The sequence below is a fragment of the Asterias rubens genome, chromosome 15 (assembly GCF_902459465.1).
Source record: "Asterias rubens chromosome 15, eAstRub1.3, whole genome shotgun sequence".
In the NCBI taxonomy this organism is placed as follows: domain Eukaryota; kingdom Metazoa; phylum Echinodermata; class Asteroidea; order Forcipulatida; family Asteriidae; genus Asterias; species Asterias rubens.
Window position 1 is genome coordinate 9,364,971 of NC_047076.1, and position 144,179 is coordinate 9,509,149.

The 144,179-nt window shown below is 38.3% G+C and overlaps 4 protein-coding genes and 1 long non-coding RNA gene across 12 annotated transcripts; 1 reads left to right on the forward strand and 4 right to left on the reverse strand.

The window, feature by feature from the left end:
* Nucleotides 1–1,278: 1,278 nt before the first annotated feature.
* On the reverse strand, nucleotides 1,279–46,140 carry LOC117299772 (band 4.1-like protein 5). Of its 8 annotated transcripts, XM_033783279.1 has the most exons (19): nucleotides 45,776–46,140; nucleotides 38,336–38,440; nucleotides 33,908–33,950; nucleotides 31,828–31,906; nucleotides 31,393–31,490; nucleotides 29,682–29,802; nucleotides 28,219–28,306; nucleotides 26,558–26,716; nucleotides 24,411–24,580; nucleotides 23,045–23,157; nucleotides 22,108–22,171; nucleotides 21,122–21,429; nucleotides 20,422–20,767; nucleotides 17,292–17,375; nucleotides 15,446–15,466; nucleotides 11,782–12,022; nucleotides 7,351–7,656; nucleotides 6,559–6,606; nucleotides 1,279–3,222 (listed from the first exon to the last, which is right to left on the reverse strand). In XM_033783279.1, the coding sequence occupies exons 1-19, from the start codon at nucleotides 45,962–45,964 to the stop codon at nucleotides 2,980–2,982; spliced, it is 2,826 nt and encodes a 941-aa protein (XP_033639170.1). In that variant the 5' UTR covers nucleotides 45,965–46,140; the 3' UTR covers nucleotides 1,279–2,979. The 8 variants fall into 8 exon arrangements, with proteins under 8 accessions (XP_033639170.1, XP_033639174.1, XP_033639173.1 ...); XM_033783283.1 differs by lacking the exons at nucleotides 15,446–15,466; nucleotides 17,292–17,375 and adding an exon at nucleotides 15,298–15,312; XM_033783282.1 differs by lacking the exon at nucleotides 17,292–17,375.
* A 158-nt stretch (nucleotides 46,141–46,298) lies between these two features.
* Nucleotides 46,299–80,440, forward strand: LOC117300005 (probable serine carboxypeptidase CPVL). The gene is made up of 14 exons (XM_033783648.1): nucleotides 46,299–46,404; nucleotides 53,381–53,578; nucleotides 54,402–54,458; nucleotides 57,191–57,252; nucleotides 57,420–57,534; nucleotides 60,352–60,410; nucleotides 62,286–62,365; nucleotides 64,764–64,830; nucleotides 68,183–68,311; nucleotides 68,995–69,126; nucleotides 70,955–71,041; nucleotides 75,076–75,252; nucleotides 77,331–77,510; nucleotides 79,150–80,440. The coding sequence occupies exons 2-14, from the start codon at nucleotides 53,386–53,388 to the stop codon at nucleotides 79,249–79,251; spliced, it is 1,440 nt and encodes a 479-aa protein (XP_033639539.1). The 5' UTR covers nucleotides 46,299–46,404; nucleotides 53,381–53,385; the 3' UTR covers nucleotides 79,252–80,440.
* Nucleotides 48,874–50,966, reverse strand: LOC117300244. The gene is made up of 2 exons (XM_033783971.1): nucleotides 50,429–50,966; nucleotides 48,874–50,315 (listed from the first exon to the last, which is right to left on the reverse strand). The coding sequence occupies exons 1-2, from the start codon at nucleotides 50,964–50,966 to the stop codon at nucleotides 48,874–48,876; spliced, it is 1,980 nt and encodes a 659-aa protein (XP_033639862.1).
* Nucleotides 80,441–117,002: 36,562 nt separating the features above from the next.
* Nucleotides 117,003–120,032, reverse strand: LOC117300245 (uncharacterized protein K02A2.6-like). Its single transcript, XM_033783973.1, has one exon. It carries the CDS (start codon nucleotides 120,030–120,032, stop codon nucleotides 117,003–117,005), a length of 3,030 nt encoding a protein of 1,009 aa, XP_033639864.1.
* Nucleotides 120,033–123,612: 3,580 nt separating this feature from the next.
* Nucleotides 123,613–125,334, reverse strand: LOC117300165. The gene is made up of 3 exons (XR_004520149.1): nucleotides 125,054–125,334; nucleotides 124,207–124,319; nucleotides 123,613–123,733 (listed from the first exon to the last, which is right to left on the reverse strand). It is a non-coding gene; the product is annotated as an uncharacterized LOC117300165 (long non-coding RNA).
* Between the last annotated feature and the right edge of the window lie 18,845 nt (nucleotides 125,335–144,179).

The following is a 144,179-nucleotide window of genomic DNA, read 5'->3' on the forward strand; positions in this document are numbered from 1 at the left end:
ATATCTGTACATAATCCGATCTGGATAAATCATTTTTTACAATTACAGTTCAAGAATACAGATTGTTTTTTTGGCCATCATTGTCCGCACTCCCTTCTCCTGATTTGGTGAAACTGATAATAAAAACAAAGCAACAAACTGAAGGAATTTTGAAGGAACAACAAATTAACAAATTTGGTAAAATATCATGAAGGGAAGTGTACAATCTAAAACTTGAATACAAATTTTTTTGAATGAAGAAGCCTTTGGAGCGATATAAACTGTTGCCCAGGTTGTATACCCCCAAGGGAGCTGAGAAACATTAAAAGGAATGTTATTGGCCCAATGACCAGGGCACTAATGTAAAGCGCATTGATACAGTTATTGTGAAATGCTCTATATAAGAATTGGTTATTATTATTATTTGAAAAATATTTTGTGATGTTAAATTAAAACAAATAAAAATAAAATGAATACGAATTAAGAAGTGAAACAAATGATTAAAGAAATTTAAGGACCATAGTTGTAGAACATGATCATTCATTTGATAAACCTAAAGAAAGAAACATTTTGTCAGTTGAGTTTGAGCAAATGATTCTCAATGCAACCAAACTTGAATGAGAGATGCAATAAATTGAGTAGCTTTTGAAATGCAAAAATGGGAAAAAATGAAAATGGGAAAAGAAGTTTCAGTAATACAAATTTGTTCTGCATCAATTAACTAAAACAGTCTTAGTTCATTATTAATATCGTATGTACAATTTTTGTTCACTAATTTGAATACAATTATACATCTATGCATATTCACGAAGCACAGTTTGGGCTAACATAGTATCAATTATAATTATCATAATAATCAGGGACTAGTAATATTAAAAAAGTACCCTCTATGACCAAGAGACAAGAACTTTAAAAAGAAAAGAAATATATGATTCCGCTTATAATTAATAAGCACGGTTTGAGAAGATTTAATGCCCAACACCATGCCCAACACCAACAAATTAAATCTGAAATGATTATGAACTGAATATATTGGATAATGCAATCAATGCTCTGGTGTGCTCTTATTTAGAAATTACTGGATCTTGAATTATATCTTATTGGTATGATATATCGGTGTCATAATTATATAGAAAGGTTTGCAGTAACACCATGTAACGACTATCTCTAATGAGTTGGGGTGGTTCTGAAAATCAGTATGCTCTGATCGTCTTCTGGAGAAATCCAGAAGACGATCAGAGCATACTGATTGAAACGTCGAGTTGAAACCAACGGTTCTTTTCAGAACCACCCCAACTCATTAGAGATAGTCATTACATGGTGTTGTTACCGCAAACCTTTCTATATCGTATTTCCACCATGCAAAGTTTCAACTCCTACTGGTGTCATAATTCACAAATTATAAAAGTCCTTTTTCGAATATTGTTTTTTGATCGCCCGCCACAAAGCTGGCCACAGCCAGTATCTCTCATACAAACATTGGTTTAGCTTTGATGGTTATTGTAGCATTGACTTGTTGTCATACAGGTTTATTATTCAAAGGTTAAAGCTCAGAGCTGAATAAAGAACAAGGATCCATCTTGATTCACGTTGCAACTCAAACAACTATGTTTTATAGCTTCCATATTTCTCTACCTTTGTTTCGAAATATTATATTTCGAAACAAAGGTAGACAACCTTTGTTTCGAAATATTATATTTCGAAACAAAGGTAGAGAAATATGGAAGCTATAAAACATAATTGTTTGAGTTGCAACGTGAATCAAGATGGATCCTTTATTCAGCTCTGAGCTTTAACCTTTGAATAATAAACCTGTATGACAACAAGTCCAGAGAGGGCGCTATGCTACAGTTATAAAATGCCAGTTCCTGAAGTTGTGACAGAGTAACTAGAAAACAGTACTTATTCTAGTCATTGTGAAATCAGCGGTTAGCTTGGTAGGATTCGAACCCTCAACCTTGTGATTGCAAGTCCTGCAGTCTAACCCCCGGTCTTTGTTTAACTCCAGTATTATCATTATTATTATAACTAACACAAACTATGCATTTGTGAAAAAGAATTATTAAATTAATGTACCTGCACAGATTACATAGGGATGTACCTACAAATGAGAAAACAACGTTGAATTACTGATGAATAATGTATTTCAACTAATCACAGGTATATCAAATTACGAATTTACATCTTTTTAGTTACATGGAATACAAAAAATTAATTATTAAAAATGTACACAATTAATTAAATTATGAGGCTTGAATGAGTAACAAAAATTACGGATTGTTTTTTTTTTTAAGAACTGTTAAATCTAATGTCACTATAAGCTGCTGTTCAAATGTCGATGTTTATTTTAGCGTGGCAATTTGAAGTTATGCATCACTTTTAATTTGAAAAAGATACACAAAGGGCATACAAAGTTCACAAAAGTTTCCTGTCCAATGCTTTATAACTTTTCTAGCTTGGCAATTTAAACATATGCAACATTTGTACATGGAAAGTTACACAGTGGGTGTTCCAGGCTATGGTTCATCAATATATTGGTCGATGCCGGTTTCTAGTCTGGCAATTTGATGTTGTACATCAGGTTGACTTGAGAAGATACATGGTGAGTGTCCAAGGCTAATGTCAGCGCTAGTTTCTGTTGCTAGTGTTGTTGTGCATGTCCTACTCATCTCAAAGATCACTATCGTCCGGTAGCCAACAATTGTAAACCACTGTGACAATAGGGCATACTGATGGAAACGTTGAGTTGTCAACCAGGGGTTCTTTTCAGAACCAACACTACTCAAAAGAGATTTAGACATGGTGCTGCGCAAACCTCACCCGATAAAATATCAAGATTACCTGCACATCCTTCCTGTGAAGACTGCTTCAGGAGTTTAAAAATTATGTCAAATTTGAGTCACTGTTCCAACTGTGGTACGGAGAGAAGATGTATTGTTAGAGTTTGGAGCCTGATTCCAAACCAGAATCACAAGCGAGAAGATACACTGTTCCAATGAATCACAGTTCTGTTGTAAGAGTACATTTTTTGCCCGACCCGCCCGAGGCAGACAAGTTGACCTCTTGGTAGGGGTCAGAAGCTGCCCAGGATCCCGCCATCTGACCCGAGTTCATACTGTTGGACAAAGAGACACTGGGGGCGCTGTTGCCGACGCCATTGCTCGTTGGTGGTTTGTGACGCAGACTCTGGATCTTACGGAGGTTACTGGATGAAGTGGTTGGCTTAGGCACTGATTCTAAGGCCTTCAAGAAAGAAATGCAACAGACAAAATGGTTAGGTTTGACACATTGAGGGGAACCCTTCCAACTTCATCTCCTCACTGTTCAATTTGTGGAATCAAATTGGCATGTACATGTACAACGCCTGGCCATCTATTAGCCATTTGCAAGTTAGATTTGAATATATAATTGTTGCACACTGTGACGTGATCCATGGCGTTTTGTACCCCCGAGGGGGAAAAATGGTTCCTGAGGTGAAGCCGAGGGTGCCATGTGCCCCCCAAGGGTGTACAAAACCCATGGACCCCAGTCACAGCGTGCAACAATTTTTTTGTTGTACTGTACATGTACCTCGGTAACAAACATGATTGTTCCTCTTCACGAAGTTCTGTTGTCATCTTCAAACATTATTACAACAGATTAGGCATAGTTTAATAATAAGCAGATGAACAGTTCAAATGAGAAACAATTTTTCACTTTTCCCTTAAACCCGCGGCTGTTTTGTACAAAGTGCTGAAAATCAACCAATGGTGGGAACGATCACTGGTTTCTATGAATAGCATACCTACAATGTAAATACATAAAAATAACAATAGTATAATAATAAAACTCATGTCACCTCCGGGCTGTGCAGCCATAGAACATAAGTTTTTGTTTCACATCACGAGGACCAATCAAACTTCACAATTTGTTACCGAGGTATAACAATGATGTCTGGTGCAATGACTTGCTTCACAAGTTTCTGCTATAGAGACATTTGCTGTGTCAAATGTTTCGGGCAAGCTTATATATAGCCAACTCCTGATGAGCTAACCCTAGTACCATAGTTCCATACACATTCAGTCAGAATTGTGTATGGGTGGTCACTGCCACAAATCATGTGACATAGCAACTGTCTCTATAGTTGGATGAATTCAAATTTAATTTGTGACATGTGACTAAGCAAGTCATTGTACCAAACATTAATCAACTCTAATTTTCAAATGGCTTATTCAGTTTGGTTATACACATTGCAGACCCCTTGCATAGGACGTCACAAGCCAGGTACACACATTGAGATCAAGAAAACGTGCCCCGTTTGAAGAGTGTTGCATGAACCACATTAGTGACACATCACATTGAATAAAACCCAGGAAATATTATGCTATTGTAATGGTTAAAGCCAGTGGACACTATTGGTAGTTACTCAAAATAATTGTTGCCATAATATAAAACCTTGGTAACGAGTAATGGGGAGATCTTGATAGTATAAAACATTGTGAAAAACGGCTCCCTCTAAAGTAACATAGTTTTCGAGAAAGAAGTAATTTTCCATTAAGTTATTTTTGAGACTTCAGAATTAGATTTTGAGGTCTCGAAATCAAGCATCTGCCATGTCTGAAAGCACACAACTTCCTGTCACAAGGGTGTTTTCTTTCATAATAATCTCGCAACTTCACCGACCAATTGACAATGGTTGAGCTCAAATTTTTCACAGGTTTTTTATTTTATGCATAATTATGTTTAGATACACAAAGTGAGAAGACAGGTCATTGACAATTACCAATAGTGTCAGGTGTCTTTAATGTTCGAGTGAGAAACTATCGCTTTCTCAAAAACAATATTACTTCAGAGGGAGCCGTTTTTTCACAGTGCCTTTTACTACTGTCATGGGTTGTCAAAAAGGTTTCAGCTTACCAAGTAGTACAGAGAGTTAGCTTCAACAAGGGTTAGAATCACAATATTAAAGTCCACCCCACTCCCTCGAGTGATTTACTTGGATGCAACTTCACTCCAACGAAACCCAACACCATAAGGTAACTCAACAAATTGGGGAGGTAGTGCTTTCTGCTCTACCCAGGCTTCGGACTGATGATACCCAAGCCTACATCCGTATGGACTGTAAAGGGGGTAACCCTGTTTCAGCCCTAGGAGTGGGTGGCAACTGCCTCTGGAATAAATTCATTGTAGCCCACACCATGAAGTGGCCTTCCGGCCTTGTGTGTCTGGCGACTTGCATTAAAAAAAATTTTTAAAAACATATATTGCCTGTTACTGGTATTCAGCTGTTGTTTGCTTATCCTGGAAACCACACAGAAATTTGGTTGGAATGAAATTGGGCCAAGTTCACAAGGGCAGTCCTTAGAACAACCGATTCAAACAAATCATGCAGTTGGTGTGTGAAGAGTTTAGGATAGTTGAGGAGAAGGAGTGTAACCTTCAAAGAAATCTACCCTTCTTTGAATATTGTAAATGTTGAAACGGTAAAATTGAAAAATAAAGTTACATTTTGTTTTTACATATGGGGTAGGATTTTATAACTCTCTGTACTCTATTGCTATGTTAAAACCTCCTTTAGACATTTTGGATGAAGGATATGGCAATATCTAAGGGGTATACATGAATCTAAAGTTATTAATGCAAGTTGTTAGAACTGATTCAAAATGGAGGCACTCACAGATCGCCCACACAATCATGAAATGTATCCTCCCATCTATTAACCCAATTTTTTAATCAAGTCAGTCAGTATTGCACATGTGAAACAATACATCAGAGTATTAAGACCTTCTTTGCATTGATGTCTTCAGCTGCCATCTTGAAGATGAACCAATGATGAAACAATGGAAACGCACAGGGCCCAGATTCATGCCCTGCTTACCGTAAGCAAAGAATTGACACTTGCACAGGCAGAGCATGACGCGCTTACATCAAGCGTATTTCCAGGTTAGCAGGGAATTTTGGCTTCTGCGTTTGCCTACTCAACGTTACTAGGCATTCTTTGCTTACACAGCTACAAGTACAAGTACAAGTAGTGCGGAAGATCGATGCTTGTCCTGCAAGCAGAGAATGGTAATGATAAGCGCAGAATTCGGAGATAAGCAGAGTGATGAAATTGGGCCCAGAGTCCAACAGGACTGGCCAATAAGCAACCTCCTCTGACCTCTACAGGAGGGGCCAAACTCAAATTACATCATGTTGCTAAAAGGTCAACTGATATGATCAACTCAGTGAAGCCCGGTTCCTACTTCTTGCGAATGCAAATGGGATTTGCATAACAAATAATTTGCATAACATAGTTGACTTGAGTGTTCAATTCCATGGAAACATTCACTGCAAAAATAGCCCTGTCACATTAACATGTGTACCACATTGGCTTGAAGAATGAACCGGCTTAAGTATTTACCTGTGCAAGAATCTCAAAGTTACTGTTCAGAATCTGAAGTAACTGTTGCTGTGTAATATAACTCTTTCTTTTCTAACATTTGTTCATGAAGTCATTTGCTGCCGGTATACAGTATATATCTTTTTAATCTTTAGGAGTGTATACTTTTATGAGTGCATCCGTTTTGAATTAGTACAAGCAGGGAACCAACTACCTACTTCTAGTTTACTGGCAGCTGAACCGGAGCTGGTTACCGATGAAACTCTCTGCATGAGAGAAAGGGGGTTTGGAGAACGGTAGTGAGTCAATGACATCACATATTTAAGGTTCCCCCAATCCCCTCCTTCCAACCCCGTAAAGAAAATTGGGGAATTTTTCTTTCACAACTGAATTTCACCTTATGTTTCGAACAGGTCAACAAATAGTGCAGGGAAATGTTGAAGATAATTTACCTGGACAAACTTGCAAAGTTTTGTTTTGTTTTAATTTTATTGTGAACAATTCCTTTTTTCTTTCAAATCTTTTTAGGGTTGGGGAGAGGGGGGGTCCTTAAGTATTTGGGGAGAACAAGACAAACAAGTAATGAAAACATAAAAAACAACAAAATTATTAAGTTGGTTAACATGTTAAAGTTGGTAATATGATAAAGCAAACAGATTGAAATAGGGAGGTGATCACAAGCATTTATGACAAATTAGCAGCAACCTATGATAGCAAACAAGATTCTTTTGCCATATTGTCAAATTAGGTTTGGATGAATTCCAGAATTTGATTAGACCACATAAGTTCAGCGCATTTTAGTGCATGCATTTAGTGCAGCGTTAGTGATCGCAAAAGTTAGGTTTGTCAAACGAGCATCAAATGCAAAAAAAAAGTAAAATGCAGCATGAAAACAATAAAACAAGACATGGAAAAAAAACTTTGGGAAAACAATATTTGTTGTACAAATACAAAAATGGGGCAAATCAAAAGTTAACTAAAATGTACAAAAATAATACAAAATGACATACCCCGATGTTGGAAAGGGAGGGAGTGGTAGAAGTGGCCATGCTTTTATCTACGTCTTCAGGGTTAGACTCAATAGGTGTACTCCCTACGGTGACCTGAATAGCACCCTCGTTGGCAGGCGAGCCAACAAAAGAGAACACCGCGCCGCCGGGGGACTGCTTGTCTACGAGGGACAATGCCGCAGCACCCTCGGTTGTTGGCTCGTTGCCAGCCTGGCTGCTCTCAAGCACCGCAGCGGCGGTGATATTGTCTATTTTCTGTTCATCGGTTGCGTTGTGCTGGGGAGGGATGTCAACTTCTTGCAATGGCTAGTGTGAAGGGTGAAGGAGATAAGGGGTTCATGCAATAAATCAAAATAAAAAAAGGAGGGAACAAAAAAACATGACGGGTTTTACAGTGGAATAAGATGGGTTATGTTTGGGGGTAAATTCTGGAAGAGTCAGTAGTCTAAGAAGCAAGTCTTAAACTAAACACTAATCACTGATTGTAAGCTAAACATTACATTAACTGTTTAGTTTAGAAATGCTCTTTAAAGAAAATGACCCAATTGTAAAATAAAAATAAAACACACAATGTGTGATCGAAGAAAAAAAAAGAAACAAAGTTTGCACAAGCTTCTTCCTTTTTTATCGTATCAAGAAAACAGGCTCATAAAAAAGAAAGAAAAAAAGATTGCATTTGCGCAAGATATCATAATGTCTGTGTCAACAACTGCAGGAAAGTAGCTAAGCCAGTGCAATAAAAGCTGGACAAAATTAATGAGCACTGACGCCTATTTAAAAACGTAACCCTGAATCAATCACATTCCAAAAGATTAAGGAAGCTTATAAAACCCAAGCCCATAGATTTCCAATACAGATAGTATGTCTGGCCAAAAACAATAACTCCGTCAAAATGGAGACAAACTTCCAGGTAAGTATTTGGCAGCACCAATTGATGTTGATGTAAGGGCAAAAAACACAGAATACTGGTTATCCCTGATGCAAAATTTACATCTGTTTGCACTAGCTTAAATTTTAAAATGTGATGGCAGTATGCCTTTGGTTTTTGAACCTTTACTGGAATTTGGAAGCTTGGCAGTACTATTTTGTTTTTCCTTTCCTTTTTTTTTTTTTTAGTTAGGCAATAACAGCTTGCATTGGCTGCCATTGCTGATAAAACTGGCACACCAGACAAGCTATTCATTCATCCCTTCCTTCATTCATTCATTCATAGAGTTGTGTGCTCGTTTTCATTGTTCCTCATCCAAGATGGCAGCCAATGCAAGGAGGTCTACTGATATAGGATTGAGGCATTGTATGGTGAGGTATCAATGTATAATATTTGGTTTGCGGTAACACCATGTGTGTATCTACTTGCCAGGTAGAGTTGTTCTTAGAGAACTGTCTTGCTTTATTCTACTGCCGCGGAGTAGATAATCAAAGGTACGGTAAACTTCTCAGTTCTGAACTGTCCTGCTTTTTAACTATTACCAGGGCGGATGGTATAGAAAATAGACTGGACTACTACTTTAGCTTATAGGATCGTAATTAACTGTACTGCCACGGAGCCAGTTCTAAATTGGTCTCAACGTTTCGACTAGCTTGCTCTAGTCATCGTCAGGTATACTGATGTTCGGATTTCAAAAACACTGCAACTGTCGCCAGTGGATTTGGAAATTTTTCAGTAATATTTGTTTGATTGTCAAAACTTTAATTGAATTATGAAAAATTTCAGGGTAAACTCTTGTTGGATTACGATGGATTTAGCAGTAAGTAATAAAGGATTACATGTAGCTGAAATGTTGTTACCGGAAGAAATTTCAGTCTAAGATCCAGAAAGAATAGTGTCGTCAGAGCCAGAAAGTGTGCCAGGTTGTCCAGTATTGACCCATTGAATGCATGAACTACAGAAGTGAGCATCTGTTTTGCCTGCTTTTTAGAAACAAAACCACAATGTCTTCCAAGAATCGTTATATCATTGGATTAGAGATGATTTGTGTATTAGTCTTGTACATGTAGTATGCAGATGTGCCCCTGTGGATTTCATGCATGCAGTGTGGAATAAGATTTGCATGTATAATGTGTTGAGTTAGAAAGAAGAAAAAAAAATGAAAATGTACACCTGTCATGCCTGTGAGTGTTTTTGGGGGCAAGCGAGCATTTTAAAACTAAACTAAACTCTTTTAAGCACTTTAAATTTTGTATCAAAGCACCTTACACTACAAAAAGAAATGCAGAATTGAACAAACGGTAACCCAAGGTAACTGGTGTCAACTCATGGTAACTTGAGGTTGAACCCGGATAACCCTAGAAAACCACAACAAACCTTACGGCTAACCTTGAATTACCACCTCTGTTACTATCCCCTGTTTTTGGCCCTTCAGTATTCTTGAACCATCTCATGCAGCACCGGAAGCCAAATGCGCACACATTTTGCTTATCATTCACATCAACTATCTCTACCCTGTCAGATACTCATTTACTCCTGGGTGATGAGAAGCAACTATAGTTGAGTTTATCACCCAAGAACGAAGGTGTCACAACAGGGATTTGAGCCCACACTCTAGCTCTAGACCACTCAGCCACGGCCGGCTTATACTAAAGTGTTTGAATTTCATAAAAGCCGAGTAGAGAATTGAAATGCATTCTCATTAATAAAAAGGCGACAATCGTACACAAGCGTTTTTACAAATACAAGACGAGTGGCGTATAGCATTCCCTGTGATACAACAGATGAAATGGATGTGGAAAATGAATTCCCGAAAATGACTGCTGATATGGCTAGCTCCAAGAAAGTAATTTTTGTACAATCTTAAAAAAGTCCTGGTTTAAGCTGCCATAGTAGATGTCAAAGGATTGAATGTGTGTACATGTATGCCTCAAGCACAACTCAGCCAATGATAGACCTGCATACCACAACATTTTGTGTAACAGCGTTTAAGCATGTGATTCTGTTAGAGCAGCATTCCACAGTGAGAAGTGCAACAGACCTGCTTGGAACAGGAATATTGCTTACACATCTTCTGCTTAGTTAAAAATAAGTAGGATGCCAGTCACAGATGCAACACGCAACATGGTATTTTGGCTGGTTTCTGTGCTAGTCACAGATGCAACTCGCAACATGGTATTTTGGCTGGTTTCTGTGCTAGTCACAGATGCAACACGCAACATGGTATTTTGGCTGGTTTCTGTGCTAGTCACAGATGCAACATGGTATTTTGGCTGGTTTCTGTGCTAGTCACAGATGCAACACGCAACATGGTATTTTGGCTGGTTTCTGTGCTAGTCACAGTAGCAACACGCAACATGGTATTTTGGCTGGTTTCTGTGCTAGTCACAGATGCAACACGCAACATGGTATTTTGGCTGGTTTCTGTGCTAGTCACAGATGAGATGCAACACGCAACATGGTATTTTGGCTGGTTTCTGTGCTAGTCACAGATGCAACACGCAACATGGTATTTTGGCTGGTTTCTGTGCTAGTCACAGATGCAACACGCAACATGGTATTTTGGCTGGTTTCTGTGCTAGTCACAGATGCAACACGCAACATGGTATTTTGGCTGCTTTCGTTTCTGAACTGTTTCAGCCCAATACTTCACACGCCAACTTGTTAAGGCGCTTTCTTTTCAAATTCCATAAAATAAATTTCTTCTCATCAGTTTGAAACCCTGGAAAACACCATAAATCTATCGAGACATGTAATTTTTTCATATAAAAAAAAATAAAAATGTCAACTAATTTTCATATTAATTTGTTAAGTGAAGCGGTTGAAAAGTGAATGAACATTAAGTTAATGATAGTGATTGAAAAGAAAGTTTGCTGCAAACTGATCAATACTTGTAGGGCTCAAGCTTGGTTTGCTTTCAGCAAGAGCTTGTCTTTGAGGAATATTTTATTCATCTTCTTCTTCAAGGTTCGTTCTAGACTGTCCACGAGTGCAACACTACTTTGTTCAATCCAGAGCTGTGTTTTGAGAGAGATGTGGCATGGAGGGACCAGTTTTATGTTGTCGGACGTTGCTAGATGCCATTCACTATCCAAATGTAGCACAACCCAATGCAATAGCAACTTCTAATCACAAGTTGTCGCACCTCTCTCAACACATAGCTTTACTTCATTCTGAACACTAGTGCAGACGCAATTACAAGTGATGTCAAAACATATACACTTAAGAATTTGTGACCTACATGTAAATAATTTCCTTTATAAACACGTCCTGCATATTGTGGTGGACCATTGACTCTCATACTGGACACCGTTAGTTACCAAACAGATGACTGCTATTCAAATTTCTAAAAAAACTGCAGAGTCAAATATTTTGCTTTCCACCCTAGTCTGGTAAGCATAATTTGTATTGTGCTTAGCTACTTATAGTGCCTTAGCAGCTCTACTTATAATTTGACCCTAGGTGTTCATGTGAGGACAAAGTAACTTTCCAGTGTCTACTACCTGTAGCATGTTCGGACTGACACCATTTTGTTGTTGATCAGGGTTGCTGATGCTCCTCAGTCTCCCATCTCCATTCACCATCAGCTGGTTGGTTCTCATCATGGCGTCAGCAGACTTAGGGGGAGGGGGAGTTAAGGGGTCCATCATGGGGTCGTCCATGGGGTCATCGCTGATTTGGCCATTGGGGAAGGGGCCATTGTCTAGGCTGGCTGACTGTCCATCTTTTCCACTGTACACACCACTGTTAACAAAAATGAACGTTTAAAGGTGTAAGTCTCTCAACAATTTTTTTGTTAAAACTGCAAAACCATCCGAGTAGTAAGAAAACATGTGTTTTATTTTTTAATTGTCAAGCCAAGGGTCGGTATTGGGGAAACAGTTTCTATGTAAATGCATACTACATGTATCTGTAAAAGCTCGCCCCCCCAAAAAAAAAAAAATAAAAAATAAAAAACTAAAAATTACAAAGTTATGTTTCAATGTCTTCTATCGAAAGTTTAAAAACAGGCAATAGACAATTGAATTTGAAAACTTATTTTCTAAAACATCTGTTGTTTTCAATACTACAAAAATTCTTAAATCTTATCTATTTATGAAAACAGTTTCATCATTGAATTGGATTAACAATTACTACAGTGAGACCTCATGCTTGACACAATAATATTTCGAATTAAAAAGACTCAACTTAAAAAAAAAAAACTAATTTGTTTTGTTCACAATGTGAATTCTAAATCCACTTCATTTTCTTAAAAAAACATACTACATTGTACCTAAACTGAGCAAGTATTGATTTGCTACCAGCCTACAGGAGGCCAACTACCAATGTTGCAAACTATTAGTAAAACTGGCTATTGCTTGCGCCTATTTTCCTTTTCGAATCAACGGCTTTGGATTCGGCTCAGGTTAGCTTGGCCTCGCCAGTTGATTTGACAATTGCACGTGCTTTGCATATAAGTGCTCAGGGCTTCAGAAGAGAGAACGGAGCCTCAAGACGAATCCAAAGACGAAGCCATGGTTTATAAAAGGGCCTATGACAGAACATGCAGTAGTGGCAAGGTGCATTGCTGTACTTTCTCTACTCAGTATCTTGAACACAGCTGCAAGCAGGGTACTAGACTACATAACAGTGCACACATCATTTACTAAAAGATCAAATTCATCTAAACACCCCATGCAAGGAGTACTACTTAGCAAAACAATTCGTAAAGACAAACCATATAGACAAAGTCAAACATCTTCATTTTAAAACAAGCAGATAGAGAAGCTGGCAACAAAAAGTGCAGGAATTATTTCTATAGGATAGTAACCTCAGCTTGGACTCCAGCATCAGAGCTTGGTTTGACATTTGAACCATGTAAAATAAAAAACTCAAAAAATGGAAATGGAGCCGAGGCCAAAGCTGTAGCCCAAACCTATATACATGTATACTGTACATGTAGGTTTGGAAAAAGCTCTTACTATAGTGTACAAGGAGCAAAACACATCAGGCATGTCACCTCAAAGGTATGTACACTGTACAGTCGCGTTTTGTTAATATCGTAAATTTCTGATAATGCTACCAAGGGTGTCTCATACATGTAAGTGAATGACTGTAGCTGGCAAGCCACATGAACCCTATTAACAAGTGTGCTCCCTGTAAACCAGAAACACTGGGGTCAACCCCTACTCATCCACAATAAGTGTTATTGGTTCTTTGATTGTATGTGCACTATCAAGTATCAATCCTACATGAAGTACACAAGACCTGAGGCTTAATGTTCCATCAAAACCACAAAGCAGTTATGGTAAAGTATTGCTCAAGGATACAAATGCCACAATCAGGACTCAAACCCACACTCTGCTGATTGGGATCAACAAGACTGGGGAGGAGGGTAAAAAGGGCTTCACGTTTTACATGGAACTAGTTCAGGAATGGATTTGACAAAACTGAGTCTTAAAACAAAATTAGTAGTGGGTGCCCATAAGTCAAAATGATACTATAATACAGGCAGTGGAGTGGACCTGACTGAGTCCCTTAGATCCAATGGTCAGAGAGTTTCCCCCAACCTCTTGTGTGCTAAGAATCCGAAAGACAGCAGCGTTTGTGTCTCAGAATTGTTAATGTACCAAAATTTGTTTGAAACACCCCCCCCCCAAAAAAAAAAAAACTGAAAGTCAACATTAAAACAAAAACACAAGACATTTTTCCAGTCATGAGCCTGCAGTCCAGAAAATGTTGAGCCCCTGATCAAAGCCATGGTGTTCAAAGGCCTTCACCTTGTGTTGCCGATTTTGATGTACTGCCAATACAAGTCAAACTAACACATGGTTAGCATGGGTGTTGACCAACAAATATCCACCTCGCATTTTTGCCCTGATTTTGATAGATTCATCAGTATCATGGAGAGTCAAACTCACCCAACAACCCTGATTTGCCTGATTTGATGGATTTGGTAAAACCAGAACAACTGGCCTATGTAGCATGAGGCTAAAAGTTAACCGAAATCCATCTGGAGTCTGATGGATTCAGTATTTAGGCATGATACATGTACTTATCACTAGGAAAAAAAAGTAGGAGGATTTAATTGAGTGCAAGGACTCACTAACATGTCCACATGGTGCAAGGACTCACTAACATGTCCACATGGTGCAAGGACTCACTAACATGTCCACATGGTGCAAGGACTCACTAACATGTCTACATGGTGTAGGTTTAGGTTTTGAACGTTTTCAGGCTATTTATTTGTATAACATTAACAGTTTGTGATTGTTTTGAGGGCCAAAAAAACATCATGCTAGAAGCACTACAACAACCAAAGCAAGGTTGGCTAAGGCCACACATGAGAATCTACCCCAGTTGTTGGTGTTAAAGGAACACGTTGCCTTGGATCGGACGAGTTGGTCTATAAAAAGCGTTTGAAACCGTTTGTTATGAAATGTATATGGTTAGAAAGATGTTTTAAAAGTAGAATATAATGATCCACACAAGTATCACTCAAAATTGCACGGTTTTCTTTTAACGTCGCGAACTATCACGGTCTGCCATTTATGGGAGTCAACATTTTGACTCCCATAAATGACCGACTGTGTTATTGGACGAGGTAAAAAGAAAACCACGCAATTTCGAGGCATATTTGTGTAGATCATTGTATTCTACTTTTACATCATCTTTCTAACCATATGCATCAAAAACGCTTTTCAAAGACCAACTCGACCGATCCAAGGCAACGTGTTCCTTTAAATTAAGATCAATCGACCTCAGTACTGATGAGGTCACGGTTTCTTTACCATTTTGCAGAAGATCGGGAAACCATTGTCTCTCTGCAAACCTGTCAGAAATGCTGTACTCAGTTACAGCACTAAGCAATGTGGTAAACAAACTGCAACATCCTCAGTACAGGGGTCTGTTGGTGTGGGATTTTGGAAGTTTGGGAGGGGTCAAAGCAAAAACACCTTGGGGTAAAAGGTAAATTGTACATAAGTTGGGGGAACACAAAACATCTACAATATTAAAAGAAACTGCAGTGACAAACTTACTATCCAGTCCAAGGCCTGGTATTTTTATGAGGAAGCATTTTGTTGTTTTGGAAGAGAGAAAAAATAGGGTTGGAAAGTGTCAAAATGGTGCTAGATGTTTGACAATGGCTTTTAGCGCTGATGATTTGCGAATCACGCAAAATCTTACCTGACTTTGGACTTTCTTACCCTGTTTAAAAGATTTCAGAGTTTGAAAAATAACAGTTCTATCATCAAGACATATTTTTATCATCACAGAAGTGACATATTTTACGGAGACTGGAAGTGAAATGCTGAAAACAAATTTGTACGTTTTCCCATAGTTTCCGAGGAATTATTTTCTGGATTTCATTTTCCAGAGAAAACAACCTTCCAATTACTTGTTTTCTAGTAAAAATACATTTCACAAAATAATTTTCAAATCTTTTTTTTCCGCCGTGAAATAATTTTTCTAAAATTCCGTTTTCCTGTGGAAGTATTTATTCAAATTTCATTTTTCAGTGAAAATAATTTTGGAAACTTATTTTCTCAGAAAAATGGACTCAGACTTTTATTTTCACGGGAAAACATAATTTAGGAAATTAGTAATTGGACAATTATTTTCTCAGGAAAAAGAAATCCGAAAAAATGATTTCCACTGGAAAAGGATATCTGTAAAATTACATAAATCTCCACAGGAAAACTGACTTTAGAAAACAGTTTTCACAGGAAAACAGACACAATTATTTTCAGCATGTCACTTCCAGGGCTCCGTAGCATTTATATGTCTTATTTGGATAATTTACAGACAATCTGGATTGGTGATACCAAGAAACCCAAAACAGCTAGTTCTAGAACTTACTTTAGACTTGATGCTTCATGGAGGAATTAGAGGCATCTTACAAATATTATACAATGGATCTTGGAAAACTGAGTAAAGTAAACAAAATATATCAAGCTACCAAAATGGATGACTTGCTGTAGTTTACACTGTAAAAATGATATACTTTCCCTTTAAAGGCCGACAACAATCCTTAAGAAATGTACATTATTAGTGAAAGTGATCAGCTACCATGCATAAATGTGTCCTTAGATCACAACAGCTTTTAAACTAATACCAAACCAGAACAGATAATGTATTGAACAAGCATGCCACAGATACCTGTGTGTGGTTAAAATAAATATTTTGCATGCATTTATTTAGTGATATAAAAACAAAATTGGTGGCTGCGGCTTTGACTATGCTTCATTTGATGATCAAGCGGCAGACATAGCCACTAATTCAGTCACAGCCTAATGCTTGCATTTGGAATGTACATTGTCATCATTGTGATTTAACATAGTGCCCATCACTCGGGAAATCTCTTGTCCAATTTCATAGCCCTGCTTAGCAACTGCAGGGAACCAGTCACAACCAATATACACCACACAGTGATTGTGGATGGTAACCTATACCTGCCAAGCAATATTTTTATCTGTGCTTAGCAGCCTAATGAAATTTAACTCAAATTTTAAGGCAGTGCTTTGCCTAGTTCTGCGCATATAAACCATACAAATGATTCTATAGGATGTAAGGGCAGAATTGCGCAGCAAACTACACCATGGGGCTGTTCCAGGGCCCCATGGGTCTGAGACCAACTCCTGTCGCTTGAGGATTTTTTGCCTAAGGCGTTGGAAACACTATAAAGTGAAGAGATTTATAGCTTAACAAGTGATGAGCAAACCAAAATTTAATATAAAAATGCGTAGACCTGCCGTTGATTTTACAAAGAGTTAGGACTCGTCTTATCTCGATTTAGGTCGAGTAACTTTTCCTAACTTAGGATTAATCTTAAGGTCTGCATGCTACAGTGCAGGGTTGGGACTCGTCCTAAGTCCTAAGATTAATCTTAAGTTAGGAAGAGTTTTGTGAAATCGACACCAGGGGTGTCATCCCAATAGGAAATTTAGAGGTTCCTGAAATACAACCAAGTCTGTTTGCTAGCAGTAAGGATAATTGGAGAGAGGGTCGGAGTTTGGGGTAAGGGGAAACTTACACATTCTGCATGCTAGAGAAGCTTTTGCTGGCTGGGCGTTGTGGGGTATCCACCCGGCTGTGTGGGGGTAGAGAGTTGTGGCGTCTGGAAACAATAAAAGCGAACATACACACACATGGGGGACAGAGGAAGGGCAACACTGATTAAATGCATTTCCACAAAAACAAACAAAAGGGATTCTTTGGTTCTGTAGTTTCTCACGATGGATTGAGGGCATTGCTGTACCGAAAATAAACAAGTAGCATCTTTCGTAAACTTCACAGGAATGATTTGATTGGTTGGTACTTTATCACTTTTGCAGACCTGCCAACCTTGTAAAAAAAATTTGAGTACTACATTATCGCAGCGGCATAAACATGATCGCCCAGTGCACAACGGCATATGGCTCAATGCTTACGGTCAGTCAGCAAAAACCATGGACCACTTCATTTTAGATGAACCATTCATTTAATGTAATTATATATCATATTCACACAAAATGCAGGCTACTTCATAAAAAAAAGTTGTATCATAATATCAGTGTTTATCTTGGGGGTGGTTGATGTGGCCTTTTCTGACTTTTTGTGCATGTGACCTTAACAGTCTGAAAAAAAAAAATGAAAAAGAAATAACCAGTTGACTGCTGGAACCATGTTCCAAATGCCTAGATCAAGGATTTAAAACTGAAGGGGCAATTTTTTATTTTCTTTTTATTTATTTTTTAATATCACAAAAAAATTGGCCAGGGGTTTCCCTACGGGCGGTAAGCCCATTTTGACACATTTATGATCCATAACATATATTAATTTCATTGACAAGCTCTGTTGAACAATGTTCCTAATTAGTAACTTCCTAAATTATTAGTAAATTAAACTCGGCATGCAAATATTATAACTTGGTATCCATCTTTGGTTGCCCAGTAAACGGACAAACGAAAGCCCACCGTAGAGTTTTCCAGTTCCACTTCAATTCAGGCATGCTTCAATTCATTTGTTTCCCTTATCAGGCTTATACAAAGATTACAGGCCATTAAATTCCCATTATTCTCCCCAAATTCTCGGGAGTTGGGAAAAATCGTGACGTAAATAATAACATGACTACCTCCTGACCTAAACTGCTGCCGCTCTTTGAGTGAGATGTCTAAATCAAATGAAGTGTGTGCACTGCCGACTGCACACGTGCACTGTGCAAAATGCATTATTTTCCACGTTTAAGAAGAAACTTCTTCGGAGCATGCATTCTCTTTTTTCCGGGTGGAGGAGTACTTTTTCCCCCATCACTGACACTTCGCCTTCGATCGGCGTCCATGTTGCATATAACACACGGCGACGCCGAACGAATTAGAGCCGAACACGTGCGTTGTGTGCACATACATGTACATGTACATCCATGCATAAGGCTGTACATGTACTATACCAGGTTGACCAAACTGGTATGCGCCATTCCCACACCCTCTGTTACGCATTGGTTTATTAGTTTTCCAGCGGGAGTAAGAATTTAAAAAATAATTCTAAGCACAACCTCTTTTTTATCGAAGCACATAATTATCACTCAGATGTGGGGTGTTTTTGATCTGTTGTTTTTGCACTTGGGGTCGAACGAATAACAGTTGATTAAATTGAGAACAAAATTGTCCGTTCGTGCTGCAGTTTTAAAACACCGCGATATATATAGCTTTTTGCGTACGTTCTGCAGAATATCTCGTACCACCGTACTCAGGGGTGAAAATGCGTGCATGGTACGCAAAATGCGTACAGGTTGGCAGGTCTGCTTTTGTAGTTATTAGATTCATTAGCCAATCAGAGCTGCTGTTTAACAATATGTCTTGTTAAATGTAATCTAAGCAATGACCTCATTGGTTGAACTCCAACCTGATTATTGGAATAAGTTTAGGACCAATTACAAAATCCGTTTGACTATGATTGAGAAATTTCCTGATAAAAACGAATCTCATTGGTTGAAACTGTTATGTGAGAAATGCATTCAAATCACAATCTGCTTCTATACAGGTCTAAAAAGGGGGCTTCACAACAATAATAAACAAGAAAAAGTGTTGTCTTCTTGTCAGTTTAGTGGGTCACCCACAGAAGCAGAATTTTCACCAAAATTGCAGAATTGTTTCATGCAAAAGCAATACAACATCCAAAATAAATGAACACATCAAAAACGCAAGAAAACAAAATAAACACAGTAAACACAAAGTTCACAGAGTAAATAAAATTTCACCGCTACATCAAGGAAAATCTGATGAACTATTTTCATCAATGACAATTATTTTTTTCCAAGAAAGCAAAATTGCCACAAGAATACCAGCAGAATGAATGTTTCTTTTAAAGCCACACATGCTTATTGGAATGTCATAAGTTGAAATGAATTCCACATCAAAAATGGTTGAAAAATCCAAAGGATTTGCATGAAATGGACAGCTTCTATGATGACATGAGGTCTTATTAAAAGACTTTTGTTTGGCTAAATATCTCTTACTAAAATTCAAAACTGCTTTACCCTTTGCACATGCTCTTTTGACCTTCAACCTAAATCTAGCCCAAATTACAGGAGCAAAAAGCTGGTAATCATTTGCAGAGATCATTATCTACGCAGCTTTTTTTAGGCAAGATCAAAGGTCACAACTCCACTGAGTTGTTTTTGAAATGAGCTTTGGTAGCAGATGCAATTTTTTGCAGTGATAATTTTTGTTGCCAGCAATTTAAAAGGAAAGAAATCAAAATTTTGACCCATCATCATAGTTGGGAAGGGTCTTACAACTTGTTAGAAGCAGTGACTGATCTTCCCTTGTACATCAGAGCAAAATGCTATGCAAAATTTGTCAGTTGCTACTCAAAGACCATCATTTGCATCTCAATATTTAGCAATCCCTGTGCACAAAAATTGTTAGCAAAATTGCTGGATGAAATTGTTCCTTACAAACTGGACAGTAATCATTTTGGCAGCAACTACTGACCAACTTTACTTTAGCACTATGTAACAACATTTTGTAGTTTTGAGTTGCAGCGCAATATATGTGAAAACAAATCTTAACACCACCTGTTAAATAGTGTGTATTTTTGTCCTTATGCGATCATCAAAAGGAAGACAGAAAAAAGACATAAAAAAAAGTTTTGTACCGCAAAGGCTTGAACATTTTCCTTACCGAAACTGTCCATCATCCATCTCAACCATCAGAATGTTTTTAGCAGACTCTGGCTGGAGCAGCTTGTACTTCAAATCTGAGATCTTCTCTGTTTCACCCACCGGGGTCTGATTGCGTTCATCCAGTGCAGCCTTCAGCGGGTTAAACTTGATCTGGTCTGCTGTGAGTTGTCCCCCGACCAGCATCTTGGTGGTCTGGTTATTGTTCTGCTTGATGAGGTTTGAGTTGACCACGGTGGCCCCCATCGGGGTGGTGATGATGTTTGGACGAACTCTGGCATTGGGCTGGATGGCACAGGGCTCGTGTTCTAGACCCTTCAGCTTAGCTTGGGCTAGCTCCGCCTTACCTACAAACAAATATTCAAAATGTTCATGCAATCACTGGGGTTTTCATCTTTGTCCGATTCCCTAATCACAGAATGACCACACTAAGAGGTAGTGTTTCTGATCAGCAGAGTGTGAGTCCCAGTCGTGACTCTTGTCTACATTAGCAAGACACCCAACCATTATTGCTGCATTCTTGGTATGGGATGATGGGATGGCAAAAGAAACAGAATTTCTTTTTTAGGAAAAAAAAACAAAAAACAAAAAGGAATTTCGGTTTCAAACGGAAAAAATCACATCCCTGCATGCTATAATTTGAAATGCTTTGCTACCCTGCCGAGACATTTTTTAATCTGCCCTCTTGTGTTCAAACTTACTCAGTCCAGACTGCATGGGATCGTCCATATCATCATCCATGCTAAGCGTTACCCCAATCATATCCCGTCTCGCGCTGTGCGGTACCATCTCCGCCGTAGCCCCCGTATCCACGTTAGTCTCCACTAGGTTCATGGAGTCATTTGGGTCAGTCATTGGTGTGACTTGACTCTGCATCACATTGACTTGGCTGGAGGTGCTGCCGGCCATGGTACGGTTGGGTCCGACTGGGGTGACGTCAACGTTGACCATCAAGCTCTGTGGCATGACAGCATGGCTTGGGAGCGTGCTGGTATTGCTTATATCATGCCTAGGTTACATTAAATAAGATTCAACCTTTAAATCCAAAGCTAGAAATTCCATGATGTCGTCTCTCAATAATTATTTAAAGTATAGAAAAAACACATAAATACACAAAACACTATATAAAACCAAAACGATAGAACTGAACACAATACAAAAAGACAAGATTAGAATAAAATAATCACAGTCAGTTGTGCCATCCTACAAAACCCTTACAGATGAGAGGTTTTATAGGGTTGGTAAACTTACTGGAAAAATGCTAAACAAAGAGGTCTGGTTCACTAACTATTTAACAAAATCAAGAAACTAAAATCTGGGCCGAGCCAACATGGCTCATCAGGTCAGTGTTTAGATCCGGTTTAGCATTAATCTTGGTATTGACAGGATGTCAGTCCATCACATGTTACTTTATCTTATTATGCATACCATAAAAAGGTTACCAGCTGAAACACCATTTCTTATGTAGCCATCTGGGACTGGTATCCCAGGCCCGATTTTCATAGAGCAGATTAAGCAGAAAAAAACGCTTATACATTTTTTGGCTAAGCAAAAATTAGCAGATACCAGTCACAGATTGTATTTGGACAAATGACATTTTGCCTGGTGACCCTATTCTGGTAAGCATACATGTACATAATCCTGATGTGCTTAGGTACTTTTTCATGGTTTTTGGTTCTTGACTTACCCATGGCTCTGCATGGAGGCTGCATGGGCCGCTGCATGGGCTGCACTTTGCTGCAGATGAGTTGCTGCAGGATTGGAAATAATAAATAAATGAATTTACAACAATTTATTTCTGGATTTTGCAGAAACGTTCATGTCAATTTAAAAAAAACTTCTTGTCCAAAATTTGGAGAAAAAAAAAAAAAAGCTCATACTGTACATACATGTATCTAAATTTTGCAAAATCATTATAAATCTATTTGCAAAAACATTAGGCCTATAGCTTGATTTTGCTAGTACGTCACATTACGATTATACAAAAACACTGTGTATCGCTTGAAAGTGCTGTACTTTTATCTCGTGCAAAACTGTTAAATCTTGGGGCTTTCTTGTTTTGTGTGTACATATGGGCTGGGCATTTTAGAATAGATAGAAACTCCTGCATAACGTAAGTTCTATTACAAGAAATACAATGTTTTTGCACTGACACAAGATATGAACCCTTGAAAACTACTACAGCTTAGGGCCTTGCAACACAGAGCAATGCTACAGGAAACTTGCTAGCAACCTAACTAGAGTAGTTGCTCCCAAAATGTTTAATGATCTAAAGATGTTTGTTCTTTTTCTTAGACATCTGATTTTATATGACAGAAAATGATAATTCAAACAAGGTTAAATCTCCTCGTAAAAGTACATATCAGGTCAACTAAGGGTTATTTCTTTCTGTAGCCTGGGTCATACTTCATGCGAATCATATTTTGGTGATGCAATACTCGGTATGCACTATTTCTTCCATTGGTAACACAATCAAATTCCCATGGCATGAAGTACAATGTATCTGCAAGGAGTATGCACTGGGTATTACATTACGATACTCAAAATATTGAGTCCAAGATCAATAGGTATATGTGCGAAGTGGGCGCAGCTAACAGTTAAAGAGCGCAGGCTTTTTTGTTTACCTCTTTTCTGGGCATACGAAGGGCGGCGAGAGAATCTTTGGCTTGGTCTTCTCTCGATCATCATCGATCGTCGGGACCGGTTTGTCTTAGCAGATTGGAATTCTGTCCTGCCACTGTTGGTGTAAATACAGATTCATAAACACCTGCAGTCGATTTCACAAAGCTCTTCCTAACGTAAGACTAATCTCAGGTTAATGAACGATTCCCAACCCTGCACTGTAGCTCGTCCAAACTCGAGATAAGACGAGTCCTAACTCTTTGTGAAATCAACCCCTGGGACTGTTACTCTATGTCGATTGGCTGAGAGGACATCACAGGGGGGTATTAAACAGATGATATAACCAAATCTAGAAACGCTAAACAGAGTTAGCCTTTGTGTGGCCCCTGCTTGGATTTCTGACGTTATAACCTTGTTCATAACCTCTTCACCACACACTGATTCCCTCATTTAATGATGGCAAAAACTATGCTTGAAAGACATGTAACCACTGTACCAGTAGCCAGTGTTTGGTGATTTGTTTCTCAAAGAATCGTTTCTCAGATTTCTAAGGGTTGGTGTCCATACACGTGCTGCTGCCATTACCCGCCGTTTAATACCTGGCTATTAAAAGAGAGCTAGGGTAAATATAGAGGAAAACGCTTTCCCTCATTTTGGAAAGATCCCTCTCTAATAAAAAATGGTATAGTCTCAGTTTTCCTGACCTCGATCTGAACGTTGTGTATGGACCCTTCTCTCACAAAACCTCCCCTTGAAAAAAATGGTGTGAAACATCTGCCGGTGTTGTAGGTCTCTATACCTGGTCTTGGTCCCAATAACCTTCTCAAGACCTTTTTCAAGAGATTTTTTACTGTTTCGGGTTGCATCTCGGTCTTGGAGCCGATTTCACAAAGCAATCAAAATCACCGGAAGAAATTGTTCAGTATCACCATAGTGATTTGTATTGTGACATCACATTTTACTTAGCAACTACGATTGATTTGCAGTATGACCAATCTTAGTTCTATGTTAAATCGGCCCTTGGACTGCAAAAGTCTTGGTTGAGGAAGGGCTGATGTCCCCCTATGCCCTCTGGTCTCCCCTAGGTCTCGGTTTCGATTGTCAGGGTCTCCCCCTCAGACTTCCAGGTCTCGACTACAACACTGCCATCTGTTGATATTTAGCTGGGGTGCACTTTGGCTATAACCAATAACTGTCATTAGCCAGTGATCTAATTGGCCAAATTCAAAGGCCAAATCAACCCACAAAATTATTGAACATGAAAGCAAAACCAAGCCCAGAACGAAGAGCCCAACTGTAAGAAGCTCTCTCCAAACCCTTTGAAAAAAAATCCCTCTAAATGAGATAGTACGACCATGTCAGCCTGACCTGTATCTGAACCTTGACCCCATGCGTATGAACCCTTGTCTCTCGTCTCGATGTCTGACCGGCCCTCGTAGTCTAAAGAAGGCGTGGTGCTCCACGGCACATTTCCAGAGGTGCTTGCAACACTTGTTGGTCTCCAAACGGAAAACAAAGTTGTGCTGTTGCTCTTGGCCCTGGGTAGAGATGGGTGTGGGTTTAGTGGCGAGGGTAGAGGTGGGTGCAGCTCCCAAGGTTAAACAAATTCCTGTTTTGATCATATTTTCACAGTGTTGTCTGCTGCAGTGCGTACACGTACATTCGAGTGAAAGACGCAAGACGTATGTAAACAAATTTATGTACAGTTACTTGGTCACAGATCTTGACTGCACAGCATTAACACGCAAACGCAGCGCAAGGATATGCGCGTCCTGTGTCTGGAGTATGCATGGAAGACTGTGAGAATACGATCAAATCAGGAATTTCTTAACCTTGGGAGCTGCAGTTTTTCCAGAAATGACGGATTTGTGAAGAATATGACACCCAAAACCCAGCGCAGAAAAATGTACGCTGCCATAGAATGTGAATCTGTTGAAATTAGTCACTTCTTGCCGGTAAGATTTGAAAATGTTCCGCCCCAGAAATGGACCCTGATATCCTGGACGTCACCACGCTGCAGTATACATGTAATAAGAAAGTGTAAGGCCGCCAGGGCTAGGTGAAGGAAGACTTACAAGAGTTTGCCCTTAACCTTTTCAGTGGTTAGCCTGGTATTTCACGGGTCCACCAGCTTCTTCACTGTTAATATGTTGTGCTTTCTTTCAACATTCAACAGCATGGGATTTTTTTAACAAATGAACCATCAGTTTGTATTAAAAGCAGTGGACACTATTGGTAATGACTCAAAACAATTATTAGCAAAAAACCTTTCTTTGTTATCTCGCAAGTTCGTTGACCGATTGAGCTCAAATTTTCACAGGTTTGTTATTTTACGCAAATGTTCAGATACACCAACTGTGAAGGCTAGTTTTTGACAACTACCAATAGTGTCCACTGTCTTTATTGTTGCTTTGGCAAGTAAAGATCTAGCCAGGCAGATTAGGTGGACAAAATTTTGTCTGGTCCTTGGGTGTCTCAACTGGTATTTAATAACTAACAGACCACTGTTAAGGGAGAACCCTGCTTAAAGGCACTGCACACCTTTGGTAATTGTCAAAGACCAGTGATTCTCACTTGGTGTATCCCATCATAAGCATAAAATAACAAGCCTGTGAAGATTCGGGCTCTTACCTCTTTAAAATTACCTCTTTCCCAAAAACTAAGTTACTTCAGAGGGAGTCGTTTCCCACAATAATAATGAAAGAAAACACACCCTTGTCACACGGAGTTGTGTGCTTCAGATGCTTGATTTCGAGACCTCAAATCCTAAATCTGAGGTCTCGAAATCAAATTCGATGAAAATGACTTCTTTCTCGAAAACCACGACACTTCAGAGGGAGACGTTTCTCACAATGTTTTATACTAACAACCTCTCCCCAATACTTGTTACCAAGTAAGGTTTTGTGCTAATAATTATTTTGAGTAATTACCAATAGTGTCCACTGCCTTTAACAGGTGAATCCGTTGGTTCTCGGAAATCTTTGCATGCTCAGAATTACATCAACATTGGCTCTTTACCTGGAATGTCTGCTGCCACCTGGAGTTCCATTGCCTCCAATTGCAGATTAAGCATACAAACTTGAAAACATGCATGCCCTGGTACCAACTACAGCTGCTGATATTTGCATCTTGCAAAATTGCTTGTCATTTCACTAGTTTATCGGCTTTTTTGTGATGCCATATTTCAAATGAACCAGGGATTGTATTTAAAAATAAATTTGCCAATGGGACCACTTTGAGTGAATGGGCCACTGTTAAGGGAGAACTCTACGAATACTTGATGTAAAAGTTAATTGAAGGCCTGTAATTTCAACATTGGGAGGTCAAGGCCATTAGCCATTTTGCAATGGGGAACTTCCATTCGAAAATCTTATTGGAAAGTCTTTGGTTTCCGTGACCTGCATGTTATTCCAGACCTGTAATTGATCAACAATACTCCCACAGTGAGTCCCCATGACCTGTGGTGTATTGTGGTGTCCAGTCCCTAAAGGGTCATATAGACTGTCCCTACTTACTTGTTCATCATCTTCCACGACAGCTAGATGGAGTTTCTTCCCCTTGAAGTTGAGCTTGGTGACCTTGGGCCAGAAGAAGAGGCCGATCTTCTGACTGCCTTCAAAGACTAGGATTCCTGTTGGGGTTAGGCCAAGCGAGTAAGACTGGCTGTCTTTTCCCTATAGCAGGAGAAACAAGTCAAAGATCTTTGAAAATGTGTGGACTTCACGTTGGTCCTGTAAAGTGACAGTGCATTATTCACAGAACAGGAAATCTAAAGTTATGCTACAAAATAAGTGTCACTTGACTTGACAAAACTTGACAAAAAACAAATTAGAAAAGTTTGGAGGTGTACATGGTGTGTATTGACTGACAAATCAACCATGTAAACCTGTGACATTACATTTTTTAAAAGAGCCACACAGTCCACATAGACTTCCTAAAGGCATGATTTGTAGGATGCTCAAAGGAATAAAACATTGAATTTGATATCCTATGGGAATTGCACCAACTAATTCGTATCCACATTTGATATGAAGAAAGAGGAACATATCGCAACACTTGTTCAGGCATTCATTTTGTAACTCTTGAATTTTTGTGGAAATTACGACACAAAATATAAAAATTCCCACCTGACCATGTAGTATCTTGCTTTCCAGGAAAGCCCTGGAATGTATATGAGGTCACTCTTTTCGTAAACAAAGGTTTAATGGTCTAGAAATGGCTACTGGCTCTCAAAGAGTGTGAGAGATATTGGCTTAGCATGATAACATAGGCAGACAGAGGGGTATGCCAGATTTATACCATGACTCTGCACAAAGACCAAAGGTTAATCCATCTTTAGGGTGATGACTAATCCTCTCAAGTCAAGTGGATAATTCCATAACAAAAAGGCTTCTTATCGGATTAAGCAGTCTATTGTGTGGCCCAAGGACTTCTGCTGTTCATGTTGGACAGGGTGAAGGGAATGATCTCTTAAAATACATCAACTCTTAAGAGCCAGGTTAGGCCTTGGTTTCATGACCATGGCCCAATTTCTAAAGATTTGCTGAAAACTCTGTACCCCAATCACACCCAACACATTCTCACTATTGTGCGTTCTGAAAAAAAATGTAGCTAAAAATGCTTTATCTGTTTGCAAACAGAGTGGACGTACTGTTGGCATTTTTTTACGGTTTGTTTACCAACTTCATGGACAGGCTCGGACAGGTTTGATTGGAATGCTGCTCAAGAAAGATTAAATTGTTCAAAAATGTTCGCGCGCGCGACCATCCTGTCTTGCAATTAGACCAAGTGGCAAATTACAAAAACAAGGTCCTCTACAAATAGAATAGACCGATCCAGTAGGCTCCGCCCACGACACCGTTTTAGCAAGAACACGTGGGGCTCTCCAATGCCTTTCTGCACAACTCTGCCGCGCGCGCCAAGATACACACACACATGTCGGACCTTATTTGTCAAAACTTTGTTGCGTTGTGATTGGTCAATACGCAATGGGGTGGAGCTTAGTGGATTGGTCTATTGCCTAACTTGGATCTTGAGAAGTTCTTTCAAGAAAACTCATGCAAGTTTTGTTTTATTTCACTAGTCCCAAAGTGCTAACACTAGCTTTTTAACTAGCAGTTTATAAAACTTAATGTAGTGCACTGGACTGTGATATTCCTAGTCAGATATTTCTTACCATAACATGATGCATGTCTACACCATACATTTCCAGCCACTTTGCTTTATTCAAGTAGTTGATCTCCGCTTGAGCTGGTGACTGACCCCTTGAAAAAGAAAAAGAAAATTTGTTCAATGGAAGTAAAACTTGAAACATTTACTTTTAGTAATCAATGAAAAATGTTCACATTCTGAAAAGGTTCCATTAACAAAAAACAGAACCTGTCATGTTAAAGGCAGTGGACACTATTGGTAACAACTCAAAATAATTATTAGCGTAAAACTTTCTTGGTGACGAGTAATGGGGAGAGGTTGATGGTATAAAACATTGAGAGAAATGGCTCCCTCTGAAGTGCCATAGTTTTCGAGAAAGAAGTAATTTTCCACGAATTTGATTTTGAGACCTCAAGTTTAGAACTTGAGGTCTCGAAATCAACTATCTAAACACACACATCTTCGTGTGACGAGGGTGTTTTTTTCTTTCATTGTTATCTCGCAAGTTTGATGACCGATTGAGCTCAAATTTTCACAGGTTTGGTTTTTTATGCATATGTTGAGATACACCAACTGTGAAGGCTAGTCTTTGTAAGAGAATAGGTGAACCCGTTTTTGGAGTCGCCCAGATTATTTTAATATAACAAGGAATGCCTAAAAAAGTTAACATTCATAAATACATCAAACAGTTTCGCTATTCCTATTGGTGGAGAGCGCGTCACGTGGGTGTGTATATTGTTTATGACCAGTAAAAACATGGGCGTGACGCGCGAGCTTGCACCTGTTCTTATAAGACAGTTTCTTCATTCCTTTTGGTCGAGAGCAACGGCTGAAACAGTTGTGCCACATCACACGATACGCGCGACACGCACAGCATTCCCTTATAAGGAGTTGTTTACCAGATCGGGCCGAGGGCCTTACCATTTCACAGCTGGAGGGGTGTTGTGTTGAAAGAAATCGGTGAACAATTATAACTTATGCATTTATTTTACTTTTTGACCAAAAAGTGTCGATGTTTTTGACCGAAAAGGTATTTATGAATGGGAATCAAAGTGTGTTGAATCGGTTTTCAACTAGTGGTTTAAACCCGCCGAGGCCCGGTTCTTTATAATTTACCTCCAGAACCAGGCCTCGTTGGGATTAAACCACTAGTTGAAAACCTCTTCACGACACATTGATTCCCTTATTAATTACTGAAGCTACATGTAAGAAACCTGATAGTGGTTTGGCATAGTGGTTTCTTTCCTCAAATTCCACCTTTAGAAACCTGGTTCGAATCCAATTGGGGGCATTATGCGGTTTGGGTTTTCAGTCCCTACCTGACTGCATGGGTTTTCCCTGGGATAATTCTCTATGGTTTTCCTCCCACGTCTAAATTTGAAACTTCTTCATTGTCTTCTCACATATGGGTGATTAAATTGTGAGAGTACTTTGGTTTCACAACCAGAATCAATAAACGAAATGAAAATACAAATAAAAATCATTTACTTCATTTCTTTGAATTTCTCCACAACTTCCACCTCGATGTCTTCAGTCTGGTAGGGGACAAATCTGAACTCTGACACCATCTCTGGAGTGTGGTCTAACTCATCGTAATCACCCAGCTCAGCTGTCAGGGATACAAGAACATCAATCAAGCAGGTTTAGGGATCGGGGGATTTCACAAAAAGCTAAGATTGATCTTAAAGACACAGGGGTGGATTTTACAAAGAGTTTAGAAAAGTCTTATCTCTAGTTAGGATGAGTTACTTGTCCTACACAATGTAGCTTAGGACTTGCCATACGTTTTAATATCTCCTAGGACTTAGTCCTAAGTTAGGACTAGTTCTAAATCTTTGTGAAATCCACCCCAGAACACTATTGGTAATTGTCAAAGACCAGTCTTCTCACTCCGTGTATCTCAACACATGCATAAAATAACAAACCTGTAAAAAATTTAAGCTCAATTGGTGGCCAAAGTTGCTAATAATAAAAGAAAAAACACCCTTATCACTTGAAGTTGTATGCTTTCAAATGATTGAATTCGAGACCTCAAAGTCTAATTCTGAGGTCTCAAAATAAAAAAAAGCATGTGCTTTCACTTGGAGCCGTTTCTCACAATGTTTTTAAAATACTATCAAAAGCTCTCCATTACTTGTTACCAAGTAAGTTTTTTATGCTGACAATTATTTGAGTAATTACCAATAGTGTCCAGTGCCTTTAACTCATGTATATGTAGAACCCATTTTTCTTGAATGTCAACATTCCTAAAAGCCCTTTTCACAGGAGAACTAAAAACCATCGACCATCGTTTACGCGCCAGTTGTCTGTCCCAGAGGTCGTTTGCGATTTCATGACAAACATTCACATGATTACACACATTGCATTCCCAACGCGTCGCCCCTTGTTTAATGTGAATCTGTTCGCTGGTGCACTGTCAGTGTCCTGTTTAGGGTTATGAATTTGTGTTAGATTACCATCGATCGCTTTCTTGATGCACCATTGTTTTGTTTTTATGCAACTTCTCAGTGTCCAGACTCGAAAGATATTCATCTTTCGAGTCTGGACACTGAGAGCATTTTGTTGGAAAAAATGCACGCGGAAAGACCAAATTCAACGCTCTCTTGATCAGAAGCTTCTTGGACATACTGTAGCATAAAAAAAACTTTAAAGAAAAGCATTATAAACTAGTTTTCAATTTGTGCTGTCGACACCATTTTGAAGGATACCTGGAATAAACAAACAACCTTTCTCCACCAGGTGAAGACCTGTAGTTTGTGCATGGAGAAAGACAACTCCATGGTTTCTGCATGGGTGATCGTTGTGCAGTTGACTGGGACCTTGGTAATCATGGTGTGCGTCCTTTTACACGAGTGATCTTTTGGAGATTCAAACAAGGATGCCATTTTTGGAGGAGGTCTTGATCCAGGTTGCTAATAAGGCTGGTCCATGGCGATGTCATCAAACGGATTCATTTTACACGACGCAAATTTGCGATTATATAACGGGAATTGATTTCATTCCCCACGACCATGGTTTAAAAAGCTGAAATGGTGTGAAAAGGGCTTTATTTTAACGATCTTGACCAAAACTCAGTGAGTCACTTGGCACCGAATCAACGACATAGACTTTCATTGAGCGATTCCCACTCTAGCTCTTTGTTTTCCTAAACAGATTAAAAGAATTGAACAACTGTAACAGTTATGTTGTCAAAACTTACACTGGAGGCTCAGAGCAGCAAGTTCTATTGCCGTGGTGACTGGTGGTTCCAGCTTCCCTGACAAGATATCTTGCTTCAATTGCAGGAAAAATAAATACCTGGCGAGAAAGAAAACACATTGTAATTATTTACTAACCAAAAGGACTTAAATGGCATTTAAATGCAAAAAATAGGTAGTGGCCTGAGGTTCCGACCCTAGTAGTGTCTTTCTCAAAGTCTAAATGAGACAGACTCTGCTAAGGTCGAAACCCCTCACTTAACCTTCCAGAAAAACGCTGCTAGGGTCAAATCGTCATGAAATTTCAAATGGAAATGCCCTTGCCCTCTCATTGATGAAAATCTAGAGTCATTAACTTTTTTCAGGATGAAATACTTCTGTAACAAAAGTAAAATTAGTCCATACACTGTAGAACCAGTAAGAACTAAAGGGCTTACTTTGTGAGTTCTTCATGTAGGTTGTTGGGTTCTGAAGAGTAGAACTTCACTTGGAATTTCAGCACATAAGGAGGGCCAGCTAGAGGGTAGATAAATAAATACAAAATCATCTCATATACGAGAACAGGCTTAGGAAATTCTAAACACAAGTTTTTTGGTCAATGCTAAGCATAATTGAACAATCTGTTAAAGATGTTATGTCAGATTTTTGGCCGATTTGACCCCAAAATTTTGATTTAAAATTCAATAGGTATTTCGATGGGGGTCAAGAACGTTACAAGCTTTCACAGTCCGCCAATTATTAGTAGCAGTCAAATAAAGTGCTCAAAATTAGTTTTTGTCGGGATCCCGACAATATATCGCGTGGCCAATTCTTATGTGTTTTATAAGAAACGTTTTAAATTTTTTTCATGGTTCCTGACCATTAAAAGTAAAAGTTAAACTTTTTTCGTTAGAGAGGGTGATACTCTTTGAAATACCATTCACTCAAAAAAATCTATTTTTTAATGTTAGGGACCAAAAATCTGACAAAGCATCTTTAAGTCGGCGCACATGACGCAAGAATATACATTGTACAAGTCCGTCATTGATACACACAATCTAAGAATTCAGATTGAAACTTTGATTAATCCCTTTCTCTAAAAACCTCATTTCTTGTTTAATATCGGTATCAACAACTGTCCACAGCTTTTAAGTCACTAATTATCAGGGTAGTTACAAAAAGGTGTAATGTACAAGTACCCTTCCTGTAAAATCAAACTTGAAATTTCTAAGTAAAATAAACTTTTTCTGGCACTTGTTCACCCTGGACTTTGTGGGCACCTGGCCTCTATTACATAGTGCCACTTTCCCCAGTTCCCATGGGGCGTCTATTGTACACAGCATCAAACTGTGATTGGATTGTTCTATAGAGGTCAAAGGTCCCCTGTACTAACCCACTGCTTTGACCTCTATACTGACCCCGCCTACAGGCCAGATGGTATGGGAACCTATCCCTACACATTATTTTAGATGTTTACACCTCAAGTTATAGGCCTAAATGGATCTGGATCTGTCTATTTCAAAGACCAAAGTCGAGTTGTAAACAAAAAAAACATTCTATAGATTGAACATAAACGAAAAACTGATTTCTTGCATACACGTACATGTACAAGTACATTCCAAACATAAGTTATATGAAATACAAGTTCTGTTGAACCATATTGATTTCATAACAAATGGTTACAAACGCTTATCATGGACCAACTCGAACGATCCAAGGCAACGTGTTCCTTTAACTTTTGAAATTCACCCTAGGAGTTGTACGTTGTACAATGTACAAGAAGTACAATGTACTTTAGTTAATTATTGTAGCATGGCAAATGTCATACTTCTTAATGGTTATTTTGCTGTGCAGTCTGTAGGGCCTAAAATACACTTGGACAGTCAGAGCATCAGAGGGAAACCACTGCGCGGTTTTAAACCTGGGGTTTCACACCGTAGTCAATAGGAGCTCTTCTTGGTGTTTTCAAACCCTGAGGGGAGCAAGCTTAAATGTACTGTCAAAAGCAATGAAGGCCTTCTTGATCAAACATGTTGTCTTAAGGAAATATCGCCAGGGTTACCCTCGGGAAATGTGAGTGGTGGTGGTGGTAGTGGTGCTGATGGGAGACCGGCTTACAATGTACATGGGTGGGTACCGGGAATGGGAGAGAACCCAAATACTGTAAGCCATTTAACAAACAAGCACGTTTTCCCCTTGAAATGGGGACACAAAAAAAAACAGCAGAAGTAGTGGTCAACACACCCAGAAATCCCCCCAAAACAATACAAACCCTGTGTACCACAAAATAAAAAAAAATCTGAAACAATGAAAAGAAATTATTCCACATAAAATACATCTACACTGTACACTGCATATCTGGTGATCACTGGTCTACTTTATTGTGTCGCATAAATGCATTTAAGGTTTTTGAAATCTTAATGTCTAATAGCTTTATGTGTGTCACTGTAAACCCACAATTTGTACACAAGTAACTATCAATGTAAAGCTTGTTTGAAGTACAGAGATGGGGGTTTGGGCTGGGCTTGAAAAACTTACCTTTTAACTGTTTCTTTAATTTCTTTGTTGGGTCCAGCCAATTCTGAAAAACAAAAGAAGGAGAAATAAAGGTCAAGTTCATCAAGCTTTGGTTGCATTTTTTAAAGTCCTAATGAACTTGCTATTTGGTTTTATTCCTACGATGTATTCTACAATTGTTTTGACAATAATCTTGGTTGCTTCCTTTTGGGAGGTGCAAGTTTAAGTGAGAATTACAGGCAATTATGAGTAATTTATATAGCAAATGTGTTGTGATTTCATTTAGACTTTGAGAAAGACTCTGCTAGGGTCAAAACATAAGGCCATGACAACTTGCATAAATGTACCACAGGGCCCAATTTTATAGAGCTGTTTTTAAGCATGAAAAGTTGCTAAGCACTCACTAAGCACTTCTAAAAATGCTAAACAGAAAAAGGTAAACCGGCTGAACTACCAGTTACATAAAATGTAAAGTGGACATTTTATGTACGAATGTGATGTAGTACCTACTAGAAAAAGCAGAAAAATGTTTAAAGCAATGTTATCTGCTTTAAAAGGCAGCTCTTTGAAATTGGGCAAAGTCGTTATGACATCATCTTGATAGAAAAAGGGGGCATACTCCATACTCCAAGACTCCATTTTTAACCAATCAGATAAGAGAATTCTATACATGTGGTATATATTCAATAGGGTTCCAGTTGGTGAGTTGGGTTAAGGTTCCCAGTTGGTTTAAGATTCCCAGTTGGGTTAAGAATCCCAGTTGGGTTAAGAATCCCAGTTGAGTGAATGTTCCTCAGAAAAAGTACAAAACCAATCAGAGCAAAGATGAATGGTCCTGATATGATACATGTAATATGCAGGTGAATGAGTTTGGGGTGCATTCTATTGATTTGGTGTCAACTGTATGCAATACAATGTACAGTGTACAGTGTACAGTCCACATATTTGGTGTTTTTCATGGCACATTTGCTTTAAATTGTTCAACATGACCTCAACTCATGTTCAGGTCAATCCTGGTAGCCCTCTTGGTGTAGAATTCACAAGCGATCAGTCATCACTGTAACAGTTCACTCTGTTATAATCAGGAATGAACTTTCCAAACATTGCTACTGTACTATGTACAATGTACGAACATACATGATACCGGTACTTGTTTTTAAAAAGGGTCTGCAGGTACAGTATGTATACATGTAACAGTGTAATAGCCCCCTATGTACGTAAAAGGAGGTTTTTATAACATCTTTCCCCGAGGGAGCCTGGAGTGCCTTGGCCATTGCTTGTTCTTTAAAACCTAATATCCAGGTGCCATATTATTTGCACTGTCTGCGTCAGATGTTCTGGTGTTTCTCTTTTTTAGCGATGTTTTTCTGATTGCATTTAATGGAAGAATAACAAACTGGAATTTTCTGATCTTACTTTTTTTTTAGGTGTTCGGGCCAACAGACCGGAACACCTTCTATTTTTTTATTTTTTTTTATTTTTAATGATACTTCTTCTTAGCTTCTGAATCTTCCATGTCCGCTAACAAAAACACCTTTACCAAACTTGTATGAACTTGTAGCCTTGCTCAAGGCAATCGCATTATTCGCTCCGAAAAGACGCTGCTGTAAACCCACCCGTATACACTGTGCGTGGTGCGTGTAATCACACCGCATGACCAACCCGTATACATACACACTGTCACATCGTACTACTACTGTGCACACAAGTCATCCGCATTCGTACCACTAACCGCATGCAAGGCAGTCACACTATTAAACCCACCCGTATACACTGTGCGTGGTGCGTGTAATGACACCGCATGACCAACCTGTATACACACTGTCACATCGTTAGGGCCACTGATTTTCCGTTTCAGAAAAGTGCAAATTCCGTTTGGCAAAAACATGAATTCCGTTTCAGGCACAAAAAATTCTGTTTCATGTTTTTTTTAATTAGATAAAAGGTTTTTTAATACCCAGGGACACACTTATAAAAATCAATTTGAGATAAGTTGCACTGCTGACTTCGTAAAATGTTCATTTGAACTGACAAATTTCAAAAAAATACTTTAATTTTGTTGTTGTATAATTGTGGATTATTTTGTATACTGCTGTTCGCTGAAACAAAAACATGTAGTCAGGGTAAAAAGGTTGCACTGTGACTGCAGTATCAATGCACATGATGTGATAGACTTGATTCCAAGTCTAAAACTGCAGTTGATTCTCTGCATCAGCCACACTGTAGACTAATGACAAGAGTGTAATCCACAAGAGGGCGCTGTTTCAGCATGATCAAAGACTTGGGAACAAGTCTATGGACGTGACCGTTCTCCATCCACAAACAAAATGTCAGCCGTTTTATTTTCGCTTTGGCGACAGAATGTTGACAATTTACGGTTTTATTTTAGACCTTTCCGAGATGAAAAAACATTGTATGTGTTCTTATAGATCATAGGTAAGCTAGTTTGTGTATTATTGTTGGTAAAAGAGAGGGAGAAAATGCAATTTGGGTGAACAAAAAATGTTAAAAACGTGCCGCGAATAATGCCCTTCGCTTAACCATGTTAACAACGTGTGTACATCATGTGTGTAAACATGGAGGATGGTGTGAAGTAGAACAGAATGATCCACGGTTACGATCTCTTACTTTTTAATGGCCGATTTCTGATGCTTTTTTAGTTTAACAAAAATAATCTTAATAAAGCATGCAATTTCAATAGTTTTGGCATCAAGAAGAAAAAAAAAAAAAAAAAAATCAAATTTTCTGAAATCCCGTTTTCCGTTTCTAAGGGCGGATTCCGCGAATTCCGTCCGTTTTCCGCAATCACGGAAAATCAGTGGCCCTACATCGTACGACTACTGTGCACACAAGTCATCCGCACTCGTACCACTAACCACATGCGGAGGCCGTCAGGCCGACAGCCTTGTCGGGTCACTTCCGGGTTCAATGTGTTTCATTAAAATATTTCCACTATTGGAAAAAAATGGGGGGGGGGCTCTGGGATATTCTAGTATGCAGCTCATGAATATCTTTAGTCAGACCTATCAGACAACACAGGATGTGAGGCAAATGAATAATTCATTTTGACGTCAAATCATGCACTTCCCTTATCACGACCTTTGGACTCTATCATGCTCGCTGAGCGTCCGTGGTGGTGGTGTGTGATGTACATGTACATGTAAACATGTCTCGTCTTTTGCGGGCATTATGGTAATGAGCCGACCGTGGTAACTCTTCGCTTATTATAGTAATGAGGTCAGTGGTTTAAACACAGACCCTACAAGGCTGTCAGCCTGACGGCCGACGCATGCGGATAGTGTACGGGGGCATCGTGTCATGCGATGTTACGCACAGTGAATACGGGTGGGTGTTTATACAGCGGCGGTCTTTTTTGGGAGTGAATAATTCGACTGCCTTGAGCAAGGCTTATGAACTTGATACTTCGCCAAAGTTAGATATTCATTAGGAGAGCAAACCGTGGGAGTTGCGTTATGATGACGTCATTTATTCTTGAGTTATGAAAATTCAACTTTTGATCTACAATAAGGAATTCTTACAATCAATACATCATCGGAAAAGCCATTAAAAACTACGTAAACGCCTCACAGACATGACACCATTTTGATCTTGTCTTCCGGCTCAAAAGAGAGGTTGAAAATTTCAAAATTCATATCTAAAGAACTACGTAAATCCCCCATTGGTATGCATACAGATTGTACATGTAGGCCCTCACCACGTGCATTGAACTAGCAGCAGCAGAGTCACGCTCCAGTGATCACCAATAGAGCGCGAAAAAGCTTCGAGTACAATAGTCTTCGTTCAAGGCATTTAAAATATACGTGTCCCTTACTGTTAGTTAGTCTACTATACAGTCAATATTTCATAAATTCATATTGCCTCAACCACATAAGCTATTTTGACAATCTATACATCATACGTGTAGGGCTTTACACTGGTGCAAATCTTTGTGTAAACCATTCATGGTTCTGAAGCTTGACCGGTTGGATTACTGATCTTTACTAAGTGACTGTTTAGTACAGATAAAGGTAATTTTGGCACATTTGATTTGTGACTTTGCCTCATTGTAATTTATGTAGCCAATTGCAGCAACATGTCATCATTGCAAATGTGGTATCATTTTACACAGAGAGGAACACTTCAGCTTTGCATTGATATGACTTATATACAAACAAAGTAATAAATGATAGCAATATACTTTTTGATTGAAAAAAGATTCCTAACTTTTTGTGAGCAGTCTAGTTGAAAGGCATGGGCCCGTCAAAATTGTGTATGATATCACGACAGGTACATGTACCTCTTAGTTTATTAAAATGTATTTTAAAGACAAAATAGCTATTACAGGAAAATATCAGGCTCTGAATTCCAGACCTACAAATAAAGTCCATACAATAAAGGAGGTGCCTTTACCTGTTTCTGGACTGGATTTTTAAGGGGATCTGTACTTACAAGGACTGATTGGTGATCTTTGTAACTGAGGCCGAAGTAATCTTTCTCCACGATATCTAGCGTATAAAAAACTTGGTTGTACAACTCCTCCGCATTGGCGTTTTTCTGCAAAAGATTTATATAAAAAAAGAGGTTATTTTGTTAATTGCATTGTAATATTCAAGTCTGTTTGGGCCTAGCCTTGATCGAGGCACTCCAGCCAGCCGCGACCTGCAAAATCCCAATCCCCATCACTGGATTTCGCCAGCGCACCCCCCCCCCCCATACATAACACAGTGCATATACATGTAATACGTGTAGCGTATATGTACACATACACACTGTACATGTATGTACATACAGTACATGTACAATCTGTACGCTACACGTACGGTACATGAGTAACTTCTGAGTAGCGTTGTTTGAGCCACACGCACGAGGTTGAAGACATGACCGTACTCATGACTACGCTATCTCGCTGTACAATGTACTGCACAAACAATGTATATTGTTCGTGTATACACACTGCGTGCAGAGTTTTTGATGCCGAAGCGTGCCGCGCACCAGGCCGAGGCACACAACGCCAACTGCCTTGAATCAAGGCTAGTTTGGGCCTGAAAATCACTATAACAAGTTAACAGTTTCTATAGGCCTTAAGTGAGATTTGCAGAAGACATCATAAACTCTTTGAAATGGACCAATGATTCTGCGAGGACAGATTCCTAGCGTGAATTTAACATTGTGTTTTCAATCATTTTTGGGTACCATCTTTGTGAAATTTTACCCCATTCTAATTTTTGACCCCAAAATGTTGAACAGGGACTAAGGGAATATAGACGTAACCACAACATGTACTATACAAACTTGTATTTAATCACTAAATATGACCCATTTACACACAATTTGTCATACAGTGACAGGACCAGCTGACACAACCTGTGCCCTGCATTCCCCATGGTGCTATTGATGTCTGGATGACAACACCAAAGGTCCTGACCAGCATGGGTGTGTTTCGTGTTTCTGATCTGGCTTCTTGACATTCTGGCGGTAGCCATAAATTTCTGCTGCCTGTAAAAGAAAACGGCCACCTACACATTTTTTGTACATGAAGTGTGTACTGTGTACAATGGATAATCAGCGAGCAAGGGGTATAGTATTGTACATGACACTGTCTGGTGACATCCCAATCAGCTGTTTGAATACATTGTACTATACATGGGTACATAGTTGTGTACAGCTGTCCTCATGTCAATTGCTTAGAGAAAGAAAAAGAAAAAACAACAGTAAAAAAAAACCACCCGAATTAAACATTGCCCAGAAAAAATTCTCTCTCAGTGATCCATGAAGGCCACTTCAATTCAAGGGAAAAAAATGTATTTATAACTTGTGGGAGCACGAAGATGTACACACAGTACAGTGTTTCAGGCCTAGTGTAAAAATGTTGTACTTTTAACGTATGTATATAACGTACTCTGCAGATCAGTTTTTGTTTTTTCAACAGTGTCTCTGTACAAAACAAAGATCTATCCAAAAAGATGCATTATAACATTTGACATATTTTCAAGGGACAACCCGGCTTAGTCTTAGACCAAGCTTGGCAACAGAAATGACAACCCCGACCAAAGCTCTTGCCTTTTAATATCAGAGCCGTGTTTGTATGTAAAACATATTACATAGATGTATTGTACATGGGAACCACTCACAAGCTGGCCATTTAAATCTGATGTAAAGTGTACAGTTGCGTTTAATTATTATTTCCATAGTACACACACTTCCACAAGGCAACTGTTACACAGTTTCTGAGCCTGGGTGGGGCATAGTGATTCATGTCCTCAAATCCCTCCTACAATATGAAAACTTATTTTGCGAGTGATTATACCAATTGGAATGTACAATGCAATTTGCCACTTGACATAACTCTAATTTGCTATTCTGTACATCATGATTTTTATAGGTTACTGTTCACAAGACTTTGGAAGCAATTGGTTGGTCTTTGAAGGGGTGGTTGCAAATGTGCCAAATGAGCCCATAAACTTTGTGGCGGTAAATGGTGGCAATCACCTCTTCCCCTTGGCTTCTGCCTTGGTCCACCCTTAGCATTGTTATTACACTAGAAAAAATACAATGGCTGTGAGAGTCACAAACAATTGGGACACTTTCTACTCTCACCACATCTTTATTACAAACCAAAAAGCCTTAAGTTTGTCAAAAAGAGTATTGATGTTTTCCTTCTTTTAGATTTAAGTTTGTATCAACTGAAATTGAAAAGTACATTGTATATGTACAACATGTCACATCCAGCAAAAAAAAAGTTCTTCAAAGTATATATTTTTTGTAAAATATAATATTTTGTTGTCGACTTCTGTGCTAATAATTGTCATACATACGTGTTATGTAACATGTGTACGTGCGGTATTGTAATTTGCTGAAGTTCCAGATGTTGGTTTAACGGTGTGTTAATTTTTTTTTAAATATAATTCCTCTAAACAAAATGTGATAACTTTTAAATGGCGATTGCTTCATTTTCAGAGGGGATATATGTAAAACAAATGACCCACACAAACATGCCTCGAAATTGCACGGATTTCCTTTTATTTGTACCTCAACGACTAACACGGTCGCCCATTTATGGGAGTCAACTGGATGTGACATCATACATATACCGTATGTAAATGGCCTGCTCGAAGTTGCGAGATAATTATGAAAGAAAAATCGCTGGTCATGCTTGTCTTGTCACACACAGTTGTGTGCTTTCAGATACATGATTTCGAGACCTCAAAATCTAATTTTGAGGTCTCAAAATCAAATTCGTGGAAAATTACATGTACCTTTCTCAAAAACTATGTTACTTCAAAGAGAGTTGTTTCTCACAATGTTTTATACTATCAACAGCTCCCCATTACATGTACATGTTCCAATTAAGGTTTTATGCTAATAATTATTTTGAACAATTACCAATAGTGTCCACTGCCTTTAAACTTTGAACAGTGCAAATACCTAGTGATGTGTACATTTGTATTTAATTAATACAATTTCCCTTTCTGTCAATTAAATATGACAAAGCTTTCTGTATTTTTGCCTTCCAATTATGCTCCACGTCTTTGTAAACAGACTACAAACAAAATTTCTGTACTGTAATAAATACAACCATGAAGTTACAGACAGGGATGCCTGATTATGCAGACCCTTACATTGTCCTTTTCTATTGTAATTTATGTATACCAGCCCAGGCTGTCATCCTTTATACATGTAGGGCCAGTTGGCTTTGTGTTTACTGTAAACAAGGCCATGAAAGCTGTTCGTTTATATTGAAAATCAAATTAAAAAGGACTGTAACCAAAATGTGTGTTCCATGATGTACACATAAATACGAAGGTTGGGAGGCCTACATGTGTATGTAGTATGATCAATCTACAATGTTACTTTGTCCTTTCTTCATGCTTACAAATGTTTTATTTATTTCCCCAGTTAAATCAACCCATTTGAACGGGTTGTACAGAGGTGTGTATTATATAGTGTATTTTATTCCACCTCTGGACAAATTGCCTCTACATTTAATGTACTTAAGTTACAATTGTACATCATAATAGCATACTAGGCTAAATGCTCACAAATAATATGGTAATGCCTAAAACTTCGCCACCCTGAGGATAAAGAATAACTGAGGTTTTACCCAATTTACATTTTACACTCATTGTGGTTTAGTTGGTAAAACACTGCTCTAGAATTACAAAGGTTGTCTGTTCACGTCCCACCCCGAGTAATACATAATTTGCTTACTGATTATTTTATAGAAGTCAAAGTGAGTATCGAGTGCTAACACACATTAGTGTAAGGGTAAAACCCCCAAATTAGGCATTTTATAACAAATGTTATGTTGGCGTAACGTGCCCAGAAATATAGACATTGTGACATCACATGTTTACAAAAGAGCCACAGAGCCTGGACTTCCTGCAGGCATGATTTGTACATCCCAGCTCAATAGAAGAAAACATAAAATCTATTTTGTGGAGATTGCACTGTGTAATTCTTCTCAACTTTTGATATGATGAAAGGGGGCACATCTCAAAACTTGACCAGCTTTTACTTTCATAAGTCTTGCTTTTATGTGAAACTGGAAAATTTCTATGTGTCACACAATCTGTACACAAAACAAGTCCCGTTAATGGGTGGCAACTGCATACAAAGTAAACAGTACTAATGTATGTATAGTCACCTTACTAAATTGCCCCACTCCCCTTGCCATCATTTTACATTTAGCACTAAATGTATGTATGAACACTATTTGTACATCATCATATTTTTCAGCACCAACCTTTATTTATTTTTTTATTTTAAATCTGTAGACATACACAATAGTTACAAGTTGTACAGGGGCTGTCAAGGTTAAAACCAAAGTATAAAAACTTTCATAAAAAGATGTGTAAAACCAGACCCCTCCCAACGATAAAAATATAATTATATTACAATATAAAAAGGAGATTGCACTGAAACATTACAAATTAAAACGCAAGAAAAACCAGATTATTGAAGAAAAAAAAGTGCACCCCCAATGAAACACCGTGACAACAATTTAAGAATAAAAACCATAGAATGCACTAAAACCCTCAAAAAACAAAATATATCTGGTACAGAGAGCAATTAAAAAACTCATTCAACTTAAAACTTAAAAAACCTTCAACTCATTTCAAAACATAACAGAGAAAACATGAACCATAATTTACTATCTTACCTATTGCACTTTCAATTACTACAGGACATGTATGCAAACTGTGTTTATTACAACCCTGACTTCACAATAAATCACCCTTGATCCCCAAATTCAAGAAACTATCAGACCATGACATGTTTACATGGCCAACACCAGACAGCATAATTGATTCGCCAAATGGCATCCACCATTTCTAAATTGACCAACCACATTCTTTGTTCCAAGTGTGTGTGTCATGCCATTGGAATGTTTTCATGTCTCATATTTATTTTTAATAGGTCATATTATATTTTTTGCACACATTTTGGTAATAACTGATAGTGTACGCACACAGCGTTAATTGTACAATGGGTAACATCTTCCACATCATTGATGACTGGTACTGCCATGACTGCAGGGCTTGAAGTGAAAATCCCCAAGACCAAAAGATACAAGTAGCTCAACTGTTTTTTTTCATTGACCAAAATTGTTTTTCTCATAAGACCACGATGGCAAAAGAAGACTTTCCAAGTCTGTAAATTTTTAACCCTGCACAAACTAATTCAAAAACAAACAAAAACCATCCTACTTGCATGGTACATGTAATTGTATTTAGTTTGTTATTAATCCTCGATAAGATGCATGATTATAAACCAGTTTAATGACAATGACACAAAATAATAAGTTATCAACACATTCAGGGGCTGTACTAAAAATTTACAGTGGGCCGCAGGGCATGTTTAACATGTACAAATGTAGGTCATTGATTTCCCAGTTTGGCCAGATGAACTCATGCAATAACAAGCCTATTTGTTTTATTGCTGTTTTTAAATTGAATAATTTGTTTGCCAAGAGGTGCACCCTTCTATTTTTGTTAAGCCTTGATGTCAATAGAGCGGTATGCCTGAAGCGTCATTCTATAGGAAAACAGAAAGGGCAAGAGCATCAAGGAGATTTCTCCTACTGCAAAGAGCACATCTACAGGTGTATGGGGACATATTGTGAATTTCTTGGAACATTGCAAAGGGCACCAAGGCAACAGAGATATTGTTGGAAAGTTTTTCTGATTTTGATTCTGTTCGTGTATAAAACACTCCAGCCCAATACACATTTTGTGCTACAGACGGACCCTACTTGTTGATTTTCTCCCCAAATTCGAGCCCAGTGTTTGAGTGTTACTGAAAACAGACAACAAGCAACCCACCCCCCCCATTAATTTTTATTTTAAACCTCGCAGCATCTATGTACACCTCTTTTATGAAGTTATTGGATTGGTTTGGTGTAATAAATGGCAGCTTGCATGTGTCACACATTGTGCTTCACAATATCTTTAAAATGCAAATTGATGGGTGTTTCCTACGTATTTTTTTTTTTTTAAAGTGACACCGACAGTTGACAGTAAAACTACGTAACACTAACACTGATTTCTTGACAGCTTGATGTGATCTGATGATGTCATCACAACTTTACTGTCGTCACATGTTCATTGTTTAACGCATCACCCCCTTGCACTATGATCAGATCAACAGTGCACTTTATCCCCGATGCAAATTTAACATCTATTATATCATTGCGGTACCCGCTGCCAAAACATAGGATTCGAACTGCCTCTAGCTGGTAAGACACTGCTCTAGAATTGCAAGGGTCGTGGGTTCGAATCCCACCCGAGTAACTTGCCTGTGATATTTTTACACAAGACTCGGGAAAGTACTGAGTATGGTGTATTGGTAAAAACCAAAAATTAATATAACAGTGCACATTGTTATGTTATAGATGTATATAATGTGTAGCAGGGTATTCAGGTGTGTTAAGTGCCTAGTTTACTAGTTGCGATAACGTAACCCTCCTCCCGACAGCCACCAGGCCGGAGGGTTACGAAGCATCCGCAATCTGTGCAGGGCAAAATGGTTAAAAACGTATAATTTCGACAGCCAGTCAGCAGATTTGCTCCATTTTTACCACATTTGAAAATCATGACACAAACTCTAGGAACACGAACTTGATCCTCAATGCCTAATGAATCCTACAAAAATTGCTTACAAGCATGCGAACGGGGGAAAATGAACTAGACGGGAACAAAATTAATTCAACTGACAGACAATATCAAACGAGCAAAACAGGACAAGAAATATTGATCAGGACAGAAACAATTTACGGGGCTATGGAAATAATACGGGAAAGGAAAAAAGAAAAGAACTAATTAACAGGACAGGAAACAAACAACCTGAACGGGAAAAAATAAACGAAACGGAGTACAAATACAGGGACAGTAATTGGTATTGTGACGTCGTCACTCTTGTTAAGCAATAATTAAATTAATAAGATTGATACAAAGTTAAGATCAATCATTCTATAGCATCTACTACAACAATACTATATTTTATACTGTATTACTAAGCATGCTACTAAGCATGCTTAGCATGCTTAGCAGCTTAGTGCTTTGGTTTGTAAATTGTATTGTGAAATTGGAACAGCGCGGAACTCTACATGTAGCTAGGAATCTAGCCGGAAAAGTTTCCGTATGGCGCCACCACTTTTTCATTCGATATGAAATAATATAGTATCTAATTTACCTCAATGAGATATCCCTTTTTGTAAAAATGAGTGAAAAGGTGGTGGCGCCATACGGAAAGTTATCCATCTAGCCTAGGATTAGGATTTACTTTTTTTTTTAGGTGTCTTTTATTTTACTTATAGGTTAGGAAGTCATCCAATTGAACTTTGAAGCATAGTCGGTCATAGATAGTTAATTTCAGATTATTTATACTCACTTTAACCTCGTAAACTTTGTCTGTGCCATCCAAGAATAACACCTTACAGACGAAAACATGTTTGCTGCTTGCCGCCGGGACATGCACTTCGGTCCCCCGTCCGCCATGTCCATGCCCCCCACCAGCTGCGGCAGAGTTGTCGTGTCGACGATACCGCCGTGAAAATCTCCGCGACAAAAATCGCATCATCTTGACATGTAATTCCCTCGGTTAAATTTAGTATTTAGAAACCGGAGAAAGGTTATAGAGACTTATTGTACATCTGATATGTCACCTGGCTTCTTAAGTTGATCATGTTTCTGTAAAAAGAGAAATTTCAAGGCATGTTGTTCCGGTTTGAATCCCATATCATTTTGAGCTTGGATGGCAGGTACGAATTTGTGTAGTGTTGGTACCCGTTTCTGCTTTCTAAACGTAAAAATGGTATTAAAAGATAAACGTCACCAGTGTTTACCATCGACCCATATCAAAAACTCGCGAGAATTCCAAACGATCGCGAGAATGTAAAATAAAGATGGCGACGCCCATGTCCACCATGATGAGTCAAATTTGTGCTATTTTGATTTGATCTGTCTGCAGTTGTTGGTTGCTCTGTCCGCTCTGTCTGTCAAGTATTTCCGTTTAATTTGGTAAATATAAGTCTCGTGTTGTCATTTCTTTGTTACCAACCAGAACCATCAAGGTATATTATTAATATTTAAACATATCAAAATAGTGAGAAAATCATTCATTTTTGGGGGATGGGACTGCCGGTCACACTAGTATAAAATACCACCGACAACTCATGACCCCTCACGACAACTCACGACATCCCCCAACTCACGACAAAACTTTTTAAATGCACTTTAACAAAACATTTGAACATAACCCAGGTCAAAATTCCAGTTGAACCTAGTTACTGGGGTCAACTGGTTCAACTGGAAAGTGACCGAACTCGTCCATTTTCCGTATTATCAACTGGTTTGGACTAGGTTTAACTGTGTTCAACTAGGTTGAAATTATAAACCAGTTGGTTTCTGTCCATTTTCCATATTAAACCAACTGGTTTTAACTGTGTTTAACTATAGTTTATCAACTGGTTTCAACTAGTTCCAGTTAAACCCAGTTTAACTAGGTTCAACGGGAATTTCGACCTGGGTAGTCAACCATTAAATATATGCACCACAAGAGTCATATGCACCTAAATCACTTTTAAACTTTTGAAAAGTTTGTTCTTTTAATTTATAACTGTAAATATTAAAAAAGGTGTTTTTTAGTTTTACCCCGAATTTAGTAGCAAAGGGAAATATTTGCCATGTTGTCTTTCGGCGTACTTGGACGATTCTATTACACCGCAGGGTAGCCCACCTTGTTGAGCTGTTAATGGCTCCGCTTTTAACATCGGTCTCATCACTGTCACCAGTAACAGCTAAACAAGGTGGGCTAACCGCAGGGGGCATGGGTAATTTCTGAGGGATGAGTTGTATTTTTTTCTTTTTGGTTTTAGCTGCTGTTTTTTTCTCTTTCTTGTTAGTAAAAACTAAGCCGACACTCTGGAATTCAATAAAAGGGAAGATTTAAGTATAATATTTTTTAAAAGGATAACTTTCCGTATGGCGCCACCACTTTTTCACTCATTTTTACAAAAAGGGATATCTCATTGAGGTAAATAAGATACTATATTATTTCATATCAAATGAAAAACTGGTGGCGCCATACGGAAACTTTTCCGTTTAAAACTCTATGGGGACTATGAGAGGCACATAAAATGTTAAATAATCATTTTGCATATTGTATCACCCCTGCTGTGTAATGGAATCGTCCACGTACTCACTATACTATACTATACTATACTACAAAGGCATTTATAAAGCGATCTTACAAAAAATGTATCACAGTGCTTTACACAGAAAGAAAGAAAAAACAAGATAAACATACAACAAAATTAAGAGTCATATAAATAGGTTTTGAGAGCTTTTCTGAAGGCTGCTAATGAAGATGAATGGCGTATAATGTAGGGTAGTCGGTTCCACAAAGTAGGCCCTGCAGCAACGAAACCCCGGTCACCAGATGAAGTGCGAGAATGGGGGATGATCAGAACTCTGTTATCTTTGGCAGATCGCAGTCCTTCTCTAGTTGGAACATACGGATTAATGAGTTCTTTGAGATATAGCGGAGCATCTGTGTCGGTGATACATTTAAAAACAATTGTGAGAAGTTTGAACTGGATGCGTTTTGAAATACAGAGCCAATGAAGTTCACGGATAAGTGGAGAGACGTGGTCATATTTCTTGGCCTGGAAAATGAGCTTTGCAGCCCGGTTTTGTAGACATTGAAGCCGTTTAGTGTCTTTGGAGGAGAGACCCGCAAGCAGAGAGTTGGCGTAGTCGATCCTTGATGTGACAATTGCTCTTACTGCGTCCTGGCAGGCAGATTGAGTGAGGAAAGATCTTATGCGAGACAAATTGCGAAGGTGAACATTGACAGCATTGGATATAGAAGAAACCTGGTTTGACATGCGCATTGATTGGTCGAATACGACACCGAGGTTCTTTGTTGTTGAAGCCGGAAGAATTACTTCAGAGCCAACCTTAAGTGTCACAGAAGATAGTAAGTCCTTGAAACAGGGACTTGCAGCAATGAAGAACTCTGTTTTAGTTTCATTTAACTGAAGCATGTTATTTGCCATCCACTTCTTTATGCTCAGAATACAGTTGGAAAGGGAAGACAGGGCATCATTAACTTCACATTGATTACGAGGGTCAAATGAAATGTACAATTGCGTGTCATCTGCATAAAAGTGAAACATAACATTTTTGTAGCACTTGATTATATTTGCAACAGGATGAGTGTACAAAGAAAAGGATTGGGGGCCAATTACAGAGCCTTGTGGCAAACCAAAGTTAACAGATTGTGGATCAGACAAAGCACCAGCAATTTTCACTCTATTGGAGCGATTACAAAGGTATGACTCAAACCATTTACATACACTACCACTTATGCCAAAGATATTAGACAACCTGCCTAAGAAGACACTATGGTCAACTGTGTCGAAAGCTGCCGACAGGTCCAGCAACAACAGGAAGACAGCCCGCCGATTGTCAAGAGCAGACATGATATCACTCTTGACTCTCAGCAGAGCCGTCTCCGTACTGTGGCCTGCTGTAGGCAGACTGATACATTTGAGTGAGATTATTACTACAAACATGGTTATTTACACTGCACAGAGCTGCTTTTTCAATGATCTTAGACAAAAACGCAGGTCTGAAGTTCTTAAGATTGTTACAGTCCAAGTTGTGTTTCTTCAGAATGGGTGTGACTATGGCTTCTTTCAGGGAAGAAGGAAATGATCCAGCAGACAGGGATGTGTTCACAATTGATGACAGAGCAGGCAGCATAATATCCAAGTTCTTCTTAAGGAGCCATGTGGGCAATGGGTCGAGACCACATGATTTACTGTGAGACTTCATGACAAGCTTAGCAACCTCATCTGGGCTCAGGAAAAAGAAGTCTGTGAGCTCTGGGGGCTGGACATTAGGGCAACACTGTTCAGTCAGGTGTTGTGATTCGGCCTGTTGGACATTTGGGTCACTTAGAGAAGATCTGATGGATTGCCTGATTTTAGTAATCTTCTCCTTGAAGTAGTTGCAAAAACGGTTACTAAGTGACTTCATTGAGTCACTCGAAGGTAGGGAGACAACAGAGCGATTTAACAACGTGTTAAGCGTCTTAAACACAGTCTTAGTGTCAGCGGATGAGAGGTGGTTAGTGTAGTATTTCGATTTCTCCTGGCGAATAACTTTGGACAATTGATGAATTTGGTCGAGATATTTTTGACGGTCTTCAGCATGTCCACTTTTGCGCCAGGTTCTTTCACATTTGCGTCGAGTACGTCTAGCCAGGTGAATCTCAGCATTGTACCAAGGTGGATTTGATTTGAGCATGCGAGTATGTGTTGTTACAGGACAATGGAGATCCAGCAGTGTTGAAATGGTCTTCTCATAGCATGAAACTTGACCTTCGATGGAACCATCAAAGGGAAATGATTCAAGGGCATGAATCATGTCGCTCCTAAAAGCATCATTGTCAAGATCCCTGTAGTTTCTTGAATTGGTGGTTATCTTCGGGTGATGTGGTTTCGCACGATTAATCACACATTTGATGACATGGTGATCCGAGTACAAAATGTCAAGAACAGTGCAAGCGATCACAAGGAGGTCATCAGGGCGAGAAATGATCAGGTCCAATGTACATGTATGACCGAATTTGTGAGTAGGTTCAGTGATGTGTTGTGACAGACCAGCATCAGCAATTGATGTGAGGAAGTGTGCAACCTCTGGCTTGGATGGGTTATCAAGATGTAAGTTGAAACCCCCCAAAAACAAGAGCTTACCAGAGAAAAGTGTAACTTCATCCAGAAAGTCATCAAATTGTGATAGGAAATCAGAAGTCTTTAATCCATTCCTTGGTGATGGAGGGGGTCGGTACACCACATAAAGTCGAAACTGATTGCCAGAGTCACACACGCAAGCAAACTCGAAGGAGGTAGGCTTGAGATCAACTTTTGTAAGCGACAAGTTGAGAGAGCTCTTAAAACAACAGCAATCCCACCGCCGTAAGACTCACATTCACGTGGAACATTTAAGCAGGAATATCCAGGGGGCGTGCACTCACTGATGACAACAGAATCGTTGTGCCGCAACCAAGATTCGGTGATGCACATTATGTCCACATCATGTTCTAAGATGTAATCAAACAGAATGTTGGTCTTATTTCTCACACTGTTGGCATTCCATAAATATACATTAAGCTTACTGTATGTTTCTCTGGGGATAGGTCTCAGGTTAATCAAGTTGACACCAGTCTGATGGTTAACGTGTGTTTTTTTGTCCGTTCTTGATATTATATGGACCGGAAGTGGTCCATGAGAGTTGGCTGGGGAGGGCTCATTAGTAGTGTCATTGTTCCATAGTTTGGAAGGTTTGCGTCGAATATGGGATCCAGCACGTCTACTCCGATATCGGAAGATACCCAAGTCTTTAAGGGTGGTGTAAGTTTTACTTGGTATCCATTGCCTAGGCATGTTGTGGCCTAGGGCTAGTAACTCAGTTCTACTGTATGTTATACTTGCAGTAGGAGGTGGTTGCATTGTAGTTGACCAGTGGTGCTGAACAGCCCCATTCATCTCCAGATCACGTGTGGTTTGAGTCATTGATTCTGTCATTAGCATATGATTGGGTGGCTGTACCTCCAAGTCAAGTGGACCATAGGTACTGATATACAGAATCAGTAAAGTACAGATCCAAGGTAGAAAAATCATCATGCAAAAATCACTTTCGTGAGAAGTCCAAATCCGAAGAAAACATGACCAGTGATGTCAGTACAGATCATGATGATGTTGGATAAAGTTTTAGGAACATGTAAGCTCAAAAAACATATAAAAAGCTCAAAATCTGGAGAGCTCAGAAAAAAAAGAGTGGCAGCAGCTCAATCAGTGCCTCAACTTGAAAGACAGCATGGCAGATATTTCCGTTCGTTACTAAATTCGGGGTAGAAACACTTTTTGTACACTTGAAAACACAATTTTTTCAACAGTTTGAAAGTGATTTGGGTGCATATGACTCTTGTGCATATATTTACCAGTTGACTAAATGTTCAAATGTTCTGTTAAAGTGCATTTAAAAATTGTTGTCGTGAGGGGTCATGAGTTGTCGGTATTTAGTGCGACCCAGGACTGCTTGCAATGGGATGCGTCACCGAAGTGGTTAGTTAAACTGCTGGACTTGAAGTTGTAATCACAAGGTTGTGGATTCAAATCCCCCAGCTCACCGCTGATTTCACAATGATGACTAGAAGTAGAATAAATATTGTCGTCTAGTTAATGAGTTGATACAATTTCTTGTATTAATTTGTGCAATTCATAAGTTAGGTTAGTATAAAACTTAAAAGTAAAACATTGACCCTGGGAAACTACCCTCTGAGACTGGGCCTGACTAGCTCTGATGCTGAAGTAACATAGTTTTTTAGAAACGTTGTAATTTCTCACTTAAATATTTCATTCATTTTCATTTTCATTTCATTAAAAAAATTAAAGACTTCTAGCTAGATAGAAGTTTTTTATTCCTACTTCTAGAAACCTAGTGTTTTTTGCCTATCTGAAGAAAGCACACAAATTCATCCAACAAGGGTGTTTTTTTTCCCCATCATTTTCTCGCAACTTTGATGACCGATTGAGCCCAAATTTTCACAGGCTTTTTAATAGTGCTTATGATGGGATACACCAAGTGAGAGCACTGGTCTTTGAAAACTACCAAACGTGTACGTGTCGTGAGAGCGATTGGCTGTTGCCAGCTTGGTGTGTTACTGTTTCCCTTTGTGGGAAGATTATTCAAACAAACAAACAATTGCATTGCAGCATGCTAATTTTTAGTTGCGATAACGTAACCCCCCTGGTGTTGGAAGGAGGGTTAAGTTATCGCAACTAAGGGTTGTTCTAAAATCCCCTCGTCCTCCTCGACCCCCTCCTCGTCCTCCTCGATCAGCCACACAGAATTGAGAGTATTATACTCTCCGCTTCCTCACGTCATGTGCACACCGATTCGGAACCCCCAAAACACGTGTGCGCCTTCAGTCCAATCCTCGAGCTACATGTACCTAGCTCCGCATAGAGAAACGTTATCCTTGGTGTACTACACAGGACGGGAGCGATCGGCCGGAAATGTGTCTGCCTGATCATCACGTATTGAGCTGGCTGTAATCGTACTCGGGCGGTAAATGCAGGTTCCTAGTTGGGATAATAATCTCGGATCGGCCCAGACATACGCGTGGAAATGCCATGGTTTTTTTATCTTACATACATCAAAATTGCCACAGGCCCGTAAGGACCGTATCATACGCGGTGTTGTGATGTGCAAGGCATGGTAGTCGACGTCAGCATACAAAATTGTATGCGTGATTGGCTGAGGTTGTGAACTGTGGCAAGTTTGGTGTACAGAAAAAGAAATTACACACAAGTCGAGGGGTCTAGGGGGTTGTGGGTCGAGGGGGTTTTAGAACAACCCATAAATTAACTATATAAAAATCCTATCATCATCATTTCGTGACTGACGTCACGACTGTCGTTTGCAATCAATTCATGACTGACGGGTAGGTACTTCAAGGCACCTTGCAAACTCGGCACCTACACAAACGCGGCACATGCACAAACAATAACTTAATGTTAAAAAGCTCGTTTGTACAAGAAGAAATAGAAAAATCATCGTCTTTTAAACTTACTCTGTGTCTTCCTCAATGATTTACACACCTTGACCCCTCGACTTTTGCGCGATGTTTTTTCTGTATCCTCCACTGTCCTGTTTTCAACATTATATTGCTTTTTTGTTTTAATTGGACAACAAAAAAATGATGCCATACATCAACTGAAAGGACACAAGTCCTGTGTCATGGTCGTGATTCGAACCCACACCCCGATGTGTACCACTCACTCCAATGATGTTGTAAATTAATCTGATAAGAAGTGTACTGTATGGACTATTTTGTTTCTAAATTAAGAGGTTATGAATGACTGCATTCTTCTGAAATTATTGTTCGATATGACACTAAACAAATTTGTTTTATTGATTTCAGCCGCAATGTTACTTCTGATGATTATTGCGATCCTCATGTGTGGCATGGTTTCCTTGCCTTGCAGCGCACAGGCTTACCGCGGACCATTCCAGAAAATGTTTGCAGCCAACCCGCCAAAGTACGCCAAAAAGACGGGTGCTGACCCAGGCCAGCCCTTGTTCCTGACACCTTATATTGAGGCAGGCAAAATCAAACAAGGTGATTGATTACATGATATGTATCTGACCATCATAATTCTATCGGCCAATCAAATTTGTTACTCGAAAGGGCGTTTACAGATACCATGTTAACTTGTTATTTTCTAAAAGTTTCACAAGTAAAATTTTCCAAGGATGAGATTAAATCTAGTCTGTCTTAAGAAGGGACTATTATACACATATTGACAGGCATTGAGGTAACTGGTGTACGTCTATTCCCCCGAGGGACTTTAAGTAAACTTGCGGGTACAACCATGTGTACATCGCTTATGAGTGAGTGTTGGCTCTGAAAAGAGCCGGTTTGGTCTCAACAATTCGAACAGTGTACTCTGCTCGTCTTCAGGAGACAATCACTCATAACAGATTTACACATGGTTGTACCCGCAAGTTTACTCTTTATTTATAGTTTCTTCTTATTTCTCTACACCACACCATGTCAAATTATATACCAAGCACAGATTTTTGTTTCTGGTGTTTTACTTCACAGAGTGCGACTTAAAAGTGTGCATGATGAAAGTTCTAAAACATTGGTTCAAAGGGTGGATAAATATTACATTGTAGTCCTTGTTCAAGGCTGTGATGTTCTTGATACACATCCGTTTTTGTGGGAGGAAGCTACACCTACTGAGCACTACTTACTTGTGTGTGATACTGCACTACTGGAGATGCAGCTTTGGGAAAGCAGTTAGTGTAGCGCAGTGTGAAGCCACAGATAGTGTATCAAAAACAGACAAACACAGTCTTGAATCAAGACTAGTTTCCAAACTAGTTTATCCGGCAGCAACATCTGTTACAAGAAAGGAATATTTTTTTTCAACACGCAGGTCAAAGATTGAGTCAAGTTGGAGTGCTCAATGGAACTACAGTTGCGAGTTTCTCAGGTAAATTTACGAACTTTTGTTGTTGTGTATGTCCTATTTCCCCCCCTTTTTTTTACAAGGAGAGTCTAATAGACCTTCGTCATGGTGAATTTTCCCATTGATATCAATGTTACCAAACTGAGGCTGGAAGAACAATGGTCTGGTTCTTTTTGCAAAATGATCATTAGCATTCATTATTGTTATTCTATTTGAAGAACATGACCAAGATGGAGGCACCATGATATAAGCATGGAGGAAGGAAGAGAAGGAGCTCGAAGGAAGGGACTTCAAAAGTCGAACCTGTGGTACTGCGGTCGGATAACTAAGCTTGGGCGATATCGATTTATTTTATTCACGATATATCGCCAACAATGTATCTCCATATTCGATATAATCGTGATTAATTAAATTTAACATCATCAGTCTTCAAACTCCCAGTGAAAGTTGTAGAAGAGACAGTTGTAGCATAAGAGAGGTGTTGTAATGACCTATTCTTCTGGTTTTACTCCAAACCAATGGGGTGTAAAACTAGGGGCCATTACTTACATGCGTTTAAGATGTTAAGTCTGTTTAGTCTGTGTAAGACGCCTAATCTCCGCTTTGATTGGGTTTTTTCCCCGTAGAAACCCGGTCGGTCCAATCTACAAAGGAATCTTGCGGTTGCGTCTGTGACTGTCGCAGACCGCAGGTGACTCGCAGCTCTTTAGTGATGATGTAAGATTATCTCCACTATGAGATTTATTGTCGCAAGACGTCTTGGCTAGGAAATACATCGCGATACTTGGTCGATATCGCGATTTACCGATATTTCGATTAATACAAAATCGATCTGATATCAATATCGATTCCAAATTAGTATCGCGATATTCGATAATATCTTGGTATCGCCCAAGCTTACATTTAACGACACCTCAGAATCACCCAGATACCTTATACAGACAATGGGCAACCTGGCGCATGTGAGTTTGCGTGTGCGCACTTGGTTCTTCACTCAACTATGGTGTCATCATAGAGTTATATATAAGTACTAGAGGGCGCACTGGTGATGCTTCTTGCACAAACGCGACGGGACCGCAACGAGACACGCGCGCCATTATGTATGTGTGTTGAATACGAAGTACACGTTGGAGTTTGTGTTTATTGAACGCTTACGCGATGCTGTTTTGTCAACTTATAAAATGGCCGCACAAACACACGCTAAGCAATGCCTGTTTGTTCAACTTAGAAAATGGCAGCCTGCGCGCATGCCGGGGCGCGTAAATAGGCCCTCTAGTTCTTATATATAACTCTATGGGTGTCGTGCATGTATGTTCTATGGATATATATAAAGAAAAATTCACTTTTTTTACACCTGATAAAAATTGTGTACACTTTGTGCCCACCAAATCGAAAAACACAATTGAATACAACCACCCTCGTGTGCTAATACTCAAATTTTGAACTACCGCTGGTGACCGGAAAGTCACAAAAAATGTAAAAATATGCCATGATGTTCCCGTGAAACACCACAAACGGTAAATGAGAACCTGTATATTCAACATTCTTGTCTCCAATGATTCAACTTTACACGAAGGCAACGGTGCAGTCTGGCAGTACCACACCTTCTGTACAAAGAGATCTAATCTTGCTCGTTAATCGACCATCCAGCTTTGTTACTCTGCAGTTTTGCAGGTCGTTCGAGCTCCTTCTCTTCCTTCCTCCATGATATACACTGTAAGTCTATAGTTAGAGTAGATGAACGCAAAATATTTCAACAGTTATGTTTAAAGGATTTGGGTACTTTTTGTAACACAAAACACAATGTCCAAAGATTCACATTAAACTTACACCGTTTGAAGATAATGATGGTAGAAAGCGTACCTTAAAGTACGTATTAGTTGCTGATGTATGTACTGTAGTTTTTGAGAAATGAGTAAAACAATGTCATTAAAATATATTTTTACACGCTAAAATAACTTTCGTCTCATGATCACTGAGACGAAAATTATTTCCACGACACTGTTTTACTCATTTCTCAAAAACTGCAGCACCTCAGCAAGTAATATTTTCAGGGAAGCTTTCTACTATCAGTATCTTCAAACTGTAAGTTTATTGTAAATCTGTGGACATTGTGTTTTTGTCCTACAAAGAGTACATTTTTAGACCCTTTTTAAGCAGATAATCTTATCCGAAAACAGTGATTTCTCACTCAGTGATTGTGAAGTTCCTCTCTGGTAGCATTACTTTGAAGTGATCTCCCCATGCCATCTCTCTCCCTGGTAGCATTACTTTGAAGTACCAAAATACATTCTTGATAGTTAGGCCTAATTAATCCTGTGGTTGATCCATACTGTCTTTTGAAGGAGCGTTACAGAATTGGTAAGAAACAAAAATTGTGAAGATCACAGATTAACATAAAACTTACTCAGTCTATTCATCATTAAATGATGATGATGATGATGATAGTAGAAAACATCCCATGAAATATTATTGTCTGTAACGTCATATTTGTTGGGAAATAAATAATCTAATTTCACGTTTGGAGTTTATCGCTCAGTGAGCGTTTTATTCATTTCTTTTTGCATCAATGCCATGCAAAAATGATGACCCAGATGGCCGATCGATCTCAAACTTCTACAGGTTTATCAGTTTATAGTGTGTACATATGGTGGATTACATAAAGTACTTACATGTGCACTACCAGCAACTGTTTGGTTAGCAAAAACCAACTCTGTGTTTAATATTCCTTTAACGATTTTTGTTTTGTTGTATAGGGTATCTTACCGTAAACAAAGATTACAACAGCAATTTGTTCTTCTGGTTTTTCCCATCACAGGTGAGATCATTTTAATATTATGCTACCTAAATCTTTCAATCTCATTGTAGTTTTTTTCTGACCCACCTGAGCCTATTGGATTTGACATTTCCCTTTCTCTTCACATGCTTGAAGCGCAAGGCCTGGGTTGGTCACAATTTTAAAGTTCTTCTTGTTTTTGTCTGCAGTCTGATCCAGTAAATGCCCCAGTGTTACTCTGGTTGCAAGGTGGTCCAGGTGGCACCTCCATGTTTGGTCTCTTTGCAGAAAATGGACCTTTCACTGTTACAAAGGACCTCAAATGTAAGTAGGAAACACCAACAACTTGACTAACTTGCAAGTGTCGTGGCCGAGCGGTTAAGAGCAACAAATTCAAACTGTAGTATTTCTGATCAGTTTGAATCCCCAGCCGTGACACTTGTGTCATTTTAAAAAAGCAATACACTTAGCCATTGCTTCTTCTTTGGGATGGGGCGTAAAGCCGTTGGTCCCATGTGTTTATTTGTGTAACGCATGTAAAAGAACCCAGTGCACTTACCGAAAATAGAAGGGGTTCGCCCCGGTGTTCCTGGCTGTGGCTGCTGTAGCACCTTGTGAACCCTTGTAAGGTGCTACATACAGTTGAAATTGGGTCTCAGAATCCATCACTGCAATAACCTATCTTTCTAAAAGTGTTTATATATACTCGGCGCCTTGAGCTGTGGAGTACCTTGTTTGTTAGATACGTGTGCTACATGACCTTGTTATTATTATATTAAATATGCCACATGCTGTTGACAAAAAAGTTCCACACGACAGATGAAGAAACACTTCACAATTTACATTATTACCACGGTAACGAATTGTGAAGGTTTATTGGTCGAGAACCAATCATGTGATGTGATACAAAGACACATGATCCATGGCTAAGGACGTGCACTTCGCATAACACACAGCATTGAGGGTAACATGAGTTTAGTTAACCGATATACTTTACCTTGATCAGTCCCTCCATTGGGTGGTTTCCAGCGCTTGTATGAAATAGAACCAGGCAAAGTTGTTGTGATGGAAACTAATCTGCCATCATTGTGTCATAACTGGTCCATCGGTTTCCAGGAGTGCCGGTTTGAAAACATAATGGCTTCGCCACAACTAGAACTAGTTCTGAAAGACCAAAAACCTTCAGAGTTAAATTCTTTAGCCTAACCTCTAGCTTCATAGAAGCCAGAGGCATAGGTGTCTTGCAGCAGCAGTGCGTCATGGAAAGACGTGTGTCCTTGTTCATTACAAATACCGCCTGTTGGTATTTGTCCGTTGTAAGTGATCCTGATGGTCGTCTCTTTTTTTTTCTTGAAAAAACTGGGTATTGATTTTGTAAGTATTATGGCATAACGTCTTACCCTGTTTAGTCAGGTCTGATGAGTTTTCCAGTGTCCCCGGCGGTGTGAGATGATTTTGCCATGGTTGAAACCGGAGCATTCCCCATCTCCGTAGGGGCATTGAACACATTTAAGTAAGTTTTTCGCTCTTGTATTCTGCTGATCTGGGAAAGTTTGTCATCTAGTGAGTGGGTGACTCTGAAGTCTGTTTGCAGCGTTTGCTGACTTGAGGGTGATGCATCATTTCTTATCATGGAGGTGTTGCAGGCATGAGACTTTGTCCTTGTTGACTATTCTGTCCAATTCTTTTAACATGGAGTCAGGTGGAGTTTTCTGGTACAGGCACAAGTCGAGGCTCATAGGGCCTATCCAGAATATAGGTCCAGTGCAGAACACTTGATTAAAGTAGTATCTCATACTTGAGAGTATCGGAGATTGGCGTACACTCATATAGGTCCACACTGTATTGCATTAACCATAGAGAATGCTTTAATGCAGAGTCAATCAACGCGCTGATTGGTTCTCCTGAACGGAGACCTGTGGTTGGTTGGCTCAGGGCTATTTGGTATGTTACCCATTGTGTGAGAAACCCCTTGTGTGTTGTGAGGCGTGTTAGTAGACTGTGGGTTGTTAGAGGAGGAAGGTGGTAGGATGGTATGCCAAATAGGCCCACTCCTCTCCACAAGTACATGAATCTCTTCAGTCTCCTGACGATGACTAGAGCAAGCTAGTCAAAACGTTGAGATCCATTCTAGAACTGAATCCGCCGTAGTGCAGTTAGTTAAAATCCTTTAAGCTAAAGAAGTACCAGCTAATTCCGCCCGGGTAGTAGTTAAAAAGCAGGACAGTTCTTTTCAGAACTGAGAAGTCTCCCGAACATCTGATAAAGCAAATCTGCGGTAGTAGAATCAAGAAAGACTGTTCTGACAAGTAGAAACACATTTGGTATTTCTGCAAACATACATAAGAATAACAATGTTACCATGGTATAGCAAAACAATTGTTGCATGCTGTGAAGGGGTCCATGGGATTTCCTACACCCTCTGGGGGGGCAGGGGCAAATGGTACCCTCTACAACAATTGTATACTTGGACCGCAGACCCATGGCCATACCATATGCATGCATCTGTTGGTTACTGTACAAACGCCTGGTGTGGCTATCCCGTACAAATTCCTTTTAGTGTTAGGCATTTTAGGCCAGTAAACTTGACCGAACAAGTCCATTGGTTTTTCGAACAAGTCCATTAGTCTTTTGTTATTATTTTATTTTTATTTTATTTATTCATTATTGATATCCAACAGTAGATAGCCGCCACTTAATAATGATAAGAACATTATTATAAATAGACAAAAATAGTACACCGAAACCACATAAAACAGACCAAGGAACACCCAAAAAAACACATCGGACATGAAAACAAACACATGTAGTAAGAAATACACAAGCAAAACAACACACGAAACTCCAATTACATACCAAAAAAAAAAAAAAAAAACTAAAACAAAACAAAAAAACGACAAACAAACAACACCAAACACCAACTTCACAACAAATCAAATAGACAATTATATCAAATCACAAAAACCCCAACAAACACACCAACAGACCAACAAACACCCCAACTAACAAATAAACACCTCAACAAACGGACAAATTCAAACAATTTAATTTAGAAATATTACTGACCAAAATGATAACAGGGAGACAATCCATCAACAAACTGCAACAAACCCTTTTTTTCTGTTTTTTTTTTCTTTTCAGTGGTACCTAAAAAGTATGCCTGGACCTCTAAGTATTCTGTTCTGTACATTGACAACCCGGTAAGTTTCAAATGCTAAGTTATCATTGTTGTTATTTAATCTTTTATTCAGCTAAAATAAATAACAATCATACAGACATAAACTGCGCCAATAAAGTATCTAAACACTTACAAATGGTCAGATTTACCGGAACCTGAAATAGTATACAAAAATTTAATTGTTCGTTTCTATTCACCGTTAATTTCTGCACGTTTTGACACATCTTGTGGTGCGCTACGATGTTGTTTGGTAGATTTATGGACACTTGAGTGGCTTAAGGTCGAATTTCAAAAGTTGCAAAAGCCCCTATTCACCCCAATTCCAAAAGGGAACTCACATAAGCATCACACTCAGACAAAATCAAGACAAAAGACACAAACTCGTTTCGTTTACATGACCATGAAATTAATTGCCGTATCTTTAACTCTAAAACTGCTGTTATCTTGTTGTGTCCTCCATCATTGTCCTGAACGGCAAGGAGTCGTCTTCTCATACTCTCAATGAGACCTCTGATCTGTCCCTGGTCAATCCCCTGCCATTTCCTGATCAGGATGCGTTGCAAACCCCTCGAGAGTGGTGTCAGGCTTTATGGCTTTGTTCACTTTCTTCTTCTGCTGCAGAAGTCACTCTCGGACGACCACTCCTTGGCAGGTCGTCCACATTTCCCTGAGCTTGGTAGCGATTCCACCATTTACTGACCGTCGCTGGTGACGTTTTCACCTGATGAGCTGTAGCTCGCATCGACCTACCGGCTTCTATCAAACCAACGGTCCGTCCTCTTTCCTGTTTGGGCGTTTGAGCCATCTTTCCTGTTATCTTGAAACACCTTTCCTTGCTTACCATTGTTGTATGCCTCCCATCTTTGACCCCTTTGCTTGGTTACTGACAATTATTGCTGATGTTCATCGCAACCGATTTATCCAAAACGCGACCAAAAAAAATCATTTATAAAAGGGGGGCAAAAGAAACGCCGATCTTACTCGTCACAATACAACGATTTAGCTTGAATAGGGGCTTTTGCAACTTTTGAAATTCGACCTTAAGCCACTCAAGTGCCCGTAAATCCACCAAACAACATCGTAGCGCAACACAAGATGTGTCAAAATGTGCAGAAATTAACGGTGACTCGAAATGCATAATTATTTTTTGGCATACTGTTTCAGGTTCCTATATATCTGACCATTTGTAAGTGTTTAGATACTTTATTGGCGCAGTTTACATGAGAGCACATGGATAATTCAATATAGAATAGATAGGATACATGTAGGTGACAGGATTTCTACTTCTTGCTCTTAAGTGGCCCTTTTTAGTTATACCATGTCTTCTGTGACCTCTTTCAGCCTGCTATTTTCACATGATTTTGACATGGAGGTCAGTTTACTGTGCGTCCCCATTGGATTTAATTTTGTCATTCTACAGAAAAGTCTCAGTAATTTAGTGAAAACAATGGGCAATAGGAACACAGCTTCAAAAAAGAAAAACATAGATTGAAAAGCAGTGTAAGGGACAGGGATGGGTGAAAAGAGAATTTGTATGGATGCTGGTCATCTCGTCCCCTGCAAAGTGCACCCTAACTGTCTCGCCCGGGACTTTTCAAAGTCGCCCCCTCACAAAGTCGTACCTTGATAATGTTGCCCCCTGGCAAAGTCGCCCCCTAACAAAGTCACCCAAGACAAAGACGCCCCCTAACAAAGTCGCCCCATGATTTTATTTAGTCTGGAAAGTGGCTTAATTAACATTTTCAAAGGGATATTGATTGAGACCAATTTAAAGCCTATGTTTAGTTCGTGTTTGGGTAAAAACCATCAATATTAACTGAAATAACTTGATGTCTAAAACTTACATGATTGGCAATGTCGGGTCATTTCTAATTCTTAAACCCCTCCATTTCACTAGGTTGGAACTGGATTCAGCTTCACTGAACATGACCAAGGTTATGCCAACAACCAGTCTATCATTGCTGCACAACTATACAGGTATGTCACATATTGATGCAAGTTCAATGTATGTTTTGTATGGGCTCTTTCATTGAGGTTCCGAGATGGGAAGAAACTATAAAAAATATAGCAATCTTGCGGGTACTACATGTACCATGTGTAAATCTCTTTTGTGTAAATGTTGGCTCTTTGAAGAGCCAGCTTTGTCTTGATGTTTCAGAGCCAACTCTCCCAATGATAGTTAACATGGTTTTACTTACAAGTTTACTATTTATATTTATAATAATAATAGTAATAAATTACATTTATATAGCGCATAATATGAATTATAACATCTCTATGCGCTTATATAACACACCTCTTGGTTGTTCTGTATTCTCTGTTTGGATGGAACACAGTCACAAACTATAAGTCTAGTGATCACGCGCATTTGTTTTGTGAGAGTAGTGCCCGCCGGGCACGGGTCTTTGAAAATAGTGCCCAGTTACAGCGCCCTCTCTTGACGTGAACCATGAACAGCAACTAAAAAACTTTCTTTCTTTTTCAGATTTCTGTTCTTATTTCTTATAAGACTGAGGTGTGTTATAAAACACATATTGACTGGCATAGTTCGGTAACTAGTGTACCTCTATTCTTCCTCGGGCATGTGAGTGACCAGAGTGGGGCCTATTTCCCTGGGGCGATAGTTTTTACCTCATTGCCAGTAAATATGTGTCTAATAGTTTCTTCCTATTTATCCAAACTATTCAAAGCTTCATTCGTAAATAGCCCAGACAGTTTCTCTACTCCTATTGGTGAAGAGCACGTCACGTGGGGGTGTTTAAACGGTTGATAATGACCAGTGTTTATAACCGGCTGGCTTCCGCGTGTCAGGCGCGCAAGATTATCACGCGGAACGCAATTCATAGGTGTTAGTAACAGCGCGTAATCTACTTCTAAGCGGGCGCGCGGAATCTGTTTCTAAGCATGCGTGCGTACACACAACCCACGCACAACAGACTTTCACAGTTTTTGAAAACAAAATTTCAAACCTCCAAAGTCCAACTGTCAAAGTGTCTGTAATTGTATTTTGTTAACGTTTTTTAACAAAAGGGCATTTATGAATGGGAATAAAAGAGTAGTTACTCGCTCTTAAACGTACGCTTAAAACCTTGCAGGGTCGTTGCCATGCGCTAAAGGCCCTAGCCTTCAGCTCGGGGCCCTAGCCTTCATCTCAGGCCTTTATCACACGACAAAAATTTGACCCAGCCGGCTTTAAACGGCCGTGTAAGAACTCGTCGCTACCCTTTTATTCCCTTAGTTAATACTGAGATTCCGAGACTGGTTTCAATTGGTGGTCGGGGAACCATTCCCACAAAAAACAGCATGCTGCCATATCAGTCGATGATGTTATCGTCAGCTAATCACCGTGCAGGAAAACCATGCTGTCTAATAGTTGATTTTTCGTAATGGGAGTTTTGGATTAGCGGTGGAAATCGCTGTATCCTGACTGGACTAGCTACGATCTGGTCTCGCTTTTAACATTTTTGGGGAAGAATATGAAATAATCTATCCATGTAAACAAATTGGGGACTGTTGCTGACATTCATAATGGGAAAATTTGCTGTGTTTTTGTGACTTGTTTTCTTTCTTTGTGAAGCAATTTTTTACGTACCATTTTCTCTTTTTGAAATTTGACTTGCACCAATTTTTCATACATAACGACAGATATGGTCTTCAGTTCAAATTACTGGTACATTATTTTGGTTGAGACTTTTCAGAAAAGGCCGAAAATGACCGAATTCCAGAAGCCCTTTTGACTAATTATATATTCACACAGAGGTCACGAAAAAGATGCATAATTTGCAGATCAAATGAAAGGATATTTGGTGACCTGCGTGTAGACTGAGCTATGTTTTTGAAGTATGAGACCTTTTCATTTACAAAGCACTATGAAACGGCCAATATGGTGTTGATCAAAGCAGGAATACTGGGAGAGATCCTTCTCTTTTCGATAAGTGCACTGGGTTCTTTTACAAGAATTACACAACACACAGGAGCAATGGCTTAACATCCCATTCAAAGGACACGATTACTGTCTGTTTAGGCATCTTGAGTACCTTATCGGTTGATACATGCGCTATATGCAAGACTATTATAAGTTATCACACAAGTGCGAGTGGAATACGGAAAAATAAAGCACTTTCTGCGTCTTTGTCCTAGTTGGATATGGGATGCAGTTGCGCTATATTTTTATGTATTCCACAAGCGCGCGTGTTATAACAAATTTTTCTTCCAGTCTCACGTGCAACGCGCAAAGTTTAAAATTTCAGAACATTTTTTTGCGACGAACAACAAGCACGCAAAAGGTTTAGAATGTAATTTTTGCACTGTACACTAAAGAATATGTTGATTATTTTTACTTAAAGTTCTTTTTCTTTCTTTTGGTTACTTTCAGTGCCCTTCGGCAGTTTTTCACACTGTTCCCTGAATATCAGAAAAACGATTTTTATACAACTGGTGAGGTAAGAATCAAAAGCACACAGAGTAGAGTTACATCAAGCTATTTCAGTAATTTGCTTTGTGATCGGGAAAGCAAATTCAACAAAATGAAGAATCTTATTTTATTTTTCATCAAAGTTAAAGGAACATTACAGAATTGGTAATAAACAAAAATCGTGCAGATCACGGATTTATATAAAACTTTACAGGGTCTAATGGTGATGATAGTAGAAAACATCCTTTGAAATATTTCTGTTTGAACTTCATATTTGATGAGAAATAAATAATCTATTAAAATTTCCGTTTTGAGTTTATCGCTCAGCGAGCGTTTTATTCATTTTTGTTTTGGCATCAATGCAATGCAAAACTTGTATTGGAATCCGTTTTTTCACTACTCTCTCGTGACCCAGACAGCCTATCGATCTCGAACTTCTACGGGTTTGTCAGTTTATGTGTATGGTGGATTACATAAAGTGCTTACACTGCCATCAACTTTTTTTGCTAGAAAAACAATTCTGTAATATTCCTTTAAGCTGGAAGGTTTATGCTTTAATGCCGATTTGAGGAGAAAAAACAATTGGCTCTACGCCAGTGTGTGGAAAGCTTATTACACAATGTACCATATCTAACCTATACTTAGTGCTTCCCGGAGTCCTTGAGAAAGTCCTGAAATTACAGCAGCAAGTACAGCACTATAATAAATAGTTGATCGATCGTGAATTTTATATAATTTTTTTTTTTATTTAAAGGAACATTAGAGAATTGGTTTTTGCTAACATAACAGTTGCTGGCAGTGTAAACACTTTATGTAGTCTACCCTAAACATAAACTGACAAACCTGTCGAAGTTTGAGCCCGATTGGCCATCAGGGTCACAAGAGAATAGTGAAAAACCGATTACAAATTTTGCATTGCATCAATGCCTTAACAAAAATAGTAAAACGCTCAATGAGCGATAAACTCCAAATGCGAAAATTTGATAATTTATTTCTCATTAAATATGACATTTTAGACAGAAATATTTCAAGGGATGTTTTCTACTATCATCATCATTAGACTGTGTAAGTTTTATGTAAGTCTGTGATCATCACGATTTTTGTTTCTTACCAATTCTGTAACCTTCCTTTAAAGGGACACGTTGCCTTGGATCAGGCAAGTTGGTTTTAAAAAGCGTTTTAAAACCGTTTGTTATGAAATGCATATGGTAAGATAGATATTCTAAAAGAGTAAATGGTCCACACAAACACGCCTCGAAATTGTACGGTTTTTCCTTTTACGTCCTGAACTATACACGTTTGGCCATTTTATGGAGCCAACCACAAAAAGGCCAACCATGTTTGCTCGCAACGCGTAAGGAGTGACCGTGCAATTTTGTGGCAAGTTTGTGTGGACTGGTATATTCTCCTTTTAAGTTATTTATCTAACCATATGCATTTCATAACAAACGTGTTCAAATGCTTTTCAAAGACCTACTCGACCGATCCAAGGCAACGTGTTCATTTCAAATGATAAGTTATTATCTTACTGCAGATGTAATTAATACAGCTGTTTAATCAGATGAGGTTTGGGGACACAACATGTGTATAATCTCTTTCAAGAGATCGTCATACTGCTTGGAGTGTCAAGTTGTTAAAACACCTGGGCTCAATTTCATGGCTTTTCTTACCGCCGAATTCTCACCAATCTTCACTACAGGCAAGCGCCAAAATTCTGCGCTAGCTGGATAATAGCATGGAATGCCTTGTAACGTGGAAGACGCACGTGCATACATGTAAGCCTTAATTCCCCTGCTAACCAAAGAGGCACAGAATTCCCTGCTTTCTCATGCCTCGATTATTTGTGTACAGTAAGCAGAGCCATGAGATTGGGACTCTTCTCAGAACCATATTGCCCCAAAGAGATTATACACACCACAACCTCACCTGATTGTACTCCCACCATGCAAAGTTTCAAATCCTACTTAGGGCTAGAAATTAACAATCAACCGCAGGCCCAAGGCCAACGATGGGGTGTCGGGCCAGTAAACCATTTCCGGGATCACATTTTAAAGGCAGTGAACACTATTGGTAGATACTTATTAGCGTAAAACCTTACTTGGTAATGAGTTATTGGGAGAGGTTGATAGAATAAAACATTGTGAGAAGCGGCTCCCTTTGAAGTAACTTAGTTTTCAAGAAAGAAGTAATTTTTCATGAATTTGATTTCGAGACCTCAGATTGAGAATTTGAGGTCTCAAAATCAAGCATCTGAGAGCAGTTAACATCGTGCAACAAGGGTGTTTTTTTCTTTCATTATTATCTTGCAACTTCGATGACCAATTCAGCTAAAATTTTCACAGGTTTGTTTTTTGTGCATATGTTGAGATACACCAAGTGAGAAGATTGGTCTTTGACAATTACCAATAGTATCCAGTGTCATTAAGGAAAGGTGCTCATTACAGAATTTAAATTTACCTCAAGTCACCAGGTGGAATGCTTGGGTTTGCCTGTAGATTTCTTAACATGTCGTAGGGGAAGAGCACTGAGGCCTACACAGTCTTTATCACGCGTCGCAGTAGGGTAAAAAAAAACAGAATATCTTTGTCCCAGATATAATTATTACAACTAAGGCGTTTCATGGCCCAGCTGTCTCGTTCACCGGACCCGGTTTTATACCCGGTAGTCAAGACACAAGCAATGCACGTAAAAAAATTAATTCTGCTAGGCTCCTATGATACCCCAAAAATGCCTATATCCTTACAGACTGTAATTGTTTTTGCCCCAGGAGTAGATGGCAGCGTACTAGTGTCCCTGGTAGCAGTTGACTTGGGTTGATTGCCCAAAGCAGTTAAATGTAGCCCTCATCTTGAAGTAGCCGTCCGTGGCCTTGTGGTGTTAAAGGAACACGTTGCCTTGGATCGGTCGAGTTGGTCTTTGAAAAGCGTTTGTAACCGTTTGTTATAAAATGCATATGCTTAGAAAGATGTTGTAAAAGTAGAATACAATGGTCCACACAAACATGCCTCGAAATTGCATGGTTTTCCTTTTACCTCGTCAACTAACACGGTCGGCCATTTATGGGAGTCAAATTTTTACTCCCACAAATGGCCGATCGTGTTAGTTCGCACAGTTAAAGGAAAACCACGCAATTTCGAGGCAAATGTGTGTGGATCACTGTATTCTACTTTTAAAACATCTTTCCAACCAAATGCATTTTATACACAAAAAAAACGGTACCAAATGCTCTTTATAGAACAACTTGTCCGATCCAGGGCATTGTGTTCCTTTAATAGGCAATCTCTCACTTAAAGATGCTTTTAAAAATAATTCAAATGTTTAAAATAATTAACTTTCTGTCCATGTTTATGCATTAATGCTTGCCATTTTCATTGTTACAGTCCTACGCCGGAAAGTATGTGCCCGCTCTGAGCTACCTCATCCATCTTGAGAATCAATGGCCAAGCACCAAAGTCAAAATTAACTTAAAAGGAATGGCAGTGGGTGACGGGTTCACAGCTCCGGATAAGGTCAGAAAATGCTTTATTTTACTGCAACAAATTCACAGTAATTAATTCAGTTCAACTACGGTTAAAATATATCACAATTTTATGCGATTTAAACTGTATCAATTATTTATTTTTTTCTTGTTTAGTAATTGAGCAAGCTCAAGCAAGTTTAAAGACACTGGACACTGTTGGTAATTGTCAAAGACAAGTTTTTTTCACTTGGTGCATCTTATCATATGCATACAATAGCAAACCTGTGAAAATTTGAGCTCAATTGGTCGTCGAAGTTGCAAGATAATAATGAAAGAAAAAAACACCCTAGTCACGCGAAGTTGCATGCTTTCAGATGCTTGATTTTGAGCCCTCAAATTCTAAATCTGATGTCTCAAAATCAAATTTGTGGAAAATTACGTTTTTCTTGAAAACTATATCACTTCAGTGGGAGCTGTTTCTCACAATGTTTTATACTATCAACCTCTCCCCATTACTCATAATCAAGAAAGGTTTTATGATAATAATTTTGTTTAGTAATAACCAATAGTGTCTATGCCTGTAACTTGTAAACATGTTGCTTTCTCATGTAAAATTTACTGTAGTACAGTAGTACTTCTGAATGACTCCAGTCAACATTTAGCGCTCAATGTGGGGCATGGTACATGTAGAACAAGTTTGTTCTAAATCTTGTTTTGTTTTTTTCTTTTCAGCTTATTCCAGGCTACGGTGCATTCATGGCAGAAGTTGGGATTGCTGATTTTACCCAGAAGGGGAAAATTGATGAAATTACCTCCTACATTGTGACTCTCATTGCAGCAGAGGAGTGGGAGTTGGCTGCGAAGGTACTGTACATGATGAATCTCTCATTATTTTTACACAGATACATGTACAGTAGTATAATACGAAGGTGTAAGGCCACCAGCCTCCGATTTCACGAAGCGCTGCGGCGCGTCGCAAGTGCAAGTTGCGACCGGTTACACGTCGTAAGTTGCGATGCGTATGAAATCGATTTCATCAAAGTTACGATGCATTGGATACATCGCAAGTTCCTTGACAACGAGGAAGAACACGTCGTAAGTTACGACGACCCATAGGGTCATCGTAAGAATGCTATGTTTCATTTGTTTACGCACAAAATGCATGAAAGGACATAAAAATTAGTACACGTAACTTCCGTGAACCAATCGGGAAGACACTAGACAACAAATGGAAATTTACCCTCCTCCCCCCCCCCCAAAAAAAAAAAAGTTCGAGTAAAAGAATAGAAAACAAACACACGCATAACAAACGAACACACATAAACTGAAACAACTAAACAAATCAATAATTATAAACCAACCAAAACCCCCCCAACCTAAACACTAGTCCGACGGTTTCTGCCATCTTTAATGAACTATAATACACGACTGTTTCATGACCAAGTTGTACACAACATTAAACAGCCGCAGAACTTTAGCAGTTCATCCTCGTCCAAAGGGTTGTTTTTATTAAGAGTGAAAATAGTTTGTATTGCGACTCGTCGCGCTTACGACGTGTTTGGTGAAATGGATTGTGGAACTCGTCGCAGCCGCGACGTGTCCTAGGTCTGCGACGCATCGCAAACCCTACGATGCATCGCTACTTGCGATGAGTTTCGTGAAATCGGGGGCAGGGCTAATTTTTAACTAAACCCTGCTTCCACTGCTGATTGTTTTCACAATGCATTATGTGGTAAGCTAAAGTTCTTGACCTTATTTCATAGAGCTGCTTAAAGACAGTGGACACTATTGGTAATTACTCAAAATAATTATTATCATAAAACCATTCTTGATTACGAGTAATGGGGAGAATTTGAGGTCTCGAAATCAAGCATCTGAAAGCACACAATTTCGTGTGACCATGGTGCGACAAGGATGTTTTTTTCTTTTATTAACATCTTGCAACTTCGATGACCGATTGAGCTCAAATGTTCACAGATTTGTGATTTTATGCCTTTGTTGAGATACACCAACTGTGAAGGCTAGTTTTTGACAATTACCAATAGTGCCAGTGTCTTTAAACAGGAAGTGTTGCATACAAATTTTTAAATAAGCACAAAAAGGCAGGATACCAATCGTGGATTGTACATGTGACATGATATTTCGGCTGGTAACCATATTCTGGTAAATGTAGTTCTGCTGTGCTTAGCTACATGTACTACTTGTGCTGAAGCAGTTCTATGTGGGCCGTTGGTTTTCAGGGTTTGGTTTTGTGTCTTGTTTTGGGGCTAGATACATGTAGCTCCGTAGTTAAAGGTTTGGGGTACTTTTTAAAAATAATAGATGCATAGATTAACATTAAACTGACAGGGTTTGAAGATACTGATAGTGAAAAGCTTCCGTTCAAATATTACTTACTGAGGTGCTGTAGTTTTTGAGAAATGAGTAAAACAATGTCATGAAAATATGTTTGTAAATGATTAAAATCATTTTCGAAAATTATTTTCATTACATTGTTTTACTCATTTCCCAAAAACTACAGCACCTCAGCACGTAACATTTTCAGGGAAGGTTTCTACTATTATTATCTTCAAACTGTGTAAGTTTAGTGTAATTCTGTGGAAATTGTGTTTTTTTTGTCCTACAAAAGTTACATAGACCCTTTAATAGAGCAGTGGTTCTTCAGCTAATCCATAAATGTTGTCTTTTATAGGTAATGGATAAGCTTATAAATGGGGAGAATTCCTTCTTCAATAATGTGACTGGCATGACAGATTACTACAACTACTTGAGAACCAATGTAAGCCAGTATTTGTTCATAGAGGAATTCATTGATTCCATGTTTAAGGCAGTGGACACTATTGGTAATTACTCAAAATAATTATTAGCATAATAATAATAATAATAATAATAATAATAATAAACATTTATATAGCGCCAAATCCCTTAAAAATGCTCCCAGGCGCTTTACAACAACAAAAATTTTAACCACAAAAACTAAATAATTAAAAGTTCCAAAATTAAAATCCATAAAGTATTATCATAAAACAATAAAGATACATGTACAAGTAAAAAGATGAATATAATCAATTAAACACATTGAGTAAAAGCCATCAAAATTGTTTGATCCAGTAAAAAACACAAACAATAATTAGCATAAAACCTTACTTGGTAAACGAGTATGGGGAGACGTTCGTAGTATAAAACATTTTGAGAATCGGCTCTCTCTGAAATGATGTAGTTTTCAAGAAAGAAGTAATTTTCCACGAATTTGATTTCGAGACCTCAGATTTAGAATTTGAGGTCTTTAAATCAAGCATCTGAAATGGCACAACGTCGTGCAACAAGGTTTTTTATTTATTTATTTTTTTTTGTTATTATCTCTCAACTTCGACAACCAATATTGAGCTTAAATTTTCACAGGTTTGTTAATTTATGCATATGTTGAGACAGACCAAGTGAGAAGACTTGTCTATGACAATTACCAATAGTGTGCAGTGTCTTCAAGGTAACTACATGTGGGCAAACTCTCACATGGGGATCTACCAAGCAAGCAACAGCCAGTCCCTCATAAAGGGACACGTTGCCTTGGATCGTTCAAGATGGTCTATGAAAAATGTTTGAAACATGTTTGTTATAAAATGCATGTAGTAAGATGTTTTAAGAGTAGAATGTAATGATCCACACAAATGCGAACTTACACGATTGGTGATTTTATGGATCAAAAACTTGACTTCACAAAGTGGCCGACTGTAGTAGTTCACAACGTATAAGGAAAACCGTGCAATTTCGAGGCATATTTGTGTGGATCATTATATTCTATTAAAGGATTTGGTACCTTTTCAAAATGTCCATAGGTTTACATTAAACTTACAGGGTTTGAAGATAAGTGGAAAGCTTCCCTTCAAATATTACTTACTGAGGTGCTGTAGCTTTTGAGAAATGAGTAAAACAATGTCATGAGAATACGTTTGTAAATGATTAAAATAATTTTCGTCTCATGAGACGAAAATTATTTTCATGACATTGTTTTACTCACTTCCCAAAAACTACAGCACCTCAGCAAGTAATATTTTCAGGGAAGCTTTCTACTATCATTATCTTCAAACCCTGTAAGTTTAGTGTAAATCTGTGGACATTGTGTTTTGTGTCCTACAAAAGTTACCCTTTAAAACATGTTTTTGACCATGTATTTTATAACAAACAGTTTCAACGCTTTTTATAGACCAACTCGACCGATCTAAGGCAACGTGTCTCTTTAATGTATGTGACTACAAGTTGCACAAATCAAGAAATGTGGTTCACCAGTAACTAAATGACAATATTTATTCTAGTTATTGTTTTGCCAAGTTCCCTTTGAGAAGATCATCAAAACAAAACGAAACAAACTAATTTTGTGAATGTATGTTACGAGTATACATTGAACATAATGGCTCATTTTCACCATACATTGGTGTGCCAAGATCAAGCCACATCAATTCTGCTGACAGAGACTTCTCAGTCTAAGGACCGAAACTCTGGAATAATCTTCCAAATCAGGCACACAACATTCTTAACAGTTCTGAAAGCCCACTTGTTTCAGGAGGCCTCCTAGCCCAGCAGCCCAGAGCACTTTGGTTAAAGGAACGAAGTACCAATATTCGAGTACAGGAACATTTACAGCATTAACTGACATAGTCAGATATGGATGTCTGCTGGGAACCCCCGCTGCGTGTGGCACATAGACCCCCAACGAAGAGGCAAAATAATGGGCTGAATCAAACATTGTAGGTACCACATGAAACCAAGTGGAAATTATAACTAACATGAAACTAAGTAAATAATATAAACCGCCAGACAACTTTTCTGCTGCATTAGGCCTGTCAGACACCCCCTCCCAAATGTTTACTGTACAAACCTATGGGTTGATATTAACCAATTGTCAAATTAGCTCAGATTTACATGAAACTTTGTCTAACTGTTCCACTAAGGCTAAAATAAAAACACAAAACAAATTAAATCCATACTCCACATCGTTTCCGAGATGCAACCTCTTAAAATATGCTTAAACCTCCCCTTTTGTGGAGCTCCGCCCCTGGCCCCACGCGTCGTCATGATATTTTTTGTGCAAATTTTAAGAGCCCATAATTTAATAAAGATGTAGGGCTGAAAAGGTGGGGTGTTCTAAAACCCTCTTGACCCCCACGACCCATGACCCCCCTCGGCCCCTCGACTTTTGCGAAATTTTTTATTTATTTTTTACACCAAAATTGCCACAGTCGGTTCACATTCTCGGCTACTCACACACACAAATTTGTATGCTGAGGTCGACTACCATGCCTCGCACATCTAAACACAGCATACTAAAGAAACATTACACACATGGTATGCACGAAGCAACTGCGTGTGATTGGCTGAGATCGGGGCCTGTGGCAATTTTGATGTACAGAAGATTGCAGCATTTCCATGTGTATCTCTTGGACGACCCGAGCCTGAATAAGATTATTAGCCCAACTGGGAACCTGCGTTTACTGGCTGATCGCTCACGTCCTGTGTAGACAGTTCTATGCAGAGTTCGAGGTTGTAGACCCGACCGACCAAATGGCCCATCACATGTTTTAGGGTTGTTGTCAGTCTCCCACAACCCCGGCCATACACACAGACAGGGCCTCCCCCATCGGTGTGCACGTGACGTGTGGAGGCGGACAGTTAATACTCCCAATTCTGCATTGCTGATGCAGATAAATAACCGCTGTCTCAGACTTGAAATCAAGTCTAGTCCTGGAAGAAAGTTGCGTCGCCTGTTCTTTGGATCACGTGAATTCTAAATCGGGAACTTAATTCTTACTTCTAACTCGGAATTGGGACATTCTTCGTACACAGGGCGGATGTCAAGAGGCCGTGGGTCATGGGTAGAGGGGGTTTTAGAGCAACCCAAAAAGGTGTATGCTACTCAAGTTTGGCCCTAGATTCATAATTTGGCCGCGGGGTCCACCCCCGACCCCCCCCCCTTTTCAAAATACACAATCAACCGAATGGTACCCATTCTCCATTAAGAGAAGCATTGGTAGTAAAGTATCTTGCTCAAGGACTCGAACCCACACTCTGATGACTCAACTACCAGAAATTGAATTTGATGCTCTAAACCACTCGGCCATGACACCCTGCCTGATTGATTGCACATTAACTAAGTTACTTTTGATTGTTTTTCATTGTTGCAAGGCTCTGCTCCTGAGTACAATACTAATCTGTTCGTTCAATATCATCCATCTAGAAATCTTCGGTCCTCCAATTCATTTTCACTGGTTGTTCCTAAAACTCACACCCTATGGGGGACCGTTCTTTCACACATGCTGGAGCTTCTCTCTGGAACGAACTCCCTCATATAATTCATAATATTTCCGATGAACACAAGTTCAAAGTTGCCCTGAAAACTCACCTGTTCAAGAAGTATTTCTTAAATGCATAGTTTTTGTTGCTTTCCATTGTACAATTTTTGTATGTTTTCCCTAAATGTTACTTTGATATTATGTTTTAGTGTGTGCCCGGTATTGCTCGGCTTGGCCTGCATTTTCTTGTCATAGAGAGACCGGCTTCGGTGGGACTTTCTTTGGCTCAATGCTGCAGGTCTGGTTTGGTTTCCCTCCTCTGATTTCTTCCCATTGTTGTTGTTTTTTAAATGGTGTTATTATTATTGTTTGTTTAGCATTCACTGGATATGTACATGTATTGTTGTGTTTACATTGTCTCTACTGCGCTTTGAACATATGTAAAGATTGATTTGGCGCATTACAAATACCTACTATTATTATAATTATTATTAAACTAACTAATTTATAATTACTTACAATGTAGTCACCAGCTGACCAGGGTTACTTCAATAGGTACCTAGCCCTACCGGAGGTGAGGAAAGCCATACATGTGGGTAATCTTACCTTCAACAATGGGGACAAAGTTGCTGAGCACCTTCGAGAGGATTTTATGCAGTCGGTCGAGAGTACCCTCGCAGTTCTCGCCGATGCCGATTTCAAGGTACTGTAAGCTTGTTCCTTTTATTTTACACGTACACCCTGTTACACATTGGGAGGGTTTTTTGCTTAACACTGGACCTTAATTTTTTTTATCAGGGTACTATCAGATAAGTGCACGGATTATGCAAGTTTTTCAGACTACCTGCGTGTCTTGAGTGTCAACGTGTCACAGTCTGCATATAGACAGTGCGAAAATTACATTCTAAACTTTGTGCGCATACATGCTGTTTGTCGCATTGTAACGTTCTGTGTCTTTTTGCGTTGCACGTGAGACTGGATGATAAATTCGCCACAAGCAGTCGTGGAATATAGCGCTTAATAATAATAATAATAATAATAATAATAATAAGACTTGTAATGCGCACATATCCACCCTGCTGGGTGTTCAAGGCGCAGTAAAACCAAAACAAAACAAAAACAAAACACAAAGAAAAACAGACACAACAAAATTAGTCATTGAAAACCTGTGACATAAGATAAGTTTTGAGAAGAGACTTGAATTTTGCGGTACAAACACAAGATCGAATATTAAGTGGTAGAGAGTTCCAGATGCGTGGCGCGGCTGAAGAAAAAGACCTGTCACCCCATGAGTGTCGAGACTTGGGTTCAATGAGGAGAAGCATGGAACTTGATCGAAGATTCCTTGATGGAGTGTAAACTTGAAGCAGTTCAGAAATATAGTGGGGAGCCTTGCCATTTAGAGCTTTGTGGACAATGAGCATCAGCTTGAAGATGATTCGTTGAGAGATAGGTAGCCAGTGTAGTTGTTTCAGAATGGGGGTGATAGAACAGGATTTTCTAGACAGTGTCACAATGCGGGCAGCAGTATTTTGGAGCCGTGGAAGTCGGGAAATCTTGTTGTTAGGAAGACTGTATAGAAGAGCATTGCCGTTGTCAAGACAAGAAGTAACAAATGCGTGAATGACCTTTTCAGTGGCACTTTTGTCCAAGTACTTGCGAATCTTACCTATATTCCTGATGTGATATGATGACAAACGAACAATATTGTTGATGTGTGGCTGAAGTGTCATCGATGAATCAAAAATAACCCCCAAGTTCCGAGCTTTTAGCGAGGGAGCTATCCGAGCATCACCGATGGAGATGTATGGCACTGAAACCTTAGTTAACTGTTGACGTGACCCAAATAAAAGGAACTCTGTCTTATCATCATTTAACTTCAGGAAGTTTTGTTGTGTCCAACGTCGAATCTCTTGGATGCATTTCTCAAGTCTTGCAATAGATGCATTGGCGTTTTCTTGAGAAGATTTAAATGTGATGTATAGCTGAGTGTCGTCTGCGTACACATGGTAATTCAGATTAAATTTGAGGATGATGTCACGAATCGGTAAAGTGTACAGCGTAAACCACTGCGGGCCGAGTACCGACCCCTGTGGCACAGAGTAGTTCAAAACAACAGGGTTGGATATCGCAGTGCCAATACATACATGCTGAGTTCTATTGTGGAGATACGATTTGCACCATGCTAGGGCTGTGTCCTCTATGCCAAGGTGATTCTGGAGCCGAGAGAGAAGGATGTTATGATCAACAGTGTCAAAAGCAGCACTCAGGTCTAGCAGGACTAGTGCTGTAAGGTTACCATTGTCCATAGAAGAGACAATATCGTTGCTCACACGGACTAGTGCAGCCTCGGTCCCATGGAAAGGCTTGTATGCTGACTGGAACACGCATTAATTAGCAAACAAACACAGAGCTGATTTGAGTGGCTGCTGTCAGGCGCTCAGTCAATCAGTCGCTTATGCGTTCCCTATCCAAGATGCAGTAGCGCTATATTTCTCCGTATCCCACTCGAGGTTGTGTGATAACTTATATTATATAACACCCAAGCAGATCCTTGCCATTTGATTGGAGGATTGTCCGTTGATCTTCAAAATGACAAAGATCTATTTGGATGTTATATAAAACAAATATTAAATGTTTTTCAATCGTGCAATAGTGCAAATATGTTCATTCATTGAAAGATGAAATGTTCCATTCAACTCGCATCATTGCACTCATAAACATTCGTTTTTTGTATACGTAATATTCGCTAAATCTCAACCCTGCATAATTTGTATACAGATTCTGTACTACAGTGGTCAACTTGATGTCATAGTCGCTGCTCCGCTCACAGAAGCCTTCCTCAATCAGCTGCCGTGGAAAGGTCGTGACAAATATCTCTCAGCTGAGAGAGTTGTCTGGAGGATCTCTGGTGACACTGAAGTAGCTGGCTATGCAAAGAAAGCAGGGAACCTTATACAGGTAAGGCACTAGACCTTTATCTTTGGGCCACCAACTTCCTTTTTTGTTCCATTCAAATCAGTTTAACCAAACCAAGGCTGGAAGGAGAAATAGTCTGGCTCTGTTTTTGTACAATGAATAATAAGCTTTTATAAATCTTATTGGATACAGGGAACATGACCAATATGTTAGAAACATGATAAAGCTTATGGGTGTATGAGCGTAGCCAGTGAACAAACACAACTTTTATCAGGTAAAGGAACTTGATTTCAACAAACACTCATTCATTTAGTCAATCATCACTTTAAAAATTATTAAAGACAACCTCAATACAACTGCAATGGCATGGCATTGACATGAAGTTCAAGGGCAGCACGCTGCTACTAGTGCCGATTGCGCCACAGCACCCTTACAAAGGTGCAACATAAACCAATCTCATAATTCAATCAAACTTCAAAACCTTTGTTCAAGTGCCTTAATGCGTTAATGGATGAGATATTATATGCTAGACAAGATTGCAATATTATTATCAGTACTAATAGAAAGAGGCTGTGCACATTGGATTGAGAAAGGAGATATGCTAGAGCTTCTACTATAAGGCAGTTGTATGATTTATCTCATAACTTAAAGGCAGTGGACACTATTGGTAATAAGACTAGCCTTCACAGTTGGTGTATCTCAACATATGCATAAAATAACTAACCTGTGAAAATTTCAGCTCAATCGGCCATCAAAGTTGCGAGATAATAATGATTGAAGAAAACACCCTTGTCACACGAAGTTAAGTGCGTTTAGATGGTTGATATCGAGACCTCGGGTTCTAAACCTGAGGTCTCGAAATCAAATTGGTGGAAAATTACTTCTTTCTCGAAAACAATGGCACTTCAGAGGGAGCCGTTACACACAATGTTTTATACCATCAACCTCTCCCCATTACTCGTCACCAAGAAAGGTTTTATGCTAATAAATATTTTTAGTAATTACCAATAGTGTCCACTGCCTTTAAACAACTTTGTTTTCTGCAGATATTTTCAATTTTGCCTCCTCCCTCTCTCCGATCCCCCTTCCACCAACTCCATCCCCTTCCCTTAAAGGAACACGTTGCCTTGGATCGGTCGAGTTTGTCTTTGAAAAGCGTTTGTAACCGTTTGTTATAAAATGCATATGGTTAGAAAGATTTTTTTAAGTAGAATACAATGATCCACACAAATTTGCCATTTAATGGCCGACCGTGTTAGTTGACAAGGTAAAAGGAAAACCATGCAATTTTGAAAGATACTTATGTGGATCATTACATTCTACTTTTAAAATATCTTTCTAATCATATGTATTTTTTCACAAACGGTTACAAACGTTTTTTAAAGACCAAGTCGTCTGATCCAAGGCAACGTGTTCCTTAAAATTTTGGTAGAATGGTTCTGTAGAGGTACTGGGCCCAGTTTCATTCACTCCCCCCCTCCCCCCCTCCCCCCTGTTTTTAAATACTGTACAGGTATTTACGCGTATAAACTTTTTTTTTCTTTAATGTATGTTTTCTTTGTTTTACCTTTTTAATTTCCTTAAGTGTAATAAAATAACAACAACATTAATATTTATCATAAATGTAAAAATAATAGATTTACATGTACTGATCTGCTGCATGCTTTCATTTTGTTATTAGGTACTTGTGAAAGGGGGTGGGCACATTCTGCCATATGACCAACCACGACGCTGCTTTGACATGATTGACAGGTTCATCACTGGACGACCTTTTGACCTTTAGCCTGTGAAGGCAGATTGTATTACAGGTAATCAATTGTGTTTGTCGGGCACAATTCTTGTTTTGTATATAGGACCCATACATCAAGATTGAGGCATTCTGAAATTTTACTCATTGGTTCACGACTAACTCAAAGGATCAAGTTTTTGTGCACACAGTAGGATTTTATGCGCATATTATGTTGGGTCCATATGGACTAATCTGCCATCCCACACTATTTTGTCAATCTCTCTCTAAAGCAACGAGTGCTTTAAGTACAGCTACAAACTGAAGATGGTGAAGTATTGCATGGGTTGGAAAATGATTAGGACCAAAATGCTTTGCTTGAATTCCTGGCAAGCAAACCATCAAGATATGTTTCTGTAAATGCTCATTTTGGGAAATTAATGGTCAAAATAAAAGTAACTATTTGGTGGATCTAGTTAAGTCTACTTTGCTAAAGTGAGTTTCTAATTGGCAAGGCTGAAACATAATGTATTGTAAGATTGTAATTGCAAACAATGCTTCATATATGTTCAAAGTTCTTAATGCTCTGTAATAACATCATTGTTGCGTTTTTATTTTTATTTTATTTTTGAATGGTGCGGTTCTACAACGGCCATGGTATTTTACGCCTTTTCCTCTTTAAATTTTTACTGGTTGCATTTTTCTTATTCTGTTTTTGTATCTTGGATAGTTTTCTGGATCGATATATTTTACGGTGGATTTACTAAATGTGTTTGATTTATCATATATAAACATTTCTGTTTACTTGTACTTGTATTTTTAATCATCATATGTTGTGGATTTTATTTTTGACCTTTAAATCATTAAAATGATTTTGCTTTTTGTGGTTTAATTATATATATATTTTTCAAAGCGCCTGGGAGCATTTTGAATGGATTTGGCGCTATATAAATGTGGTTTATTATTTTTTACTACTGTAGTAAATAATTTCAAAGGTACTAAACAGGATTTGTAGATCTGACAAAATAGTTGCAGACTGTTCATGTCGTGATCAACCAATTCAAGAAGTAACAAATCTGTGCAAATTTGGATTTAATTTGCTGTGTCAGCCAAGTGAAACTTGTGATGAAACATAATTATGACAATGTTTATTCTAGTCATTATGAAATCAGCATTCATAAATACCTGACAGTTTCGCTATTCCTATTGTTGGAGGGCGCGTCACGTGGGTGTGTACAAATCTTTGTTTATGACCAGTAAAAAGTGTTGAAACATGGGCGTGACACGCGAGCTTACACCTGTTCTTATAAGACAGTTTCCTTATTCCTATTGGTCAAGAGCAACGGCTGAAACAGTTGTGCCACATCACGCGATATGCGAAACGTGCACAGCATTCCCTTATAAGGAGTTGATTACCTGAGGGCGGCGGAGGGCTTTACCATTTCATAGCTGGAGGGGTGTTGTGTTTAACAATTATAATTTTTGCATTTATTTTACTTTGTTATCCAAATAGTCTTCATGTTTTTGACCGAAAAGGTATTTATGAATGGGAATCAAAGTGTGTTGAATCAGTTGTCAACTAGTGGTTTAAACCCGCCGAGGCCTGGTTCTTGATAATTTACCTCGACTTCGTCTCGGTAAAATTATTAAGAACCAGGCCTCGTTGGGATTAAACCACTAGTTGAAAACCTCTTCACCACACATTGCCTCCCTTATTTATACACATTGTCCTTAATTTGGTTGTAAAAACAGAAATCGGCTGTTGAATTTTGTTCAAAATTTGCAGATCAACTTTGTCAAAAATTAGTTTTTTTTCAAAGGGAAATAATGATGTTTAAATTGATGTAGTATGAACTTCAAAATAAGTAATTTTTCTAACTTAAATTAGACAATGAAGTTTTTTCTATTTGTTTGTACGCACATAAATCCTGTATAATATCTACAAGGGGTATACTACAAAGCGGTTATACGAAAGATGTGCAGTGATGTTGATTGTTTTATAGTATTACTGATAAAGTTTCCTTATAAAGGACATATATTTTTTCTAAATCGATAAGGTTTCCAGAGGAAAGGAGCAATTAATTGTGGGTATCAGGGCCCGATTTTATAGACCTGCTTAAAGCCATTGGACACTCGGTAAACAGTGTTGTCCAAAGGCCCACACTTAGTTTATCACAACTTATATATAAAATAACAAACCTGTAAATATTTAGGCTCAATCGGAGTCTTTAGGGTCATCGGAGTCGGGAGAAAATAACGCGAAACCCACCCTTGTTTCCGCACGTTTCGCAGTGTCATGACATGCGCTTAAAATAAATTTTGTTCTCGATATCGAGAATTTATAATTGTTTAAAATGTTTTCTCAAAATGTAAAGCATTTCATTACCTTCTGTAAATTATTTGTAAATCTGTGAACTTTTTTTTCTGTCCGAAAGTGTCCAATGGCTTTAATTAAGCATAAGGCAAAACAAAACGGTTAAACCAGAATAAGGTTACCAGTACTCTCTGTACACAGATACAATACGAAAGTGTAAGGCCGCCAGGGCTAGGTTACCAGCTGAAATGCAATTATACATGTACGTACAAAATATAACTGATTGTTGGAAAAGACTGAAGTAACACAGATTCAGAGAAAATGGGTAATTTTTCACACACAAAATTTGAATCGAAAAACGGGGTTTAGCTAAAGCCTTTTTCTGGCATCTGAAAGCACGCACTCAATTCAATACAACAAAAGAGTTTGTTTCTTTAATTTTTGTAACTTCGACGACCAATTGAGTCAAAATATTTACTGGCGAATTATTTGGTGCATATGTTGGGGGGGGGGGGACAGCATGCTCAGGTCTTTGAGTATGATCGAAAGTATACACGGCCCTTAAATAGCAGGGGTGCGTTCCACTCGTTGCCAACAGTTGCGCACGTTCGCCAACAATTTCAAGTGGATATTAATTTTGGTTTTTACCCATACACCGATGTGTGTTAGCACTGTATACTCAGTACTTTCCCGAGTCCTGTGAAAAAATATCACAGGCATGTTACTCGGGTGGGATTCGAACCCACGACCCTTGCAATTCTAGAGCAGTGTCTTACCATCTAGACTACCGAGATTGCCTGGCAGCTAGAGGCAGTTCGAATCCTATGTTTTGGCAGCGGGTACCGCAACGATATAATAGATGTTAAATTTGCATCGGGGATAAAGAATATTAATTTTGGTTTTTACCCATACACCGATGTGTGTTAGCACTGTATACTCAGTACTTTCCCGAGTCCTGTGAAAAAATATCACAGGCATGTTACTCGGGTGGGATTCGAACCCACGACCCTTGCAATTCTAGAGCAGTGTCTTACCATCTAGACTACCGAGATTGCCTGGCAGCTAGAGGCAGTTCGAATCCTATGTTTTGGCAGCGGGTACCGAACGATATAATAGATGTTAAATTTGCATCGGGGATAAAGAATACTAAGTGGAACGAGTTGTTCGCCGTCACTGTTGGCGAACGTTGGCAACTTTAGGCGAACATACTTCTGAAGTGTTGGCGAGTGGTTTTTAAAATGGCGGACAAGCATACGGTATTATTTCTTTGGAATAACAAAGTTAATTAGTTGATGTAATGTCAAAAAGAGGACTATTATAATAGCAAAAACAAAGTTAAACAAAAACTACGTATGGTGCGCGCCATCTTCATTTCAGGGCGCCGCCATATTGACATTGCGTATACGCACCAATCGTTCAAAAGATAAAAAACGTTTGCACGAACAGTTGCGAGTCGTTTGCGCGAGTGGAACGCACCTCGTCTAGGAAAGTGCGCCATTTTGAATAGCCTTTTTTTTTTTGTCAAATTAAATTACATGCACATAGTTAATGTTGAGCTTAAAGTCTCTATTATGCATTCAACTCGTATCTATACCATCTGTTTAAATCAATATGTTTTGACCCCTTGCATATGACATCGCACTCTCAAAAAGCGCCATCCCTGGTGCACAAAAGGAGGCAGATATTGGACGATAGCTGTTTGTTGTGCATTAACGTGGGAGAGCCCTTAATAGCTTACCTGTCAGCATGATGTCATTATTCGTATAAATAGGAACACATTGCATGCAGAACCTACCTCCTTACAAATGCACGTCAACCATTTCCATCTTTATGGATTCAAATCTTGCATTAATTGTGCACGATTTTGACTCCAAAATGGCGGACAGGGTAGACACATGTGAGTTTGCTGTGCATCGGGGTAATGAATAATGATATCTTGAATATTTGGATCGAATTAAAAGAGCACTCAGGTCTCGGGGGGGGGGGGGCTAGTTACGCCGCTGCCAATTCAGATGGGCATTTTGTGAGAAATTTGCAGCTACGTATAAACAGACCCTTCTCATGCAGCATTCTCAAGATAAAGGTCCAAAGCAACATGGGCTAACCCAAAAGCTTCTGCCGTGCGATGAACCCGAGATTCATATGGGGCTCATTACGAGTAAAAAAAACTTTCAGGAAAATACACACAAAAACAAGGCCTTGTGCAACTTTCAGAATGTTAAATATTTAATTACTTATTGTAAAAAAAAATTGAAAGATGTGATTTTCGTGGATAAGTAAGATATAAATTCGCTACGTTTTTCAGTCGTGCCAGTTGGTCCAGTAGTTGGATTTCATATTTTGATGTCCAGAGCCTGGTTTGAATCTTTGACTGGGGTTCAGATTTTTGTCTTCTTTCTAAAACCAAACTATGAGACCCAATTTGTTGTCATCGACGGCAAACAAATCCAGCTTCCCGATTTGTATGAATGATTTTAACAATTTCGCTAGGTTTCTTAGTCGAGCCAGTTGGTCCAGTGGTTTGATTTTAGACTTTGATATCCAGAATCTGCGGTTCGAATCCGTTAGGGGTTGAGATTCATGGAAACAACCCGGGGACCTCCAACTCCGAAGTCAAGTGATTTTCCGCTGAACAAACTCGATTCACAGAAAAATCTAGGGAAGTTCGACTGATTGGTTTCGGTCCCCCGTCAATTTACAAAATCTCAAAGGGTAAAAATAATGTTGACATCCATCGCAGGCTCTAGAATTGGACAAGTTGAACATTCTTGTGCTGGACCAACTCGATTCACAGCATGCCGTGGGCGTCAATCGGGGGGGGGGGGGGGACAAGGGGACATGTCCACCCACCCACCAACCTATCTTTTGGAGGGAGAGCGACACAATATCAAATGCCCCCCCCCCCCCATCTTTTTGACCCCCTTTATCATGAAGCCCAAGTATTGCACTGTGTAAGACCAAACCCTGTGTCCCGCCATGGGGGAAAAGGATGACAACACTTTTGAAGGTTGGGGACAATCAATTGTCCCCCTCAAAATTGGCCCAAGATTACACCACAGAGCATCTTAAATGGAATTTTGTCCAGGCCCTTGAGCGGGCCCGAACCCCACGCCATAGAAGCTTCTCACACGAATGGTCCGTCGGTGACAGATTTGCACCTCCCCCATAATATGTGAAGGGCTGGGTAGGGGACACAATATCAAATGTTCCCTGTGTCTTTGACGACCTTTATCATTGTTGCGGGCTAGGCAACATAATTTATTCATGTGTGACGTCAGAAGCGTAGATTTTTCTTGGTCAAATGAGGGCGCTGTTTTGCATCTTTCGCCAGGATCGATCATAACATTTGTCACTAGTCAGTCATACTTTCGCCAATATTTTGTTGATTTTGGATGCGCCCAATGTTGTGAGTACAAAATTAGTTCAATCAAGTTTAAGATTATAAGTTAAAGTATACTCTGCATCAGGGATTGTTGATAATAAGCAGGTAATTAGTGTACAATTTTGATTGTAAAAGTGGTTGATTTTCTAAGCATGTCGTCAGTTAGATTCACGTGGGTTGCATGTACATGTATTGTGTACGTTGGGGTATTGTGGCATACAGAACACGGTAGTGTGTGTGGATAAAGGTTAAAGGTCAAAGTTGGGATGAAGTTTTGAGATTAAGTCACTTGAGTTGAGGCAAAGGGGAATCACGCACACTTGGCACACATTTTGTGGGTAAATAGGGATTTAATCAATTGTTGTAAATACATAAAATTGGGATTAATTCGTTATTGTAATTGCTGTAAATCAAATGTTTATATTGTATTGGGTTCATATGATTAATTGCAGATCGAACCATCATCACACGTTGCTACAAGCAAATGGTATCGTAATAAAGGGTTGGACATCAGTAAATTTTGTAATTGGTGAAAATATTTGAGTACACAAGTCACAATCATGAAACTCAAGTATTGCACTGTGTAAGACCAACCCCTTATCCCCGCCATGGGCAAATGATGACACAACCTCAAAATTGGCCCAAGATTGCACCACAGAGCATCTAAAATGCAAAACATTTCTGGGGCTTCAAGCGGGCCCATACCCCACGCCGGAAGGCTTCTTGCACGAAAGTTCCTTCGACGACATGTTTGCGATATCTTTTACCAGGTAACTCCGCACTCTGAGATTGTTTCTTTTTCGGCAAACCTTGTGTACAAACATTGCAAACAATCAACTACACATACCCATCTTTTTAGCTGTTCCGACCTACCGTCGGAACAGGTGTTGTTGTGGAGGGGGGGTGGTGGTGTAATTTGTTATAGACGTAGAATAAGCAAACACACCACACCGTGGTTTCGAGATACTCAAGTTTATTGAAACTGAAAATAGTGAGCGGTGCACAGCAACGACAAGGGAGGCAACGTGGGAGCGAGACAATTAACAAACAAAACAATTAGGGAAAAGAAAAGAAAAGAGAAACAATAATAAGTACATGATATTACAATACTTGACCGTAAGCCCTAATAAATCTTAGAAAACATAACTAGACAGAGTCTGGGTGCATGATAGATTATAAGACCAATTATTTAGTCAAGCAGTCTATTAGTTTACTTTACTCTCTGTGTTACATTAGAATTGACAGAAATAGTAAAGGAGCCCTTCAAATTACCAGTTTACAATCACCAATTAATCACAGTGAAATAAAAGCAATGATGGTGAATCAATCACTTGTTATCACAATGGCATGTTCTCTAATTTATTAAATATTATAGAGAAATCAACCAATTTATTAGCTGTTCCGAACTTTCAGTCGGAACAGCTATTGTTTTCGTCCAGATTATTATTAGCTGTTCCGAACTTTCAGTCGGAACAGCTATTGTTTTCGTCCAGATTATTAATTTTTTTTATTATTAGCTGTTCCGAACTTTCAGTCGGAACAGCTATTGTTTTCGTCCAGATTATTATTTTTTTTTATTATTATTATTATTATTATTATTATTATTATTATTCTTTGTTTCTACCAAAAACCCATTGACTTAACACATGAACTTTCTTAATAACATAGTATTAATTTACCATTATAAGAAACAAGTAAATGATATACCACATGAAAGCCTATGATTTGACTTACTTTTTAAATGTCGTTTGATTAAAATTCTTAATTAATTATTCATGTTACAGGGGTGTGAATATTTAATTAGCCAATTTTGTGACAGTCATATCTCAAGAAGTATTCAACCGATCCTGAAACTTTTTCCAGCTATACACTAGTCAGGTCCTGTTAATGTGATTTCCGACATAAAATTCTGGACGACGTCACCATGACGTCATGTAATGCACGTTTTGTGTCTGTGCACAAACACAATGTCTCTTGAAGTGTAAACAAACCCAGCTTTCCAAAACATAATTTATTCGATTAAAATTAAATTACATGTTGTACACTTCCCAAAATTGCTTTAGATTAAGATATATATTATTGATGGCCATTTTAAAAGCATCAGAACTTATAGAAACAGTGTAATTATTTTAAAAAACCTGTATTTCCGGGGAAGTTTTTTCAAAGATCATGGGTACGGCGTAAAACTTGATTTGAATAGTCAAAATTGTAAAACTGTTAACTTGACCAAGTCCTTATACCATGTTCGATCGGTGTTATTGCGTTTTTTTGTTCAATATACATAGATTTCTTACGGTAACCGACTAGCACAAGTCTAAACTTGTTCCCAAAATTTGACAAGCCTGAGCATGGTGCGTCGTGGACCGGGTTCATTTCAGCCGACGAGCGTGGACGACGAAAACAGACCGCCCGGGATTTGGAATTATTTACGGGTAAAGTCACCTTGTTCGCGCCGGGGACCATTTGCCTAAACTAATTCCAGTATTTCGCGTTACGTTCGGAAATTAGACCATGACAAACAAAAACTCTTTGACAGGAATACAAAAGCAGAGATTTTATTATGCTGACGTTTCTCTGGTGGTTGAGTGGCTCAGTTTTATAGAGCTGCTTATAATAAACAGGAAAAACATTTTGCTTTACAAAATTGCAGAAATTGAGCAGAATACCTGGATTCACAACTTGAACATGAGGCATGGTTAAGCTGCTTTTTGTGTTTAAAAAGCTATTATGTAGTTTGGTCCTGGGCCAATGGCTTTTAAAGGAAAGAATCGCAGCGCTTACGTAATCAGGGAACTGTGCTTACGCTAAGCGTATTTTACAGCTTAGCAGGGAATGTGTTCTTCACGTCACAATTCGCATAAAAAATTTTGCTACAGTTGACTAATTGTGCTCAACTCCTACGAAACTTTCACTGCGAAAACAGTGACTTAAAAATTTGATTTGCATTCGCAGGAAAAACCGTGCTTTACTTGTGACAAAAGTAGGCAGGGGCGACTAGTGTGCTTTAGTGTTAAAGTCGTGACTACAAATTATTATTTGAGTCGCGACTACTGTTTTTCTCTACTCCGTTATAATCGTGTCCACACATCGACTACAAAATTTGTCCCGACTACCTGTCTGGTGAACCAGTTGTGTTGCTTACTACTATTCGCAACATATTTAATATTGCCCTTGCGGCATAGCGGCACAAATCTTGAGAATCTGTACTTTATCTCGACAAGTGTCGTAGTTAGGTTTGAAGTGCGACTAGTCGAGTAGTAAATTTCACTAGTCACACCCATTCGCAACATAATTAAAAATTTGTCCCGACTACCTGTTTGGTGAACCAGTTGTGTTGCTTATATTCGCAACATAATTTATATTGCCCTTGCGGCATAGCGGCACAAATCTTGCGAATCCGTACTTTATCTCGACAAGTGTCGTAGTTAGGTTTGAAGTGCGACTAGTCGAGTAGTAAATTTCACTAGTCACACCCATTCGCAACATAATTAATATTGCCCTTGCGGCACATAGCGGCACAAATCTTGAGAATCCGTATTTTATCTCGACAAGTGTCGTAGTTAGGTTTGAGGTTCGACTAGTCGAGTCATGATGGGAACTTGCTTAATGAAAAAGATTCAGTGCTCTGCAGAAGCATTGAGTTCTGCGCTTACGTCAAGCGAAATAGACTGCTTATAGCAGGGATTTCTTTTGTTTGTGTGCTTCCAAGTTCGCACATTATTTTCCAAGCTTGCACATTACAGTAAAGCGGAAAATGGTGATCGTAAGCGCAGACTTTGGTGGTCATGAGAACCATGTAATTTTGCCCTGTTAGTAGGTTTGGTAAGGCCTACACTTCAAACATGTAAAGTCAAAAAAGATTGTTAGTACATGAGGGGAAATCTTGTGAATCTGGTCCAATTTGACTCTGCTTCACCGCGTAAGCAAAGAATTGACACATCAGAAGCGCGGATATTATCGTTTACTTAAAGCATATTTCACAGCTTAGCAGGGATATTTTTGCTTGTGCGCGGGGAAACTTATCATATGTAATCTTTGCTTTGAACTAATTGTACATATATTTCAGCGCCTGCACAGTAAGCGGAGAATGGTGGTTGTATAACAAATGGGCAGAGTTTGGTTGAAGCAGACAGAGACATAAAACTGGGCCGTGTTCTATAGGGGAAATTATAGCTTGACATTTTGTGACAGTTTTGGTCTCTGCGACGTACACATACAAATACAGAGTCAGATACAGAAATTACGGTGCAGAAATCGTGCGATTGAAATGTCTCATAAGAGCGCCCCCTATCGGCAGGAGTAGGAAAATAAAGGAGTATCCTACAAATTAATTATGTGTTTTTAAAGACGTAAAATAATATCAAATGGAAGCTTTAAGGATGTTTAGCTTAATTCCTATCATAAAACATATTAAAATTATTTATTAATTAACCACCAGTGACCCTCATATGCATATTAATTTGGAAATCTTTGCAGCATTATCTCAAGAACTTCACGGCCGACTTTTCAACTGTTTGTTTTTAAAGACTCCTTGGGGGTTGGAGATTAATCTGAAAAAACTGTGACCTCAAGTTGACCTCTACTTCCGCGTCAACCGGAAGTGTCACCATATCTCAAGAACTATACAGCAGATTTTCAAAATATTTTCAGTTATAAACTCCTTAGGCATAAAATATTAACTTTAAAAAACCGTGACCTCAAGTTGACCCCTACTTCCTGGTCAACCGGAAGTGGGACCATATCTCAAGAACTATACAACAGATTATCAATTTTAGTTCAGTTATAGACTCCTTGGGCATTCAAGATTAGTTTGAAACAACTTTGACCCCATGTTGACCTTTACTTCCGGGTCAACCGGAAGTGAACCCATATCTAAAAAAGTACAAAGCTAATGTTCAAACTTCAGTTGTAGACTCTTAGGCAATAAATATTAGCTTTGGAAAACTGTGACCCCAAGTTGACCTCTACTTCTGGGTCAACCGGAAGTGGGACTATATATCAAGATCTACACAACCGATTTTATAGACTCCTTGACATTGCAGATTATGTCATAAGGTTGTAATGTTTGTGAATTTTTGCAACTTCGATACACTTGCGACTTTTGAAAGGAAACGATGTACCTAATTTGATCTTTACTTGAAGCTTGAAATTAGGCAAAATTACCGGAACAGCTCTGTGATTGTTAGTAACAATCACTATCTCTAGTTTTTTTTTATTATTATTATTATTATTATTATTATTATTATTATTATTCTTTGTTTCTACCAAAAACCCATTGACTTAACACATGAACTTTCTTAATAACAAAATATTAATTTACCATTTTAAGAAACAAGTAAATGATATACCACATGAAAGCCTATGATTTGACTTACTTTTTAAATGTCGTTTGATTAAAATTCTTAATTAATTATTCACGTTACAGGGGTGTGAATATTTAATTAGCCAATTTTGTGACAGTCATATCTCAAGAAGTATTCAACCGATCCTGAAACTTTTTTCAGCTATACACTAGTCAGGTCCTGTTAATGTGATTTCCGACATAAAATTCTGGACGACGTCACCATGACGTCATGTAATGCACGTTTTGTGTCTGTGCACAAACACAATGTCTCTTGAAGTGTAAACAAACCCAGCTTTCCAAAACATAATTTATTCGATTAAAATTAAATTACATGTTGTACACTTCCCAAAATTGCTTTAGATTAAGATATATGTTATTGATGGCCATTTTAAAAGCATCAGAACTTATAGAAACAGTGTAATTATTTTTAAAAACCTGTATTTCCGGGGAAGTTTTTTCAAAGATCATGGATACGGCGTAAAACTTGATTTGAATAGTCAAAATTGTAAAACTGTTAACTTGACCAAGTCCTTATACCATTTTCGACCGGTGTTATTGCGTTTTTTTGTTCAATATACATAGATTTCTTACGGTAACCGACTAGCACAAGTCTAAACTTGTTCCCAAAATTTGACAAGCCTGAGCATGGTGCGTCGTGGACCGGGTTCATTTCAGCCGACGAGCGTGGACGACGAAAACAGACCGCCCGGGATTTGGAATTATTTACGGGTAAAGTCACCTTGTTCGCGCCGGGGACCATTTGCCTAAACTAATTCCAGTATTTCGCGTTACGTTCGGAAATTAGACCATGACAAACAAAAACTCTTTGACAGGAATACAAAAGCAGAGATTTTATTATGCTGACGTTTCTCTGGTGGTTGAGTGGCTCAGTTTTATAGAGCTGCTTATAATAAACAGGCAAAACATTTTGCTTTACAAAATTGCAGAAATTGAGCAGAATACCTGGATTCACAACTTGAACATGAGGCATGGTTAAGCTGCTTTTTGTGTTTAAAAAGCTATTATGTAGTTTGGTCCTGGGCCAATGGCTTTTAAAGGAAAGAATCGCAGCGCTTACGTAATCAGGGAACTGTGCTTACGCTAAGCGTATTTTACAGCTTAGCAGGGAATGTGTTCTTCACGTCACAATTCGCATAAAAAATTTTGCTACAGTTGACTAATTGTGCTCAACTCCTGCGAAACTTTCACTGCGAAAACAGTGACTTAAAAATTTGATTTGCATTCGCAGGAAAAACCGTGCTTTACTTGTGACAAAAGTAGGCAGGGGCGACTAGTGTGCTTTAGTGTTAAAGTCGTGACTACAAATTATTATTTGAGTCGCGACTACTGTTTTTCTCTACTCCGTTATAATCGTGTCCACACATCGACTACAAAATTTGTCCCGACTACCTGTCTGGTGAACCAGTTGTGTTGCTTACTACTATTCGCAACATATTTAATATTGCCCTTGCGGCATAGCGGCACAAATCTTGAGAATCTGTACTTTATCTCGACAAGTGTCGTAGTTAGGTTTGAAGTGCGACTAGTCGAGTAGTAAATTTGACTAGTCACACCCATTCGCAACATAATTAAAAATTTGTCCCGACTACCTGTTTGGTGAACCAGTTGTGTTGCTTATATTCGCAACATAATTTATATTGCCCTTGCGGCATAGCGGCACAAATCTTGAGAATCCGTACTTTATCTCGACAAGTGTCGTAGTTAGGTTTGAAGTGCGACTAGTCGAGTAGTAAATTTCACTAGTCACACCCATTCGCAACATAATTAATATTGCCCTTGCGGCACATAGCGGCACAAATCTTGAGAATCCGTATTTTATCTCGACAAGTGTCGTAGGCAGGTTTGAGGTGCGACTAGTCGAGTAGTAAAATTCACTAGTCACCCATTCGCAACATAATTAATATTGCCTTTGCGGCACATAACGGCACAAATCTTGAGAATCTGTATTTTATCTCGACAAGTGTCGTAGTTAGGTTTGAGGTTCGACTAGTCGAGTCATGATGGGAACTTGCTTAATGAAAAAGATTCAGTGCTCTGCAGAAGCATTGAATTCTGCGCTTACGTCAAGCGAAATAGACTGCTTATAGCAGGGATTTCTTTTGTTTGTGTGCTTCCAAGTTCGCACATTATTTTCCAAGCTTGCACATCACAGTAAAGCGGAAAATGGTGATCGTAAGCGCAGACTTTGGTGGTCATGAGAACCATGTAATTTTGCCCTGTTAGTAGGTTTGGTAAGGCCTACACTTCAAACATGTAAAGTCAAAAAAGATTGTTAGTACATGAGGGGAAATCTTGTGAATCTGGTCCAATTTGACTCTGCTTCACCGCGTAAGCAAAGAATTGACACATCAGAAGCGCGGATATTATCGTTTACTTAAAGCATATTTCACAGCTTAGCAGGGATATTTTTGCTTGTGCGCGGGGAAACTTATCATATGTAATCTTTGCTTTGAACTAATTGTACAGATATTTCAGCGCCTGCACAGTAAGCGGAGAATGGTGGTTGTATAATAAATGGGCAGAGTTTGGTTGAAGCAGACAGAGCCATAAAACTGGGCCGTGTTCTACAGGGGAAATTATAACTTGACATTTTGTGACAGTTTTGGTCTCTGCGACGTACACATACAAATACAGAGTCAGATACAGAAATTACTGTGCAGAAATCGTGCAATTGAAATGTCTCATAAGAGCGCCCCCTATCGGCAGGAGTAGGAAAATAAAGGAGTATCCTACAAATTAATTATGTGTTTTTAAAGACGTAAAATAATATCAAATGGAAGCTTTAGGATGTTTAGCTTAATTCCTATCATAAAACATATTAAAATTATTTATTAATTAACCACCAGTGACCCTCATATGCATATTAATTAGGAAATCTTTGCAGCATCATCTCAAGAACTTCACGGCCGACTTTTCAACTGTTTGTTTTTAAAGACTCCTTGGGGGTTGGAGATTAATTTGAAAAAACTGTGACCTCAAGTTGACCTCTACTTCCGCGTCAACCGGAAGTGTCACCATATCTCAAGAACTACAGCAGATTTTCAAAATATTTTTAGTTATAAACTCCTTAGGCATAAAATATTAACTTTAAAAAACCGTGACCTCAAGTTGACCCCTACTTCCTGGTCAACCGGAAGTGGGACCATATCTCAAGAACTATACAACAGATTATCAATTTTGGTTCAGTTATAGACTCCTTGGGCATTCAAGGTTAGTTTGAAACAACTTTGACCCCATGTTGACCTTTACTTCCGGGTCAACCGGAAGTGAACCCATATCTAAAAAAGTACAAAGCTAATGTTCAAACTTCAGTTGTAGACTCTTAGGCAATAAATATTAGCTTTGGAAAACTGTGACCCCAAGTTGACCTCTACTTCTGGGTCAACCGGAAGTGGGACTATATATCAAGATCTACACAACCGATTTTATAGACTCCTTGACATTGCAGATTATGTCATAAGGTTGTAATGTTTGTGAATTTTTGCAACTTCGATACACTTGCGACTTTTGAAAGGAAACGATGTACCTAATTTGATCTTTACTTGAAGCTTGAAATTAAGCAAAATTACCGGAACAGCTCTGTGATTGTTAATGTTAGTAACCATCACTATCTCTAGTTAAATTTAAAACCTATTTATTTACTTTGTCAGCAGATTTGTCCTACAAAAATAGCACTGACAGCTCTGTTTTACCAAACGAAAATTACCAAGAAAAAAAAATGCATACAAGGTACATGTACTGTATTTTCATAACATAAAGAACCACGTACAATACATGCAATTTACACCAAGAGTCTTTTTTATTCTATGACCCATGCACATTACGTTATGTTTACATTCATAGAACACGAGAGGGCCTACTATTATTTTCATGACTTACAGAAAACATCATTACAAAAACAGCGATTTTACCTAGTTTTATCCCCGTTTCACATGTCACTAACTCAGAAAATGCCAGAGTCCCTTATGTCTGGGACCATTTATTATTAGTAAAAGAACATTTGATAAAAGTACAAAATAATCTTACCTGAAAATAGTAAGCGGTGTACAGCAACGACAAGTGAGGCAACGTGGGAGCGAGTGACACTATCCACGCTGTCAACCCTTGAGGGCGCTGGTCACCGCTACCGCTTGCCATCACTAAACTCCGCTCAATATTATGACGCACCTGACATTGTTTTCGTCAAGATTTTTAGGTGTTCGGCCAACAGCCGAACAACTATTGTTATTGTTCTGGTTTTTTTTTAGGTGTTCGGCTTTTAGCCGAAAACCTATTGTTATTGTTAAGTTTTTTTTTTTTTTTTTTCTCCGTCTTCTTCTTCTGCCTGAACGTTCTCCGCCAATTTTGAGAAAAACTGAAACTTGTATGAACTTGAAACTTCTCATGAACATCAACCTCGGTGAGTAGACGGCACCGCAACTTTTTTGGAATGGTGACGTCATTGATGACGTCATTACGTTAAATAAACGTGAAATAAACCTTAAATAATTAGAAAAATCATATCTTCAAAACCAAAAGAGCTACGTTCAAGATTCTTTTTTTACATAAAACCTCTTATAAAGATCTACAAATGCGGTGCACAACGTGACCCCATTTGACCTTTACTTCCGGTCGAAACCGGAAGTTAAAGTAACAAATCATGTTATTTTGGGCTCTAGAGCCTAAGTGAATAAAAATATGAAAAAATGTCCAACGCATAAATTTTTTTTAAACTCAAGAGCATTCTAAAAATATAATGTGTGACGTCATAGCTACGTCACAACGAAAATGGTACACGAGGTCGAAAAAAAAATTATTTTGCTATCTCAAAAAATACAGCATGTACGGACTTGAAACTTACCACGTACTTAGACCAAAGCGTGTATATGACAAAGAACAAAATTTGGAATGATGACGTCATCGATGACGTCATTATATTAAATTGAAGTTTTTTATTAAAATACTCATATCTCCAGAATCAGATATGCTACATACGTGATCTTTACACCATATGAAAGGTCATGAAGTATTAAACAAATCTTACACAGGGTGTGACCCCATTTGACCTTTACTTCCGGTCGAAACCGGAAGTAGTAGTTTGTTTTATAAAAAATCGTATCTGAATAATATTATTTTGTGTATTAATATAATAACTTAATTTTAAGGCCCTTCGACGATTCTACAAATGTTTACAATGTGTGACCTCATTTGACCTTCATTTCCGGTCGAACCCGGAAGTATAAGTTTGTACATACAAAATTGTGTATCTTATTAATGAAACGTGGTACATTAATAATCATTACATCAATTTTGAGCTCTCTGGCAATTCTATATGTTTTGCACAAAGTGTGACCCCATTTGACCTTTAAATCCTGTCAAACCGGAAGCTGAAGTTTAATATGACAAACCTTCATTTCTCCGTCTTCTTCTGCCTGAACGTTCTCCGCCAATTTTGAGAAAAACTGAAACTTGTATGAACTTGAAACTTCTCATGAACATCAACCTCGGTGAGTAGACGGCACCGCAACTTTTTTGGAATGGTGACGTCATTACGTTAAATAAACGTTAAATAAACCTTAAATAATTTGAAAAATCATATCTTCAAAACCAAAAGAGCTACGTTCAAGATTCTTTTTGTACATGAAACCTCTTATAAAGATCTACAAATGCGGTGCACAACGTGATAAAACGCTTAGAAAAAAGGTTATTTAATAGCTATTCACTTTGTTTTCACAATAACACACAGCATAGCTCACTATCTCCCCAGTCAACTAAACTTAAAAAGTGATGGCTCGTTAATTCAGGCCAGAAATCCGAACACCTCGAATTTGTTATCAAACAAATTCTTATGTCTAGTTTTTTTTTTTTTTCTCCGTCTTCTTCTTCTGCCTGAACGTTCTCCGCCAATTTTGAGAAAAACTGAAACTTGTATGAACTTGAAACTTCTCATGAACATCAACCTCGGTGAGTAGACGGCACCGCAACTTTTTTGGAATGGTGACGTCATTGATGACGTCATTACGTTAAATAAACGTGAAATAAACCTTAAATAATTAGAAAAATCATATCTTCAAAACCAAAAGAGCTACGTTCAAGATTCTTTTTTTACATAAAACCTCTTATAAAGATCTACAAATGCGGTGCACAACGTGACCCCATTTGACCTTTACTTCCGGTCGAAACCGGAAGTTAAAGTAACAAATCATGTTATTTTGGGCTCTAGAGCCTAAGTGAATAAAAATATGAAAAAATGTCCAATGCATAAAATTTTTTTAAACTCAAGAGCATTCTAAAAATATAATGTGTGACGTCATAGCTACGTCACAACGAAAATGGTACACGAGGTCGAAAAAAAAATTATTTTGCTATCTCAAAAAATACAGCATGTACGGACTTGAAACTTACCACGTACTTAGACCAAAGCGTGTATATGACAAAGAACAAAATTTGGAATGATGACGTCATCGATGACGTCATTATATTAAATTGAAGTTTTTTATTAAAATACTCATATCTCCAGAATCAGATATGCTACATACGTGATCTTTACACCATATGAAAGGTCATGAAGTGTTAAACAAATCTTACACAGGGTGTGACCCCATTTGACCTTTACTTCCGGTCGAAACCGGAAGTAGTAGTTTGTTTTATAAAAAATCGTATCTGAATAATATTATTTTGTGTATTAATATAATAACTTAATTTTAAGGCCCTTCGACGATTCTACAAATGTTTACAATGTGTGACCTCATTTGACCTTCATTTCCGGTCGAACCCGGAAGTATAAGTTTGTACATACAAAATTGTGTATCTTATTAATGAAACGTGGTACATTAATAATCATTACATCAATTTTGAGCTCTCTGGCAATTCTATATGTTTTGCACAAAGTGTGACCCCATTTGACCTTTAAATCCTGTCAAACCGGAAGCTGAAGTTTAATATGACAAACCTTCATTTCTCCGTCTTCTTCTGCCTGAACGTTCTCCGCCAATTTTGAGAAAAACTGAAACTTGTATGAACTTGAAACTTCTCATGAACATCAACCTCGGTGAGTAGACGGCACCGCAACTTTTTTGGAATGGTGACGTCATTACGTTAAATAAACGTTAAATAAACCTTAAATAATTTGAAAAATCATATCTTCAAAACCAAAAGAGCTACGTTCAAGATTCTTTTTGTACATGAAACCTCTTATAAAGATCTACAAATGCGGTGCACAACGTGACCCCATTTGACCTTTACTTCCGGTCGAAATCGGAAGTTAAAGTAACAACTCATGTTGTTTTGGGCTCTAGAGCCTAAGTGAATGAAAATATGAAAAAATGTCCATTCAAAATTGTGTATTTTATTAATGAAACGTGGTACGTTAATAATTATTACATCAATTTTGAGCTCTCTGGCAATGTACAGCACTAAAACCGTATGTACAACGTACAACGTGTTACACCTATACAAACCCCAAGTGTGCTGCAACTTCCTGTATAGTTTCTGCTCAAAGCGTTTTGTCACTTAATCCTTCCCTTCGGTTAAATCTAGTCTCTTCTACAGTCGTCAATATTCATAAATTCATATTTCCTTAACTACACAAGCCATCTCGACAATATACACCATATGAAAGGGCTCCACATACTTCACAAAAAAGAATATGTTGATGACCTTGTATTGACCTTTTCACCTGTCTAAACTGGAAGTTCTAAAAAACGCTTAGAAAAAAAGGTTATTTAATAGCTATTCACTTTGTTTTCACAATAACACACAGCATAGCTCACTATCTCCTCAGTCAACTAAACTTAAAAAGTGATGGCTCGTTAATTCAGGCCAGAAATCCGAACACCTCGAATTTGTTATCAAACAAATTCTTATGTCTAGTTATTGTTCTGTTTTTTAGGTGTTCGGCCAACAGCCGAACAACTATTGTTAGGTGTTCGGCCAACAGCCGAACAACTGTTGTTATTGTTCTGTTTTTTAGGTGTTCGGCCAACAGCCGAACAACTATTGTTATTGTTCTGTTTTTTAGGTGTTCGGCCAACAGCCGAACAACTATTGTTAGGTGTTCGGCCTACAGCCGAACAACTGTTGTTATTGTTCTGTTTTTTAGGTGTTCGGCCAACAGCCGAACAACTATTGTTATTGTTCTGTTTTTTAGGTGTTCGGCCAACAGCCGAACAACTATTGTTATTGTTCTGTTTTTTAGGTGTTCGGCCAACAGCCGAACAACTATTGTTATTGTTCTGGTTTTTTTTTTTTTTTCCTCGCGTTCTTCTTTCCCTGCGAACCTTCTCCAGCAATTTTAAACAAAAGTAAAGCTTGTACAAACTTAAAACTTACTATGTACATAGGCAATAGTGAGTAGACGAAACCGCCACTTTTTGGGAATGATTACGTCATTGATGACGTCATGGCAAGGTTTTTAAAGTTGAAAAACGACATTTGCTTTTCGCTGTATCTCAACGAATATCAATGCTATGATGTTCATACTTGAGCATCAGATAGATAAAGACTTGGACAACATTTGAAAAGTTGACGCCAAAATCGTATGACCTTAACTTCCGGTCGGTACCCTGGGTCAAAGTTCGCCTTCGCATTTTTTCATCAAAAAAACAACTTTTGAGCTTTAAAACAAAAGTAAAGCTTGTACAAACTTAAAACTTACTATGTACATAGGTTATAGTGATTAGATGAAACCGCCACTTTTTTGGAATGATGACGTCAATGATGACGTCATGACAGGGTTTTTAATGTTCAAAAATGATCATTTGCTTGTTGCTGTATCTCAACGATTATAACAGCTATGATGTTCATACTTAGGCATCAGATAGTTTAAGACTTACACAACATTTGAAAAGTTAACGCCAAAATCGTACGACCTTAACTTCCGGGTCGTTACCCTGGGTCAAAGTTCGCCTTCGTGTTTTTTTATTCGTGTTTTTTCATCAAAAAACAACTTTTGAGCTTTTAAACAAAAGTTAAGCTTGTATAAACTTAAAACTTACTATGTACATAGGCACCAGTGAGTAGATGAAACCGCCACTTTTTGGGAATGATGACGTCATTGATGACGTCATGGCAAGGTTTTTAAAGTTGAAAAACGACATTTGCTTTTCGCTGTATCTCAACGAATATTAATGCTATGATGTTCATACTTGGGCATCACATAGATAAAGACTTGGACAACATTTGAAAAGTTAACGCCAAAATCGTATGACCTCATCTTCCGGTCGTACCGGAAGGTCAAACTCTGCCTTTGTGTTTTTTGTGTTTTTTTGTGAAAAAAGACAATTTGTTGTCATAACTCAAGATTGATATGGAATTTAACATTGAAACTCATCAGACAATTGAACCTTAATAATAAGACCACACAAACTTAATGATGTCATGATGACGTCATCAGGTTTTGAATTACAACAAATCAAAGTTAAATATTTTAAAGAAATCATAACTCCTGAACCACATGGTGGATTTTGACAATCTACATATCATCGGACAGGTCGATCAAACTTCAAAAAACGCTACACACAAAATGACCCCATTTGACCTTGACTTCCGGTTCAAACCAAAAGTTGAACAATTTTACAATTTTTGATCTCTAAAACTACGTAACATTTCAACATAAATTTTGCATCCCGTTATAGATGAGTGATCCTGCTCAAACTTTCCCACAGAGATGATACCAATTTGACCTGAAACTCTGGTCGAAATCGGACGATAAAGCCCACGGATGTGTTGACCCGCGTGATAACTGCGTACACTGCAAAAGCGCTTTGGCTGGCCGTTCCGCTCCATTGATCACACCTTTATCAGTCCACGAGGCCTGTGTGTTCTGCTCGGAATAGTGCATCGTTTGACTGTACGCGTGATTTCCATTCATGTTTTGACAAGTCTCAGGTCATTGTACTTACAACGTAGCGCTAGTTTAATGGTGTACCAACATTTTACAATTGAAGTCCGCTCATATCATATTCGGCGTCAAATTGTTCCCCTGTTCGCCCTTCTCATGGCTTAATTATCAAAAAGGAATTAAAGACGAAGCCTCGCTGAGATGGCCACCTACTTCAGTGATACGTATGACTTTTAATTATGTGAGAAAATGCAACCAGAAAAAGACGAACATTGGTTATGTTTTGATCAAACACCGGGAAGCGGATTCGTGACATCGACTCGTGAAGGGTGTTTCTATCCGGCACTCACGGCAGTGTTTAGCGCGCTACACGGTAAAGCTTTGTGTACAAATCATCGCTTTTCAAAATAAGTGTTTATTTAATGCCTAACAAAATCTAACGTGCATCCCAGTTATCGTAGTTGTATCTGTACCCGTGTCGTACACTTGCGAAACCTCTGTAATACTTAATAAATAAGTCTTTTACAGTTATTTACTTCACAAGTCTAAAATAGTAAACTGTTGTTTCGTATAAAGTTTCCCCAAATCCAGTTAACCTTTTAAGAAGTTTACTCTTGAGTTAAACATCACAAGGATCACAAAACCTTCAAACTTTGCACATAGTTAGCTCTTTACTAATAAAATACACCGTATTAAACTTAGCATTTGTTTTCTGTGCAAAGAAAGGTATAAATGTAATAGATTTACACTTTTACTTTCTGTGAAAATTAAAAAGCTATCAACAATCTGTTCATAGATTTAATTTTCCTCGTGTTCTTCTTTACCTCTGAACCTTCCCAAGCAATTTTAAACAAAAGTAAAGCTTGTATAAACTTAAAACTTACTATGTACATAGGCACCAGTGAGTTGATGAAACCGCCACTTTTTTAGAATGATGACGTCATGACAGGGTTTTTAATGTTAAAAAATGACCATTTGCTTGTTGCTGTATCTCAACGAATATAAAAGCTATGATGTTCATACTTGGGCATCGGATAGATAAAGACTTGGACAACATTTGAAAAGTTAACGCTAAAATCGTACGACCTTAACTTCCGGGTCGAAGGTCGGGTCAAAGTTCGCCTTCGTGTTTTTTTCATAAAAAAACAACTTTTGAGCTTATCTACGGCATAACTCAAGATTGAGATCGATTTGAACCTTGAAACTCAATAGATAGTTGAACCTTAGTATTTTTAAGACAACACAGGCCTAATTACGTCATAATTACGTCATAATGACGTCATCAGGTATTGAATAACAATAAAATGTGTAAAAATCATATGGCGCGAAAGTTTTGGGGGGAATTCCCAACAGCGCTCTCTTTTTGCCCACCAAAGAGGGCGCTGTTGATTATCAAATCTGTGTACAGCATCAAGTGCAGGGGTGAGCTAGATTTTTAAAGAGCTTTCATAAGTTGCATACAAAAAACTTATGCCAATCTCACACAAACATATTGCATTTGTGAAGAAACAAGGCGTTCAAAAGTGTGATACAGGTTTAACTATAAAATAACGACACATTGTATAAAAAACATCTTTATGGTTCAATGTTTTTGAACTACGTCATCACGTAACGTCCAACCGAACACCGTGTTTTTGTAATTAACAAAAAACACTATGTCTAGTTTTTTTTTTCCCCTCGCGTTCTTCTTTCCCTGCGAACCTTCTCCAGCAATTTTAAACAAAAGTAAAGCTTGTACAAACTTAAAACTTACTATGTACATCGGCAATAGTGAGTAGACGAAACCGCCACTTTTTGGGAATGATGACGTCATTGATGACGTCATGGCAAGGTTTTTAAAGTTGAAAAACGACATTTGCTTTTCGCTGTATCTCAACGAATATTAATGCTATGATGTTCATACTTGAGCATCACATAGATAAAGACTTGGACAACATTTGAAAAGTTAACGCCAAAATCGTATGACCTTAACTTCCGGTCGTTACTCTGGGTCAAAGTTCGCCTTCGCATTTTTTCATCAAAAAACAACTTTTGAGCTTTAAAGCAAAAGTAAAGCTTGTACAATCTTAAAACTTACTATGTACATAGGCACTAGTGCGTAGATGAAACTGCCACTTTTTTGGATTGATGACGTCATTGATGACGTCATGGCAAGTTTTTTCACGTTGAAAAATTACAATTTGCTTGTTGCTGTATCTCAACGAATATTGAAGCTATGATGTTTATATTTCAGCATCGGATAGATAAAGACTTGGACAACATTTGAAAAGTTAACGCCAAATTCGTGCGACCTTAACTTCCGGGTCGTTACCCTGGGTCAAAGTTCGCCTTCGTGTTTTTTGATTCGTGTTTTTTCATCAAAAAACAACTTTTGAGCTTTTAAACAAAAGTTAAGCTTGTATAAACTTAAAACTTACTATGTACATAGGCACCAGTGAGTTGATGAAACCGCCACTTTTTTAGAATGATGACGTCATTGATGACGTCATGACAGGGTTTTTAATGTTAAAAAATGACCATTTGCTTGTTGCTGTATCTCAACGAATATAAAAGCTATGATGTTCATTCTTGGGCATCGGATAGATAAAGACTTGGACAACATTTGAAAAGTTAACGCTAAAATCGTACAATCTTAACTTCCGGGTCGAAGTTCGGGTCAAAGTTCGCCTTCGTGTTTTTTTCATAAAAAAACAACTTTTGAGCTTATCTACGGCATAACTCAAGATTGAGATCGATTTGAACCTTGAAACTCAATAGATAGTTGAACCTTAGCATTTTTAAGACAACACAGGCCTAATTACGTCAAAATGACGTCATCAGGTATTGAATAACAATAAAATGTGTAAAAATCATATGGCGCGAAAGTTTTTTGGGGAATTCCCAACAGCGCTCTCTTTTTGCCCACCAAAGAGGGCGCTGTTGATTATCAAATCTGTGTACAGCATCAAGTGCAGGGGTGAGCTAGATTTTTAAAGGGCTTTCATAAGTTGCAAACAAAAAACTGATGCCAATCTCACACAAACATATTGCATTTGTGAAGAAACAAGGCGTTCAAAAGTGTGATACAAGTTTAACTATAAAATAACGACACATTGTATAAAAAACATCTTTATGGTTCAATGTTTTTGAACTACGTCATCACGTAACGTCCAACCGAACACCGTGTTTTTGTAATTAACAAAAAACACTATGTCTAGTTTTTTTTTTAGGTGTTCGGCTTTTAGCCGAAAACCTATTGTTATTGTTAAGTTTTTTTTTTTTTTTTTTTTTTTTTTTGTTTTTTTTTTCTCCGTCTTCTTCTTCTGCCTGAACGTTCTCCGCCAATTTTGAGAAAAACTGAAACTTGTATGAACTTGAAACTTCTCATGAACATCAACCTCGGTGAGTAGACGGCACCGCAACTTTTTTGGAATGGTGACGTCATTACGTTAAATAAACGTTAAATAAACCTTAAATAATTTGAAAAATCATATCTTCAAAACCAAAAGAGCTACGTTCAAGATTCTTTTTGTACATGAAACCTCTTATAAAGATCTACAAATGCGGTGCACAACGTGACCCCATTTGACCTTTACTTCCGGTCGAAATCGGAAGTTAAAGTAACAACTCATGTTGTTTTGGGCTCTAGAGCCTAAGTGAATGAAAATATGAAAAAATGTCCATTCAAAATTGTGTATTTTATTAATGAAACGTGGTACGTTAATAATTATTACATCAATTTTGAGCTCTCTGGCAATGTACAGCACTAAAACCGTATGTACAACGTACAACGTGTTACACCTATACAAACCCCAAGTGTGCTGCAACTTCCTGTATAGTTTCTGCTCAAAGCGTTTTGTCACTTAATCCTTCCCTTCGGTTAAATCTAGTCTCTTCTACAGTCGTCAATATTCATAAATTCATATTTCCTTAACTACACAAGCCATCTCGACAATATACACCATATGAAAGGGCTCCACATACTTCACAAAAAAGAATATGTTGATGACCTTGTATTGACCTTTTCACCTGTCTAAACTGGAAGTTCTAAAAAACGCTTAGAAAAAAGGTTATTTAATAGCTATTCACTTTGTTTTCACAATAACACACAGCATAGCTCACTATCTCCTCAGTCAACTAAACTTAAAAAGTGATGGCTCGTTAATTCAGGCCAGAAATCCGAACACCTCGAATTTGTTATCAAACAAATTCTTATGTCTAGTTATTGTTCTGTTTTTTAGGTGTTCGGCCAACAGCCGAACAACTATTGTTAGGTGTTCGGCCAACAGCCGAACAACTGTTGTTATTGTTCTGTTTTTTAGGTGTTCGGCCAACAGCCGAACAACTATTGTTATTGTTCTGTTTTTTAGGTGTTCGGCCAACAGCCGAACAACTATTGTTAGGTGTTCGGCCTACAGCCGAACAACTGTTGTTATTGTTCTGTTTTTTAGGTGTTCGGCCAACAGCCGAACAACTATTGTTATTGTTCTGTTTTTTAGGTGTTCGGCCAACAGCCGAACAACTATTGTTATTGTTCTGTTTTTTAGGTGTTCGGCCAACAGCCGAACAACTATTGTTATTGTTCTGGTTTTTTTTTTTTTTTCCTCGCGTTCTTCTTTCCCTGCGAACCTTCTCCAGCAATTTTAAACAAAAGTAAAGCTTGTACAAACTTAAAACTTACTATGTACATAGGCAATAGTGAGTAGACGAAACCGCCACTTTTTGGGAATGATTACGTCATTGATGACGTCATGGCAAGGTTTTTAAAGTTGAAAAACGACATTTGCTTTTCGCTGTATCTCAACGAATATCAATGCTATGATGTTCATACTTGAGCATCAGATAGATAAAGACTTGGACAACATTTGAAAAGTTGACGCCAAAATCGTATGACCTTAACTTCCGGTCGGTACCCTGGGTCAAAGTTCGCCTTCGCATTTTTTCATCAAAAAAACAACTTTTGAGCTTTAAAACAAAAGTAAAGCTTGTACAAACTTAAAACTTACTATGTACATAGGTTATAGTGATTAGATGAAACCGCCACTTTTTTGGAATGATGACGTCAATGATGACGTCATGACAGGGTTTTTAATGTTCAAAAATGATCATTTGCTTGTTGCTGTATCTCAACGATTATAACAGCTATGATGTTCATACTTAGGCATCAGATAGTTTAAGACTTACACAACATTTGAAAAGTTAACGCCAAAATCGTACGACCTTAACTTCCGGGTCGTTACCCTGGGTCAAAGTTCGCCTTCGTGTTTTTTTATTCGTGTTTTTTCATCAAAAAACAACTTTTGAGCTTTTAAACAAAAGTTAAGCTTGTATAAACTTAAAACTTACTATGTACATAGGCACCAGTGAGTAGATGAAACCGCCACTTTTTGGGAATGATGACGTCATTGATGACGTCATGGCAAGGTTTTTAAAGTTGAAAAACGACATTTGCTTTTCGCTGTATCTCAACGAATATTAATGCTATGATGTTCATACTTGGGCATCACATAGATAAAGACTTGGACAACATTTGAAAAGTTAACGCCAAAATCGTATGACCTCATCTTCCGGTCGTACCGGAAGGTCAAACTCTGCCTTTGTGTTTTTTGTGTTTTTTTGTGAAAAAAGACAATTTGTTGTCATAACTCAAGATTGATATGGAATTTAACATTGAAACTCATCAGACAATTGAACCTTAATAATAAGACCACACAAACTTAATGATGTCATGATGACGTCATCAGGTTTTGAATTACAACAAATCAAAGTTAAATATTTTAAAGAAATCATAACTCCTGAACCACATGGTGGATTTTGACAATCTACATATCATCGGACAGGTCGATCAAACTTCAAAAAACGCTACACACAAAATGACCCCATTTGACCTTGACTTCCGGTTCAAACCAAAAGTTGAACAATTTTACAATTTTTGATCTCTAAAACTACGTAACATTTCAACATAAATTTTGCATCCCGTTATAGATGAGTGATCCTGCTCAAACTTTCCCACAGAGATGATACCAATTTGACCTGAAACTCTGGTCGAAATCGGACGATAAAGCCCACGGATGTGTTGACCCGCGTGATAACTGCGTACACTGCAAAAGCGCTTTGGCTGGCCGTTCCGCTCCATTGATCACACCTTTATCAGTCCACGAGGCCTGTGTGTTCTGCTCGGAATAGTGCATCGTTTGACTGTACGCGTGATTTCCATTCATGTTTTGACAAGTCTCAGGTCATTGTACTTACAACGTAGCGCTAGTTTAATGGTGTACCAACATTTTACAATTGAAGTCCGCTCATATCATATTCGGCGTCAAATTGTTCCCCTGTTCGCCCTTCTCATGGCTTAATTATCAAAAAGGAATTAAAGACGAAGCCTCGCTGAGATGGCCACCTACTTCAGTGATACGTATGACTTTTAATTATGTGAGAAAATGCAACCAGAAAAAGACGAACATTGGTTATGTTTTGATCAAACACCGGGAAGCGGATTCGTGACATCGACTCGTGAAGGGTGTTTCTATCCGGCACTCACGGCAGTGTTTAGCGCGCTACACGGTAAAGCTTTGTGTACAAATCATCGCTTTTCAAAATAAGTGTTTATTTAATGCCTAACAAAATCTAACGTGCATCCCAGTTATCGTAGTTGTATCTGTACCCGTGTCGTACACTTGCGAAACCTCTGTAATACTTAATAAATAAGTCTTTTACAGTTATTTACTTCACAAGTCTAAAATAGTAAACTGTTGTTTCGTATAAAGTTTCCCCAAATCCAGTTAACCTTTTAAGAAGTTTACTCTTGAGTTAAACATCACAAGGATCACAAAACCTTCAAACTTTGCACATAGTTAGCTCTTTACTAATAAAATACACCGTATTAAACTTAGCATTTGTTTTCTGTGCAAAGAAAGGTATAAATGTAATAGATTTACACTTTTACTTTCTGTGAAAATTAAAAAGCTATCAACAATCTGTTCATAGATTTAATTTTCCTCGTGTTCTTCTTTACCTCTGAACCTTCCCAAGCAATTTTAAACAAAAGTAAAGCTTGTATAAACTTAAAACTTACTATGTACATAGGCACCAGTGAGTTGATGAAACCGCCACTTTTTTAGAATGATGACGTCATGACAGGGTTTTTAATGTTAAAAAATGACAATTTGCTTGTTGCTGTATCTCAACGAATATAAAAGCTATGATGTTCATACTTGGGCATCGGATAGATAAAGACTTGGACAACATTTGAAAAGTTAACGCTAAAATCGTACGACCTTAACTTCCGGGTCGAAGGTCGGGTCAAAGTTCGCCTTCGTGTTTTTTTCATAAAAAAACAACTTTTGAGCTTATCTACGGCATAACTCAAGATTGAGATCGATTTGAACCTTGAAACTCAATAGATAGTTGAACCTTAGTATTTTTAAGACAACACAGGCCTAATTACGTCATAATTACGTCATAATGACGTCATCAGGTATTGAATAACAATAAAATGTGTAAAAATCATATGGCGCGAAAGTTTTGGGGGGAATTCCCAACAGCGCTCTCTTTTTGCCCACCAAAGAGGGCGCTGTTGATTATCAAATCTGTGTACAGCATCAAGTGCAGGGGTGAGCTAGATTTTTAAAGAGCTTTCATAAGTTGCATACAAAAAACTTATGCCAATCTCACACAAACATATTGCATTTGTGAAGAAACAAGGCGTTCAAAAGTGTGATACAGGTTTAACTATAAAATAACGACACATTGTATAAAAAACATCTTTATGGTTCAATGTTTTTGAACTACGTCATCACGTAACGTCCAACCGAACACCGTGTTTTTGTAATTAACAAAAAACACTATGTCTAGTTTTTTTTTTTCCCCTCGCGTTCTTCTTTCCCTGCGAACCTTCTCCAGCAATTTTAAACAAAAGTAAAGCTTGTACAAACTTAAAACTTACTATGTACATCGGCAATAGTGAGTAGACGAAACCGCCACTTTTTGGGAATGATGACGTCATTGATGACGTCATGGCAAGGTTTTTAAAGTTGAAAAACGACATTTGCTTTTCGCTGTATCTCAACGAATATTAATGCTATGATGTTCATACTTGAGCATCACATAGATAAAGACTTGGACAACATTTGAAAAGTTAACGCCAAAATCGTATGACCTTAACTTCCGGTCGTTACTCTGGGTCAAAGTTCGCCTTCGCATTTTTTCATCAAAAAACAACTTTTGAGCTTTAAAGCAAAAGTAAAGCTTGTACAATCTTAAAACTTACTATGTACATAGGCACTAGTGCGTAGATGAAACTGCCACTTTTTGGATTGATGACGTCATTGATGACGTCATGGCAAGTTTTTTCACGTTGAAAAATTACAATTTGCTTGTTGCTGTATCTCAACGAATATTGAAGCTATGATGTTTATATTTCAGCATCGGATAGATAAAGACTTGGACAACATTTGAAAAGTTAACGCCAAATTCGTGCGACCTTAACTTCCGGGTCGTTACCCTGGGTCAAAGTTCGCCTTCGTGTTTTTTGATTCGTGTTTTTTCATCAAAAAACAACTTTTGAGCTTTTAAACAAAAGTTAAGCTTGTATAAACTTAAAACTTACTATGTACATAGGCACCAGTGAGTTGATGAAACCGCCACTTTTTTAGAATGATGACGTCATTGATGACGTCATGACAGGGTTTTTAATGTTAAAAAATGACCATTTGCTTGTTGCTGTATCTCAACGAATATAAAAGCTATGATGTTCATTCTTGGGCATCGGATAGATAAAGACTTGGACAACATTTGAAAAGTTAACGCTAAAATCGTACAATCTTAACTTCCGGGTCGAAGTTCGGGTCAAAGTTCGCCTTCGTGTTTTTTTCATAAAAAAACAACTTTTGAGCTTATCTACGGCATAACTCAAGATTGAGATCGATTTGAACCTTGAAACTCAATAGATAGTTGAACCTTAGCATTTTTAAGACAACACAGGCCTAATTACGTCAAAATGACGTCATCAGGTATTGAATAACAATAAAATGTGTAAAAATCATATGGCGCGAAAGTTTTTTGGGGAATTCCCAACAGCGCTCTCTTTTTGCCCACCAAAGAGGGCGCTGTTGATTATCAAATCTGTGTACAGCATCAAGTGCAGGGGTGAGCTAGATTTTTAAAGGGCTTTCATAAGTTGCAAACAAAAAACTGATGCCAATCTCACACAAACATATTGCATTTGTGAAGAAACAAGGCGTTCAAAAGTGTGATACAAGTTTAACTATAAAATAACGACACATTGTATAAAAACATCTTTATGGTTCAATGTTTTTGAACTACGTCATCACGTAACGTCCAACCGAACACCGTGTTTTTGTAATTAACAAAAAACACTATGTCTAGTTTTTTTTTTAGGTGTTCGGCTTTTAGCCGAAAACCTATTGTTATTGTTAAGTTTTTTTTTTTTTTTTTTTTTTTTTTTTTTTCTCCGTCTTCTTCTTCTGCCTGAACGTTCTCCGCCAATTTTGAGAAAAACTGAAACTTGTATGAACTTGAAACTTCTCATGAACATCAACCTCGGTGAGTAGACGGCACCGCAACTTTTTTGGAATGGTGACGTCATTACGTTAAATAAACGTTAAATAAACCTTAAATAATTTGAAAAATCATATCTTCAAAACCAAAAGAGCTACGTTCAAGATTCTTTTTGTACATGAAACCTCTTATAAAGATCTACAAATGCGGTGCACAACGTGACCCCATTTGACCTTTACTTCCGGTCGAAATCGGAAGTTAAAGTAACAACTCATGTTGTTTTGGGCTCTAGAGCCTAAGTGAATGAAAATATGAAAAAATGTCCATTCAAAATTGTGTATTTTATTAATGAAACGTGGTACGTTAATAATTATTACATCAATTTTGAGCTCTCTGGCAATGTACAGCACTAAAACCGTATGTACAACGTACAACGTGTTACACCTATACAAACCCCAAGTGTGCTGCAACTTCCTGTATAGTTTCTGCTCAAAGCGTTTTGTCACTTAATCCTTCCCTTCGGTTAAATCTAGTCTCTTCTACAGTCGTCAATATTCATAAATTCATATTTCCTTAACTACACAAGCCATCTCGACAATATACACCATATGAAAGGGCTCCACATACTTCACAAAAAAGAATATGTTGATGACCTTGTATTGACCTTTTCACCTGTCTAAACTGGAAGTTCTAAAAAACGCTTAGAAAAAAGGTTATTTAATAGCTATTCACTTTGTTTTCACAATAACACACAGCATAGCTCACTATCTCCCCAGTCAACTAAACTTAAAAAGTGATGGCTCGTTAATTCAGGCCAGAAATCCGAACACCTCGAATTTGTTATCAAACAAATTCTTATGTCTAGTTCCTCGTGTTCTTCTTTCCCTGCGAACCTTCTCCAGCAATTTTAAACAAAAGTAAAGCTTGTACAAACTTTAAACTTACTATGTACATAGGCAATAGTGAGTAGACGAAACCGCCACTTTTTGGGAATGATGACGTCATTGATGACGTCATGGCAAGGTTTTTAAAGTTGAAAAACGACATTTGCTTTTCGCTGTATCTCAACGAATATGAATGCTATGATTTTCATACTTGGGCATCGGATAGATAAAGACTTGGACAACATTTGAAAAGTTAACGCCAAAATCGTATGACCTTAACTTCCGGTCGTTACCCTGGGTCACAGTTCGTCTTCGCTTTTTTTTATCAAAAAACAACTTTTGAGCTTTAAAACAAAAGTAAAGCTTGTACAAACTTAAAACTTACTTTGTACATAGGCACTAGTGCGTAGATGAAACTGCCACTTTTTTGGATTGATGACGTCATTGATGACGTCATGGCAAGGTTTTTAATGTTGAAAAATTACAATTTGCTTGTTGCTGTATCTCAACGAATATTGAAGCTATGATGTTCATATTTCAGCATCGGATAGATAAAGACTTGGACAACATTTGAAAAGTTAACGCCAAAATCGTACGACCTTAACTTCCGGGTCGTTACCCTGGGTCAAAGTTCGCCTTTGTGTATTTTACATCAAAAAACAACTTTTGAGCTTTTAAACAAAAGTAAAGCTTGTACAAACTTAAAACTTACTATGTTCATAGGCAATAGTGATTAGATAAAACCGCCATTTTTTTGGATTGATGACGTAATTGATGACGTCATGACAGGGTTTTTAATGTTAAAAAATGACCATTTGCTTGTTGCTGTATCTCAACATATATAAAAGCTATGATGTTCATACTTGGGCATCGGATAGATAAAGACTTGGACAACATTTGAAAAGTTAACGCTAAAATCGTACGACCTCAACTTCCGGGTCGAAGTTCGGGTCAAAGTTCGCCTTCGTGTTTTTTTCATAAAAAAACAACTTTTGAGCTTATCTACGGCATAACTCAAGATTGAGATCGATTTGAACCTTGAAACTCAATAGATAGTTGAACCTTAGCATTTTAAGACAACACAGGCCTAATTACGTCATAATGACGTCATCAGGTATTGAATAACAATAAAATGTGTAAAAATCATATGGCGCGAAAGTTTTTTGGGGAATTCCCAACAGCGCTCTCTTTTTGCCCACCAAAGAGGGCGCTGTTGATTATCAAATCTGTGTACAGCATCAAGTGCAGGGGTGAGCTAGATTTTTAAAGGGCTTTCATAAGTTGCAAACAAAAAACTGATGCCAATCTCACACAAACATATTGCATTTGTGAAGAAACAAGGCGTTCAAAAGTGTGATACAAGTTTAACTATAAAATAACGACACATTGTATAAAAAACATCTTTATGGTTCAATGTTTTTGAACTACGTCATCACGTAACGTCCAACCGAACACCGTGTTTTTGTAATTAACAAAAAAACACTATGTCTAGTTTTTTTTTTTTTTCCTCGCGTTCTTCTTTCCCTGCGAACCTTCTCCAGCAATTTTAAACAAAAGTAAAGCTTGTACAAACTTAAAACTTACTATGTACATCGGCAATAGTGAGTAGACGAAACCGCCACTTTTTGGGAATGATGACGTCATTGATGACGTCATGGCAAGGTTTTTAAAGTTGAAAAATGACATTTGCTTTTCGCTGTATCTCCACGAATATTAATGCTATGATGTTCATACTTGGGCATCACATAGATAAAGACTTGAAAAACATTTGGAAAGTTAACGCTAAAATCGTACAACCTTAACTTCCGGGTCGTTACCCTGGGTCAAAGTTCGCCTTCGTGTTTTTTTATTCGTGTTTTTTCATCAAAAAACAACTTTTGAGCTTTTAAACAAAAGTTAAGCTTGTATAAACGTAAAACTTACTATGTACATAGGCACTAGTGAGTAGATGAAACCGCCAGATTTTGGGAATGATGTCGTCATTGATGACGTCATGGCAAAGTTTTTAAAGTTGAAAAACGACATTTGCTTTTCGCTGTATCTCAACGAATATTAATGCTATGATGTTCATACTTGGGCATCACATAGATAAAGACTTGGACAACATTTGAAAAGTTAACGCCAAAATCATATGACCTCATCTTCCGGTCGTACCGGAAGGTCAAACTCTGCCTTTGTGTTTTTTGTGTTTTTTTTGTAAAAAAAGACAGTTTGTTGTCATAACTCAAGATTGATATGGAATTTAACATTGAAACTCATCAGACAATTGAACCTTAATAATAAGACCACACAAACTTAATGATGTCATGATGACGTCATCAGGTTTTGAATTACAACAAATCAAAGTTAAATATTTTAAAGAAATCATAACTCCTGAACCACATGGTGGATTTTGACAATCTACATATCATTGGACAGGTCGATCAAACTTAAAAAAACGCTACACACAAAATGACCCCATTTGACCTTGACTTCCGGTTCAAACCAGAAGTTGAACAATTTTACAATTTTTGATCTCTAAAACTACGTAACATTTCAACATAAATTTTGCATCCCGTTATAGATGAGTGATCCTGCTCAAACTTTCCCACAGAGATGATACCAATTTGACCTGAAACTCTGGTCGAAATCGGACGATAAAGCCCACGGATGTGTTGACCCGCGTGATAACTGCGTACACTGCAAAAGCGCTTTGGCTGGCCGTTCCGCTCCATTGATCACACCTTTATCAGTCCACGAGGCCTGTGTGTTCTGCTCGGAATAGTGCATCGTTTGACTGTACGCGTGACTTCCATTCATGTTTTGACAAGTCTCAGGTCATTGTACTTACAACGTAGCGCTAGTTTAATGGTGTACCATCATTTTACAATTGAAGTCCGCTCATATCATATTCGGCGTCAAATTGTTCCCGTGTTCGCCCTTCTCATGGCTTAATTATCAAAACGGAATTAAAGACGAAGCTTCGCTGAGATGGCCACCTACTTCAGTGATTCGTATGACTTTTAATTATGTGAGAAAATGCAACCAGAAAAAGACGAACATTGGTTATGTTTTGATCAAACACCGGGAAGCGGATTCGTGACATCGACTCGTGAAGGGTGTTTCTATCCGGCACTCACGGCAGTGTTTAGCGCGCTACACGGTAAAGCTTTGTGTACAAATCATTGCTTTTCAAAATAAGTGTTTATTTAATGCCTAACAAAATCTAACGTGCATCCCACTTATCGTAGTTGTATCTGTACCCGTGTCGTACACTTGCGAAACCTCTGTAATACTTAATAAATAAGTCTTTTACAGTTATTTACTTCACAAGTCTAAAATTAGTAAACTGTTGTTTCGTATAAAGTTTCCCCAAACCCAGTTAACCTTTTAAGAAGTTTACTCTTGAGTTAAATATCACAAGGATCACGAAACCTTCAAACTTTGCACATAGTTAGCTCTTTACTAATAAAATAAATCGCTTCAACAAGTATTAACCTTAGCATTTGTTTTCTGTGCAAAGAAAGGTATAAATGTAATAGATTTACAATTTTACTTTCTGTGAAAATTAAAAAGCTATCAACAATCTGTTCATAGATTAAATTTTCCTCGTGTTCTTCTTTACCTCTGAATCTTCCCAAGCAATTTTAAACAAAAGTAAAGCTTGTACAAACTTAAAACTTACTGTGTACATCGGCATTAGTGGGTAGATGAAACCGCCACTTTTTTGGAATGATGACGTCATTGATGACGTCATGACAGGGTTTTTAATTTTGAAAAATGACCATTTGCTTGTTGCTGTATCTCAACGAATAGAAAAGCTATGATGTTCATATTTCAGCATCGGATAGATAAAGACTTGGACAATATTTGAAAAGTTAACGCCAAAATCGTACGACCTTAACTTCCGGGTCGTTACCCTGGGTCAAATTTCGCCTTCGTGTATTTTACATTAAAAAAAAAACTTTTGAGCTTTTAAACAAAAGTAAAGCTTGTACAAACTTAAAACTTACTATGTTCATAGGCAATAGTGATTGGAAGAAACCGCCATATTTTGGGAATGATGGCGTCATTGATGACGTCATGACAGGGTTTTTAATTTTGAAAAATGACCATTTGTTTATTGCTGTATCTCAACGAATAAAAAAGCTATGATGTTCATATTTCAGCATCGGATAGATAAAGACTTGGACAATATTTGAAAAGTAAACGCCAAAATCGTACGACATTAACTTCCGGGTCGTTACCCTGGGTCAAAGTTCGCCTTCGTGTATTTTACATGAAAAAAACAACTTTTGAGCTTTTAAACAAACTTAAAACTTACTATGTACATAGGCATTAGTGAGTAGATGAAACCGCCACTTTTTTGGAATGATGACGTCATTGATGAGGTCATGACAAGGTTTTTAATGTTTAAAAATGACCATTTGCTTGTTGCTGTATCTCAACGAATATAAAAGCTATGATGTTCATACTTGGGCATCGGAAAGATAAAGACTTGGGAAACATTTGAAAAGTTAACGCCAAAATCGTACGACCTTAACTTCCGGGTCGTTACCCTGGGTCAAAGTTCGCCTTCGTGTTTTTTTCATCAAAGAAACAACTTATGAGCTTAACTACGGCATAACTCAAGATTGAGATCGATTTGAACCTTGAAACTCAACAGATAGTTGAACCTTCAAAATGACGTTATCGGGTATTAAATAACAATAAAACAACGTTTAAAATTTGTAAAAATCATATGGCGCGAAAGTTTTTGGGGGAATTCCCAACAGCGCTCTCTTTTTGCCCACCAAAGAGGGCGCTGTTGATTATCAAATCTGTGTACAGCATCAAGTGCAGGGGTGAGCTAGATTTTTAAAGGGCTTTCATAAGTTGCAAACAAAAAACTGATGCCAATCTCACACAAACATATTGCATTTGTGAAGAAACAAGGCGTTCAAAAGTGTGATACAACTTTAACTATAAAATAACGACACATTGTATAAAAAACATCTTTATGGTTCAATGTTTTTGAACTACGTCATCACGTAACGTCCAACCGAACACCGTGTTTTTGTAATTAACAAAAAACACTATGTCTAGTTATTCTTCTCCATCTTCTTCTTCTTCTTCACCGTCAACTCTTATCGATCTACAGCATAACTCAATATTCAAGCCAAACTGAACCTTGAAACTCACCAGACAATTGAACCTCAATACTGTCACATCCCGGAAGTGGAATTTAGCAAAACGAGACATAACCTTCGGTAGTTTTGTTTCATACACACACAGGAGAGGGTCAATCACACGCAATATCCACAAATTCATTTAAGAATGAAACTATTTACATTTATTTACAAATCTCCCTATTTACAACACAATAATTATTATTTATACACGAGAGCAATAATAACACAATCTGCTTAGACGTTGTCACCACACGGAGGCTCCACCCGTAGGGTTGGTTTGGGGTGCGGTACGTGGGGTGTCGGCACCAGGCTCGCCGAACACCAAGTCCTTCCCGTCGATACAACTCTTTCGTTTCGTCCTTCCGGTTTATCTACATCTATCTCTCTCTTCCACCATGTGCGGTTCTCCCTTCACGGGTAATATAGTGTGGTTTCTTCTCCCAGATTGGGACCCTGGAAAGTACACATAATAACACCTTATAACCTCTGCAATATTATATACAAAAACTGCTATCAAAAGGCGACATCTTAATGCTTGGAAAACGCTACTCACTTAGTGTCAAACATAAGTCTACGACTGTTTGGTGAACATTAATCGTTTTGACAATATTAACAAAATAAAAGCTCCACAAGTTTGTTTTAAAGGAAATTTCTTCGTCAAACACAAACTCCAAATTACTTGATCTCAATATCTTAATCAAACAAATACTTCCTCAAATTAAATTATTAAACACAACAAAATATGATTACTTACAGGTCGTTCTTTCGATCCTGGCATAGAGTAGTATATGTACGCCAATGAAACTGCTTTTAATGATCAGTTTACACAATATTATATAGGCTGCACTTGACACTCTCGGAACACTCAATTGCTCAATCAATAAGATATACAGAATTTAATCTGGAAACAGCTCAGTTCTCAATAACTGGCTGACATTCGAGGCTGACAAATACACCGTCCTCTCCTCTGATCTCCAGTCGCAAGTGCCCACTCAATTAATATTTTCTCCAGACGAAAGATTTTTGAAACCTGCAAAAAGGGGTACCCCGTGACTTCAATGTATTGTTACCAAAAGGGGTGCATCATCGAAACAGAAGCACTACTGGCCCCATACAAATTACAGCCAATCACAGACGATTCTATCAGCCTTACGTAACTCTCATTCATAAAAATGAAGTCTACGAACTTTACGGGCCCATTGGCCATAAAACCCAAAATCTTGTTACTCTGTAACGCAAACTTAACTTTGTACAAAAAGTAATTTCTCAAACTAATTCACTTCGTGACAAAGTCTCCCTCCCTAGAGAATTACTCATTTACTACAATCTTAATACAAATTTATTTAAAAATTACACAGAGTTATTTACACAAAGTCAATTATGAAAATCAACTCTTCAAACACCTGGACATCTACTTAAGTGGTCCGCTCCAATATTATCAATACCCTTGATGGCTTTTACAGTGAATCTGTATTGTTGTAGACTCAAAGCCCATCTCATAATCCTACTGTTATTGACCTTGGCAGTGGTGAGGTACGCCAATGGGTGGTGGTCTGTTTCTACTAGAAACTCTTTACCGTAGAGATATATATGGAACTTCGAAATTGCCCAAATCAATGCAAGGCATCCACGCTCTATTACGGCGTATGCACGCTCTCTCTGTAGCAATTTACGACTGGCATAACAGATGGGGAATAAAATATCACCATCTTCTTGCATGAGCACTGCTCCTATACCTACGTCTGATGCATCAGTTCTGAGAATGTATGACCTACTGTGATCTGGTAAGTGCAATATTGGCGCAGAGGCAAGTCGTGCTTTCAGAGTTCTGAACGCTTTCTCTTGTGACTCTTCCCATTTTACATGGTTTGGATTTCCCTTTTTGGTCAAATCTGTGATGGGGACGGCAATCGCTGAAAAATTTGGAATGAATTTCCTGTAATAATTCACCAGTCCCATGAATGAACGAACTTCTTTCTTCGTACTTGGTTTAGTTGCATGCAAAATTTTGTCAACTTTATCTGGTTGCGGTCTTATTTTACCATTGCCAACAATGTGGCCCAGAAAGTCCAATGAATCAAATCCAATCATACATTTCGAAGGTTTTGCGGTTAGGTTAGAGTTACGCAGGCGACCAAGAACTTCTCTCAAAATTTGCAAGTGTTCTATCCATGTATCGGTGTAGATTAGGATGTCGTCGATAAAATTCACTACATGGCTTTGACCTTTTAGCAGTTTGCGCATCATTCTAGTAAATGTCGCGGGTGCATTCACCATGCCAAATGGTAACACATTGAAATGATATAAGCCTTCTAAGGTTACGAATGCTGTCTTTTCTTTATCCGATTGAACAATGGGAATTTGCCAATACGCCTTGGTGAGGTCTAACTTACTGAAGAATTTCGCATTAGCAACTTGAGCCATGAGATTGTCTGCATTGGGAATGGGTTCAGGATCGAACACGGTTACTTTATTCAGTTTACGAAAGTCGACGCAAAATCGGTTCGTGCCATCTCGTTTTCGTACTAGAACAATGGGTGAAGCGTATTTCGACTCGGATACTTCAATGACTCCTAATTTCAGCATAGTCTCAATTTCACTCTTTATTGTTGTTTGTGTGGAAAATGGAACAGGATACGCTCGCGATCGTATTGCGTCATTCGTTGTCAATTTAACACTGTGTTGCAGCAATTCGGTTCTTCCTGGAATGTCTGTCAGATTATTCGCATGCTCTTCAAGCACTTGGTTAATCTGCTGCTTCGGGATTTCTGTTATATCTTGGCATACTTGTACATCTATCCAACTTTCGGTTTGTTCAATTGGCAACAATTTAACATCCATTGTGACTTCTTCAATTTCATCGTCAATGACGCTCGTTGAAACGCGCATAAGACTAGCGGCAGCGTGTACTACTTCTTCCGTTTCTTCTGATTGATCGGATCGTACTACGTATTTCTTGAGCAAATTGGCGTGATAGGAACGTGGTTTGCCGTTCACATCTAATCTGTAGTCATTCTGTGCGATTTTATGAACAACTGGAAATGGACCTTTCCATTGCATGAGAAGTTTGTTCGCGTCGGTTGGTAGCAAAACTAGCGCTAAGTCTCCTACTTCGAATTTCCTATCTTTGGTACGCGTGTCGTAGTATTTCTTGTACCTGGCACTAGACTTGGTTAATTCTTCTCTAGCGAGTTCGCATGTCGACTCGAGTCTTTCCTGAAGGTCAATCACATATTGGTAAGTGGTTTTTACTTCCTCGTCTGGTATGTTACCTGTCCACAATTCTTTGAGGATAGTTAACGGACCTCTAACTGTTCTTCCGTACATGAGTTGAAAAGGCGAAAAACCCAAACTATCTTGCGTGGATTCGCGATATGCAAATAGCAAAGCTGGTATGTATCGGTCCCAATCTTTTGGGCGTTCGTTACACATCCTACGCAGCATACGTTTTAGGGTACCATTGAATTTTTCTACGAGACCGTTACAGATCGGGTGGTATGGAGTAGTGTGTAATTGCTTGACGGACATTAATCTTCCAATTTCTTTCATGAGGTCTGATGTAAACTGGCTTCCCATATCTGAAAGTACTTCATTTGGAACACCCATACGTGTGAAAATTTCAAACATCGCTTCAGCTACTCGTTCGGTTTCAATTCTTGGCAAAGCTACTGCTTCCGGGTAACGGGTAGCGTAATCTACTAACGTTAGAATGTATCGATTTCCGGGGTCAGTGGAGGGATAAATTGGTCCAACTAAGTCTACAGCGACTCTTCTGAATGGCGTATCTATAAGAGGCATTCGGCCTAATGGAACTTTGCTTACGCGGCCCTTCGGAACTGTTCGCTGGCATATATCGCAGGATACACAATATCTTCGGATATCACCTTGCACACCTGGCCAGTAGAAGTTCGCTAGTACACGATCTGTGGTTTTCTTAATGCCTAAATGGCCAGACATTGTGGAATCGTGAGCAAGTTTCAGAACTTTAGGGTGCAATTTCTTAGGCAGAACTAACTGTGTGAATGTGCGTCCATTCTCTAGCGATGGTGATGTGAAGCTACGAAAAAGTAATCCGTTCGAAACAAAATACCTAGATTCGTTCTCCTTTCCGGTCTTCCTAACTTGGTTAGAGTCAGCTAAATTCCACAGCTTATCTAACAGTGTATCTTCGTGTTGCGCTTGAATAATTTCTTCGCGATTTTCAGAGAGGTTTTGCGCTTCAAGAACCTTAAGTGGTCGCAGGTCCTTCGCTTTCTTAACTTTCTGTGCTCTAGTCTCTACCGCAGCCGTTGTTTCGGGTAACTTTGGTATCCATTCACTTTCGCAGTATGTGCGCTTACTCGGTGCCCAATTTATGTCAGGATCATGAGATTCTCTTACACCGCCTATATTGCCTATGATGAGGTCGTATAGAGGATTGTCCATACAAAGCGCATTTACTGTGCCTATAGTAAGGTGAGTCTATGTCGATTCGTGCAACAGGGACATTACGGGCCGTACCATCTAGAAGAACGCATTTTTGCCTTGTCTTTAGCAACTGGTAATCTTTGACTATTAAACTCGTTCTTACAACTACTGTACTACATCCACTGTCTCTCAACACTTTAATCGCTTGGCTTCCTACAAAACCATCACGCACTGGCATTTGCTTTCCTATGGTGCACGCAGCACTGATCATTGGTATTTTATGCCCACAAGATAGTTCAACGCTTTTATCAGTCGCGCAAGAGCAATTGCAGAGCGATGCAGTTTTGGTTATGCATGCAGCAACTTCTTGAACAATCTCGCTTTCTGTTACATTCTCATCTACTTCTAAGCTCGCTGTGTGAGGTTTGCTATAGCTAGTATTGCGACGCTTGCAATTTCGCGCAATGTGGCCTCTACCACCGCAAACATAACTTTCAGATCTTGCATTCTTGTATCAACTCTATTCATTGGTGATTGTTTCACCTCAGTTCTCGATTGTTGTGGTTTTCTACTCATAGGTGGTTTACTCACAAACTTTCTAACAGGTTTTTCACTATCCATTCGTCTGTGTGCATCAACATACCTATCAGCTAAGTTAGTCATTTTGTAAACGTTACCTGGTTTACGCTCACTAATGTATAGCGCTAGATCTCTACCGCAAATTGAAATAATCTGTTCACGCAAGAGCAAATCACAAAGGCCATGGTATGTCTTACTCGTTCCATCGAGTTCTACCCAACGATTAAGATAACTTAAACATGGACTATAACGGATTATTGATATAGCCAATATTACTATTTTTGTACAAGAAATGTAAAATAAGGACTGATATTTTAGTAGTATTCAATAAAACCTTTTCCTTCATGCAAAAAAAACACAAATTCGCGCGGCGTACTCCGACCCAGAAAACTCAGTTTCGGCAAAAGCCGGTGACACACGAACCATTCATACACAGTGTGTGACGTCACACCACGTACCGAAGCTCTGTACACAGTGTGTCAGGTCGATCGTGTGCGTGCATTTTACATGTACATTGAATGTGGAATAACATCGGACACTATAGGCTGCATTTTTTTGACACAAAAAACAGCGAAAATGTCCGATGGCAGCGGGTCTTGGGAAAACCACAGTATAGATGAGGAAAAGGCATTTCAGGGAGGCACTGCAGAGGAAAGCGAGGGCTCTAGCGATAAGGGGATCTCACCGGACGAGAGAGAAGCCGAAGACGTGTTATGAGTACATGTAGTTAACCAGCCCGGAGACGATGATCGTCAGGCCGAAGACAATGAGCCAAACCCTGATGCTCGACGGCTAAAGACAGACTGGTAAGGCCACAAAACGTTTCATGAATTATACTGAATGATGCTTCGTTTGATCAGTTTATTTCTGCTCCCAAAAATAGTTGAAGGCTATCCTTGACTAAATTAAAACATGAACGAACATGATGGACAAGGTTTATTGTTTACCTCCATTCACGTTATAATACATGTACGTGAACAACACATGCACTGACTTAGGCAGTAGAAATGTGAGGGGAGGGGTAATTTTTGTCTTGCGTTTTATACTTTGTTGGCAAAATTCATACATTATCAATTTAAACTGATATTGTAGATTACCTATGTTGTTGTTTTTCTCCACCAAGTAACTGCGTGGTGGTTGACATATTATGTGCATCTACACAAAATATCTCATGTACATGTATGTAACTGTTACTTTGGATTATGATTGCCTTCTGGCATGGGTATAGGTTTAAAGCAATTCAGGTACACACATGCAATATTAACACTTCACCATGCAAACCACAAATCTGTTGTTAATAATTTTGTATGAATTCTTTTGTTAATAATTTTGTATGAATTCTTTTGTTAATAATTTTGTATGAATTCTTTTGTTTTGTTATACAGAAAACACTGCAATGTTGAATATCAGCAAGTGGTGAGCTTAGGACTATCTTGGCCGTTCAACTGCTGCCACTGACATCATGTTTGGTGGCAGCAACACGAAGGACATTTCCGAACCCTAGTGTACAGTACAGTGGAAGGATTTTCGTATCCACCAACGGATTAGGCAGCTTTGCTTTGGTTTATTTGTCTTCAGTCGTAACAATTTTCCAAGTTATAATGATCCGGAGGGAGTGAGAAATAATTTTATAAGCCATAATAATTTACGTATAAATGTACATGTATATTATTTCATTTTGTTTCTTTCAGAGGGGTGGGTGGTTCAAATTGATTAATTTAATTTGAACCACCCACTCCTCTGAAAGACACAAAATGTAAATTACTCTGGCTTATAAAATTAGGTGTGTCGTTCAAATTGATTAATTTAGCACTTATGTGCAATAAACTTGTCCCCTGTTGTCAACAATACACTATGATTAACATGGTAACAACATTCAACTTGGTTAGCAGAAATATAAAAACAAAACAAAAAAAGAGAAGCCTACATGTACACCTCCATAATAACGACAACACTAAAACTGTATGTATTTGCAAACGACAATAGTTTATTTTTCAGTTTTAACTATCAAAATTGAAAAAAGGTTGCCTAGTGATAGCGAAATCATCTGAACATTCCGTCATCAAAAAAAGTTAACTATACAACCCTGTCAACGCCCCTCCCCCTAAAAAAGAAAACCTAAGCCATGTTATGTACCTAGTTAGCTGTGGTTCTCTTTGTAAATTGTAAATTAAGTTGTACATTAAAAGAATATAATAAAATCATTGTGTACAGACCATGTTATTCTGTTTTTAAACAAAGTTGATTGTACTACCCTGGTTACCCCCCCCAAAAAAAAAATATATATATAAAAAATAAAATAAAAACCCACATCAATGTGTACAAGCTAGGGCCCAATTTCATGGATCTGCTAACTGTAAACAAAGAATCGACACTTGCGGAAGCAGGAAATTCTGTGCTTACGTCAAGCGTGTTTCACAGGTTACCAGCAAATTTTGGCTTTTGCGGGTCATGGGTGCATACTTGGTTTATACCAGGCATTCTACGCTTACAAATGTAAGCGCAGAAATTTAGCCTTTGGACGTAAGCAGAGAACGGTGATCATAGCACACAATTTGGTGGTGAACAGATCCATGAAATTGGGCACAGGTCATTCTTTCTTCAAAGTTGATTCTACTACCATGGAACCCCCCCCCCCCTACCAAAAGAAACACCAAAAAATCAATGTGTACAGGCTAGGGCCCAATTTCATGGATCTGCATACTGTAAACAAAGAATCGACACTTGCGGAAGCAGGAAATTCTGTGCTTACATCAAGCGCGTTTCACAGGTTACCAGCGAATTTTGGCTTTTGCGGGTCATAGGTGCATACTTGGTTTATACCAGGCATTCTACGCTTACAAAGTAAGCGCAGAAATTTAGCGTTTGGACGTAAGCAGAGAACGGTGATCATAAGCGCAGAATTTGGTGGTGAACAGATCCATGAAACTGGGCACAGGTCATTCTTTCTTCAAACAAAGTTGAACCCACTACCTTTAAACCCCCACCCCCCCCCCCAAAAAAAAAAAAGCTGCTGCATCCTTTTCCGGCTGGTGAAGGTTGATGTCAATGACACGGGGGTTACACATCAGCTGCGGATGGAGTTGTTTTCATGTCTTGTCACCCTGCTGACAATGTGCATGCATGCATTCTTTGCGTATCTGTTTAATGAAAAATAAAAAACAAAACCAAATAATCGTTATGTGGGATTTCTTGAAAATTTACAAGGCAGAAATACAATCTCGGAAGGTTTGACGTAACACCACAGACTGACAATCTCTCTTTGAGTTGGCGTAGTTTTGAAAAGAACCTTACAGAAGTTAACGCAAAACCAGAACAAAAGGAGTCCACATGCAACAAAACCAAGGCTTTTGCGGGTCATAGGTGCATAGGGGGCAGGTTTTCTTTATGTCTGATACAAAACATGACCTCCAACCACCCCCCTCCCCCAGATCTACACCTAGAACAAAACTGTTCAGGTACGGATCGGGGTGGGGGGGGGGTTCTTGCGATTCAACACCCCATCCCCTCCCCCCCTCCACCGTGAACAGTTTTCAAAGGGGCAGCTGAAAAACTAAAAATGAAGAAATCATCTGATCCTCTGAAAATTTGCATGCATAGGCCTACTACTTACCTAAAGTGCTATTGAGAATCTTAGGTCTCCATTTCTAGTTCTGGCTAGCATGTCTCCGTCCTGCATTGTCTTCGTCCTGCATTCTCATTGTAGTGTAGAGCTGCGAGTTATTTCTGTGCAAAAAAATATATAAAAAAAAAATAAATAAATAAATTAAAAAATTAAAAAACTAGTGCTGAAAAAGAACGGGCCTTATTTTACAAATGCAAATATAGTAAACACTCCATGTAATTAACCGTGCCAAGCCAATAAACACAGCTATAGGAAAACTTCACACTAAACTTCTCTGGAATTGGTAATTCCTGAATTAGGAGAGAAAAAAATCTGAATGACCATGGATGGGCAATTATATGGATGGGAGTTTGAACATATTTTTGAGCTGTGCCTTAAAACAAAAAGCGAACAATTCTTAGGCAGCTTTGGCAAAAACAATGTCCAGCAATCCAGTATAGACCAATATAAATACATGTCGGCGCGGCCAATAAACTGTTAACTGTAACAATCAACCTTTTTAAATGGATTAATATAGTGTTCACACATGGTTGAGCATGAACATGCCAGAAAGTGTAAACCAGGGCATAAACATGCCAAAAGCACTTGGGTGGCTACATGGATTCATCACTCAACAGAGTCAATACACTATGTAGCTATTTTATGGTAGTCGGGTCAGATTCAGAGCATGCACATCGTGTCATTTGACAACAAGATGATTGTTCCTTGCATGAAAAGGGTAGAGATTGTTTACTATTTTTCTTATTACAAATACATGTACATGTATTGGGCCTGAATTAATAATGGAGATAGTTTCTCAGTAGTAGATTTTTAAAAATTATCAACAAGTACTTACCAGGCTTTTCTCCCTCTCTTTTCTGTAATGCCACTTGATTCTTTTGCTGTTCCACGGCCACTTGCGACCAGGGCCACGGCAGAGGGACCCCGTCGTCGTCGTACTCGTAGCATGCACAAGCAGCACTGGCTGGGGCCTGGTGGTAGAAGATCCCCCTGAATTCTCTCGATGTTTAGAGGTTTAAATTTCGGAATCGATCCAGGCTTCTTACACAAACTTTGAAACTTCTAGTGCATCCACAAACAACCAAATAGTCGGCAGTATTTATAGCTGATACACTAGAAACAAAAAGCTTCGTAGCACACACGCACGCCTGTAGTGTGGATGAAAACGCATACACAACACACGGAGTAACATGGCGTAATCTTTGTTTACTCTCGTTGCTTCATGGGTGTGACGTCACCATTTTTTGACCGCGTTCATGACGTCCGCTGGTTTACAAATCCGCTTGGATTTCAGTGTTGGTTTAATAGCCGGGAACCAGTACAGGGCGGGAAATTTCAAAATCGAAGAATCGAGGTCAAATTTTTTCGGTCAAATTGTAGCAAAATTATTTGGAGAAAAACATGACCACAACAATGAATTGATAGCTGAACACAACATAAACAAGTTCTGATAGTGATTTTAATGTAGGAGTACCGTTATAGTCCATGTTTAATAATCGATCAGAGAATTGGCTGAAAACTAGGTTTCCCCTATGTCACGCTTGGCATTTCTTAATTTAAATCTAAAGCCTTCATCAGTCAAATTGTATCTATGTAAAAGGGCAGATTTTAGATCAGAGTATTTGTTAGCTTGATCAAGTGGCATGCGCGAGTACACTTCTAATGCTTTCCCAGTTAGTAGACTGCTTAGAGAAATCGCCCAATCTTTCATTTGCCAATTTGCTGTTTTCGCAAAACGCTCAAATCTGCGCAAGTACGCATCTATTTCGTCTCGACTATCATTAAATGGAGGGAGTTTTGGTCTCTTAACTGTGCTTTGTTCCACTTTACTTCCCGCAGTGTCAGCTTTCTTTTGTTCCTCTAACTTTAACTCTATTTCCTTTAGTTCCTTAATGTGAGCTCTTTCTTCTGCACGTTCGTCACGCTTCTGTTGTTCAATGACACGCTCTGCTTCCTCTCTATAATTTGCAAACTCTATCAAATCTTTGCCTGATAAACCCAGGGTTTTGCCAAGGGTTAGGAACTTCTCAAATTCCATGATTGCGAAGCCTATCACAATGAGCAAGATCAAAATTCTGAAATTCTTCACCGAATATTGAGTGCATTGGTTGAAGACTGGTTTGCAGCGATCTAACTTACGCAATAATAATGCACTTGACCGTTGAGTCTTTGATTGCGCAGCATGGTAATTCTCCACACAAAACTTATGCATGACCATTTCGCAACTTGGCGCTCAACAACTGCATAACTTGGCAAGAGTTCCATATATATATAAATCACAATATAAATTACCATAATGTGAACTGTATAAATCTCAATATAAATCACAGTATACATTGATTCTGAGTGACTCCCGGACAAGCCCCCAATTGTCACATCCCGGAAGTGGAATTTAGCAAAACGAGACATAACCTTCGGTAGTTTTGTTTCATACACACACAGGAGAGGGTCAATCACACGCAATATCCACAAATTCATTTAAGAATGAAACTATTTACATTTATTTACAAATCTCCCTATTTACAACACAATAATTATTATTTATACACGAGAGCAATAATAACACAATTTGCTTAGACGTTGTCACCACACGGAGGCTCCACCCGTAGGGTTGGTTTGGGGTGCGGTACGTGGGGTGTCGGCACCAGGCTCGCCGAACACCAAGTCCTTCCCGTCTATACAACTCTTTCGTTTCGTCCTTCCGGTTTATCTACATCTATCTCTCTCTTCCACCATGTGCGGTTCTCCCTTCACGGGTAATATAGTGGGGTTTCTTCTCCCAGATTGGGACCCTGGAAAGTACACATAATAACACCTTATAACCTCTGCAATATTATATACAAAAACTGCTATCGAAAGGCGACATCTTAATGCTTGGAAAACGCTACTCACTTAGTTTCAAACATAAGTCTACGACTGTTTGGTGAACACTAATCGTTGTGACAATATTAACAAAATAAAAGCTCCACAAGTTTGTTTTAAAGGAAATTTCTTCGTCAAACACAAACTCCAAATTACTTGATCTCAATATCTTAATCAAACAAATACTTCCTCAAATTAAATTATTAAACACAACAAAATATGATTACTTACAGGTCGTTCTTTCGATCCTGGCATAGAGTAGTATATGTACGCCAATGAAACTGCTTTTAATGATCAGTTTACACAATATTATATAGGCTGCACTTGACACTCTCGGAACACTCAATTGCTCAATCAATAAGATATACAGAATTTAATCTGGAAACAGCTCAGTTCTCAATAACTGGCTGACATTCGAGGCTGACAAATACACCGTCCTCTCCTCTGATCTCCAGTCGCAAGTGCCCACTCAATTAATATTTTCTCCAGACGAAAGATATTTGAAACCCGCAAAAAGGTGTACCCCGTGACTTCAATGTATTGTTACCAAAAGGGGTGCATCATCGAAACAGAAGTTCTACTGGCCCCATACAAATTACAGCCAATCACAGACGATTCTATCAGCCTTACGTAACTCTCATTCGTAAAAATGAAGTCTACGAACTTTACGGGCCCATTGGCCATAAAACCCAAAATCTTGTTACTCTGTAACGCAAACTTAACTTTGTACAAAAAGTAATTTCTCAAACTAATTCACTTCGTGACAAATACGAAGACAGCACACTTTTCATTACGTCATGATGAAGTCATTAGGTGTCAAATTACAGGGTTTTTAAAGTTGAAAAGGGACCATTTTCGTTTTGCTGTATCTCAACGAATATGAAAGCTATGATGTTCAAAGTTTTCGCATCTGATAGACCAAGACTGGGGCAACATTTGAAAAGTTAACGCCAAAATCGTACGACCTTAGCATCCGGGTCGTTACCCTGGGTCGAAGTTCACCTTCGGGTTTTTTTCGTAAAAAAACAACTTTCGAGCTTTTCTACGGAATAACTCAAGATTGAGATTGAATGGAATGTTGAAACTCAACAGATAGTTGAACCTCAGTATCAAGACAACACATACTTAATTACGTCATTATGACGTCATCGGGAATTGAATTACGTTAGATCAAAGTTTAATATTTGTAAAAATCATAACTCAAAAACTATGATTCGGATTTTGACAATCTACACATCATCGGATAGATCATTAAAAGTTGGACAAATGCTTCACAGAACACGTAAAATATTTTTAATACTTCTAGTGCAAAACAAAATTTGAAAATTTCATAAAATCTTATCGTATTCATGTTTTTAAAACTACTGATCATTTCAACGTAATTTTTGTTTCAGATTGTAAAACAGCAATCCCGCTCAATCTTTTGCACAGAAATAACAAAATTTGGACCTTTACATCAGTCGAAAAGGGACGTCAAAGCACCTGTTGACCCACGCGTTTACCCCATTTTGATCAACAACGCACGCTATGTACGCTATGCAGTGCAAGCGCGGGAATTCTCAAAAGTGCTCTCTTTAGTCCAGCGAAAGAGGGCGCTGTAACGTTTTTAGTAACATCGAGCGCTGAGTGAATCGCGGTGATTGCAATAGTTGAGTAATAATGAACAACGTCTCGCACCAAAACTACAAGTAGGAATACATATGCATTGATGTTATAAGATACATTATACACCTTCAGATAGTCCATCACATAATTATAAAATGTTTACAAGTCATACATCAGCTGAAAGGTTTTAATGAACTAGTCAGGATCTACACAAATGAAATCAGTTTAAACTTGGCTTCTTGTTCAAACCAGAGGTTGAAAATAATTGGTCAAAGAAAAATAATTTCACAACCACACATTTGATTTTTTATATATTTATACGTCATTGGGTAGGTATGTAACAACTTAAGAAACGATACACAACATTGACTATTAAACCTTGACCTCCAGTTAAACAGGAAGATGCAGTTAATTATTTGAAAAAATATTACTCCAGAACCAGAAATTAGTTGTTTATTATCTGAACGTCGTCAGATAAGGCTTTGAAAAACATTACTAACGCTATAATTTGTGACCTGACAAAATTGTCTTCCGGTTCAAACCGGATGTTTAATATTTGAAAAAAATCATAACATCTGAACCATACATTGGATTTTTTCAATCTATGCATCATCTGAAAGGTCTTAATAGACTAATCACGTGCTATACAATATGCGACCCTGTTTGACCTTGACTTCCAGTTAAAGTTGGTAACTGATAAATAATGTTTGAAAAATAAAAAAATCTTAAACCACATGATTTGATTTTTATCATCTATACGTCAAAAGAAAGAACTCAAAAGACATCACCAACGCTACCAAGTGTGACCTCATTTGACAGTACCTTCCGGTTCAAAACGGAAGTTGAAACTTTATATTTGAAAAAATCATAACTTCTAAACCAAATATTGGATTTTTACAACCCATCCATCATTTAAAAGGTCTTAATAAACTTATCACGCGCTACATAAAAAGTAACCCCTATTTGACCTTTTATCCGATGCAAACCGGAAGTTGGTGTTTAATTTGTAAACAAATCATAACTCCTTAACCAGTCATTGGATTGATAAGGTAAATGTTGTCACCAATTCATTCACTCACTCACCACGAACACCTTGTTTTTGTAGTAAACAAAAACTGTACATGTACCTCTAGTTTTTATTATTATTATTATTATTCTTTGTTTCCGCCAAAACCCCATAGCATTTGTACACGCTCTTAATTTAAGTCTATTCTCCTAGACCATAAGTTCAAAAGAGTGAAATCATATACCAAATTGAAGCTTAGAACATAAGCTTTACTCTAAATGTAAACAAAATTAAAAATCTTAATTAATTAGCCACGTAATCTTTATTGGAACATAAATGGATGCAGTCGCTTCCATGTTATTGTTAAATATTCTCTTTGGTAAATGCCATACATTATGTACCTATCATGAGTTGTGCCTTCTTGAGATGAGTCTACGCGTTTGAATATAACTGGATGCAGTCACTTCCATGTTATTGTTAAACATTCTCTATGGTAAATGCCATACAGTATGTAACTATCATGAGTTGTGACTTCTTGAGAGGAAGTCTACTCATTCTGTTTTCCCACCATCGTTCAGAACCCATAACAATCTAACCGAGTTCCGGGCCCATATACTTTGCACGCGACAAAATACGAAGGTTTAGGGATTTCGTTCAAACGAACGTGCGTAATTGAATAGGGGTTTTTGACGACGACGACACACCATCGTGTCCACAGATTTACACTAAACTTTAACAGTTTGAGGATAATGATAGTTGAAAGCTTCCCTTAAAATATTACTTGCTGTGGTGTTGTAGTTTTTGAGAAATTAGTGAAAAAACTGTCAACGTATGACTGGGACCGAGTTGGTTTGGGACCGAGTTGACCGGGTTCGTTTTTGAGAAACGAGTGAAAAAACTGTCAACGTATGACTGGGACCGAGTTGATTTGGGACCGAGTTGACCGGTTTCGTTTCAGGCGACGAGCGTGGACGACGAAAATAGACCGCCTGGGATTTGGGCTCATTTACGGGTGAAGTCACCTTGTTTGCGCCGGGGACCATTTGCCTAAACTAATTCAAGTATTTCGCTTTCTTTTCGGAAATTATACCATGCCATACAAAAACTCTTTGGCAGGAATACAAAAGCAGCGATTTTATTATGCCGACGTTTCTCTCGTGGTTGAGTGGGTCATTTGTATAGAGCTGCTTATAATAAATAGGCAAAACATTTTGCTTTATAAAAATGCAGAAATTGAGCAGAATACCTGGTTTCACGACTTGTACAAAATGAGGAATGGTATTGGCTGTGTTTAGCTGATTTTGTGTTTTAAAAGCTATATGGAGTTTGGTCTGGTCCTGTGCCAATGACTTTTTAAAGGAAGAAACGCTGCGCTTACGTAATCAGGGAATTGTGCTTACGCTAAGCGTAATTAACAGCTTAGCAGGGAATGTGTTCTTGAGCGTCACAATTCGCAACAAAAAATTTACTACAGTTGACTAATTGTGCTCAATTCCTGTGAAACTGTCACTACAAAACAGTGACTTAAAAATTTGATTTGCATTCACAAGACAACTGTGCTTTATAATTAGTTGTGCAAAAGTAGGCCGGGGCGACTAGTGTGCTTAAGTGTTAAAGTCGTGACTACAAATTATTAGAGAGGTTTCGCAAGCGTGCGGATACAAATACAGCAAGGATATGATAACCGTAACCGTTCACATCAGCCATGTGTTGAATTTTGTTTCGCAAACTATAGGTATGTTTCACTTGAGTCGCTCGCATTCATCATGAGTGTTTTTCTGACATACGTATGACCGATTATAGACCCCGTGTTTTATACACTACATTTTCGCATCTTTTTGCTTGCAAATGACTAAACAAATTATATCTATATCAAGCACGATGTGAAAGCTATTCCGTGGGAAATATCTTTGATCGAGGACAATTATTTTTACAAACAATCCTTAGTCAAATATTAGTTTTATTTACATTTATTAAACTTTTTAACTGAACTTTTTGAGATAAACATTTCAACTGAACATTTGACTAATAATAAAATCTCCTCTAGTATACAGACCAATCATATTACATACCGCCCTCTAGTGACAGTAAAAAATATTTAATGGAAGACAACAATAGCAAATTTGTAAACGCTTTTTGTTTCAGCCTATTCTCCTAAACCATAACTTGAAAAGAGTTATATCATATATCAAAGTAAAGACTAGGACCTAAGCTTATTTCCTCATGTAATTTTGTTTTTAAATTCTTGATTAATTAACCACGTGACCCTCATTTGCATATTTAATTGGGAAATCTTTGTAACACCATATCTCAAGAAGTACCGGGCCAATTTTTAACCTGTTTTTAAACTGAACATTTGACTAGAAAAAAAGAGATGTTGATAGTAAGACCACTTATCTTACAAACCGCCCTCTATTGACCAGTAAAAATACTTAATGGAAGAAAACCAAAGCATAGTTTGTAAACGTTTTTTGTTTAAGCCTTATCTCCCAAACCATAATACGAAAGAATGCGTTTATTATACCAAATTGAAGCTTAGAAAATAAGCTTTACTTAAAATGTGTTTTTTAAATTCTTTATTAGTTAACCACATGACCCTCATTTGCATATTTAATTGGAAAATCTTTGTAGAACAATATCTCAAGAAGTACAGGGCCGATTCTTACCCTATTTGTAGTTAAAGACTCCTTCGGGATTGGAGATTAATTTGGAAAAACCGTGACCTCAAGTTGACCTCTACTTCCGGGTCAACCGGAAGTGGGACCACATCTCAAGAAGTACACGGCCGACTTTTAGACTGCTTGTAGTTATAGACTCCATGGGGATTGGAGATTAATTTTGAAAAACCGTGACCTCAAGTTGACCTCTACTTTCGGGTCAACCGGAAGTATGACCATATCTCAAGTACTATACAACCGATTTTCAAATTGTTTTCAGTTTTAGACCCCTTAGGCGTTGAAAATATACTTTGAAAAACCGTGACCTCAAGTTGACCTCTACTTCCGGGTCAACCGGATGTGGGACAATATCGATTATTTATCTAAGTTGGGCATTGGAGATTAGCCTTAGGTTACCGTGACCCCATGTCGACCTCTACTTCCGGGTTAACCAGAAGTGGCACCATAACACAAGACAGTTATAGACTCCTTGGTAATTTTAGCACATAATCCGAGCAAAAGAACACGGAACAGCTTTGTTTTTGTTCACAAACACCTAATGTCTAGTTATTATTATTATTATTATTATTCTTTGTTTCCGCCGTTTTTTGTTTTTTCCTTAGCTCCTAAACCATAAGGTCAAAAGAGTTAAATCATATATCAAATTGAAGCTTAGAACATAAGCTTTACTCTAACAAAAAAGTTTTAAAATTCTTAGTTAATTAACCACGTGACCCTCATTTGCATATTTAATTGGGAAATCTTTGTAGCACCATAACTCAAGATGTTCACGGCGGATTCTTACCCTGTTTGTAGGTATAGTGTCCTTGGGGAATCAAGATTAATTTTGAAAACCCGTGACCTCAAGTTGACCTCTACTTCCGGGTTAACCGGAAGTGGGACCATATCTCAAGTGCTATATATCCGATTTTCAAACTTTTTCATTTTTTTACCCCTTGGGCGTTAAACATCAACTTTGAAAAATCGTGACCTTAAGTTGACCTCTACTTCCGGGTCAACCGGAAGTGGGACCATATCTCAAGAAGTACACGGCCGATTTTAGACTGATTGTTATTAAAGGCTGACCTCTACTTCCGGGTCAACCGAAAGTGGAACTATATCTCAAGTAATATACAACCGATTTTCAAACTTTTTTCAGTTTTAGACCCCTTGGGCATTAAAGATTAATTTTGAAAAACCGTCACCTCAAGTTGACCTCTACTTCCGGGTCAACCGGAAGTGGGACCATATCTCAAGAAGTACACGGCCGATTTTTAGACTGTTTGTAGTTACGGACTCCTAGGGGATTGGAGATAACTTGCAAAACCAGTTATCTCAAATTGACCTCTACTTCCGGGTCAACCGGAAGTGGGACCAAATCTCAAGAACCATGCAACCGATCTTCAGTTTCTTTTCAATTATAGACCCCTTGAACCTTGAAAATTAAAAAGGAACAGCTCTGTGTTTGTTCACAAACACTTGATGTCTAGTTATTATTATTATTATTATTATTATTTTTATTCTTTGTTTCCGCCTAAAACCCCATAGCATTTGTACACGTTTTTGTTTATTTCTAAGCTCCTAAAGCCGATTTTTAGACTGTTTGTAATTAAAGACTCCTTGGGATTGAAGATTAATTTGGAAAAACCGTGATCTCAAGTTGACCTCTACTTCCGGGTCAACCGGAAGTGGAACTATATCTCAATTACTATACAACCGATTCTAATAAGAGATGTTTTAGTCCATTAAAATCATCAGAGTACGTCTATAATTAACAGTTAATTAAAAATCTTGGCATCATGGGTACAACGTAGTACCTCATAAACTCGATGCAGTCACTTTCAACGCATTGCAATAGCTTCTCCACGGTTAATGCAATACAAAATTGAGATTTTGCAAAAGGCATTGCATTGGGGTAAGTTGCATACCATCGTGTACCTTATGAAATTTATTAGTACGAAAAATACAATTTTAAGACTGTGACGTCATCACATGTTAATTTATGCTAATAAGCGGGCACCCCTGTCTTATACCTCTGGTCGCTTGAAAGGGCTCGGTAATGAAATTATTGACATTGGTGGTAACCGTGGGATTGCTGTATAAAATTTCAATCCACCTTCTCACAAACTCGGGAATACCCATTTTTTGCATCATGGCAAACATATATTTCCATTCAATACGGTCAAAAGCCTTTTCTTGATCAATGCTAACAATGGCTGCTTCTTTATTATGTAAATTCACATAATCGATGACATCTCTAAAAATCATCAAATTGTCCTGAATATTTCTCCCTTGAACACCACAGGTCTGATCTTCATTGATTAAATTAGGTAGAATGATTCTAAGACGTTTAGTGATGAGTTTAGAAATTATTTTATAGTCAACGTTCAGTAGGCTGATTGGCCTCCAATTCTTCAGATCACTTCTTTCACCTCTATTTTTAAAAATTAACCTAATCAAGGCTCTATTCATAGAGTCTGGTAATCGACCTTTTTTGAAACAGTAATTTACCAAATCAAGAAAATCACTCTTTATGAGATACCAGTTACTTAAATAGAATTCGACCGTGAGACCGTCTGAACCAGGCGCTTTGTCTTTCGCCATATCTTTGAGCGCTAAAAACAACTCTTCCTCAGTGATCGATTTCTCTATGTCTTGGACAACGTCTTCTTCAAAAGAATACGTCGAGACCGTTTTTAAAATTTTCTGCAAATGGAAATTGTTAATTCCCTCTGAAGAAAAAAGATTGTCATAAAACTTCCGGACAATATCCACCATTTGAGAAGGTTCATTAGTAACTTGCCCATCCGTATTTTTCAATTCTTTGATGAGATTGTTTTTCTGTTGTTGCTTTTCAGTTGAAAGGAAGTATTTGCTCGGTTTTTCCATATCACACTTATTTTTTATGTGAACTTTGACCTTAACTTTTTCCCATTTAGTAGTCTCGTATTCTTTAATTTTACTCTCTATTTCTTCAAGTTCACAAGAAACGTCTTCAGAGGTGTTAGTAATGATTTGCTGGTACCTTTTCTTTAACTTTTCTTCTTCTTTACGTTCTTTGTACCTTTTTTCTCCATCATAATCTTTAATGATTTCCTTTAACCTATTCTTTCCTATGTCCCACCATAAAAGAGGACAATCATACAAAATTGTCTGGGTTTTCCAAAAAATCCAAAACATATCCAGTCTTTGTTTACATTGGCTGTCTTTAAGAATTTCATTATTACAAAACCATCTTCCTTTCCCGGTGGGCACTGTTTGATTATCTAACCTGACTATAACTGTACTATGGTCTGATAACCCGGATGAATCAATGCTAATTTCGTTCAGTTGATTGCTTAGAGAGTTCGAAATGAGGACATAGTCAATTCTGCTTGGTCGTTTGATCCCTTTGTGATAGAAAGTAAAACCCGGATTGTTTTCTTTACTCAGTAATCCCCCCGTGTCAATTAAATCATTTTCCTGAATGACATTGAGAAGACACTTTCTGCTTTGATCATAAATGTCAGCATTGATATCACAGTTAAAATCACCACCGATTATACAGTTATAGTCCTCAATAATATCTGAAAGAGACCTACCAATTCTCTCATAAAAATGCTTGCGAATAGTCGCATTATTTGGCGCATACAGTGAGATGAGACTAATCACCTCGCCTCCCATAGCAATATCACCTTTAACCCATCTGCCATTGGAATCATTTTTAAAATTGATGAGATGAAGGCCGCTCTTTTGGGAAATAAGAATGGCAACTCCGCAACTATTTGTTGTCCCGTGACTGAAGGCGATTTGCCCACCCCACTGTCTGCGCCATGTTGACTCATCCCCAACCTCACTATGAGTCTCCTGAAGGAACACAATAGCCACTTTTTTCCTTAAAAGGTATTCAAAGACAATTTCCCGCTTTTGTTGGTTTCTAAGCCCATTGACATTGAGCGTTGCAATTGTGTATGCCATCAGAAAACAAACAGCGATGCCAAACAACAATTTATGAGAAACTTGGTACCTCAACATTTACAGTTATAAAAAGGATTATTTCTGTTGCTCTTTTCCTCTCGTGTCATGTCTGACTTGGCCGATCTGATATGGTTCTTTTCGGTGGTGGGCATTTCCCCCGCTTCCGCGTTTCTTCCTAAAACGTTGAACACCTTTTCTGACATAAGGCACCCATTCTTTTTGAGTTTGATCTTGTTCAGTTTCTTGAGTTGTTTCATGCTCGTCTCCCTGGCCCTGACTATCTTGGTTCATGTCTTCCATTTCTTCATTGTGTGTTGTTGCGTTTGCTGTTTGTTGATTCTCTACCAAGTTCTTCTTGACAGCTTGAGCCCAATTAAAATTCTTATTGATCCCTTTTTCAGGCACCATGCTGGACAGTATTTCAGTTTCTTGTGTAGTATTATGTTGCTCCTCTGATTCTTCCCGACTGGCCATGTCGGTGTTCTCTGCAGTGGTCTCCTTAGTTATTTGTTTGAAGGTTTCTCCGTGCTGTCTCTTCTTAATCTTAATCTCGCCCCTTTTCACTGCTTCGTCCCAAAAACCTTTACCGGCCTTTTGGGCGAGAGCAGTGTCTCCTTTTGCCTTGTCTCCCTTGGTGTGGTTGTTTTCTTCGTCTGTTTCCCCTTCGTCATCAGTGTCTTGCTCTCTACTTTCTATGTTTTCTTCGGTGCCTGTTTTCTCTTTTACAGTTGATTTTGCTTCTTCGTTTCTGTTTGGCATCTCTCTAATAAGAATTTCATCGTTGTCCCAGTTTTCTTCTGTGAAATGTGGTTCATTGTCGGCAATGTCTTCTGTTTCTTCTTCACCATCTTCTGTACTAGTATCATATTCTTCTTCATTTCCATCGTCTATGATGCTTGTTTGACTCAACACTTGGTCTACTGCAGGCATGTTTTGAAGTTGCTCTAATTTGTCATGTGAGTCCGATCGGTGGTTTCTAGACCCACAGACGAAGCAACGTCCTCGCTGGTTACAGTCTCTGGCCATGTGTCCTGGTTGTTGACAAATTTTACATGTTTTTTCTTGTCCTCGATGTCGTACAGGTAAGTTGAAGTTTCCAACCCTGATAAAACTTGGGATTGGTTTTTTGACGTGTTTGATAAGCATACTGCGGACTCCGTTTTCAATTTTCTTATCAAAATAATGATACTGTCGTCTGACGTTGACCACTGTTCCATACTGCATTAACGCATTTTGGACGATGTTGTCCTGCATTTCGAAGGGGGCCTTTACATACACCACGACTGAGTTGATCAATTCAGCTCTTTCACATTCTATTATCATTCCATTTAAATGAAGTCCACTTGTTGCAATTCTTTCACATAGGTGTTCATTGGTAAGAAAAAAGTTAAACCAGCTATTGTCCAGCTCTGCAATGCATACCACTGCATTTTCCGTATTCAAATCTTTCTTTACCGCATCATTGACTTGCTTTGCTGTTGGTCTATTGTGCCTGATAGAGAAGCGAATGGTGTTTGGTCTCCTCAGGGCGTTGTGAGACATGGCGCCACCCTTAAAAGGGTTGCCAGCCCTGATGAAAACGGGTTATTATTATTATTATTATTATTATCATTATCATTATCATTATCATTATCATTATCATTATCATTATCATTATCATTATCATTATCATTATCATTATCATTATCATTATCATTATCATTATCATTATCATTATCATTATCATTATCATTATCATTATCATTATCATTATCATTATCATTATCATTATCATTATCATTATCATTATCATTATCATTATCATTATCATTATCATTATCATTATCATTATCATTATCATTATCATTATCATTATCATTATCATTATCATTATCATTATCATTATCATTATCATTATCATTATCATTATCATTATCATTATCATTATCATTATCATTATCATTATCATTATCATTATCATTATCATTATCATTATCATTATCATATCATTATCATTATCATTATCATTATCATTATCATTATCATTATCATTATCATTATCATTATCATTATCATTATCATTATCATTATCATTATCATATCATTATCATTATCATTATCATTATCATTATCATTATCATTATCATTATCATTATCATTATCATTATCATTATCATTATCATTATCATTATCATTATCATTATCATTATCATTATCATTATCATTATCATTATCATTATCATTATCATTATCATTATCATTATCATTATCATTATCATTATCATTATCATTATCATTATCATTATCATTATCATTATCATTATCATTATCATTATCATTATCATTATCATTATCATTATCATTATCATTATCATTATCATTATCATTATCATTATCATTATCATTATCATTATCATTATCATTATCATTATCATTATCATTATCATTATCATTATCATTATCATTATCATTATCATTATCATTATCATTATCATTATCATTATCATTATCATTATCATTATCATTATCATTATCATTATCATTATCATTATCATTATCATTATCATTATCATTATCATTATCATTATCATTATCATTATCATTATCATTATCATTATCATTATCATTATCATTATCATTATCATTATCATTATCATTATCATTATCATTATCATTATCATTATCATTATCATTATCATTATCATTATCATTATCATTATCATTATCATTATCATTATCATTATCATTATCATTATCATTATCATTATCATTATCATTATCATTATCATTATCATTATCATTATCATTATCATTATCATTATCATTATCATTATCATTATCATTATCATTATCATTATCATTATCATTATCATTATCATTATCATTATCATTATCATTATCATTATCATTATCATTATCATTATCATTATCATTATCATTATCATTATCATTATCATTATCATTATCATTATCATTATCATTATCATTATCATTATCATTATCATTATCATTATCATTATCATTATCATTATCATTATCATTATCATTATCATTATCATTATCATTATCATTATCATTATCATTATCATTATCATTATCATTATCATTATCATTATCATTATCATTATCATTATCATTATCATTATCATTATCATTATCATTATCATTATCATTATCATTATCATTATCATTATCATTATCATTATCATTATCATTATCATTATCATTATCATTATCATTATCATTATCATTATCATTATCATTATCATTATCATTATCATTATCATTATCATTATCATTATCATTATCATTATTATTATTATTATTATTATTATTATTATTATTATTATTATTATTATTATTATTATTATTATTATTATTATTTCATTTTATCACAGCATGCAAAAGAAAGATCTCATTTTCCTTTGTGCCGGTAACTCCTCGAGCCGGGCTACGTCCCGTAGCCTTAGATCTCAAGGGTCTTTCTCAGGATCCTCGCTGTTCCCAAAAGCGCTGCCTTCTGTAATAGATCTACCCTCACATTTGTCCCTATTTCATCTAGATGTTTCCCCAGTGCTTTGGGAATGGTGCCAAGTGCTCCAACCACCACGGGGAGTACTTTTACCTTTACCTGCCAAATCTTACGAAGTTCCCTGGCCAGGTCCTGGTACTTCTCGATCTTTTCCATCTCTATCGAAGCTACCCTTATATCACCTGGCACCGCTATGTCAATGAGATGACACATCTTCTTCGTCTTATCTAATAGCACAACATCCGGACGCCTATGTTGTATAACATGATCGGTCTGAATGTTAAAGTCCCATAGGATCTTGACCTGGTCGTTCTCTACAACTTTCTCCGGAACATGGTCGTACCATTTCGCAAGTACTTTGACACCATACTTCTTACACAGATCCCAGTGAATCACCTTGGCCAGCTTGTCATGTCTTCCTTTGTACTCCGTCTGGGCCATCTTACTGCATTCGCTAACAATATGAAATACAGTCTCCTCTGCTTTATTGCACATTCTACACATAGGAGAGACGTTTGCTTTCTCTATCCTTGCCTTCATTACATTTGTCCTTAGAGACTGGTCTTGCGCCGCAGTAATCCAGCCCTCTGTTTCCTTCTTTAGTTCTCCACTCTTTAACCAATTCCATGACTTGCTGCTGGCCACTTCCTCAGTACACCTCAAGAACCGGCCATGAAGTGGTTTGTTCCTCCAATCTTGATGTCTTTCCTCCTTCCTTTCCCTCTTGTACTCTTTCGGCCCAACTTCGTCTGCCCTCGTGTACCTTTGTGCAACTTTCAACAAGCTCTCCTCGGTCCTCCTGACATGACAATGCAAGCTTCTGCGCTCGATGTTAACACTGTCCGCCACGCTAAGCAACCCCCTTCCGCCCTCTGACCTCGGAAGGTAGAGTCTACTAACATTTGACCGCGGGTGTAGCATGCCATGCATGGTCATTAGTTTTCTTGTCCTCCTGTCAGTGACATCTAGATCTTCCTTAGTCCACTCGACAATACCCGCACTGTACCTCATCAAAGACACGGCCCATGTTAATCATGTTCCCCCCGTTTAGTTTAGACTTCAAACATTTCTTTACACGCCTGATGTATTCTGCCTTCAGCCTTACCTTTGATTCCTTGTGAAGGACATGGTCCGATTCAAGTACACCAAGATACCGATAACTCTCCTCCTCACCCAAAGCCCTCAACTGTGCACCATCTGGCAGAGCAATGCCATCGGAATGTACCCTCTTCCCCCTCTTCATGGTCATTGAAGCACATTTCTCCAGACCGAACTGCATCCCAATGTCATCACTGAAAATCCTGACGGTCTGCACCAAAGAGTCGATCTCGGCCTCATTCTTCGCAAACAACTTGAAATCGTCCATAAAAAGCAGATGGTTGATCTTACATCCGTCCTTCTTCATTACATAACCTGCACTCACCTTCCTTAGAATCATCGACAGGGGCATCATCGCAAGAACAAACAGCAGCGGAGACAGAGAGTCACCTTGGAAAATACCTCTTCTTATGCATACCTTGCCCAGATTATCATCGTTGGCTGTCAGATTTGTTCGCCACGTCTTCATGCTCTCACCTAAAAGACGTTTTACTGCATCAGCCACTCCAACCATATCCAGACATTCCATTATCCATGTGTGCGATACCATGTCATACGCCTTCTTGTAGTCAATCCACGCCATTGCCAAATTAGTCTTTCTGCTCTTGCAGTCCTTCAGTACAGCCTTATCGATGATAAGTTGATCCTTCGTACCTCTGGACCGCTTCTTACAGCCTTTCTGCTCCTCCGGAAACAACTGCTGGTCATCCATATGGCGATATAGGTCTTCTGCAATCATACTGGTCAAGAGTTTATACATCACAGGTAAGCACGTGATTGGTCTATAATTACTGGCAATGTTACCTTTCTTGACATCCTTCATGATCAGCACTGTTTTTGCCTCAGTCATCCAAGATGGGACCTTACCCTGTACTAGACAGTCTTGCAATTGTAGGGCCATTCGCTCATGCAAACTACGGAAGTTCTTCAACCAGTACCCATGCACATGGTCCATACCCGGGGCTTTCCAATTTGGCACCTTCTTTATCTGTCTCTTAACCTTGTCCACGTCAATCTGGAACCCTTCTTGCTGTTGTACCCCTCTCAATTCATCTTTCACATCTGTTAGCCATTCCGCTTGTCGGTTGTGTTTTACTGGTTTGTCCCAAATACCACCCCAGAAAGTTTTTGCCTCTGTTGGTCTCGGAACCGCTTGCGTGCTGTCAGCCTTCCCATCCAATTCCTTAAACAACTGACGCTGATTGGTGTTAAATAATCTATTCTGGTGAAATTGTCTAACCCTGTCGTCATACCTCTTCACTTTTGCAGCCTTAGCCTTAACCCTTTGCTTAATCTCCTCTATTACAACACTCACACCCTTACGTTTGACGTTGTACTTTGTCATAATTGTATTCCTTAAGTCTGAACTATTCAATAAACCCTTATTCATTTGTTCTATTCTACTGAGATAACTTCGCAAATCTTTAATTTGACCCTCCAGCCGACGTTTCCACCATGGTGTACTGTTCCCTTGTTGAGACACCTCTACCCTTAACTTTTCCCCTACTACAACTGCCCCTGCAAAAATAAGACGGTTAGTTTCCGATAAATTATCCGTACTTACCGACCCAAGGACTTTACTTACCACGGCTGACATTTCTGTCAGCCTTTTCCTTGGGACCCGGCGCAAAGCTGGAATACTCCACCCGTTTGACCCCTTCGCCGCTTCCATCACCTCTTGAAGCCTAGCCTTAATCTGCACTTCCTCCTCCGTGAACTCTACGCCCTCCTCATCGTCGATGCCATCATCATCCTGACCATTTCGCAACCCTGGCTGGCCTCTTCTTCACTCTGTGAGCTAGCAGCAGCCGCCTCCTCCGGTATTTGGTGGTTAACAATATCTGTTCCATCACTTTCAGCTTGTACTATCCTCCTCATCTCCTCAATTTCCACATTGGTTAACCACTGGTTCCGTTTGATAGTACTTATCTGGTCTGCAAGACGCTGCTCACTAATCTCAAACATTCCTTGATCTTGCCATAGGCTTATCATTCTCCTTCTGTATCCTCTCTTGTCCGGTTCACTCTTAATATAACAGTCCATCGCAATTTTGTTATCGTTCTTACTCCATTTTCTCCTGGTTCCACCACGAATCCCGTTGTGAGCAGTTTGGATACGATCTGGTAGCACCTGCTCAGGCATACCAACCAGATCGGGTGAAGGACTTCCTCTCTGGGAGTTTGTCACTCTTTCACCGTTGAATTGATGCTCCATAGCACTCATTATTAACATCACAAAATTGTGAGAAAGTTTATAGTTTCAGGGAGAATTACATACAGCAACGCTGTAGAATATCCAACCCTACAAAGACTTAACACTGGTTGTAATCAAGATGTTCCAAAGGACGCCTGCTGCTGCTGCTGCTGCTGCTGCTGCTGCTGCTGCTGCTGCTGCTGCTGCTGCTGCTGCTGCTGCTGCTGCTGCTGCTGCTGCTGCTGCTGCTGCTGCTGCTGCTGCTGCTGCTGCTGCTGCTGCTGCTGCTGCTGCTGCTGCTGCTGCTGCTGCTGCTGCTGCTGCTGCTGCTGCTGCTGCTGCTGCTGCTGCTGCTGCTGCTGCTGCTGCTGCTGCTGCTGCTGCTGCTGCTGCTGCTGCTGCTGGTGCTGGTGCTGGTGTTGGTGTTGTGTTGTTGGTGTTGGTGTTGGTGTTGTTGTTGTTGTTGTTGTTGTTGTTGTTGTTGGTGTTGGTGTTGGTGTTGTTGTTGTTGGTGTTGGTGTTGGTGTTGTTGTTGTTGTTGTTGTTGTTGTTGTTGTTGTTGTTGTTGTTGTTGGTGTTGTTGTTGTTGTTGTTGTTGTTGTTGTTGTTGTTAGCTGTTCCGACCTACCGTCGGAACAGGTATTGTTTTCGTCGAGACTTTTATTGTTTTTATTATTATTCTTTGTTTCCGCCTAAAACCCCATTGCATCTGTACACGTTTTTTGTTTATTCCTAATCTCCCAAACCACAAGGTCAAACGAGTTAAATCATATATCAAATTGAAGCTTAGAACTTAAGCTTAATTTTAAATGTCACAATTACCCTCATTTGCATATTTAATTGGGAAATCTTTGTAGCACCATATCTCAAGAAGTTCACGGCAGATTCTTACCCTGTTTGTTGGTATAGACTCCTTGGGGATTGGAGATTAATTTTGAAAAACCGTGACCTATACAACCGATTTTCAAACTTTTTTCAGTTTTAGACCCCTTAGGCGTTAAATATTAACTTTGAAAACCTTGACCTCAAGTTGACCTCTACTTCCGGGTCAACCGGAAGTGGAACTATATCT

Bases quoted from the DNA above. Each gene is read 5' to 3' on its own strand.
- LOC117299772 (XM_033783279.1), bottom strand. From the start codon at position 45,964: ATGATGCGATTTTTGTCGCGGAGATTTTCACGGCGGTATCGTCGACAC. The intron at 29,803-31,392 runs GTAAGTTTTGAC...TATCCCTGACAG, and splicing joins TGCTGCTCTGAGCCTCCAGT to CTGAGCTGGGTGATTACGAT. The intron at 7,657-11,781 runs GTAGTAGACACT...CCTTCACACTAG, and splicing joins TCAGTCCGAACATGCTACAG to CCATTGCAAGAAGTTGACAT.
- LOC117300244 (XM_033783971.1), bottom strand. From the start codon at position 50,966: ATGACTCAAACCACACGTGATCTGGAGATGAATGGGGCTGTTCAGCAC. The intron at 50,316-50,428 runs GTGAGTGCACGC...CGCTTACAAAAG, and splicing joins CAACGATTCTGTTGTCATCA to TTGATCTCAAGCCTACCTCC.
- LOC117300005 (XM_033783648.1), top strand. From the start codon at position 53,386: ATGTTACTTCTGATGATTATTGCGATCCTCATGTGTGGCATGGTTTCC. The intron at 54,459-57,190 runs GTAAATTTACGA...TTTGTTGTATAG, and splicing joins TACAGTTGCGAGTTTCTCAG to GGTATCTTACCGTAAACAAA. The intron at 57,253-57,419 runs GTGAGATCATTT...TTTTGTCTGCAG, and splicing joins TCTGGTTTTTCCCATCACAG to TCTGATCCAGTAAATGCCCC.
- LOC117300245 (XM_033783973.1), bottom strand. From the start codon at position 120,032: ATGGACAATCCTCTATACGACCTCATCATAGGCAATATAGGCGGTGTA.